General features: G+C 32.9%; 5 protein-coding genes across 8 annotated transcripts; 3 read left to right on the forward strand and 2 right to left on the reverse strand.

Annotated features, from left to right (window-relative positions):
* Positions 1–15338: 15338 nt before the first annotated feature.
* On the reverse strand, positions 15339–62189 carry LOC139501144 (putative leucine-rich repeat-containing protein DDB_G0290503). Of its 2 annotated transcripts, XM_071290128.1 has the most exons (27): positions 62008–62189; positions 60303–60379; positions 58543–58746; positions 52866–53086; positions 51902–52104; positions 51591–51741; positions 50300–50343; positions 49468–49508; positions 48853–48953; positions 48157–48241; positions 43941–44054; positions 43238–43439; positions 42814–42906; positions 42248–42337; positions 41537–41657; positions 40835–40982; positions 38693–38798; positions 36552–36615; positions 34983–35065; positions 34258–34339; positions 33145–33224; positions 29340–32226; positions 26288–26421; positions 25143–25476; positions 23833–24179; positions 22297–22368; positions 15339–15569 (listed from the first exon to the last, which is right to left on the reverse strand). In XM_071290128.1, exons 1-27 carry the CDS (start codon positions 62137–62139, stop codon positions 15459–15461), a joined length of 6327 nt encoding a protein of 2108 aa, XP_071146229.1. In that variant the 5' UTR covers positions 62140–62189; the 3' UTR covers positions 15339–15458. The 2 variants fall into 2 exon arrangements, with proteins under 2 accessions (XP_071146229.1, XP_071146231.1); XM_071290130.1 differs by lacking the exon at positions 60303–60379 and having other exon boundaries at positions 62008–62177.
* Positions 62190–66568: 4379 nt separating this feature from the next.
* On the forward strand, positions 66569–80823 carry LOC139501152 (thymidine kinase 2, mitochondrial-like). The gene is made up of 10 exons (XM_071290145.1): positions 66569–66688; positions 67359–67399; positions 67832–67906; positions 68639–68692; positions 69116–69214; positions 69905–69978; positions 70259–70347; positions 71129–71208; positions 71845–71925; positions 79374–80823. The coding sequence occupies exons 1-10, from the start codon at positions 66661–66663 to the stop codon at positions 79512–79514; spliced, it is 762 nt and encodes a 253-aa protein (XP_071146246.1). The 5' UTR covers positions 66569–66660; the 3' UTR covers positions 79515–80823.
* A 1170-nt stretch (positions 80824–81993) lies between these two features.
* LOC139501151 (trophinin-like) lies at positions 81994–83783 on the forward strand. The gene has a single exon (XM_071290144.1). It carries the CDS (start codon positions 82093–82095, stop codon positions 83644–83646), a length of 1554 nt encoding a protein of 517 aa, XP_071146245.1. The 5' UTR covers positions 81994–82092; the 3' UTR covers positions 83647–83783.
* A 21472-nt stretch (positions 83784–105255) lies between these two features.
* On the reverse strand, positions 105256–108845 carry LOC139501173 (uncharacterized). Its single transcript, XM_071290162.1, has 2 exons — positions 108676–108845; positions 105256–106832 (listed from the first exon to the last, which is right to left on the reverse strand). Exon 2 carries the CDS (start codon positions 106830–106832, stop codon positions 105762–105764), a length of 1071 nt encoding a protein of 356 aa, XP_071146263.1. The 5' UTR covers positions 108676–108845; the 3' UTR covers positions 105256–105761.
* Positions 108846–109608: 763 nt separating this feature from the next.
* LOC139501174 (uncharacterized) lies at positions 109609–118993 on the forward strand. 3 transcript variants are annotated; one of them, XM_071290166.1, is made up of 4 exons: positions 109609–109709; positions 112095–112610; positions 115722–115826; positions 117124–118993. In XM_071290166.1, exons 2-4 carry the CDS (start codon positions 112095–112097, stop codon positions 117745–117747), a joined length of 1245 nt encoding a protein of 414 aa, XP_071146267.1. In that variant the 5' UTR covers positions 109609–109709; the 3' UTR covers positions 117748–118993. The 3 variants fall into 3 exon arrangements, with proteins under 3 accessions (XP_071146267.1, XP_071146266.1, XP_071146264.1); XM_071290165.1 differs by lacking the exon at positions 109609–109709 and adding an exon at positions 110215–110374; XM_071290163.1 differs by lacking the exon at positions 109609–109709 and adding an exon at positions 110452–110548.
* Positions 118994–136451: the final 17458 nt, after the last annotated feature.

Here is a 136451-nt window from a genome sequence, read left to right on the forward strand (position 1 = left end):
GACTTGTCCCCATTTACCTACTATTCCACTTTTCTTTTTACCGTAATATATCCAGCTATATTGTCTCGGAATATAAGCCACATTTAAAGCTTAATCACAAAACTAAAACATATTGAAATAAAGTATACCTCGAATTTGACACACACGGTCATCTCAATGAGCATCTCAGTACCAAAATCTATGACAAACGAGCAATTTTAATTTTGAAATTATCAATTTCCCTCTTCCTTAGTAGCAATATACCAACTTCACCTGCATAAGGGATATACATTTCCGAACTTATTCGGTATTCAAGAGCATGCAGCAACTACTAAACTTTGTAAAACGCCACTAGTGTCTGAGCAGAAAGTTGATGTCGTCCTTTTTCTAAAAAAAATCATCGGAAGGTACTTGTTGATAAATATTCCGTATCAACTTCACAAATAATACATGATGGTCTTGTAGTATAGATTTTGGGCACTGACGTTGTTTATCATATTTACATGTCAGTGTCTGTACTTATGTATCCCGTCATGTTTTAAATATCTGTTTTTTAATATAGTGATTAAGATAATAACACAACGTTAATGATGTACCTCTATTTTTGACATTTATACCTATTATGTCTCTTTGTTTTACACATCGTTGTCACTATAGTGAAATTTTGTACGACTGCAATACAAGTGAGAGGTTTAGCTAGCTATGAAGCAAGGTTTAATCCAGCACTTCCTACAGTAGAAAATGCATGTACCAAGTCAGAAATATGGAAGTTGTTGTTCATTGTTTGGTTAGTTTGGGCGCTTTGATTTTGCAATTTGATTAGGGACTTTTCGTTTTGAATTTTCCTCAGAGTTCAGTAATTTTGTGATTTTTACTTTTTGATGTCACATCTATCTTTTCGAAAACAAAATCGTAATTACAGTTCAAGTAAAGAGTATGAATATCATTGAAAATCCAAAAGACAAATAAAAAATAGAAATGTATATTTTCATAAATTTTTGATCATTCAAAAGTTTTTTTACAGTAGATAAATCTGGTTTCTGAAATTCATCAGTAAAAAAGTCAAAACCAAATAGTTCAGTGAATTTAACTAAATATTTTGCCAAATAATTGCAACAAAAAGATTCTTATTTGATTTACTGGCACAACCTTTTGGTCATTAAAACGTTAAAGGAAATCAATAATTTTATTTCAATTAACTTCTGGGTCAAAATATGAATCTTTCCTCACAAATCGCTGAAAATATATAAATTCATAAATTTTTCATGATTGTGTCAAATCAGTCAGAATAGAAATGAAATATATAACAATTAACTTATATAAAAAAAAACATTCTGAAATATTTAAAGGCTTAATTTTTTATAATATTATTGTGAACACAAAGAAAAAAGGATGTCTTCTTTCATGTTAATGTCAGTTGTGTAGTTGAACACAATGTTGATTGCTGGAGAGAAAATTCGATTTGCAAAGATCCGGACCTTATTTTTAGAAAAATTAAATTTGGATGATAATTAGGTCAAGGTACCTGGTTATAATTTCTTTTGAAAAACGTTTTAAGCATGATTAAAGTGTGAACATGTAGAGATCATGCAATGATTAACGAATGGTTAAATAATAATTTAAATACTTCTCATGGCAGGGGATTAACATGAAATATGCTACAAATAAATATTGATTATTAAGATAACATTGACATTAGAAAGAATAAATATACACATTCTACAGAATAAAGTTAAAATAGATTATACGTATGTACCAATCCCGGCTAAAGACAGGACTACGACATATGCATCCATTAAGTCATCGGTGAAGTTAATACACGGCTGATAACACATATTATATTCATAATCAGGCTAAATATCAGAACAACAATGTTAAATCTGCTTCCGCATATTTTTGTGTTCTTCCCTCACCATGAGTCGAACACCATGATATTGGGATATCGTGACAAGACCGCTTGCACTGTGTCCAGCGTTATTGACCACTCGGCCACCTACGCTTAACTAAAATTAAGGCTTTCCGCAAGCAAGTGTAACCATTCCTCGTGAGTAGAATCTCGAGTGGTAACACAGTTCATGATAATTTAAGCAATGAAGATGGAATTGATTGCAGATAACCTAAATATCTATGAGGGGCTGGACAGGGGGTAGGTTTCTCCATGCTTCCGTCCCTCTTCTCCCTTCTCCAGCCATCCTTCTCCCTTCTCCCTTTCTTTTCTCTCTCCCTTACCTTTTCCGACATACATTTCATTAAAATCCATAAAACATTCAGGAAGATGTTTCGCTCAGAAGATTAGTAATGCCATACTATTAAAGTAACGAGTATCTCCCCTTTAACATTTAGAACTTTCTCATGTAAATATTTCTTCAATATCCATCCAGTTGTTCAGGAGTAGATGCGCTTAAAAGAGATACATTAATAGAAAGATAGGGTGCAATATACCTGCAACGTGATCAGACGCTTACAAATTCCCATCTAGGAGGGACATTCCAATGCAACCACCCATATTTTCAATATTTGACAAATTTTAATCAGAAATAGTCCTGTCAAGGACGGCAGTAAAAATCGTGAATGTGTGACCCCAGCTTAACTCTGACGCACGCCGTTTCCTTATTAATTTTAAAGTATAAATCAGAGGCGTAACACCCAAATTTATATTGGTACGGCAAGAAATAATATGGGTTGCAAAGCAACTCATCCCTCCTTGTTGAGGCGGATATTCGACAGGGGTTAGGGTAAAAGGCCCGAGAAATTTTGGGATAAATGGTACAAAATCCTGCATTCTGACCCTCTCCTGACACTTAAATTTTGCTAATGAAAACATCATTTTTTTAAATAACAATTTGAGTTATCTCACTTTTTTGAAAGTCAAATTCAAAATATAGAAAAAAGAAAAGAATTTGAAATGACTTCTGCGCACATCTTTCGTCAAAGACATATGGTTCAACTTCGCCAGAAGCATATTCCTCTGATTTCGTCGTGAAAATCGTCAATGATTCTGTCATAATCGATTTCAATGTTTTATGGACATACAAACGTGAAAGGGCATTGAAAAATACGCCTGTTTTTAATACATTTGATGCTAAATAATTTTGTTGTAAGTTTTCTTCTAATCGCAAATAATGGGTATCAGATTGTATAAGAAAATTGCGATTTAGAAATGTACATACCTTTTGAAGCGGTGACAATTACTCCACTAAACTAAAGCACAACCGGAAAATCCTCTCACGGTTTTCATTGCAGAACCAAATGTTCTACGTGTGTAGATTACCAGCTTTGTATATAGAGTTTACTGACTGGGTATCATTATTCAGAAATGTTATAAATGTGCTAGGTCGTGTAGGGTTAAACATGTTATTGTAGGTAATAAAAGTTATAGCTGTGGAACTTTTTTTTTATCATATATATGAGTATAATAGAGTATTGCCTTCTACTAAGTGGAATTGTGAAAGAGGAGTCAAAATGTCCTTGTCCATCCTTTGTCGCTTTGAAGAAATCATGCTTATCCTTCTAGGTCGTCATGCTCGTAGCAATGTATTACTGTAATTTGAACTTTCAAATGACAGAATCTATCATAAAGGATAGTAAGATACAGTAATGGAAATAATTATGGGGGGGGGGGGGGTCGTCAAAACTAGTGACAACTCTACAATAAATCCATCCACTGGATCACCAGTAAATTAAAATGTGATACACGACTGAAAACACACATCATGCTAAATTTTGTTCTCCCTTCGACGGGATTTGAACTCCTGCTATTTGGGTATTCAAGACAACACAACGCGACCACCCAGACTGAACTAATAATATTTAGCTTTCGGTACCCTACTTTTACCCTTCATCGTCAGTAGAATCTAGAGTTGTAACACAGTAAATGTACATAATATATAAATCATGAAGATGGAATTTATTGAAATTTAACTAAAGAAAGTTATTAATTAGAGTTATTATATATGTATAATTACTCTAAATATCAACACAACAATGTTAAATATGCTAATTTGCGAAAGAAATTTTTTTTCTTCCCTCGTCGGGATTCGAACGCCAATGCAAATAGAATATCGTGACATTCAAGAAGAAATTTGAATAACCATAGTACAATAACACAATGAAGAGATGTATAAATACAGAGGCATTTCACGTGTAACTAAGAAACATCAAAGCATACAGACAAAGCGAATTAGTAAAATTGAAAGACAAGATAACAATCAAAAAGCTGAAAGCTCTGAGGAAAAATGACGCCACTGCCTCTAATATTGGGATATTTTTTATGCAAGTCTTGATTTTCACATACCTTAATAAGTTTAACATTGCAACATGTCTCGTAAGCATATAATTGATATTCGTATATGTGTGTGTGAAGTGAAGATGACAACTGACTGTTTTTTTTAATACAAATGAACAGGTCAAGAATGATCTACAGTATCCAATGACTACTGGCTGTTTTTTTGGTACAACTAAATAGGTGATCAAGAATACTGGAATGATCTACAATATCCAATGATAACTAGCTGTTCTTTTGTACTAATAAAAAGGTCAAGACTATTTAAATGATCTACAATATCCAATGGCTACTGGCTGTTCTTTTGTACATACTAAATAAAGACTACCTGAATGATCTAAAGAACTATAAGTAATGTGTAATTTTTTTCTTGCAATTACATTTTTCCAAATCAAGAATACAGACTACTATAAAAAAAAAAAAAAAAAAAAAAGAAGATGTGGTATGATTGCTAATGAGATAACTATCCAAAAAAGACCAAAATGACACAGACATTAACAACTGTAGGTCACCGTACGGCCTTCAACAATGAGCAAAGCCCATACCGCATAGTCAGCTATAAAAGGCCCCGATAAGACAATGTAAAACAATTCAAACGAGAAAACTAATGGCCTTATTTATGTAAAAAAAAATGAACGAAAAACAAATATGTAACACATAAACAAACGACAACCACTGAATTACAGGCTCCTGACTTGGGACAGGCACATACATAAATAATGTGGCGGGGTTAAACATGTTAGCGGGATCCCAACCCTCCCCTAACCTGGGACAGTGGTATAACAGTACAACATAAGAACGAATTTTAAAAATCAGTTGAAAAAGGCTTAACTGATCAGACGGACAAAATACAAGTGGACTAGTATCCTTTCAAACCAAATGATTATGAAGAGCCTGTTGTAACAAGCTCTTATACCCCACTAGTCCTATAACATATGACTTCGCATTCTTATTCAATTTTTAACGTTTTTATACTGATATTTTCATTTTTTTTTTTTTATTTTGAATGCGAAGTGTGACACATTGATAGTAAAAAAAAATTATCAGATTAGTAAATAGAAAAAGTAAATAATGCTCCCGAGGTATATGTTATAGGACTAATTGCCCACATACTCATTAAATAAGTTACTAGTGACATAGTTATTTCTGTTACTTGAAGCAAATTCTATTTCTGTAGATTTATACAATAGCATAATATTGTTATACTTGTTTTATTGCACCTTGAAGATTAGACAAATAGGGATACTCCTTTGATTTTTTATTTCATGTCAGTCAGGTCCCTTTATATGAAACTTGAAACCACTTCTTTGTCATATTGATATTTTATAACAACTCTGCTCAATTTGATATTCATTCGAACCATATATCATAGTCATGATAGTAAGCTAATTTTAATTTACACTAATCCACAATCTTTCATGTCAAATTTCTGTCTCCATTTAAGTTTATGCTTTTGAACCATGGTATTAAACACAATTTCAAGTAATTATGCTGTTATAGTGGGTCACCATATATTCAACTTGGGTGGCATTCCAGTTATTGAAATTTGTGTCAGATTGGATAATGAACTAGACCTTTAGGAATTGATCTCATTATTTAATATGGAACCATAGTATGGGACCCCTATCCGATAACAAAATAAAACATGTCAAGCGGCAAAATTTATCACCAGAGATTACAAGTCAAGAGAGGATGGATAAGTCTCCAAAATGCTTGCCAACCTGGAACTTCAACAAGATTTCCAGACAAGGACGAACAAGGAGTTTAAGCCAAAGTTAGTATTTATGTAAAAAGTAGTTGAGGGGCTGATTTACGCTATTGAACCAGACGAATTCCTCAACAAAGCATGCGGTGTCCAAAGAGAACCATAACTGCAGAGAAATTCACAGAATACCACGCAACAATTATTGTGGAAAACAATGGAAAAGCAAGTAAAGAATAACTCTTACTGTGAGTTTATTGACATTAAAACACCGTACATAATGCAAACTCATCCTTTGTAAGACAGTGATCGCGACGAATCACCTATGACGACACTGTTGTGCACGCATCAAACGTAGAGAGCTTCAAATCTGTTCTCCCGCCCCGCCAATAAATCGGCGCCGCTCTCTCAAATCGTTGTATTAAAGCCAGCATCTATATCGACAAAAATGCAATTTATTCACATGTCATACAGATACAGTCTGTTACAGACTCTACAGGTGTAACTTTGTAAACAAAGATTGAGTCGGATTTCCGATGCCTCGACCTGTCTTATAACCAGTAGAAAGTGGACCAACACGGACATATTATATTTTCTTATAAAAAAGGCAGTTGTTTGTAAAACGAAAAGAGTATCAAGTATTCCCCAATTAATTATATATCTTTAATGTTTTAACAATGTTTTAATTTTACTTCACATGATCAATAAAGTTATAAAAATAGATTTATGAGTATCTTTACTACATTCACTTTGTATCATCGCCACCGGAAATTGGGTACTAACGAAGCGGAGAGAAATAGCAAAAAAAGTAAACAAGTTAAGAATTCATTCAATTTAAAACTTTTCAACTCATTTGATGAGGGTGCCGCTTCAGAATTGATTTTCTGATATATAATTCTTTAGATTATTAGGCCGATAAGTACAAAATTAATACAAGATTTTGTGTTATACTCCAAAACTTGCCACTTAGTACCGGAAAATTTTGAGGTCGATCGTCCTCTGTCGCCCCATTCTCACGATATTGAACTGTTTTTCATTATTTTTCCAGACACGTTTTTAGATTATTAGAGTGTGGCATCATATTTACTGAAATTTGTTGTCAAAAAGATGTTTTTTTAAAGAATACGGACAAAAAACATTGTTTGTTTATTGAACGGCGAATTGCAGGTCGTTGTACGGCGAATTGCAAAATAACAACTTTTGTCTGTACGGCGTCTTGCAATAAATTATAATTTTAAGAGGAAATTAATGACTGTTTAGATAATATCGAGTGACGATATTTTGTTGATATCAAAGCTTTACAGGCTTACAAATATACAAAATGACTTACTTATCAAACAGTATTAAATATATGCCGTTAATTCCGTTCATAAGTCGTCGTTGCGTCCCGCTATTTGACTTTGTACAAAAAGTTATTTTTCAACCATATTATCCTAAATAAATTCATATATCGTTATACTATAACGACTGTTGTCTTATTTGTTGTTAGAGTGAAATTTTGTAGGTTCAATAAAATAAACCGTCCATTCATCTTTTGTTGGTGCTAGTTTTTTTTGTTTTTTTTTTTTTAGATAAAACCAGGCAGTGGAGATGTGGTATGATAGCAAATAAGATAACTATCCATCAGGATCAAATAAAGTGTATGTAAGGAATTATATGCTATCGTACGACCTTCAACAACGAAAACTCGTACCTTATAGTCGGCTTTAAAAAGCACCGACCGAAAAATGTGGAAGGATTCAACAAGAAAACTAACGGCATAACAAAACAATTTATGAAAAACAACAAATTTGATAAAGATGAACCAACGACAACGTGCGCTGAACCACAGGATCGATAATTTGGACAGACACATAAAGTATGTGCTGGGTTAAATACACTGTTTGATTATTGAACTTCTGGAATGATTCATTTGTAAAAGTAAGGATCGAGAAATAAATCGTGAATTGCATTCGAATTAATTTTCTTGTCAGTTTCTTTTTGAAAATATATAATGTGTATACATCTTAAAGGCTGTCAAGCGAATGGTATTTCTATCTTATGCATTTTGTCTAATGCATAATTATATTGGGGGAGGGGGTGGGGGCGCAATAGGGGGTCCGTTAACATGTTAACAACACCTCAATTTTGGTAAAAACAGTTAGCAACAAATTTTAAATACTGATAACAGTTAACAGCAACTTTAATTTACCCTTTTTTCCAAACGAACCCAAAAAGCAATGAAAAGGGGAAGTGCACTGGCGGATCCAGAAATTTTCATAAGTGAGGGCCCACTGACTGCCTAAGAGGGGTCCCGCTCCAGTCACGCTTCAGTGATTCGCTATATAAGCAACCAGGGCCCCTGCCCCCCCCCCCCCCCCCCCCCTAAATCCGCCTCTGAAGTGCATATCTTCAATGTATTCAAAAGTTTGAATACCACTGTACAAAGTAGCAGAAATGCCAAGCGTTATATATGTTATATTTTTTATTCTCGTGGGATTTTGTCTATGTGTGTTACATTTTAGTGTTATGTCGTTGTTCTCCTCTTATATTTAATGCGTTTCCCTCGGTTTTAGTTTGTTGCCCCGTAGTGTTTTTTGTCCATGGATTTATGAGTTTTGAACAGCGGTATACTACTGTTGCCTTTATTTATAAGGAATCTTTTATAAAGCTGACTAAATTTCAGAATACACACGCAAGTACCATATTTTTTTATTGACACATGGACAGACAATTGAACGGATGGAAAAGCAGACGATTGACTCCAAGAAAAATTACTTTATCGTGAATAATCGAAAATGCTTCAAACAGCAAAAGGGAGGCTTCTTCTGGTTATGTGTATTGTTGAGTAAATGTTTTATGTCAATCAGTCGTAGCAAACTTGGGTTATCGTCATGACGTAGGAAAAAGTAAAATCACAAAAATACTGAACTTAGAGGAAGATCAATTGGGAAAGTCCATAATCACATGGCAAAATCAAATAACAAAACGCATCTTTTAAAGTTTTGGATACATTACAAATAGAAGCCAGAAATAACTACATCGGTTAGACGTATAGGGGGGCCTTGATATATCCCAAAACATGTTTAACACTGCCGCATTTGTTGCACCTGTCCCAACTTGAGTCCGTAACCTCTGCTATATAGTCTTGTTTTTATTTAATTTTTAAATTTTGGTTCATTTATAAGTTTCAGGAAACAAACATTTAACTTCTACCCCCTTTTTGTAGTTAAATGATTGCTCACTTAGGAGACAGCTTCATGTATACCAAACCACAGTTACAAGTTTAGTTTCGTATTATGGCCATGGTGAATTTTCTAAATATGAAAGTTTTTGTACAATTAAATTAATTTTTAGATAGTTGAAGTATAATATAGACTTCCTATAGTGGGTTTATATGAACATTTGGTTTGTTTGTAGCATGTTTTATAAGCCATTTTTCAGTTTGACTGACCATATTTTCCAATCCGTACAGCCATAGATTTAGAAATTTTGTATTGTTTTTCAACAAAGATTTGACGCTCGATCTTTTTAATTTAATTTTATGAAAAAACCAGCGGAAATGCATATGATTTTTTTTTTACCTCTTGATAGATATATATGTCTATGGTTTCAGGAAAGGTATCACTCTAATTGATTGAAATTTTCCTTTGGACTAAATTTTTGAGACCTTTGTGAAACATGTTCAACCCCCTATTTTGCAATATTTGGTATTAAATAAATGCTGATTGTTGCCATGGTTACACAAAAACAAAGAGATTATATTTCACCATTATAACTATTGGAAATCAAATCTATGGACGATTCTCTTTCCATAAATATACACATGCATAACTCAAATATTAAGCATTATTTGTTAGGAAGGAAGGGAAAGAGGGTGTTTAAAAATTATGAGTTTCAATTTTAAGTTTTTTTTCCTATGTGTATTGCCACCCCACCCTAGTGCACATTTTTCTCTCTGCGTTGGGTTGTTTTCTTCTATTTGGTCGTGCTTCTGATTCTTTAACATTTTCCTCATTTCCATTCTCAATTTTATCAAGGATTTACTATACTCAAAGACTTTTAAAGACAGTTACATATATGCTGTTTATGTCTTTCCTTTGCGGAAGCAACGTAAAGAAAGAGATGGACAGCAAATTTTAATGTGATTCTTGTAAATAACAGTTAAGATCAGTTTACAGAGAAAATGATGTCAAAAACAGTGAACACTTTAAGTATTAAGTAACAGATAACAGGAATTCCAATTTCAAATAAACAGTAAACAACATTGCAAATTTTAACAGAATAGATTACAGACAGTGGGTCGAAAACAGTTAACAGTTTAAATTTATCTCAGTTTTAAACAAAACCTTGAAAAGGACAAAAACAGTTTAACATAAAAAGGTACATCCCCTCACCTTAGATATTTGAACTTAATACTTTATTTTCTTTGAAAGGACGATAAATGGTTATTCTACAATTAGCAAGTTGCCATACAGTTGAAAACAAGTTGCCATACAGTACATTTGTCAACACGAGCAAGTTGCCGTACCCTAGACTTTATTTTTTATGGTCTATATTCTTTAAAATACATCTTTTTGACAACAAATTTCAGTAAATATGATGCCACACTATAATAATCTAAAAACGTGTCTAGAAAAATAATGAAAAAGGTTCAATATCTTGAGAATGGTGCGATAGAGGACGATCGAACTCCAAATTTTCCGGTACTAAGTGGCAAGTTTTGGAGTATTACACAAAATTTTGTATTAATTTTGTACTTATCGGCCTAATAATTTAAAGAATTATATATTCGAAAACCATTTCTTAAGCGGCACCCTCATCAAATGATTTGAAATGCTTTAAATATAATGAATTTTCAACTTGTTTACTTTTTTTTCTATTTCTCTCCGCTTCGTTAGTACCCAATTTCCATTGGCGATGATACACAGTGACATTGGTTGGTACACTTTGATCTGTTTGGTAATAAGAGGACCGGAGGTATGTAAACTGGTTCCCGGTTGATTACTACACATGATAAAACAAGCAAATTCCAGTTTGTATGTAAAATAGTAAATACGAAACCAAGCGCGGTAGGCGGTGAAATGTAATGGGGCAGAAAATATACGAAACCAAGCGCGGAAGGCAGAGAAATGTTATGGAAGTTCAGGTCAGCAATATTGGAACAAGACGCTGAAAGCGTCATTTTCCAAAAATGTACCATAGCACAATAACGGAATGAATAAGTAGAGTCACGTCACATGTCACAAAGAAACACAGAAGGGCATATAGACAAAACACCTTAGCAAAAATGAAAGACATGAATACAAAACAAAATGACATAGAACAATAACTCAATGACGGGATGTATAAGTACAGGGCCAAATGGATATCACCAAAAAAGATAGAGTAATATTTATTAAATATAGACAAATTAAAGAATATTATATCACTGTATTTAAATGATAAACAACGCCAGTACCCATAATTTATACATTAAGACCATCGTATATTATTTGTGAAGTTGATACGGAATATTTATCAATAAGTTCTCATAGTACCTTCAAATAAGCTATTTTTGAAAAAAGGACAATACGTTCTTTGACACACACTGGTTCATCAATTTTCTAATGAGACACTGACGTTTTACAAAATCTGAGTAGCAGCTGTGGGCTCTTGAATACCGAATGATTTGGAATATGTATATCCCATACGCAGGTGAAGTTGGTATATTGCAACTAGGACTTGTGAAATTAATAATTTCAAAATTAAAATCGTCTCGTTTGTCAGATTCTGGTACTGAGATGACCGTGTATGTCAAATAAAGGTACACGTATAAATCGATTTGAACACTTAAATTGATTAAATGTTTTATCAACAAGAATTTAGTACCTTCCAATAAGCTATATTTGAAAAAGGATGAGACGTTTTTTGACATACACTGGTTCCTTTTTTTTTTACTCGGACACTGGTGACGTTTAACAAAATCTGAATAGCAGCTGCAGGCTCTTGAATACCGAAATAATTTGGGAAATATATGTATCCCACAAGCAGGGGAAGTTGGTATGTTGTTACTATGACTGGATAAATTGATAGTTTCAAAAATATCGTCTCGTTTGTCAACCAGACACAAGTTGTTCCCTTTGTTTGTTATAGATTTTGGTAGGGAGATGACCGTGTACGTCATATTTGAGGTTAAAGTATAAATCGATTTGTAACCACTAAATTGATTAATTATTAAAATAGCTGTGACGTCGAAAGAAATAAGCTACAGATTCGATGCCCAAACCTGAAAATTAAATTTACTGCTAACAGAAAGCTTATTAAATAATGTGGCCGTCTTCGGACTAAAATATTTGCCACACTGAAAGTTAATGGCGTGTTTGCAGTTTATAAGGAAAACACTCTCTTCCAAAGGACAGTTTGCATTGAGTTGGTGGATTAATCCTGGTTTTATAGCTAGCTTAACCTCTCACTTGACAGGTACATCAAATTCCAGTATATTAACACCGATGTATATACGAAACAAACAGACAAAATAGGTAAAAATATCAAAAAAAGGGGTTTAGCAGTCAAGTGTTGTAATCTTACTCACTAAATTTCTAAACACACTTAACATCAGATTTTAGGATTCATATTCAAATATCAATGAGAGGTAATACATGCAACACCATATGACACGAAGTCCACGAAAATCCATCTTTGAGTTTGGTCAACGTCTTGAAAACGAGATATTTGAATCAAATATATATTCATAAAAATATTTAAAAGTGAGTAAAAAACCGAATTTGTTACAATTGATTTTTGGTAATTGAAAACACATATTTAAATAACTCTTTTAAATTTGATTCACGTTGGCAAATAATCTGAACGATGGAATTTTATTCAATTCGTGAAGCACAAATGTGTAACAAGTACTCAGATTAAAGAATGAAACACATAACATGTTCTGATAACTATACTGTTCTTTATTATGACCTTATAATCTGTTAATTTGTTTTAATCACACCTACTAATTGATACCATGATAGTTTAAATACGAGATTATATTTAGTCATTATCAAACAATAGAAAAAGAAATACATTAACGAAACATAATGACGAATTAAAGGGAAATACGGATGTACATCAGTGCATGTAATTTATAATCAAATTTCTTTCAATAAAGGAACATCTCCACCCAAAAATAATAAAATGTAATATACAATTATTAAGATACGACGGTCATCAATTGGTATACAAGTATTAAAATATAAAATTTCCACCACCACAGAGATTAATTTACTTCCAATAATTTAAAATGTTCTTTCATTACAAAATCAAATGATTCTGATACCATGTGTGGCCATCATGACGATGCAAGCTACCTTTATCATTCTTAATTATTAGCATTTAGAAGTAAGAATTTTCTAAGTTATCTACATTAGCTAGAAAACAATAGCGCTTGTCTACACAGGTGTATTAAATTATTACTGGTTTCCTCAAAAGCAGTTATGTTTACATCAACGTCCACATAACAGAACGGGTTGATAATTAGTTGAAGAAGATCAGCTGGAAGGGATGTTATATCCTAAGCTAGAATTAAACTTCCATTGTCTAAAGATTTTGACATTAGTGGTTTTCTGGATTCTTCTAATTTTTGCACATAATAGGATAAAGTGTTTAACTGATTCGTCCACTTTACTACATGGTTTACAAAAAAGTATTATAATCACAAAAATACAATTTGAACTGATGTTTCATTGAAACTGATACTTTGTAGGTTTGAAGGATATAGTTCCTAGTTGCAATTTTAAGATGTACAGAAATTTGATTGATGTCCCTGAGATCACTCCCAGTTTGGTTTTTTTTTTGGAGGGGGGGGGGGGGGGGGGGGTTCGTGTTCCTGTTGTAGCTCTATTTTTGACATTTTTACCTATTGTGTTTGTTTTAATTTCGTTGTCAATATAATGGAATTTGATGTGACTGTCATACAAGTGAGAGTTTAACTAGCTTTAAAAAACAGAAACACTGAAATGCAACACTGAAATGCAACAAAAAAAACAACACTCCAACATACATAGAAACGAAATGTTAAAATTGATTTGTAACTTTTTATGATAAAACTTTCTACCAATTATCAAATCAGTATATTCAAGCATGACAATACAGGGAAAACTGACAATTGGTGTGAATTTTCCAAGTCCAAGCACTATAACTCTGCACAAAATCATCAGACTAGAACAATATTCGAACTTGATTTGAAACTGAACATGATAAAACAATACAAAAAATATCAAATCAATATCTTCAAGGACAAAGAGATAAAACTGTTAAAAACTGCTTTGCCAGAATGATGGATGAATAGACATATAAAGTATATAAGATATCTTATTTAAAATATATTTATAAGATATCTTCTTTATATTATATAACATATTTCATAAAGTTTATAAGATATCTTATTTAAAATATATTTATAAGATATCTTCTTTATATTATATAACATATTTCATAAAGTATATAAGATATCTTATTTAAAATATATTTATAAGATATCTTCTTTATATTATAATACATATTTCATAAAGTATATAAGATATCTTATTTAAAATATATTTATAAGATATCTTCTTTATATTATATAACATATTTCATAAAGTTTATAAGATATTTTCTAAAGTATATGAGAAATCTTATGAATATTTTATAAAAAAAGATATCTAATATACTTTATAAGATATCTTATAAACTTTATAAGATATATCATATCGTTTATTAAATTATTAAACGTGTTGTTTTCATTTTTTTTTATTAGATATATCATATAGTTTATAAGATATTCTTATAAAGAAAATTTTATGAGATAAATTGGAGGTAGAATAAATAGTAAAACAGCTTGCCATCGATCTGGGTTGAAATATATAGGAGTTGATAACAAAATAACTTTTTTCACCCCTGAGCATCACTGAAGAGACACTTGATTGTGTAAAGTGTGCAATTTTCACATTTCTTGTATGGTATGAGAAATGTTTCTCCCCACTGGTGAAATACCTGTTCCCTGCAAATGATAGGTCAAATTTTCTTGTTTTCTACTGAAATTCCCCATTGAGATGTCATGAAAAAAGGCAAAGAACACAACTTTCTGCAAATTTTTGAATGAAAAGATAAAACTCATTAGAAAAACAGATTCCACCACTATCATTCAGATATTAGGATATATCTCCACTCTCAACAGATAAATTTTAATTATTTAAAAAGCTCGTCAAACTTCGCGCTTTAAATATTAAAATTTAACTTACTCATGTTACTTGAGAAGAGAAATATCATAACACACTTGTTGCAGTTATTGAATACATATTTCTTACCCGAGAACTGGGGAACTAAATGCTCAAGAAAATTTTTAATTAAAGGCAACACAAAAATAAAACTCAGACACAAATCCCAATGTGGTCTTTTCCACTGTATTTTAATAATTATATTCATTTCATACATAACAAAATTTTCAATACAGAAATACTAAAACATTTTGGCACATAAAAGTCATTGACCATACTATTACTTTCTTTTTTTCCCTTTCTTTGTCATTTTCTTAATTGTTCGATCTAATCCATCTTTCTCTTGTTCAATTTGAGCTGCTATTAATGTCAAGGTCGTCTTATGTCTCTCCTGAAATAAAATTAGATTACTTTAGATTCATTATTCGTAGGATATTAATGTTTATGGATATAGTGCCTACAGTGGAACCACGTTTCTAAATGTTAAAAAAAAATCTAATATTTTCCATAGGAGTGCATGACTTTATTAATGGCACAAAATGAAAGTTTTTTTCAATCAACAAAAATAAGTACTCATAAAAAATAAAGGAATCTGCAGTGTGCACAATGTAAACTTGTGAAGTTTTAACAGACTATATGAGTAGGTACAACTAAGAACTTTAACTCACACAATATGTAATTGGTGATGTTTAACACCACTTATGGCTTTAACATGACGGCTATTTTTTATTGGGGAGGAAGCAATAGTAACCTTCATGAACTATCACTTTAAGGAATTAGCACGTTAAGGAACTAGCATGCTAAGGAACTATAACGTTAAGGAACTATCACGTTAAGGAACTATCACCTTAAGGAACTATCACGTTAAGGAACTATCACGTTAAGGAACTATCACGTTAAGGAACTATCACGTTAAGGAACTATCACGTTAAGGAACTACCTAGTTAAGGAACTATCACGTTAAGGAACTATCACGTTAAGGAACTATCTAGTTAAGGAACTATCACGTTAAGGAACTATCACGTTAAGGAACTATCAGGTTTAGGAACTATCACGTTAAGGAACTATCACGTTAAGGAACTATCACGTTAAGGAACTATCACGTTAAGGAACTATCTAGTTAAGGAACTATCACGTTAAGGAACTATCACGTTAAGGAACTATCACGTTAAGGAACTATCACGTTAAGGAACTATCACGGTTAGGAACTATCACGTTAAGGAACTATCACGTTAAGGAACTATCACGTTAAGGAACTATCACGTTAAGGAACTATCACGTTAAGGAACTATCACGTTAAGGAACTATCACGTTAAGGAACTTTCACGTTAAGGAACTATCACGTTAAGGAACTATCAGGTTTAGGAACTATCAGGTTAAGGAACTATCAGGTTAAGGAACTATCACGTTAAGGAACTATCACGTTAAGGAACTATCACGTTAAGGAACTATCACGTTTAGGAACTATCACGTTAAGGAACTATCACGTTAAGGAACTATAACGTTAAGGAACTATCACGTTAAGGAACTATCTAGTTAAGGAACTATCTAGTTAAGGAACTATCAGGTTTAGGAACTATCACGTTAAGGAACTATCACGTTAAGGAACTATCACGTTAAGGAACTATCTAGTTAAGGAACTATCAGGTTTAGGAACTATCACGTTAAGGAACTATCACGTTAAGGAACTATCACGGTTAGGAACTATCACGTTAAGGAACTATCACGTTAAGGAACTATCACGTTAAGGAACTATCACGTTAAGGAACTATCACGTTAAGGAACTATCACGTTAAGGAACTATCACGTTTAGGAACTATCAGGTTAAGGAACTATCTAGTTAAGGAACTATCAGGTTTAGGAACTATCACGTTAAGGAACTATTACGGTTAGGAACTATCACGTTAAGGAACTATCACGTTAAGGAACTATCACGGTTAGGAACTATCACGTTAAGGAACTATCACGTTAAGGAACTATCACGTTAAGGAACTATCACGTTAAGGAACTATAACGTTAAGGAACTATCACGTTAAGGAACTATCACGTTAAGGAACTATCTAGTTAAGGAACTATCAGGTTTAGGAACTATCACGTTAAGGAACTATCACGTTAAGGAACTATCACGTTAAGGAACTATCTAGTTAAGGAACTTTCAGGTTTAGGAACTATCACGTTAAAGAACTATCACGTTAAGGAACTATCACGTTAAGGAACTATCAGGTTTAGGAACTATCACATTAAGGAACTATCACGTTAAGGAACTATCACGTTAAGGAACTATCACGTTAAGGAACTATCACGTTAAGGAACTATCATGTTAAGGAACTATCACGTTTAGGAACTATCACGTTAAGGAACTATAACGTGAACTATAACGTAACTATAACGTTAAGGAACTATCACGTTAAGGAACTATCACGTTAAGGAACTATCACGTTAAGGAACTATCAGGTTTAGGAACTATCACGTTAAGGAACTATCACGTTAAGGAACTATCACGTTAAGGAACTATCTATTTAAGGAACTATCTAGTTAAGGAACTATCATGTTAAGGAACTATCATGTTAAGGAACTATCACGTTAAGGAACTATCACGTTAAGGAACTATCACGTTTAGGAACTATCACGTTAAGGAACTATCACGTTAAGGAACTATCACGTTAAGGAACTATCACGTTAAGGAACTATCATGTTAAGGAACTATCACGTTAAGGAACTATCACGTTAAGGAACTATCATGTTAAGGAACTATAACGTGAACTATGATGTAACTATAACGTTAAGGAACTATAACCCTAAGGAACTATAATGTTAAGGAACTATAACGTTAAGGAACTATAACGTTAAGGAACTATAACGTTAAGGAACTATAACGTTAAGGAACTATAACGTGAACTATAACGTAACTATAACGTTAACTATATTACGTTCAGCAACATCAATCCTAGTCAATTATGATGGGGGTTAATCACACCTGCTTCCAGCAGGGTTTGAATTCATATCAAGGGTTGCTACGTAGATTTATGACTATTGAACGAGTAGCTAGAATAGCGGCTATCAATATCTATGAAGCAGATAGACTAGCTAGCTTCACGTTCAATAGTCATAAATCTTCGTAGCCCTATGTAGCCGCTACGATATTGAACGCAACCCTGGTTTGACAGGCTAGTAATTAGTGTAGGTGAACTACGTACTTAAACCCCTCTGCCACCTAGGCCCCCTTTCACACATTATATTTTATATTTTTAATGAAATGTGCAATGATATTTTAAAAGAACTTATCATTTTAATATATAAGAGTTGGTATATAAGAAGCTCTATTGTTTACAATAAGGCAGAAATTAAACTGTTTGGGTGAGCAATTTTAAATGCTTTAATTTTATTAATTCCTCTCTTCTTATTGCAGAAGTATTTTAAACAGAGCTCAATCAAACTCTTTCAAGTCCTGTAAACCATACAACTGACATACAGCAGGTAGAGAATCATAAGTATGCGTAAACCATACAACTGACATACAGCAGGTAGAGAATCATAAGTATGCGTAAACCATACAACTGACATACAGCAGGTAGAGAATCATAAGTATGCGTAAACCATACAACTGACATACAGCAGGTAGAGAATCATAAGTATGCGTAAACCATACAACTGACATACAGCAGGTAGAGAATCATAAGTATGCGTAAACCATACAACTGACATACAGCAGGTAGAGAATCATAAGTATGCGTAAACCATACAACTGACATACAGCAGGTAGAGAATCATAAGTATGCGTAAATCATTTCCTTAAAGTCTGTTCACTTCAGCATAACTTCCTCTTTGGGACAATATCTAACAAATTCTACCTCTTTGGGACAATATCTAACAAATTCTTCCTCTGTGTAATTATTTGCATTGATTTCTTTGGTAAAGGTAAACCATGTATCTAAATGTTTGATGAAATACACAAATTCTCAAAGCTTAAGTAATCAAAGTGCTGGATAGCACCTCAGGGAAGTTTGCAACTGAAGATGTGTATTATTTCAAATGGGTTATGGACGTGTATTATTTCAAATATCACAGCTTTGGTGTCTTTTAACTAAACCATTGTCTCTTCAGCAAGTTTAATTGTCATATAAAATTTAATATTTTCTATTGCTACCTTAAAAGAAGAACGAAAGATACCAGAGGGACAGTCAAACTCATAAATCGAAAATAAACTGACAACGCCTGGCTTATATATACACTAGATTCAAAAAGGAGCTTATAAACCTGTAACAGATTTTAATTGCTGCTGTAAAATTAAGCATTGAGACAATTACATTTGAGATTTTTGGTTTTCAATCATTCATGTGATATACTAGTAATCATTGCCTCTGTGTTAGGATGACACATTGTTAATTATAGGTCATTTTGCAACAGAAACAAAGTGTCAGGATAAAAAGTTCTGGATCCGCCACTGTATTGTTAAGCACTAAAAAATCGTTTTTGTTACATTGAAGTTGTCTGTATGTTTGTTTATCATGTTTATAGGTAAATCTTGTTTTAGACTGACTTTTATAAGTATTTCTTGCGATGATATTGCAATTTCATTGTTGATCACTTTGTGGAACATTTGGAGTTTGGTGTTAAGTCTGCACTGAGGAGGCTGTCATATGGATATGAATTGCCGTTGAGTCAATGTTTTTCTGCTTGATCCAATTGAGCATGCTGAACAAGTGAAGGTCTTGATATCCACATTGGAATGTGAAACAGCTAGTTTTTAAATAAGGGAATTATAAGATTTCCAATGTTGTTTTTTTTGCATCAAAAACTTCCAATCCGGCTATCGATCTTTTTACAAAAACAATGTACTTTTTATACCAAAGCCGGTATTTACCTTTACTCATCCTTGGCGTGAGACATAATTTAAGCCATATGATTATCCAGTATTAAATATTCAGTCACCTGTATATCAATCAAACCATTATCACTTGTCAAATACTGTGGATTCATTTATTTTCGTGGGTATCAATTTTCGTGGATAGAGAAAAAAAGACATTTCGTGGTATACGTAAATTCGTGGATCGCTGATTCCAACAACAAAAAAATTAGATACGTATTTCGTGGATTTCTTTTTGATTAGGAGATCATATAACATCCTTGGTTCGATCAATAAAAAAACAAAACAAAAAAGAAGGAATTCATTGAAAAAGTTTTGAATTGTCAAAATCCTTGCTTAATTGGTCATTCTAGGTTAAAGTGTTCATTGGTAACTTCGATTACAATAATGGGCAGAGACAACTAATTATTTGTTTGTATTTTAATTTATAAATTCTTGTCTGAATTTTATAAGGCATTCAAAACTTTATGATTGAAAGCTAATTTCCCTAATCACGATATATTAAACAGTGATATAAGTATAAGGTGTGAAAATAAATGTTCCTGTCATAAACAATATTACCTACGGGCAATATCCCTGTACTTAATCCTATTGATTTTTAATCACAGGTAAACCAAACTATGACACGGTAATTAACAACTTGCAGTTATTTTCTATGAACAGTTTTAATCAATTTCAAAAAAGTAAATTATCACTGATATTCGATATATTTATTATAGATTTAATCAAAATACTTGTATCTTCTTTCAATCAAAATCACGTGTTATGTTACAATGTTTATCGCTAGTCAACACTATACTAGAACTGCATAACATAACCGGAAATAAACATCCAACTCCATACAGATTTCTCGGGATTATTCTTCGTTGAATTCTTAAATTCGTGGTTCGCTGTGACCCACGAAACCCACGAAAATTGGTATACCACGAATAAAAATGAATCCACAGTATAATGATCTGACGGCTAATGGTCGAAACATAACCACGTTGTACTTGTATACCGGATTCTTTTGATATTCTCAGGCTTTTACTTGTTTTATAATAAATATTTGTAACAAGAATGTGTCCATAGTATATGGATGCCCCACTCTCACTATCCTTTTCCATGTTCATGGACCGTGAAATTGGGTAATAATCTAATTTGGTATTAAAATTAGAAAGATTATACTATAGGTAACATATGTACTAAGTTTCAAGTTGATTGGACTTCAATTTTATCAAAAACTACCTTGACCAAAAACTTTAACCTGAAACTCCCACTTTCATTTTCTATGTTTAGTGGACCGTGAAATTGGGGTCAAAAGTCTAATTTGGCTTCAAAATAAAAAGATTATATCATAAGCAACAAGTTTATTAAGTTTCAAGTTGATTGGACTTCAGCTTCATCAAAAACTACCTTGACCAAAAACTTTAACCTGAAACTCCCACTTTCATTTTCTATGTTCAGTGGACCGTGAAATTGGGGTCAAAAGTCTAATTTGGCTTTAAAATTAGAAAGATTATATCATAAGCAACAAGTCTACTAAGTTTCAAGTTGATTGGACTTCAGCTTCATCAAAAACTACCTTGACCAAAAACTTTAACCTGAACGGACGGACGCACAGACGGACGAACGGACGCACAGACGAACGGAGCCACAGACCAGAAAACATAATGTCCTTCTACTATCGTAGGTGGGGCATAAAAATCGTACGGAGTAAATAAAAGCGAGGTAAAATGTTCATTCATGAAATATTTATGAATGAAATGCTGTTTCATATAGATTTATTTTTATTTTCTCTTCAGCGCATGACAGATCTGAAAAGTAGATTTTGTGATACTCATTTTCAAAATGAAGTTAAATTCATCTGAATTATCGGTGAACATTAATTCATTCCTTTTTTATTCAAGCTGTAATCTTTTCAAAAGAGTAGTAACTCAAAATTTCAAAAGCATCTTACTAGAACTAGTATTCAAACACTAGTACTACATTATCTTGGAGAAAATGTAATTTGCGAAAGTCTGTCACATCAGAAGATGACGCCGACGCCCAAGGAAAGTATTGCTATAGCAAGCTATAGCAAACTTCCCAAAAAGCAAATACATGAAATCAATTATCTCTCAATATAAAAGTTTTTCTCAATCCATATTTCATACTTTCTCAACATAAATGGATGGACAGGCTATGTGAAAATTATAAAGTTGTACATTTTTAATGGGCTAAATACATGTTTCTGATATTGATAATTATAACAAATAACTCCAATATTTACCAGTTCATCCCTTGTCTGTTGTTCTCTATGCTGCTCATCTTCAATTCTCTTCTTTTTATCATCTTCTTGTTTCTGTTAAACAAAATTTAAATGTTACTGTTGTTAAATCTGAGCTAAACAGGAGGTCAACCAAAACACAATTCATGAAAATTGTAATATACAAATCTTCAACAAACAAACATGTCTATTTAAAATACATGTCAAATGTAAAATATTCTTAATATAAAAAAGAAGATTTGGTATGATTGCCAATGAGACAACTGTCAACAAGAGACCAAAATGACACAGAAAATTAACAACTATTGGTAAATATATATGGCCTTCAACAATGAGCAAAGCCCATACCGCATAGTCAGCTAAAAAGGCCCTGAAATGACAATGTAAAAAAATTCAAACGAGAAAACTAACGGCTTTATTCATGTACAAAAATGAATGAAAAACAAATATATAACACATAAACAAACAACAACCACTAAATTACAGGCTCCTGACTAAGGACAGGTAAATACATACAGAATAGCTGGGTTAAGTCCTGTTGTGATCTCCTTCAGACATGTCAGGCCCATTTCACATGCATTGCAATTAAAAACTGTCTTGTTCAATGCTTATAATAAATCAATTATCCACATTAAACAGATTTAGTGTAACGACATCATAGTCTTAGATGACTAAAGAATGTAAAATTGAGAATGGAATTAGGGAATATGTCAAAGTGACAACAACCCAATCAAAGAGCAAATAACATTAAATGGTTTAGTTTTGTAAGATAACAGATCTAAAATGGATCTACAATCAGTTGATTCCATGTCTGCTTGTAAACATATGTCATAAATTCAGCAATTGTTCTATATAAATAAAGGTAAATAACTTGGGAACAATGCAAGTGTCACCACCAAAAAAAGCATTGTGAATAAAAGAGGGACGAAAGATACCAAAGGGACAGTCAAACTCATAAATCTAAAACAAACTGACAACGCCATGGCTAAAAATAAAAAAGACAAACAGAAAAACAATAGTACACACGACACAACATAGAAAACTAAAGAATAAACAACAACTTAGTGAATAAGTTTCATGACATTTGGTTGAGGCAAACTTAAGTTAGAGTGCGGGTATAGAAAATATAGCAATTTTTCCATTTATATAGAAACCTGACATTAGAAAACTGAATGTGATGTCCCAAAATTTTGAACTTGATCTGTCTTTGGTAGTAATAATCATTGTGTATAAGTTTCATAACATTTGGTTGAGGTCAAGTAAAGTTAAATTGTGTAATTAAACAGCAATTTGTCTGTTTTTCAATTTAAGATTTAAGTCAAGATTGGTGATTATTATGCAACCCATATTTGAACTTGATATTTGTTTAATGATAATAGACATTGAGTATGAGTTTCATAACATTTGCTTGACAGAAAAACTAAAGTTAAAAGAACAGGAATTAACTTTGGGTATAATTGACAGACAAGGGTATAACTTAATGCCCCCTTCCTTTAGCTGATAATGATTCTAATCTGCCCAATCCTGTTACAGACATACCTGTCTACGTTGAGTCTCTTCATACGAGTGATAGTTCGGACATTGTGGCCACTTCCTGTTATGACCTTTTTGATGACAGTTTCCACACGTAACATTTGCCATGTTGCCACTAATCTGACTAGAAGATATTGATGAAGAAATACTCTGACTAGAATCAAAAGCTGAATGTTTAAATGGTGAGGATGTATTCTGGTTGATATATGATGTTCCTGACATAGGCTGACTGCTGGGTGGATTTCCTGCAGCAGAAGAGGCTGATGGGAAGGAAAATAGCTTCTTCTTCTCTACAGGACTGTGCAGTGGTGATATAGTAATGGCGTCATTGTCACTCAAGCTTGGCAGATAATCTATATCATTGAAATAAATAAATTGGGCATAAACATATGGTATAATCATGAGACATTCATTTGGAAAGGCAAGTTATTGGGTCAAAATGACATGTTTGAGCATTTCATTTTAGGTAGGAGGTAATGATCACATTTCCTTCAATTCTCCTGCCCATATAAATCAAAGCTATTTTCAAATCTGAGACATTTCCATATACATGGTTAAATTTTGGATTACAATGTGAGGTTCATTTTTCAATAAATAATCATAACCCATAATGCCCTTTGTGATTTAGGTTTTTCAAAGTAGAAAAATCCCTTTTACAAGACATTCAGTTTTTTTATAACACATAAAGAATATTTTCATAACTAATTCTTTTAAGTAATAAGACCGGTTTACAAAGATCGGAGATCAACTCATAATTATTGTAAATCTGTCATAGTTATTTTAATCCTGTTAATCATTGTAAATTATGAACTTTAATTCTAACATTACATTTAATCTTGGCTTAAGTTATTTAATTTTGTTTCATTTTAAGGACAGCTACACTCAAAGGTTATGCTTTAATAGACGATTAACAATGGCATTAATTACAGGCCACCATTGTAACATGTCAAGTATATTTCAGCTTTAATCACTTATGCAAATGATTAGGTAACACAAGAAAAACATCTGATTTGAAGTTTTATTTAAAAGTCTTTATTGTTTTTAATTTCTTACTTCCAACAAGGCCACTTCAGGGTCAATTTATATTGATTTTCTATCAACAGGACTTACTTCATGAATTGAAATCAACTGAATACCATTAATCAAAGATTAAAATGCAATTATCAAATAAAAACTTTTGCACAAAAAACTTAAATAGACATTGGTTTTACTTAAGGTGGCTCTGGTCTATTCAAAGTTTGTCAGAAGTGCCATATTGTTTTGTTATTTTAATCTTTACAGTGAGTGAATCGAATTGATCCCCCTTAAAAGATTACCTTTATCAACTGAGAAAACAGACTTCTGCCAAGATGTGTTACCAGTATTGAGAGCTTTCTTCATTGAATTGTCAAATGTCCCTGAGGCTGAAGTTATTCCCGAAGATGCTGTTGCTTCTAAGAAGGAAGAATCGCTTGATGATGTACTTGATCGTCCATAGAGTGTTTTTTGTGAAGGTGTATTATTTGAGTCACCAAATCTTTTTGCTGCATCTGCAGCTGCTCTGACAGGTGTTTTGGTATATGATGGGAGGGACTGTTTCCTTGGAAAGGTGAAGTTTGAACCTGAATGTCCTTTGTACTTGACATTCTGGCTTTGTCTAACTTCCTGCAACTACAAAACAGATAGGATTTACAATTTCATGCCAGATTTTGCAACTGCAACTTGAATAAAAAAGATTAAACATGATAAATTAACACATTAAATATCTTTAGAAAGATTTGATTATTGCCATATATGCAAGTTTCATAGTGCCAAAAACAACAACTACTGAATTAGTTCTTAAACTGTACGACTTGACAGAAACAGTCCTTACACCAAGAATTTCACCAGGTGCGTATTTTTTCATGTTTGAGTCAGTCCTATTGTCCAACAGAGAGAAAGGGTCATTGTTCCTTTGCATCTTAAGTTTGTCAAATGATTCCATACTAGTTTCCTTTTTTATTTGCATTATTGTGGCCAGAAATCATTACTTTAGGCCACATTTGAAAGAATGTCTGTTTCCCCTCCCACACATCTACCCTTTGCGAACAGACCAGGAAGGCAGGTTCTGTCTTTTTTTTTTCTTTTTTTTTTAACTGCATGTCATGAATGGTTTGACTTGCCTAGTCAAGGTCATTTATCAGTTGTTTGAGCTCAATTTGAGTGTATTTCTTTCGATTATCAATCCTTTTGCTTTCAAGCACTTTCCAAAAATGGAAACAAATTATTTTCGGGAAAAAAAATAATTTTGATATTTTTGTGGAATATAATTTTTTGACCCAGTGGCTTATTTTTGACATAGGTGGAGGGGGAAACAAACATATTTTTAATTATGGCCTTAGAATAAATTAAAGCTATTTCAATAACAGAGGTTTATTTTCATTCATCATTGCAGGCACAGGAAAATGATAAGAAAGAGCAGACTTAAAAACTTTAAAAAAACCTGTGTCTGAAGATCTGTCTTTGACCTTTGAATAGCCTTTAACCTTCTATCCCAAATTTGTTCAACAGCAGCCTGTGTATGTAGCATTGGATAATTGTCTTCCTCATGCTGAGAAAAAAGTGGTTGGCTGCTTACTGAAAAATAAAAAAAGCTTCAAATAATCCCAGTAGGAGGCACTGCAGTAGCTGTCCCACATTACTGTAGATGTCTTCCTCATGTTCCTTGTTCATGTTGTTTGTTTTAAAACACAATACCCTGTGCAAAACAAAATCCCCTCTCAATTATATTTATCAATTGTGCAATATTGAATGTGCTTAAGTAATTTAGCCGAAGAACAGCAATCAACTGTCTAGTATGAACAAAATCTTAGTTCCGAAGACGTTCAGTTTGACAGGTTTACAATTCATCCAGTCAGTCAGCATGGTCCAGGGGTACTGCTTGTACAAATTATTTCTATTTACCTGAAGAAGGAAATTATGATTTACTTATATAATTTTTGTTTAGCTATATTCATATTTTCGTACAAGGTTGGAACAATTTCCCCTTTATTTTCTCCAGAAATTTACTTAGATAAATATTTGTTTTGTTTAATCCCTTCAATTCTGAAGTTTCTCAATTGAATAGTTTCATATTTTTCATGTCCCAACCTTTTTTAGCCGACCTTTAGTCAAAATGATAGGGCTAAAAATAAAATATTGTTTGTTTCCCCTCCCACTACCGACCCGGTAAAATCGCCGCGACTCGAAAAATTTTATTGGCCATTCTTGTCCAAAATTTTTTTTTTGCTCTGTTGGTTTTTGGTGATATCTTTCCGATGCTGTAGTAAACATGCACATTCGTCTCAACTCGGCCAATTCCGTACCCTCATCTAACTGATAGAAGGAGAGTAGCGGCTTCTACCGAGGATTGCTGAATGTAAAGGTGCATTGGTTTTTTGTCATACCTTTACGATGCTGTAGTCAACAAGTGTTTTAAATCAAGGCATTTTTGCATTGAAGTGTCTATATGATTCGGAATCAAGGAAAACAAACATAATGCCTTGCCACATGATTTGTGTTGCGTGCAAATGTGATATTTGAAAATAAAAATCTGAAGCATCTTTCAACCACTGAGTGCACCTTGATTGGCTTTGTCTCTTACCTCTGTTCCTGTTTAAAGGATAAAACCTTAAAGTAAAAATGGTCTGAATCGTGCTTTGAAATCAATTTACTTTTGTCTTTGACTTCGAACAGGTTGGGCACAAGTCAGAAAATATTGGATACCTGAATTCCCTGCTTTCAGGGAACATCCCTGATTTCTGGTGTAAACAAATCAAGTTAAAGGAGTAGGTTCAGTAAGACCCCTTTTTGGCCCCAAAATATAGCAGTTTTAGAAAATTGTGAAAATGTAATCGTTTAGATATTTATTGAAAAGTAGAATGTTTCTGCTACATAAATATGGGCTGTTTTTGACAATACAATGCACATGTATCGGGTACTAGCATTATTAAGTCATGCTAAATTACTGAAATCTTCACAATTGTAGCATTTTACTTAAATTTTAGACGGTTTCCGTCTTAAATGAAAGTGGCCGCATTCGTGTTCATTCATAATATTGAAATGTAAGTTGTATTTGATGATAATACATAATATATATAAAGGTTGAGGATGAACACGAATGCGGCCACTTTCATTTTTGACAAAAACCATCTGAAAAGTGACGATTTTTGGCATATTTGATAGATTTTTCATATTTAAACTTGAATTGGAGCGTTTTTAATGACTTAAAGAGTTAAAATCTTTCACATAAACTAATTGAATCAATTGAAATAGACTCTTAAGTGTTTAGAAAGTGTCTAAAATCTTTCGTTAGATGGACTTGAAAATTGAGGCTGAAATCGGCTCTTACCGGACCTACTCCTTTATTTTTATTTTTCAATTTATGGCATGCATGTCATTTACAAAAGGGCACGTTTTACATTATAACTGCATCAGCCGAATTTGTTAATACTCAAAGTATGCTAGGTCTAGGAACAACAAAACATGAATAAGTGAAGCCTTGTTTTTTCTAGAACTCGAAAAACATACAAATCTTTTGTTTAGGAATTAATTGTCCAAGCTGCATGATCCAGGTGTAACTGAACATAACTGAATTATGTTCACTTCTACTGAAAATTTGTATTCATTGAATTTTTATTCCCAAGTCATTAACATGTATGTATCTTTTTGTCATCTCATAATTGATGATCAAGGTATGAATTGGTGAACACAGGAATTTTTTTGTTCTGAGTTTGCATCAAATTAGACTTGAAATAAGCTTGATTTTTAACTAATGAAACACTTGCTTTCATTAAACATTGTTATCACATGAAAAATGTGTGCTTTTGTAGATTTCATACCATCAAATGAATAGGAAAAAGGAGGTCCTTTTATACTGTTTTTAACACCAGAAGACTGGGGTTTACACTGAATACAGGGAATACCCCAATTTTCTTGACTTATCTTACCTGTTGAATTTTGTAAAAATTCAATATAGAATAAGAAAATTATATCAAGAAATAAAATAATTTGCCTACCTACCTACCCATACCCTGATAACCCCAGTAGGGGAGGGGAAACAAAAATATTTTTAATGTTGGCCTAGTATGGATTATATTTTCATTGTTGAAGGCTGTACAGTTGCCTATAATTGCTTACACAACTTCTTTGAACTTTGGTGGATAGTTGTCTTTTTGGCAATCATACCACATTGTCTTATATGTTTATGTTTGGTTTTCTTTGAAATATTTATCATCGTTCTATTATGTCTATTTTCTTGTTTTAACTCTTACCGCAAAACTAAAACTGATGTGGAAATTTCCTAGTTTATTTATACATTTCTATAAAATTATAATACAAATATTCTGATAAATAAACAAAAAAAAGTGATTAGCATGAAATGCATCACAATGTATAAACTGAGTTGGAAAAAAGATCTTACTATTTAAAATGTTTGCAGTTGTTGCGTAAAACACAAGAGCATGATGGACTTACATATACCATGTTGTGAAGAAAAAATTTGGTATCATACTGACCTGAGTTAGCAGTTGTTTCTTTCTTATCATCATCTGCTAGTTTACGAGCCATTTCTTCGTCAGCCTTTTTCTGCTGAATTCTCCACTCGTCATTATCATCACTGTTGACTGAAACTGAACTCAAATCATCCCTGCCATTATTGTGTATTTTCTGAGCAAGCTCAAGATCTCTCTTTTCTTGACTTTCTTGATCACTAAAAGTTACTATCCTATCCTGATCTTGGTCCAGCAAAGTTTGAGCAAGTTCAAGGTCTTCCTGCTCTCTCCTCAACTTTATCCTGATATTTTCTTCCACATCATGCTGACTTATGACTTCTTGGAGTGAGATTAATGTTTCTGATGGCTCATGTTTTTCATCATTAGAAGCACTAATCACGCTGTGTTTTCTTTTTCTTAAGTTTCTTTTCTCTGTTATTTCATCCTGATCTGGAGAGTAACCTCCCTTGTTTAGTCTTTCCTGGAGTTGTCTTGCCATTTCTTCATCCGTTTGTTCAAATGACTGAGTACTATCTGACTGTGTATCAACATTTAATATTTCATTCTCAATCTGGTTTGGCACAGAAACTGATTCTGGATTTTTATTGTCCCACTTATTAACCCTCTTTTCTATTCTCTGACCCAATGAAGTCTGACGTCTTCTTAATTCATGTTTCAAATCTTCTTCTTGCTCTAATTCTTTGTTTATTTGTTCTTGTATTTTCCTTGCAAACTCTTCATCATCAATGTGTGAAGCAATGGCTGTAGATTTATTTTCACTAATGTCAACACTCAGATGGTCATTAAATACTTTCTCAGACTTTATTCTCCAACTGAGAGATCTTTTTAGTTGTTTATTTTCGTCACCAGGTTCAAAATCTATATCATGATTGAAAGGTTCTTTTTCTATTTTCACTTTTGATTCACATATTTCGAAAGAATTATTATCTGGCTCTTTTTTAACACTGACAATTTCATCATCATTTTTCATCTCGCAGGCTTTCACATTTTCACTGAGATAATCCCTATCTTGAATTTCATTTTCTAATTTACAACCACTTTGAATTGTATATGGTGATTCACAACCCTCTCCCTCATTCATGTGATCTGTTTCAATGTCATCAACAAAGCCTAAAAGCAAGCTCACAGACTGACTCTGTTGTGTAAGTTCTTCAATTGTAGCAGTTTGAAGTTCACAAGCATGACTAGTCTCAAGGTCACTATCATGACAAATCTCTTTTTGCTTACTGTCTCCATAATTCATATTTTTGTTTATCATTTTCAAACTCTGTTTTGGTGTTATTCTTGCTGAAAGCCTTTTTGATGTCATGGGAGATTCTTTATCAGGAGAGGGCGGTATAACATCAATATCCTCTTCTTCGGTGCAGATGTCATTCAATCCTATAGATTCAGGTACATTTATGCTAGGAAACAAGTCCTCATTATCAGAGTCTTCCTGAGAATCTTCAACAAGAACTTTACCATGCTGTAAGTCATTAACCTGAACATTGTCAAGTCCTTTCAATTCACAAGCATACACATTATCATTTTTACATTCCTGTAAGATTGTCTCCCTTGATTCCTGTAAGATTGTCTCCCCTGTTTTTTCATTGCTGACATTGATTTTTGTTAGCTGCAAACTGTTTTCGATCTGAATTGTGTTTTGATGATTTACATTTTCATCTTCTTTATTAGAAATACTTTCAACTTCACAACCTTTCCTTGGATGTTCTTGTGATATATCTTCAAATTGTTTGTGACTTGGTGACTGATATATTGGCATACCATCATCACAGTACGATTCCAGCTGACTATCACCATCCAATATCTCCACACAACTATAACTATAGTCTGTACCTTGTGAATCTATTAAAATCACATCTTCTTTTATCTTGTTGTCAGATGAACAATCAGATCCTAAATAAGTCTGCTTTGTTTTAATACTCTCCCTACTATTCGTGTTAGACACAGATATTTCCATTTTGCTTTGTTCAATTGCTAATCTTAGTTGTTCTTCCTCTGACAAAGTCTCCACATTTATTCCTATCCTATTACATTGATTACTAGGATAACTCTGTGTCAAGGCTAATCTCATTTCCTCAGCACCATCTAACACATGTTGATAAGATTTTCCTACAAAAGTTTCATTCCTGACTGTTTTATCAACATTATAACTAGTATCAAACCCATATTGGTCTAAAGAATTATCAGCACATGACTCTTCAAAATTATTAGCACACGACTGATCAAGATTATCAACACACGACTGTTCAAGATTGTCAACAAATGACCTTTCAAGACTGCTTAACTTTATAACCTTCTGCAGTTCCTCGTCTTCACAATCATTTGTCACAGAAGTTCTTTTGATACCTTGATTACATATTGGCACAAGTTTCCCATGCCTGATAGGTGATTGGTCAAGTGTACTTAATTCTAACACCCTTTGAAGTTCATTATCTTGACTATCACTGGAGAAAACAGTCAGGTTTTTCTTTATTTCCTGTTTACTCATTTCAAGAATTTTTTGCAGTTCTTCATCTTGACTGTCAGACATACCTACATTTGTTGAAATGGCTGTGTCAGTGTGGGGTACTTTACCTGAAGTTATTGTAGGACATGGTTTTGTTTTTTCATCTGATCTAGAACATCTAGGCTGATTGAGTTCAAGATCATATGCACACTGCCTACTAAGCTCTAGAGCTCTTTTTAAATCTTCATCTTCACTTTCTTCCCTCTCTAACTCTCCTCTTATACTACTTCCTGTATTTACAAGCTTTGAATTCTTTGATGTCTTAGGTGATCTTTTTCTGGAAGGTGTTGCACTAGGAATACCTTTCTTAGGAGTTTTTCTTAAGGAACCACTTGTACAAGTAGGAAGGTCAGTCTCTTCTTGTCTGCTTTTAGCTAATGCCTGAAAAATATGTCTTTGCCAGTTAACAAGTTGAACTGTGAGCTATTGCTCATTAATGATACCCCTGCTATTAGTATTTGTTCAACTGGTAGTTGATTAGTGATGAATCTGAAAACACACCACACAGTTTGGCTTGCTCACATAAAACTTGATTAAATATCAGAAAGCCTTGTTAATTTTTGAAAAAATTTCGAGAAGAAATTTGAGAAAATTCTTGAGAAAAATGCAATGAAAATTTCATACATAATTGGCCATAATATTTTAAAGTATTCTGTACCAAGAATGTGTCCATAGTACACTGATGCCCCGTGGGCACTATCATTTTCTATTTTCAGTGGACCGTGAAAATGGGGTACAATCTCTAATTGGGCATTATAATTTAAAAGATCATTTCATAGGGAATATGTTTACTAAGTTTCAAGTTGATTGGACTTCAACTTCATTAAAAACTACCTCGACCAAAAACTTTCACCTGAAGCGGGACAGATAGATGGGCAAACGGACGGACGCTCAGACCAGAAAACATAATGCCCATAGATGGGGCATAGTAAAAACAAGTTGATAAGCACCATCACTGAAAATGTTCCTCAACCTATATCAGCTTTATACCAAGTTTTAGGAGGCTCTTATGTGTGGTTCCTTACAAAATGTTACCAAAATTCAATGGGATTCTTGCTCTTTCATGATTGATCTTGTATGTATGGGGGTGTTGGAAGACAGTTTTTGTCAGCACCTGCCACCCAGACAATTGTAATTGAAAATTATAGTGCATTATAGTGTGAAAAGTTGCTCTGATACCCATCACCCATGTATTATTAATATAATGTGGCTTCCAACCCCCCCCCCCCCCCCCTACATTTTTTTCTGGAATAGCCCTTATATAAAACAAGGCCTTAAATTAAGGTAACATGTAATAACCTGTTGCATCATGAATTCTTCTGTATCAACATCAGCAGGCTGATTGTCAGTGTCGTCTGCTCCTCTACTGGTATTCTCACCTGAAATGTTTTTATTAGAAATTTAGAAACGGTCTTAAGGCTTATGTTATACAGTAATAGACCTTTATTTACATGTATGGAGGGGACTACCAATCTATATAGTAGATTTTTGTTTTTATTAGAAATTTAGAAACGGTCTTAAGGCTTATGTTCTACAGTAATAGACCTTTATTTACATGTATGGAGGGGACTACCAATCTAAATAGTAGATTTTTGCAGGTGTAATACCACCAAATCATGGTACGTCACATCCGGTTGTATACGAAAGTAGGTCCAAAAAAATATTCCCTTGAATTTGACAGTTGTAGGTAATTAATCCTACATTTTATTGCAGTAAAACCATTTCTGTGTCATAAACATATGTCTTGGGTATTTCAAAACACCATTATTTTTTATTTGGGATTTCTATAGAAAATTTTGTAATCTTGAGGTTACATGGTGACTAAACCTTGTACACAGATACAATAAGGGGAGAAATTTGATTGGTTAACTTCCAATGATGGTTATTTTCTTATATGCAATGAAATGTTATGTGAATTTTTTTCTATAGAACTGGACAGGATAAAACTTTACTCATGGCAAGTATTTCTTTATTTGAAACAAGGATAAATTCTGCACATTTTTTTGAAAAGTGCAAATTTAACAAAGACTAATAGGGGAAAATCAATGGTGGTATTACACCTGCAGTATCTGTTTTTTCTGGTACACATTGTATATTTTATAATATTTAAGGTATTATGCATGTCATTTATGATGTTGCCTACATTTGAACATTCCAACTTATGCATAAAACTTTTTATAGGTTAACATATTTCCAATTCACACAATTTCTAAATAGGAAAGAATTCCAAATGTGTAATGAGGTTGCTACTTGTATGTACAAGTAATTTTTTCTATAATAGACGAAAGATGTCCTAAATACACGTGCAATATATGAATCTGGCAGTTAAGAACCCAAAGCTATAACAGTATAATTAATCATCGGGGTGATGCGTCCCTTTAAAGGACTACTAACAGATAAGGAGTGGCATACCATTATTATTGTTCATTTGGTCCCTGATTTTCTTTGTATCTTGGTTATTTTCTGTCCTAACTATGTAAACATGTGCAAACACCTATAATAATAGAAATCATGCAATTAAATAAATATTAGAATTTGAAAATCTTTAGATGAACGGTTCAAGAGTTAACGCACAGACACTGTTTGGCAGCCTCATGTCTAACCAGCTTTACATCCACAAATCCATAACCCAAATTTCCATTTGGAAATCCGATAAAAAACATCTAGCTTTTAGTGGTTGTTGTTTGTTGATGTGTTTCATAATTGTTTCTTGGTTTTTATATAGATTAGACTGCTGGTTTTCCTTGTTGAATGGCTTTACACTAGTCATTTTTGAGGCCCTTTATAGTTTGCTGTTGAAGGCCGTACTTTGACCTATAATGGTTTACATTTTTACAAATTGTGACTTGGATGGAGATTTAGAGTTGTCTCATTGGCACTCATACCACATATTCTTTTATCTATTTAAAAAAAACTTTATAGAAATAAAAAGAGAAAAGAATACATGCTCAGAGTTGAGGCTAAAAAGTGCATAATCTTTACAACTCAGTACTGTCAAGCTGCTCCACATTAGCAAGTCAAGTCTGTTCAGTAGTTACTGAGAAAAATGTGACAATAATTTTTGTTGGTTGACAAGGTAATTGCAATATAGCCTTGACTTTTGGAGAACTTAAGGGATATACTGATTGCCATCCTACCTGTATCTGTAGTTGTCTGTAACACATAATGTCATAATGAACCATATTGTATGCATTAGTTGTAAATCTGTCTTGGACCAAGTCTGTAAAATATAAATAACAGTACAATCTTTTAGCCATAGATATCAAAACCTACACTAACAAATAAAATTAGTTCTACCAAAACTGTAAAGAAGTAGGTTCAATAAGGTCCTAAAATGGCCCCTGTTTCTGGCTTAAATTCAAAGTTAGGATTAATTGATCAAACAAACAAAAAAAACAGGGTAACACTTAATGCTCCCTCAGCTAAGACAGGGGCATAAAAAAACATAGTAAAATCTACATTTTGGGCAAAGTAAAAGAAAATTCCATCTGAGGAAATATTAATGATGATCATGATCCATCATAAGGACTATAAATACATTTATCTACTGGACTAACTTATTATGTTAGTCTTAAATAATTGATTTTTTTCATTATTTCCTTTGAACTAGCTGCAGGCCTGTTTACCCATTCTAATGTCTATCAGTAGAATTGTCAGTAGTTTTGCAATGTTGTCAGTAGTACTCCGGATGAGGGCACGAACCTTCTAGAGGGGTTTGGGGGCATGCCCCCCCCCCCCCCCCAAGAAAATTTTGAAAAATTAGATGCAATTTCCTGCATTCTGACAGTATCTGCAGTCTTATTCAGACATGTTTGGAACAAAGATTTTGACCAAGATTATATCCTATAATTTGCATGATTTGACCAAAAGTTAAGCTCAATTTTGGAATAAGCCAATACATGCAAATCTGGTTTTCACAGTGTACTTATAAACAAACAAGATATCATATCTTGTTTCTTTACAAGTACACTGTGAAAACCAGATTTGCATGTATGAAGCAGTAAACAAATGTTGGGCCCTTCTTCGAAACCCCCAAAGAAGGGAAAGTTTCCCTGTACCAATCTCTGAATTTTTGGCATGATTTCTTTGCCGATGTTGGTCCGGTTGTAGTATTATTATTATTGTCATCAGTGGTCGTCCTCTTGGACATGCTTTAATTTACCTTGTCTTATATGCGCTTTAAAGCATTGATATTCTAATTAATTCAATCGTTTAACTGATCAAGATCAAAATTTAACGGATTTTGAAATGAAACGATTTTTTTTCAAACCCGTAGTTTTTGGTATGACAATCGTAGTCTGTATTTTTTCACTGAAATCCGTAGAAACTACGGCAAAATCGTAGATGTAAACACCTCTGTAGCTGTGAGTGACTGTGAGTCTTTTTTTTGTGGTAAGGAAGGTATAAATACTCTGCCACATCCGGTTTGTGTTTTTGTTAAGATATTTTCTGCTTTGTATTGATTTGATGAGTTAAGTCCTTTTCTTTTCAACTGATTGGGTCTAATATCCTGCTCTAACGCTACTGTCAACCATTGGGGCGTTATCATACCAGACCTTTTAAAGCCGGCTTTCTAGTATTTTGAAGGCCGAACGGTTTCCTATATTTATTTACATCCACTTCATTTTTACTCACTTTAGGTGATAGTTGTCTTGTTGGCAATCAGACAACATCTGTTTATTTTTATACTACTATTATTAGCTTACCTTCTGTATTATCAGTATTATCATGAGTATCTACCAAACACTTATTCTGTAAAGTCTGTCTTCTCTGTAAAGATATACAGTCAGGGATTTTACTGAACAAGTTACATTTAAAATTACCTATACAACTAATGTTGAAAGGCTAAAGTATCTTTATTCTATTATATGTGTGTACAACTATGCAGTTACTAGCATCAACAAATTTTCACGGTCATCTGGTTATTTTTCCCATTAGATGTCAAATCTAATCTTTCTGAAGCTAATTACCTTTCTGATGCACATATCTTTCATATCCACGATTTTGGGTCAAAGATTGGTCTCTTGAGACTATTAAAATCTAATATTTCTCAAAAATCTAGAAGGTCGACAGATATAAATAGTAAGAAACTTGTGAATTAATTAAAGTCATAAGAAACCTCAATTTAAAAAAAATATGCACATGTTTTTTATAACTAAATGGATAGTTTTCACTATACAACTTGTGTACATATACTTTTTTCTGAGGAAAATTCTTCAATTTGTCCACATTTAGAAGAAGTTTACTTATTTTTAATTGCTTGCTTCCAGGAAGCAATTCGCCAACATATTTTCCGTATGCATAGTGACCTGAGCGTAACCCTCCTCGTAAAAATCCGGTGATTGCAATACGCATGGATCTGTCATTTAAATAAACAATTATCTGATTGTACATGTTAAACACGTGCTCAATGCTCATGGTTTTTGTTATTTGTTTACTATAAGGTGACAATCGGTAAACTTCGGCTTTAAAACACGGCATTTAATGAGCAGCCATATTTGTTAAATCATAACAGACAGAAAGAAAATAAAATTGACGATTATATGATATATTAGCGTAAAAAATTAAAAAATTGTGCACAGAGGACTAAGTTTATGATATATACATGCATTGGTTCAAGAATTGGATAAACATTATATTTCACCACTCAATCGTTTCATATGACTTTAAGACTTGATGTTATTTATAATTTGTAACACAAAAAAATTACATATGTTCATTAAATACTATTACTTATTCTTTCAATGATGTATAAAATAACTTATTCAAGTTATATTTCTTTCATTATTTTTGAAAGTAACCCTTTATCTCTATACCCTTCTAAAATCTAATAAATTCTTCATTTTAGAAGAAAATCATGTAAAAGTTCATGAAAAATACATTTTGTCCATGCTGCTATTGAAATTTAAAATTACTCTCATCTAGTAATTTCATAATTTTATAATTTTTAAAAACAAAAATTACCTTCATCTCCAAAATAAATCTCATGAAAAACTATGAGGCAAAAAAATCACCCGAAGTATATACATGCATTGCTATACCAAGCATACTGATCTGAGACTTGTAATTCTAAGTGTCTGAAAAAATATTGACATAATGGCAAGCAGGAATATAAGAATCTGACAGAATTGAGGTGAGATCCCTCATCCACCTTGTTATAAGAATCTAATGGTTTCAATGTACAAAGATGTTTGCATGTTAATGTGTGTAAGTACTGTCGATTCATTTAATTTCGTGGGTACCAATTTTCATGGATTAGGTAAGGAAAACTTCCATGTTTGTGGATATTTTATTTCTTGGTTTTGCAGAAGTCCCCATACAAGCCTCTAGAAATTTTTTTTTTTTTTTGGACATTTAATTTTATCTGTGCCCACAAAATCAACAAAAATTGGTATCCAACGAATAATAAAGAATTCACAGTATTTTGGTGTGTACACTCACCTTGTTATATGCCTCTAAACCCTGCAGTATTAAGAGTTGTTTATTTGCTGGTGTGTGTATGTTGGTGTGTACACTCACCTTGTTATAAGCCTCTAACCCCTGCAGTATAAACAGTTGTTTATTTGTTGGTGTGTGTGTGTGTATGTTGGTGTGTACACTTACCTTGTTATAAGCCTCTAACCCCTGCAGTATTAACAGTTGTTTATCTGTTGGTGTGTGTGTGTATGTTGGTGTGTACACTTACCTTGTTATAAGCCTCTAACCCCTGCAGTATTAACAGTTGTTTATCTGTTGGTGTGTGTGTGTATGTTGGTGTGTACACTTACCTTGTTATAAGCCTCTTACCCCTGCAGTATTAAAAGTTGTTTATGTGCTGGTGTGTGTGTATGTTGGTGTGTCCACTTACCTTGTTATAAGCCTCTAACCCCTGCAGTATTAAGAGTTGTTTATTTGTTGGTGTGTGGAGTTCTTCTTTCACACTTTCTATTGTAGCCTGTAAACCTCTGCTTTCTCTTTAATAATCAATAAATAATAATAAGCTAAATATATAGGCACAAGAACAATTTAAGGGTTGATATTCTATGTTTAATTAAGTTTCAATGTCTATTGAAGTGCTTGAAAGCAAATATCCAAATTAATTTGGAAGGAAAATTGACCAAAGTCAAATTGAACACACTTTACAACTAGATGTGTCAAAGCGACACGAATGGCCCTGTCCAAAAAAGTTGAAAAATCTGCAATTTCAATATAAACACATGTGGACACAAACATGATGGTAGTCTCACATATCAAAAATCAGCTCAAAATCTGGAGGCGTATAGAAAAAAAATCTGTATAACTGTCATTTTCAATAATTTATCAAAGTCCAAAGCCCGTAATTTCAGCAAAAATTAGCGGAGCAGAACAAAACTTAATCTTGACCTGTAACTTATCATGGTTAACTCACATACCAAAAATCAGTCCAATATCTGAAGGCGTTTAGAAAAAAAGTCTGTATAACTGTGATTTTCAAAAAAAAATTTAAGTCCAAATCCTGTAATTTCGTCAAAAATTAGTGGAGCGGAATGAAACTTAAACTTGATCTGTAACTCATCATGGTTAACTCACATACCAAAAATCAGCCCAATATCTGAAGTCGTTAAGAAAAAAAGTCTGTATAACTGTGATTTTCAACTATTTCTCAAAGTCCAAAGCCCGTTATTTCGGCAAAAACTAGTGGAGCGGAACGAAACATAAACTTGATCTGTAACTCACCATGGTTAACTCACATACTAAAAGTCAGCCAAATATCTGAAGGCGTTTAGAAAAAAACTCTGTATAATGGTTTGTTGCGGAATGACAGAATGACGGAATTACGGAATTTCGGAATTACAGAATAACAGAATTTCAGAATTTCGGACAAGGGTAAAACTATGCGGCACCGACAACTTCGTTGTGAGGCCATAAAAATGGGCACTGAACATTAGAAATGATTTATCTGAAATAGTAATATTAATAGTATGGCAAATTCTTGAAATGTGAAAAATGACAAATTAAAAAACCTCACAGGAAAATAAATAATTTTTAAACTGCAAATAAGGCAAATTATATTTTTATTGGATGTTCATGTACCTGGTGTATGAATTATCAAACTTTCAGATATCTTTTACAATTAAATATACCTTATTTAGGGATACAATTTCAACCCAATTACATTTTTTTCTGAAATAGGCTTTAACTATGAGTTATCTGTCTGTAAATAAAGATTTCTATTGACACAATTTAAAGTAGAGTTATTTCCCTTTTGACCCAATGTTGGCAGTCTGAATACTCAAATTCCTTTAAATGTGAACCAACTTTGACTTGTTATACTGACTGCTAGACTTAAGAAAGGGGGTTTCTTTGAGTCTTGCTTAATTATTTTACCGGTATTATATATCTTTGTATCCAATGCTTTCAATTTGGTTAGTCAAATAAGAAAATCAACTGTGTATTCCTCTTTAATGGCAACCAAGGAAAAACATTTAACTCAATTTACATCATTTGAATATGTACATATTAAAATTGAGAAAGGAAATGGTGAATGTGTCAAAGCGACAACAACCCAACCACAGAGCAGACAACAGCCGAAGGACACCAATGGGTCTTCAATGTAGCCAGAATTCCCGCACCCGTAGGTGTCCTTCAGCTGGCCCCTAAAAAATATGTATACTAGTACAGTGATAATGGACGTCATACTAAACTCCGAATTATACACAAGAAACTAAAATTAACAAGAATGTGTCCCAAGTACACGGATGCCCCACTCGCACTATCATTTTCTATGTTCAGTGGACCATGAAATTAGGGTCAAAACTTTAATTTGGAATTAAAATTAGAAAGATCATATCATAGGGAACATGTGTACTAAGTTTCAAGTTGATTAGACTTCAACTTCTTCAAAAACTACCTTGACCAAAAACTTTAACCTGAAGCAAACAGACAGACGGACAAACGGAGGAACGGAGGCACAGACCAGAAAACATAATGCCCCTCTACTATCGTAGGTGGGGCATAAAAATTAGAATACCTGAATATGTTGTCAATAAATTGTTGATCAGGCCACACTGTATTTGTAGTCTGTCTGAAGTCGGTCTGTGGTATTACTGTTGATTTAGGTTGTACATTAGCTCTCCTCACAAACTCATTATACATCAGGCAATGATCTCGGAACAATCCTAATAAAAGATGGCAACTATGATATTTCATTTTCAAAGGCAACAAATAACTAGGTATGATGAGAAGTATGAATTTGTTTTATCCATTCCTTTGTTCTGTATACTAACTTCAACAGAGATCTAGAGCAATCTTTTGCAGGTCCTTCACAACAAATTTGGTGTCCTTTATTTTTTTTGAAATAATAACCTGATTTGTAATATGATGGGAAACAATGGACAAAGAAATGAAGACATAGGTTAAGGGTTAATAAAGGGTTTCCTCTTTAAATGTCTTTTGGGCTGTTAGTCAGAATTTCAATATATAGTTCTTGGGAAATATCATTTCAATACAAAAAAATATTAATATTTTCATCGATTACAGTTTTAAATAGGTTTCATAATAATGTTAACCATTAATAATTTGTCAATAAACAAAATGAATGTGGTTTTCTCCAGTGTCAAGTTATTTACCATCCATCCTTCCAAGCTTACAGATTTACAGAGTATTCAAAATCGTTCTTACAATATTTTCTTTGAATCTTTGACTTTGAACTTGAAAACTAAAGATCCCATACCTTTATTGACTGCAGCAGATAACAGTACTGTAAACCATTTAAGCCACGTCGCTGACTTAAACCAGGATGCTGTGTAGTTAATGTAAAATCCATTGCGCAGAAAAATATTCTCTAGCTCATCCTAAAACAGAGAAAATGTTAAAACACAATCAGTCTGCGAATATCTGTCTATAAACATATTTACACTTTTAGTATTTAGCTGAATTGTGTCTCCTAATGACCATAGATCTGCTCTAAATACACTTCTGACGTCAAGCAACAATCACTTTTTAATTGCAACGTCAATTTTTTTTAAATGTGATGTAAAAGCTTATGGGAAACTGTGATTTTATGTAGTGGTTGACAAATTTGCATATGTAAATACGTCTATAGGATACCATACTCTGCTTTCAAAATCTAATGTTTCAAAATCAGAGTTTGCTTGAGAATTCACATCATAACAGACCTGTGTAAGAAGTTATAAGATGTTGTGACCACAATTTTGTAAAAATACTTTGCTCCATAATTTTAACCTAATAGGGAATGAACAAAGAGATGAACAGGACTGACAGGCAGAAAGATGCACAGCCCAGATAATTATATGTCTCTATATTGTCATAAGTGGGATGTATATCCATGAATATCTAAAGAAGTCTTGAAAAGGCAAACAGGCTCATAATTGAAAATGCAATTATCACCATTAGAATTTAAAATAAGCTTATTAATACCTACCTTCAATTTTTGTTGTTGTTGGTCTGTTCTGTATCTCAACGATGATATACTTCCCTCCATCAGATAAAAACAGTATGGTAAACCACAACCCTGAAAAATTTGTACAGGTAGGTTACTATATTCATTTCAGTGGTATTGGAGAAATATATAATGATTTTTTTATATATATATATAGCATATTGAAAAATTCAAAGTATAGACAAACACAAAAGTAGCTTTTTTAAGTGCTCACACAACTGATTACTTTCTTGCTGCTGACCAATGAAGTGCTCACACAACTGATTACTTTCTTGCTGCTGACCAACGAAGTGTTCACACAACTGATTACTTTCTTGCTGCTGACCAATGAAGTGCTCACACAACCGATTACTTTCTTGTTGCTGACCAATGAAGTGCTCACACAACCGATTACTTTCTTGTTGCTGACCAATGAAATCCTTCTGTAAAGTTTCTGACAAAAACTTTTATGGACATAGAGATGGACAAACAAGGTGATTGTAATATATTGATAACTTTAAAGAGTGGGTATAATAATAAAACTTCATAAGATAAAAGTTAATTCATACCAACATTCTCAGAACTTGTTTATGAAATCTTTTAGTCCTAACACTATCATCTAAATCTTCCCATCCTTTCCTTTCAACAATAAATGGTAGCACCTGAATAAAAATAAAAATAGTCAATGTTTAAAAAAAACGTAGTGATATGAATAATTTTTTTCGTTTGGTATCGCTTACACTATTCAGAGGAAAAATTGTTATTCAGGGATTCTCTTTTTTTAGTAAGTTCAATCAAAGATCTTCCATTCTTTCAATTCTATAACAGCATGACATACACAGTATGAGTATGATCCATTTTACTTTAATTTATTTCCCAAAGGATTTGTGAAAAATTAATCAAATTCATTTCCAATATTGGTAGTACATCAATATTTGACCCTATAAAGTTAATCAAAAATAATTGTTCTTGAAATTTAAAAGTACCGAATACCTTTTCTAATGAAGGTTGTCTTTGATCATATTTGACATCTGGTCCTTGTAAAGGAGGGGTCAGTATCCATATGTAGTCCCCAGCAGGTAGGGACCTCACTTGAGCATCTATTCCCCATTGGTCAGCTAGCTGTAGAAACCTGCCTTTGTCTCTCTCCTGCTCATCAATTATCAAACACACTTTTCTTGTGCCACAAACTGTACTAAAAATTCAAGATAAAAACTACAGTTATTTCTAATCAATCTACACTTTTCTACTGACTTAGAAACATGCTGTTGTAAATTTCCCTAGATCTGATGAAAATAAATAGAGAATGTGACAAAGATGATGCACTCACTTGCATAAAACTTTTTAAAGGGAAATAACTCCAGATTGGTAAACTTAGTTAATGAAAAGAAACAAAAAATTCAGCAAACTGTTCCATTTGTAAAGGGGCATAACTCTAGAACTCTAACATGATGTCACACACATTCAAAAGTGATTTTCTATTGTGGTAATAAGCATTGAGTATAGATCAAAAACCAATTTTGAGACATACATATTTAAATATCAAATGAAATCATTATCATAACTAAATGTATACATGTTATCTGCTCTTTGGTCGGGTTGTTGTCTCTTTGACATATTCCCGATTTCCATTCTCAATTTTATGTAAATGCATATGAGTCATTAAAAGTTAGTGATACTGAGATCTGAATAATACCTGACATCATGTGGTACTGTAGGAAAGTCGTGTGACCTCAGAAATCTCTGTACAGACTGTTGATATCTAAACAACTTGGTAGCCAACTGGTGTCCTGATTCTGTTAAAGCATATCTTAAATAATACAAAAAAATTATTCAATATATATTTACAATGAAGGAAATTCTGTTATTAATTTTTTCAAGTTTCAAGCAAGACTTCGAGTACAAATACATTTATACGCAAGGCCTAAAATAAAATTTCATTTGTTTGGCATTGCCGCCCGACCCACTGAAAAACTTGCCGCCCAAATAATTTTATTTGCGTTTCAGAAATTTATTTTTTTTTATTAAAAAAAAAATCGAAATTGTGCCGGAATTTGATCGTATCCGCCGAGTTTGTTCCTGGCTTTACTTATTTCAAATCACGATCTTAAAAGCGCTTGTCTTACACTGTATTAGGAGCAAACATTTAAATGACATGGAATAGAAAAAGTCTGCCAAAATAATGTCAAAGAGGCCGGCAGGGGAAAGCATCTCCCTATGTTGCAATGCATTGGTTAAGGGAGATGGATTTTATCAAAAATCATATGTTCAACTATTCTTTGAAAGAAACGTTCTGAGAGACCTTGTAGAAGACTCAAATTTTATCTTTTGTAAAGCAGAAACAGTTGATGTCTGCTTGACTTTGTCGCTTCATGAGATAGAAGCTTTTCACCGGGACATCACAGAACAAATATGCGTGGCTCTTACATTTGTTGAATTTATTAAATATTTGAAATTTATCATTGACAAAGTTTCCCTTGAACCAGAGAACAAAGTAACTTCTATAGTCAGAACCACAATGATGCATTCAAGATAATTATGGCTGAAAACACCAAAGCTAAAAGACCAAAATGGTCCCAGATTTAAAGGTTTATAGTAGTTTTGTACCAGTAGATGCTAGCCTGGTACAAAACATACATATTTTAAAGACTAGCATCTTGTGTCAATTGAAGTACTTCCCCTTTTCTTGCCTTTCTTCTTAACATGAATAAGATAATTCTTAAAACATAAAAGATACTGACAGAAACATATTTATAAATGTATCTAGTGTACTAGTGATGAATAAAATCCCCTCCTTTTCCACAATTCTAAGGGCTCATTAATTTATCTGTATTCATGTAATGCATGTCCAGATTTCTGTTAATCAAACAAGCATTACAAACCATAATTTATTTATCTGCAAAAAATTGTCTGTCCTGCTGCATATTTCCATTTTGAATTTATCATACGTTTTAAACCTAGTCCTGAAAAACCTTGCACTTGGATAATATTAGTATAAACACCATGGCTAATTGTGCCAACCTTCCAAATTTTTAATACTGTGCTATCCTAATTTGGTACAGATCCTTTATCCTCAAAACTTATCAGGGGCAGTAGGCGTGTTTGTATGGTAGTTCGTCACACCTTACATGTATGATTACTAGCCTCTAGGTGTTGGTTTGAGCTCTAGTTGGGCAGTTGCAAAATTAAGGTTTGATTTTCATGTCATATGTAATAAGGTTAGTCAGTTTCCTCCCGCAGTTTGGCATTTTCCTTCAAGTACTTCGGTTTAGTACGCCAACAAAACTGACTGCCATGAAATTACCTATACGGTGTAGAAAGTGATGTTTATAAAACCAAAGCAAACAATCAAAGTTTTAAATCTTTGTCCATTTGTACAAGGAGCCATAGTGGTTGAGCCATTTAACTTATGGTAATTTTACCAAACTGTGACCACAACTTCAAGATGTGACATCAGGCCTCTGTTCAATGGTCAGTCCCACAATAAAAGTTCAATGTTTACGTCATACATTTTATATGGTTAATTTGTCAGTTTCCTGCCTCAGTTCTGTGTTTTTTTCTGGGTACTTTGGTTAACTCTGCCAATAAAACTGACTGTCTTACATGAAACTATCCATATGATGTAGAATGTGACATTGACGGTTGACCCCTTTCAAAGAAACCACCAGCATGTACACACAACAATGCTGCAATGCTTTAGACACCATTGATCTAGAGACTTCATGATTTACATGTATAAAGCTTTTAAATGTAAAAAAAAAAAAAAAAAATCCCTACCTACCTACCCACCTGCTGATAGTGTGGGTCGGCAATGCCAAACAAACATTTTTTTAAGGGTGGCCCAATTTCTGTCAAATTGCATGCACTGCTTTTAATCAGCAAATTTAATCTTGACACTTTAAACTTCCTTACCTCCCAACCCTAAAATTAACTATGATGCAAATAGTTATAAAATTGGTGCATTCTTAGAATCAAGGCATGTTGACAGATCATTTGTGAAAAAGTTTGCTTACTGCAAGACAAAAATGTTAAATGTACAAATCATTTTTCAGGGCAAATGTAAACTAAATCATGTGTTATGGTCAGTAATTTCATAATTTTTCATAATTTAAGAAATGGTTTTCTAAGTGACAAAAGTATTTCAAATCTTTTTTGTCACTTACATTTTGAAAGTGTTAAAATATTTTCGGAAGAAAAATCTACCTGTGTTCATGTTTTTGACAAGTTTATGACCCCAGGTAATTATGATTTACAATAGGTGTTACAAGTTGTGATTACAACTAATCTGCTTATCGCCATTAGATGGGTCACTTATCCGTTAATTATAAATAAACCTCATAATTGTTTTCCACAGGCATACATGTGATGGACTGTAAAATTCAGATCAGGAGATTTGGAAATTTTGGTCAGGAGATTGGACCTCAGATCAGGAGGTTTTTTATCGACATATTTTTCGTCGTAAAACTAACCGTATGATGTTTTTTTTCTTCAATCTTCCTTGTGAATGGCATTAGTTAAAGTCTGCATATATTAAGGAATAATTGAGAAGAATCTTTTTTTCTTTTATTTTACGATGAGAATATTTTTTTCTTTTGTTTTACATTGTTGATTGCTGATGAGAATCTTTTTTTCTTTGTTTTTCATTGGCATTGGCTTGAGATATAAGAGAGATTTATGCTATACATTTATTACATAATAAATAAATAATAAATTAACAAACATTGTTGATCTTTGTCAAATATTTCTGTTGTTTTGAAACTGGTGTCTTTGAAGACGGAGATAACTGTCGTTTTGGCATTTTGAACACATAATGGTGTACAAAATAATGAATTTGCTTATATAATTTTTCAGTCAGCTTGTGTAGCAAATAGCTCACATTGAGCTGAAACCATTCCTTTTTCCAGTATTTTCATCTCGAGATTTTCATATACAATAAGTGTTTTTCTTGGCATCAAAAAACTTCCGATAAATTTTTGGACAACAACATTCCATTTTCCATCAATGCCGGTATTTATCGGTATTTGCCTTTAATCATCCTTGGCGTGTGCCATAAACAGAAGCCACATCGAGTAATTGATATACAAACACCTTATGATTGTTCAATCAAACTATTATCACTTGTTAATTAGCCTTTAGCGAGAAATAAAATCTCCACATGTTGCGTAATCAGGTAATGTCAGTTACACCGGATACGTTCGATAAACCTCCTGTTTTTACGACTTAAAAAATCTCGGGTTTTTACGATCTCAATGATAAATTTTGTAAACAAAATAGTAAAAATGGCGACTGAAAATTATCATTCATGAAATTTTTTCTACACGGGATTTTTTTCTCTTCGACGGGAGGACGGGAGGGGACCCCTGAAAACGGGAGTTTTGTACTCCCGTCGGGAGGTTCACATGTATGCACAGGAAAATCAGTCAGTCAGCATTTCAACAACCAGGAGTATATTTTCAACTTAATAGAAACGATTTCCTAATATCAATTTAGACGTCTTATAAGGATAATGATTATGCAGTTAGATAAATTCATTGCAATCTCATTTCTACTGTGATTCCTTTTTTTAAAAAAATTGTAAGGGATCCGTGGAACCCAGTGTCTCGCCTACTTTTGATGTTAATCGCAGATTCAACAAAAATGAGGAAGAAAATTCACTAAAAATATTCCTCTCTTCCTTAGTTGGTTGGACAATGATTCCAAGCAATATCAGCCTAAGTGGACGATGAGTGTTCCTGCTATTGACTGCTTAAGTCATAGTTTTTCAACTTCAAGTTGGTCTAAAATTGTCTAGTTGATCCAATAGCAGATTTTGAAATTTTTTTAAAAGTCCTGTTCAAAGAGGGGCTTTTGAATTAGATACAAGGAAAAAATATCTTAGAAGTCCATTAACCTATTTTTTTCTAACAACTTACGTTGGATTAGCTGAATCTTCTCTCTGAACAAAATGTTTTGCTATCAGACTGTTCTCTATACATTCAAATCCTCCTACATATCTTCCTAGAAAATCAAAACAATAAGTCTAAAGTTGTAATACTCAAATTGCAACAGGCACACAATCTGCATAAGAAGCAACATATATCTTGTAGATTTTCAGAAGATACTACACCATTTGCAGTTTTATAAATTATCATTATGGATGTATTTCTCTATAGCTAAAGATTCTTAAAAGATATACAATACAGTAATATTATTAGATTATAGAAACTTTGGATGCGACTTCTACAAAAAATGAGAAATAAATATGTCACAAACATCTATTTTTAAATATATGGCCACGCACTGTAGTCAAATGGTTCTTTAAAAAAGTTGAAAAATAAAACAAAACATGACTCTCTTTTATCGATATGCAGTTAACCTGGTTGCAATAAAGATTCCCCTAATTAGAGAATCTTGAATAGAGAATCTTGAATTGTTTATAGGTCTTTTCAAACCTATTTTTTATCATGGTGTGCAATGTTCAAATTTTAAAACATCTTGGTGAACTTATGTCAAAACTGAATTTCAACAAATGAAGAGTAAAGGAAATTCAATACAATGATACACATGTGGTGCATTCAAAAAGAAACAATTTGAACTTAAAAAATAATAAGATAAAATGTTCTTCCTACCATTTTGTTTATCACTAAGATCTGTATCAGTTAATGGTTGGCCTCTGTTCTTAATCTCATCCTCCGTCATACTCAACACACGTGGAGTCTCAGTCATACCACTAAAATAGAGGAATAATTTAAAATCATTATCAAAATGTTTGTTTCCTGTTTTTCAGACATCAATAGTTTAAAGGATTTTTTGTTTGTCCTCAAATATAATTATCTGACTATTTACTTTTAAAAGTGATATCAGACAACCATTGTGTAAGTCAACAGAACACCCCTTACAAAATATCTCAATAGAAAAATATAAATATATTTAGGTGATGACTAGACCATATCCAATCAAAACTGTTGCTTAATGTCGATGACATATACCCTCTTTTGTGCTTGAAGCAAAAGCTAAATATGATCATGATATATTATATATAGTTTCATAACTCATATCATCAATTTGATCCAAGATGTATCAGATGAAACCATTTTGTCAAATTGCCCAAGTGTCTCCTAGTCTCAATTTAGATTTGTCAAATTGACTTGAAAACTCGCTCTATTCTATTTAATGTCATGTATCCATGCTTTATTCTATGTTATCCATGGTATCCACACTTTATTTTAATTTTATCCACTTACCTGTACAATGCTAACAGGATGGAAAATGGAGCTTTGAATGCCTGCAAATAAATCAGTCAAACAATAACAGGAATACTGGTGCATAATAATAGTTAATATATAGAGAGAAAATAAATTAACTGAGTACAGAAAAAATATAAATAGAGTACAGACAAACTATAATGCATTACAATGAATCTAAACATCTACTTTTCAAAATCTACTTTTATAGCAAATATACCACTCATCTAATGTTTACACTGACACTCCAATATACAATTCTTGTACTACAAAATTATGAGGTTTGATAAAGATGTTCTCTTTTAATAATTTAAGGAATAAGAAGTTAAACTAGATTTGTAATTGCTAGCAATATATAACGGATGGCACCTTTCCCCAATTGCCAGGATAACGGCAGCCATTTTGAAAATTCCAAATCAAAGAGCGCCTCTTTACATGCTTATTGTGATTTTTATAAAGTTTCATTCAATTTTGAGCATTTTGAAATTTTTCACATTTTTAAAGTTTCCATGGTAACGGCAACCATTTTGAAAATTCTAAATCAAAAAGCGCCTCTTTACATAATTATTGTGATTTTTGTCCATCTTGAAAGTTCCAACTCAAAAAAGCAAATCTTCACATGGTGGTTCACATTATGGTAGAGTTCCAACAACTTGGGTCCTTTCAATTCTGAGATCCAGAGTGGACAAAAAAGTGTGGAAGAGGGTGCCATAACTATATTTTTGTAAAACCGAACATGATTTTATTATACTGTGTATATAATATCTTATTTAGGTCTAATTTCAATAAAAATCAATAATATAAATTCATTTACTGCATACAAGATACTTACATGAGGTACATATGGTTTGGTCACCTTGGGTGCAACATCAATGTCTGAAAAAAATATATATGGCTTTATTACATAAGGTACATTTAAGGTGTAGCATTCTACTATATACATTGGATATTACGATCACATGTTTCAGACCTGTTTACCCACCATGATGACTCTCAGTAGAATTGTCAGTAGTTTTGCAATGTTGTCAGTAGTACTCTTGCTGAGTGCCGCAAAGCGGCACTAACCATCTAGGGGGGTTTGGGGGCATGCCCCCCCCACAATTTTTTTGAAAAATTAGATGCAATTTCCTGCATTCTGACAGTATCTGCAGTCTTATTCAGATATTTTTTGCACCAAAGATTATAACCTAAAATTTGCATGATTTGAAAAAAAGTTGAGCTTAAGTTTGGAATAAGTCAATATGCAAATCTGGTATTCACTGTGTACTTATAAAGAAACGTCGGAATCCTGAGGCTGATCCATGTCGACCATGAAATAAACTTGATCGCTATCATTTTGCGCTTTAAGAGAGCGGTGATTTCCAGTCAGAAAAGCACCTTTTAGATACCGATCACTGTAAATGGAAGCAATTATGATTTTTTTCCAGGTTGGTAGAAAATCCGTACTTTTTCCTGACAAATCCGTATTGAGTAATTTTATTAAAAATCCATGTAAAATACGGACAATCCGTACAAGTAAACACCTCTGATGTTTCAAAGGTAATTTTACGTATCCGTAGCCTTGTTTCTATTTTTACGTATATAAATATATATATATAAAAGCACCTTTTAGATACCGATCACTGTAAATGGAAGCAAATGACATGGGTTCGAATCCCGGCGAGGGAAGAACCAAAAATTTGCGAAAGCAAATTTACAGATCTAACATTGTTGGGTTGATGTTTAGACGAGTTGTATATATATATATATATATATTGACCCTATGATTCTATATTTATATGTATATTGGTGGTCTATATAAAAGAACCCTGCTAATTCAGATTTATGACGTCACACATAACAACCACAGAGGAAGCACTGTAGCAGGCAAAAAGAAAGTTTGCAAATTTTTCACTAGATATTTCAAGAATTTAATGTTAAATGCAGACGCTAAGAATACAAGCAAGCTAATGTGACAAGCTATGTTGATTATTAGAGACCATATGGTAACATTTAGTAACTTGTGGAGAGTTGTCTTATTGGCAATCATACCTCAATTTCTTTGTAAACTTAAAAACATACTTCTAAACAAATTTTTCTCACTGATATATTGAATTTGTTTATTGATTCTATTTAGTTTCTACCTTCTAACTGATGACCTCTCCTAGTAGCACCCCTGTGAATTGTATTAGAACAATTCTGACACAAGGACAGGCCCTGACCACCAGTAGCATTCTGACATTCTGGACAGTATACTTCAGCAACTCGGTCTTCACAGTCATCACAAAGTCTTTCCTAAATAAAGAATGCATAGAAATATTTACTGTATATACAAAGGTTAACTATTAATGTAAATGTCGTTAATATATTGTGTTAGTGTATATCAGAATTGTGTTCTTCAGTTTCTACCTATAATTTGACAGGGGTATTACATTTAGCAATATATACTTATTACCTTTTTTTTCCTAGCACCACGATTATTGTTTGCTGGTTTCTGACCAGGATTGTCAATATGATTATTAACAACTCTAACAAGTCTTGGATTATTTATATTTCTGTCAAGTCCTGGATTATTCATATTTCTATTCAAATTTCCAACCTGTTTAGGATTATTTCTTGCTGCGTTCTGCACTCTGTTATCTAAAGGAACTGCCAACCCTGTATATTTTAAAAAAAATATATTTTTGAATTAGCTACTTTTAAAATTACAAATGTGCTCCCTATCTACTAACATAATCATTTGTGAATCATATGCATGATACTTATATGTGTATAAATTCTTAGAATGTTCAGATCATGCATGGTCATAATAAAATCTCAATTTTTTTTTTAACTTTTTGTATGAAGGGGAGGTAACTCAAAGCACAATTTATAAAGGAATCTATATATCTATATATGCTATAGCAGGGTAATAAATATAGTGCCCCAATCTTTTCTTTTAAAAGCATTTTATGAGAGCTATTATCTCAAATTTTATTTCAAAAATACTATCATTTAATTGTCTTTCTATTTACTCCTCTGCATAATCCTACGAAGTTTGAACAAATCATAAACTACTAGGGATGTCAACGAGTACTTGAGTACTCGAGTATCGCTCTGTAGTACCAAGTATCAATTAAAATGACACACAACTAATAGGTTTCCTGTTAAAATGTTGTTGATTTCTTGAGTTAAAAAAAAAAAATATTGAGAGCGCCTGCAGGGAATTACATATTAATCAAATTGAATAAAAATTAAAATACATTTGAATGTTTGCCTTTAAGTGTCATTTAAAATTCCGCAAAACAGAGGTACTTGAGTATTGCTTAGTAAATCCAACGAGAAATGGATAAGTAAATCATCACCGAGTTGACATCCCTATAAAATACACATATTAACATAAATGTTTCACCCAAGAAATTATAAGAGCTATAGTATACCTTGCTGCTTAAGTCCCAACCTTACAGCATGTTGTTGGATAAAAGTCCCTAATGGATCATTTGATTGGTCAATAAAATTACTGACAAAGTCATCATGCATGTCTTGTAAGTCTCTCTGTGTGAATAAAGGGTTCATCCTGGCTCCTTTCTTGTTTAGCCTTTCCAAGAAGATAACAAAATCATCTAAGGTTGGAAAATGTGGTGGTTGACCTTGAAACTCACTGGAAATAAAAATTTGACCTTGAAGCAATATTTTACAGGCACAAGTAAACAGTTACTGGAGAAGGAGAAGATTAGATAAGGCCAAATAAAAATATATGTGTGGTTCCAGTAACCCTACCATCACTACTTTTTCGGCTTAAAAATAGCCTACCCTAAAGATTTTATTGTCATTTTTCATTAAGCACTGCTAAAGTCAGAATGTTGCTCCCATAGACTCAATGTAAAAAAAAACATAAAATAAAAATAAATCCCTACCTACCTACCCTAACTTTTTTTCAGATGTAACTGGAACCACAGATACTTTTTTATTTGGCCTAAGAACCACTTTTTGGCTTCTTATATTGCAGAATATAAAATTAATTTAACTACTTCCAAATTATATTAGTTCTATTGATAAGGCCAAATAAAATAATGTGTGTTTCCTTTTATATCTTTGGAAAAAAAAATAGGGTAGGTAGGCAAGGATATTTTTATTTTACAATTTTCTTTTTCATTAAGTCTATATGGGAGAGAAATTGTGACTTTAACAGTGCTTATTGAAAAAAGATTTAAATATAGATTAGGTAGGGAAATAGGAAACACATTTTTTTTTTTAATTTGCCCAATTGAAAAGATTTAAGGTATTTTGCCTCAACTTCAGAAGATGTAAGTTGTGATGTCAATATGGTGTCATAAACATGACTCCAAAAAGGCCCTTTACACATAGTGCATGGTAGCAATAGTTATGGGCAATCGTTTTCATATCATCATCTTTTTATAAGACATCTTGTAGCAAAATACTTTTTTATAAACCCTTCGTTAAAGGGATAATTCGTGATTTTTCACTTTTCATCTTATTATGTTCATAATACCATAAACTAGAGGCTCTAAAGAGCCTGTGTCGCTCACCTTGGTCTATGTGCATATTAAACAAAGGACACAAATGGATTCATGACAAAATTTTATTTTGGTGATGGCGATGTGTTTGAAGTTCTTACTTTACTGAACGATTTTGCTTCTTACAATTATATCTATCATGAACTTTGCCCATTAGTAACAGAGAACTATATTTGGTAAAAATTTACATAAATTTACCAAATTAATGAAAATTGTTAAAAATTGACTATAAAGGGCAATAACTCCTTAAGGGGTCAATTGACCATTTAGGTCATGTTGACTTATTTGTAGATCTTACTTTGCTGAACATTATTGCTGTTTACAGTTTATCTCTAACTATAATAATATTCAAGATAATAACCAAAAACAGCAAAATTTCTTCAAAATTACCAATTCAGGGGCAGCAACCCAACAACCGATTGACGGATTCATCTGAAAATTTCAGGGCAGATAGTTCTTGACCTGATAAACATTTTTATCCCCTGTCAGATTTCCTCAAAATGCTTTGGTTTTTGAGTTATAAGCCAAAAACTGCATTTTACCCCTATGTTCTATTTTTAGCGGTGGCGGCCATCTTGGTTGGTTGACCAGGTCACGCCACACATTTTTTAAACTAGATACCCCAAAGATGATTGTGGCCAAGTTTGGATTAATTTGGCCAAGTAGTTTCAGAGGAGAAGATTTTTGTAAAAGATTACTTTAATTTACGAAAAATGGTTAAAAATTGACTATAAAGGGCAATAACTCCTAAACGGGTCAACTGACCATTTTGGTCATGTTGACTTATTTGTAGATCTTACTTTGCTGAACATTATTGCTGTTTACAGTTTATCTCTATCTATAATAATATTCAAGATAATAACCAAAAACAGCAAAATTTCCTCAAAATTACCAATCCAGGGGCAGCAACCCAACAACCGATTGACCGATTCATCTGAAAATTTTAGGGCAGATAGATCTTGACCTGATAAACATTTTTATTTTGTCAGATTTCCTCAAAATGCTTTGGTTTTTGAGTTATAAGCCAAAAACTGCATTTTACCCCTTTGTTCTATTTGTAGCCGTGGCGGCCATCTTGGTTGGTTGACCAGGTCACGCCACACATTTTTTAAACTAGATACCCCAAAGATGATTGTGGCCAAGTTTGGATTAATTTGGCCAAGTAGTTTCAGAGGAGAAGATTTTTGTAAAAGATTACTTTAATTAACGAAAAATGGTTAAAAATTGACTATAAAGGGCAATAACTCCTAAATGGGTCAACTGACCATTTTGGTCATGTTGACTTATTTGTAGATCTTACTTTGCTGAACATTATTGCTGTTTACAGTTTATCTCTAACTATAATAATATTCAAGATAATAACCAAAAACAGCAAAATTTCTTCAAAATTACCAATTCAGGGGCAGCAACCCAACAACCGATTGACCAATTCATCTGAAAATTTCAGGGCAGATAGATCTTGACCTGATAAACATTTTTACCCCATGTCAGATTTGCTCTAAATGCTTTGGTTTTTGAGTTATAAGCCAAAAACTGCATTTTACCCCTATGTTCTATTTTTAGCCGTGGCGGCCATCTTGGTTGGTTGACCGGGTCACGCCACACATTTTTTAAACTAGATACCCCAATGATGATTTTGGCCAAGTTTGGTTTGATTTGGCCCAGTAGTTTCAGAGGAGAAGATTTTTGTAAAAGTTAACGACGACGACGACGACGGAAGACGACGGACGCCAAGTGATGAGAAAAGCTCACTTGGCCCTTCGGCCCAGGTGAGCTAAAAACATATTCACCAAGTTTTATTTTGATATGAAAAGTAATAAAGAAGAAAATTGGGAATTATTAATTTTATTTCTTCAAACTTCCTGACTTATGTGACGTAGTTTAAGTCTTTAAGCATGCCGGGAGTGAAATTAATCTCATTTAAGTCTTGTTCGTTAACCATATAATAACGCTATTTAAAGCGCATCGACGACTTTTGGTGTAGCTATTAACCAACGAAAAATAAGTGATAGCCACGCAACTTTTCAAAGTAGATTGTAGGATTTATGTGTTTATTTTTTTATACGAACTTTAGTTATTAAAGTAAATAATACAACAGAACATTTTTATGATTTTTTTTCTACAAATACTTTAAGCAAACATAGAAAACTGACATGATTGATAGTGTATTAAATAAATTTTAAAAAATACATGTTTGTATTCTGACCTTTTTGCTGTTCATTCCATTGCTTGTGGAAATAAAATGTGCATTGTTTTGTGACAATTAGTGAATGTTGAATGCGTAGTTAAACTCAAGGTAATAAAAAGATTAGCCTTATGTAATTCTAATCTTTGATCTTCATGCAGTGAAATCTAGGCGTCACGGGTTCATCATTTTAGGTGTGAACAACATTTCGTATTACACAGGTATGGATGACAGAGTTTGATATACGGGAGTCAGTTATAGTTTTAGACATAGAAATGTGAGAAAAAGAAATAAAATTAATTTACGGGAGTACTAAGGTCGCACAATAACTGGAAAGCTGTTGTATATTTTTACATATTTATCATATTAAAGCTGTCTTTTAAATGAATTTTAACTTCTGATTACTTTTGTAACGATAAAATACTGAATTATTTTGATTGGATAAATTCATATATAAAAATAGCCTTCTAAACATGAGTGTATGAACTAAAAATTGTACTATTTTAAATTAGAATCGGCAACCTTTAATATTTCAAACAGATCGTTAACAATTGCATTTATATAATTTAGTCCATCCAAAGCGATCTTTATTTATCTATTTAGGAATTAATGTTCTCATCAAAATATTTTAAATCTCACAACGCATGAATACTTCAGCTATTTGAAGAAAAAAAAAGATGTTTAAAAAATTGACAGGAAATTTAAGGATCCTCTTGGAATGGTATCGAAATAATACAAACAGATATTATTTTCAATTTTTAAAAAGTATCAACCAAATGTATTCATAATTGGGAAAGTCCTTATTAAAACAGTCTTCGTCTCACACTTGAGCCAACGATGTTTAAAAAAAAAAACACAGAACAAATTTGTGTCATCCTTCCATATTTTTGAATGTAATTATATAAGTCTGTTTAAACTGGCAAGAAAACCCCTAAAGCGGACAAGCAGTTTATTCTTAAATTGCTGTCATTGAATATCTAGAAAGAAAATACATAACTTGGATGAACCAAAGCAAGTTATATATCGACCTGTATTTAAATCAAATTGGTTCTCTTCTTTTTTAGGTATACAATAGTCTATTGACATTCGATGATTACATACTGTTAGCATACGTGGACTAGTCTATTTATAAAACTTTTACCTCAATTTACACAAAATGTATGTTTCTTTCTTATGTTCAATGTATATATTTTAAATTTCGCTATAGTTTCGTAATGTTCTATCCAGGCGTATGAACGAATCGTCAACAAGTGCGCACATTTTTTTAAATCAATATTTCTGGTATGTTCCAATCTGTCCTTCACTTACAAGTATATTACATTTTCCCAAATTTACCCTTGGAAAAAATATGTAAAAAGAAGTTTATTTCATCAATTTTGTTTTTTGGGGTATTATCTTTATTTTTATAAATAATATTCTTTACACCAGAAATGTTATTTATAAACAAGCGTATGAGTTTAGTAATGACTAGTATATTATATCACTTTCGGACACGCAAGACAGAGATGTATATTATACACCTGATAGTTCAAAATGGAAAGTTTTAAGTTATCGGCTGTGTACACTGATCAATACCTTCACAAGTGAAACGATGCATGAACTTGCAAGCCCAACAGGAAATCGCTTGAATACCTGGACGTGTCACCCCTCACACCCCTAACAATACCTTTTGGAGTAATACCTTTAACCATGCTGGTGATCAGGTGAATATCCGAATTTATCTTAATAAAGTTTATTACTTTAAAGAATTATGAACAAATTAGATTTTCGAAAACAATTTTCACGGAACACTTATTTATTTATGATTTGAACTTTGACTTTTTAACTAATTCCAATATTAACAGTTTAAAAATAACAGACCGTGGTTATTTAAAAAAAAATAAGAACATTTTCCGTATCAAGTTAGTTATTTGGATAAAACAACAGTATGATTGACAAGATATCGACAAGCAATTAGGACTACATCGGTTACTGTAGTTTTGGTCCTTTGTGGTTTATAGACATATAGTGGTTTTTAAACGGACAAGGTGTCAAAATGGCGGCACGCAGAGGATTGATACTCGAAATTTAAAATCGATGGCGATCTCTTATCTAGCAAAATAAAACTTTAATATCTACGAAGTTGAGTTTTTATATACAGAATGGACATAATATCAATTTTTGATTTTTTTGCGAAGTTTCCCTTTAAGGACTAGATCCAAAAAGTAGGCTATTTTGTCAGGATTTTAGGTTCTGCAAGAGGTTTTACCATGTAGATTTACAATACATTGTGATTTCTGATATTAAGTGACAAAACAAGTGGCCTTAACCAGTTTTAATTTATAACAAAAAGTTACAAATTAAACATATGGTTCTTTTGTATTATCAATGACTTCATAAATATTGCAAACCTACTTTTTAGAGTTGAGCAACACAGACAGTAGGGTTTTCTTCCTGTTAAAAGACTTTGTGGTCCAGGCCTGAATGGCTTTATCATACGGGTTGTTAAGTTTGGTCTGTTCCACATCATACTGCTTTATAAACAGACAGGTGACCCAGAATGGGTTAGACGCTGACTCTAATATAGTACCATCTTCTAAGTTATAATGGGCTACAGACCTGAAAAAAATCATAAATATATATGGTGCCATCTTCTAAGTTATAATGGGCTACAGACCTGAAAAAAATCATAAATATGGTCCCATCTTCTAAGTTATAATGGGCTACAGACCTGAAAAAAATCATAAATATGGTGCCATCTTCTAAGTTATAATGGGCTACAGACCTGAAAAAAATCATAAATATGGTCCCATCTTCTAAGTTATAATGGGCTACAGACCTGAAAAAAATCATAAATATGGTCCCATCTTCTAAGTTATAATGGGCTACAGACCTGAAAATAATCATAAATATGGTCCCATCTTCTAAGTTATAATGGGCTACAGACCTGAAAAAAATCATAAATATGGTCCCATCTTCTAAGTTATAATGGGCTACAGACCTGAAAATAATCATAAATATGGTCCCATCTTCTAAGTTATAATGGGCTACAGACCTGAAAAAAATCATAAATATGGTCCCATCTTCTAAGTTATAATGGGCTACAGACCTGAAAAAAATCATAAATATGGTGCCATCTTCTAAGTTATAATGGGCTACAGACCTGAAAAAAATCATAAATATGGTCCCATCTTCTAAGTTATAATGGGCTACAGACCTGAAAATAATCATAAATATGGTCCCATCTTCTAAGTTATAATGGGCTACAGACCTGAAAATAATCATAAATATGGTCCCATCTTCTAAGTTATAATGGGCTACAGACCTGAAAATAATCATAAATATGGTCCCATCTTCTAAGTTATAATGGGCTATAGACCTGAAAAAAATCATAAATATGGTGCCATCTTCTAAGTTATAATGGGCTATAGACCTGAAAAAAATCATCTAGTGTGATTAAAAAAAACATTAAAAGTCCTTAACCAATACAATTTAAAATCCAAATATCTGATGATATATTGGGTTAACTGACCTTTTTTTATGGCCTATACATGTGGAAGGGTGAAATTTTAATGGTTTGTACATGTATGAAAATAATTTTAAAATTACAATCCTGATATATATATAGTAAAAATATACATACAAACCATTGAAATTTCACCAGTCCACATTAATGCTCAGTACCTTATTATTCTATTCATCAGTATCAGGTCAAAGCAAGTTGATCTGTAAATTTAACAGTCCTAAAAACTTTAAATTCTCTAGATAAGTTGAATTTTAAATTCAGATAGCCTTATGTTATACAAATTTATACATGGCTAGTTTGCAAAAATAACCTATATATATTGGCCATATGAATTACTGTTGATTTATTTATTTTCATGGATACCAGTTTTCATGGATAACAGTTTTCATGGATCCCAGTTTTCATGGATTGAGGAAAACTTGCAATTTCGTAGATATTTGATTTTGTGGTTTTCAAAAAGTCTATATATATAATCATACAGCAAATTCACAATTCATTGAACATTTAACTTCATGGTTTCACTGTCCAAACAAAATCCTGGAAAATTCAAAGTAAATAAGACAAATCTCATATTTCAACATTTAAGACCATTGCTTGAATCTATCTTCACCAAATGCTGATAAAAGTCACAAGCCTTTAATTCAAATACCTTTCATCAGATAACTTTTCATTATTAAGAAACAGGTCATCTAATTTCAAACTGTTTCTGCACTGTTTTTTGACGTTCTGAAAAAAGAGAGGTACAAAATTATATACATGTACATGTACAGAGAGTCTACAGCTAGTCTTGTTTGGACAGTTCTAAAATTTCGAGACAAGAGAATTCAAAGAGCTTACCGTAAAACAAACCAAGGGTAGCAGCTCCAATTTTAACAAGGTAAAATTAGTAGGGCTACTGTGGATTAAATATTATTTGAGAAACCTATTTTTGTGGATTAAAATCCAAGGTCTATGCGCATATTAAACAAAGGACACAGATGAATTCATGACAAAATTGTGTTTTGGTGATGGTGATGTGTTTGTAGATCTTATTTTACTGAACATTCTCTCTGCTTACAATTATCTCTATCTATAATGAACTTGGCCCAGTAGTTACAGTGGAAAATGTTTTGTAAACATTTACAATAATTTACAAAATTTATGAATATTGTTAAAATTTTACTATAAAGGTCAATAACTCCTTAAGGGGTCAATTGATCACTTTGGTCAAGTTGACTTATTTGTATGTCTTACTTTGCTGTACATTATAGCTGTTTACAGTTTATCTCTATCTATAATAATATTCAAGATAATAACCAAAAGCTGCAAAAGTTTCTTAGAATTACTAAGTCGGGGCCGGGGCAGCAACCAATCAACAGGTTGCCTGATTGGTCTGAAAATTTCAGGGCAGATAAATCTTGACCTAGTTGGCAATTTTATTCTGACCGATTTGCTCTAAATGCTTTGGTTTCCGAGATACGAGCAAAAATTATTATATATGCCTTACTGTTGATAAGACTGGTTGAAGGTCGTTGAATACTGTTAAACCCTTAGTTAATTATTTGAAAGTGTGAAACATTACACATGTCTCTAGTCATGCTAGTTGGATTCTGGAAATTCAACCCAAAAGAAGAAATCTAATAAAATGAAATCTGCTGTAATACCACAAAAAGTTCACTTGTAAATTATTTTTTAAACAACAGTTTCACTTGAACATTCTTGGAATCTTGCTGTAGGAGCATACCTGCCAACTGTCACTATTTGCAGGGAATTTCCCCATGGAGGCTCATAAAACTGAAATTTTTAAAGAGCAATATGTCCACAATTTTAACAAAACAATTATTTTACAATGAATTGAGGCTTATAAAAGTATGAAGAAGCCAAAAAACAACATTACACTGTATTTGAAGGCCCCCTTGAAGGTTTTTTAGGAGTATGGCAGCCATCTTGCACGCAAAACCGCTATGGGCATTTTGAAAACTTGGCAGGTATGTAGGAGTGTAAAAGATATTTCATCTGCTTCACTGGCAACTCATGCTTCATGTAATAAATCATTGTACTTTGAAGTCAGAATGCAAAAATATTGCAGCTGACTGTATATAATGACAAGAAAACTCAAATTGGCCATATGTCAATGTTGAATAATAATCTAAAAAAGTTGAATGAAAGTAGACACATTTAATTATTTGATAAGTGTAAAACATTCATTTGTGGTATTCCACGGTATAATTAGTATGGTTCTGAATAAAAAAAACATTCTTTAAAGATCGATATTTGGATTCTTTTTTACATCAATAAGCTTAGCCAGATTTCAAACCCACACTAACACATGGGTTTGTTTACAAACATTGTCATTTCCGGTTTAAAATATTAACCTCCTTGATGTTTCCTATTGTCGTCCCTGCATAATTAGCCACATCAACGTGAAGAAATCCGTATTCCTTAGATGCTGGATTGTACCTTGCTTTATTTCTTACAAATATTCGTATCTTTTTGTTCTGAAACATCTCCTCAGCATCTCAAACTTTTTCTCTGGACGAAAAGCGCGCGTACTAATTTGATTGGTTTGAAGAATGAAAAAGAAAAAACTATATTAAAATATTGAGATCTATGAATTGATTCACAGTTTTATTGTTACAATATCCAAGCAATGTGCTATGTATATGCATTTTTCTCCCTATTTTTCTTTATCTTTATTTTGCATGTGTGGTTTCGTCCCAATTACGTTTCGGTCCATCTTCCTTAGAACTACCGCATAACTCGGCCTAAAAAAAACTCGGCCTATCACATGGTCGGACTATCACAAACTCGGACTGAATAACAAATTCGGCCTTTTATTATCTACGAAGAGCACTCGAACTAGTATTTATAGATTGTATTGTTATTTTTTTTTAATTCACTTAATCTAGCTCTATACGAATTTTGTAAATGTGTTTGAGAATTTCTTATATGATATATAAAAAATTATCAACGGCAGGTAAAATTATATAAGAAAAAAATCTAGAGTTGGCGGAGATATCCGGGTGTCTTCATTTTGAAATCGAACACTGGGCAAAGTTAATTAGTATATACGACACTTTTAATAATAAATTTCAAACGAATAAAATTGAGAATTGAAATGGGGAATGTGTCAAAGAGACAACAACCCGACCGTAGAAAAAAAACAACAGCAGAAGGTCACCAACAGGTCTTTAATGTAGCGAGAAATTTTCCGCACCCGGAGGCGTCCTTCAGCTGGCCCCTAAACAAATATATACTAGTTCGGTGATAATGAACGCCATACTAATTTCCAAATTGTACACAAAAAACTAAAATTAAAATAATACAAGACTAACAAAGGCCAGAGGCTCCTGACTTGGGACAGGCGCAAAAATGCGGCGGGGCTAATCATGTTTGTGAGATCTCAACCCTCCCCCTATACCTCTAGCCAATGTAGAAGAAGTTTGCACCGTACGGTGACCTATAGTTGTTAATGTCTGTGGCATTTTGGTCTTTTGTGGATAGTTATCTCATTGGCAATCATACCACATCTTCTTTTTTATATTTGTGTGTATAACAAAACATATTCATCCGAAATTCAGAGTCATTAGATAAAAATAATGAGCATCGACAATAAGAAAAAAACAAAAATAAACGGCCCAACGTTTGTCTCAGATTTGACAATGTCCGTATTGACACTTGGGACACATTAAGCATGTAAACATGCATTTTAAAATCTTAAACCAAGGATTTATACAGTACTATACAAATCATTGGCTAAGATGAGTTGGTTTTTTTGTACAAATCAAATATAACCTTGTGGCGCAAATGAAATATTGGATTTTATAAAAATTGGCACAAACAAAATGCCCCATTTTAAGATCATTCTTAAGGTGTGTTTAATTGCTATGTCTGTGTCTGTAGTCACCTTCTAGATTTCAATGAACATAATATTTGTACAACTTGTAACTAATGAAGTGAAGAGTTTCGTAACTACAAATTTAATTAAATCTTGAATTAAATTATTTCATAGATACAAAGATTTGATTAGGAATTTGGCTATATATGTATGGATTGATTGATTGTGCTATTTCGTGGCGGTAAGTTTTTTGTTGGTGAATGAAACTGGAGTGGCAGGGGAATATCACAGACCTTCCGTAAGAAAACTTAAAATCCTAGTCAATTATAATGCCGGATTGCATGAAGTCGAGTCAATCACACATACATTAAAATATATAGTGCTTCAATGTTTGGCACCTTCACAAAAAAAAACATAAGTGCACTAGAACACGTACATTGTATTGCAACAAGATACATGATATGTAACAGACATCCCAACACCAGCAGTACATCTAGCATATGTTGAGCTCTAATTTAACCAGATATACAGCTTTTGATTTTATTTCTTCTGTCAAAACGTTTAAAGACTTGCATAAACAAACTACACCCAGACATCTCCAAATATACATCTTCATACAAAACCTCTCAATTGTGTTCATGTTTGATACCTACCCATACTTGTTGAAATAAATAGACTAGATCTACATGTAGAAACAAATAAAAGCATAATCTCACATCAAAAAGAAAAATTGTGAAATATCTATGTAAATTAAGGTTTTGTATAACAAGATCCTTTTGAACTATGATATAATTATGCCCCGATATAAATAGAACTGATTTTTTTATTTTTTTTTATTTCATAATTTGTGTCAGTCATGGAATTGCCAGTTTAAGTTCACAAAATTATTATTATTGTATTCATTAAGTATTTTTAAATTATCACACAGACTCTTCAATTTTAAATTGTTTTCCTCATGTTTAAAGTGACCCATACATTTATTTGTATTTTTTATATTTTTTATACTTAAATATAAATGAGTGCTGCCGGATTATTGAATTATTTTGTTTATAAATAACAAATTTTTATCACGATTTTTTTGTAGAACTCTATATCACCTTTTGTAGCTCACCTGGCCCGAAGGGCCAAGTGAGCTTTTCTCATCACTTTGCGTCCGGCGTCCGGCGTCGTCCGTCGTCGTCGTCGTCCGTCGTTAGCTTTTACAAAAATCTTCTCCTCTGAAACTACCAGGCCAAATTAAACCAAACTTAGCCACAATCATCATTGGGGTATCTAGTTTAAAAAACGTGTGGCGTGACCCGGCCAACCAACCAAGATGGCCGCCATGGCTAAAAATAGAACATAGGGGTAAAATGTAGATTTTGGCTTATAACTCTGAAACCAAAGCATTTAGAGAAAACTGACAGGGATAAAATTGTTTATTAGGTAAAGATCTATCTGCCCTGAAATTTTCAGGTGAATCGGACAACCGGTTGTTGGGTTGCTGCCCCTGAATTGGCAATTTTAAGGAAATTAAACCGTTTTTTGGCTATTATCTTGAATATTATTATAGATAGAGATAAACTGTAAACAGCAATAATGTTCAGCAAAGTAAGATCTACAAATAAGTTTGTGTGACTTAAATGGTCAGTTGATCCCTTAAGGAGTTATTGCCCTGTATAGTCATTTTTACCATTTTTCGTAATTTTTTCTAATCTTTTACAAAAATCTTCTCCTCTAAAACTACTGGTCCAAATTTAACCATACTTGGCCATAATCATCATTGAGGTATCAAATTTAAAAAATATGTGCGGTGACCCTGCCGACCAACCAAGATGGCCGCCATGGCTAAAAATAGAACATAGGGGTAAAATGTAGATTTTGGCTTATAACTCTGAAACCAAAGCATTTAGAGAAAACTGACAGGGATAAAATTGTTTATTAGGTAAAGATCTATCTGCCCTGAAATTTTCAGGTGAATCGGACAACCGGTTGTTGGGTTGCTGCCCCTGAATTGGCAATTTTAAGGAAATTAAACCGTTTTTTGGCTATTATCTTGAATATTATTATAGATAGAGATAAACTGTAAACAGCAATAATGTTCAGCAAAGTAAGATCTACAAATAAGTTTGTGTGACTTAAATGGTCAGTTGATCCCTTAAGGAGTTATTGCCCTGTATAGTCATTTTTACCATTTTTCGTAATTTTTTCTAATCTTTTACAAAAATCTTCTCCTCTAAAACTACTGGTCCAAATTTAACCATACTTGGCCATAATCATCATTGAGGTATCAAATTTAAAAAATATGTGCGGTGACCCTGCCGACCAACCAAGATGGCCGCCATGGCTAAACTGAATAGAACATAGGGGTTAAATGTAGATTTTGGCTTATAACTCTGAAACCAAACCATTAAATGGGGGTTAAATTGTTTTGCAAGTCAAGATCTATCTTCCCTGAAATTTTCAGATGAATCCAACAACTGGTTGTTGGGTTGCTGCCCCTGAATTGGAAATTATTAAGGAAATTTTGCTGTTTTTGGTTATTATCTTGAATATTATTATAGATAGAGAAAAACTGTAAACAGCAATAATGTTCAGCAAAGTAATATCCACAAATAAGTCAACATGACCAAAAAGATCAGTTGACCCCTTAAGGAGTTATTGCCCTTTATATAGTCAATTTTTAATAATTTTGTAAATTTTGTAAATTTTTGTAAATTTTAACAAAATATTTTCCTCTGCAACTAATGGGCCAAGTTCATTATAAATTGAGATAATTGTAAGAAGCAAGAATGTTCAGTAAAGTAAGATCTACAAACACATCACCATCACCAAAACACACATTTTGTCATGAATCCATCTGTGTCCTTTGTTTAATATGCACATAGACTAAGGTGAGCGACACAGGCTCTTAAGAGCCTCTAGGTTTTTTTTTTATCTTAATCTTATGTTATCTTAGAAACTAAAAACAAATTAATACCTACCGCTTTTGCGTAGTAAACATCAGCATTATAGTCTTAATAATGATATACGGATAGGGTCGATTCGATAAGAGTTTAAGGGTCGAAATAAGCAGGTTCTTGTAAATGCGGTGAATACTATTTATTCATTTGATTGGCTAATTTGGAGTTCAGCGGGACATGTGAAATATTGCGCCAAATTTTATGTAAACAAAGAACTATCAACTTCATGTACAGGATCAGCAAAGACGATGATTGGGCTACAACATTTAAATCTAGGTTCTTTTACGATTTCTTTATATTCTATTTATACGGTATTTACCAAATACATTTGCGTGAATAAAGAAATCAACAGACCAACAAAGAATCATTTAAATTGTTAAAAAAATACTGATAAAAAAGGGGTAGGATAGTCGTTTTGTGGAGATTTTCCTGGCTGCTTGCCAATTAAAACATTTCTTATTCTACGAAGTAACAATATGATTATCATATTATATGACAAACAATTATAATAAAACACAAGGGGGGAGTAAAAAATTTATGCCCTTTACTGGCTTTAGACTTTATAGTCTTTACTACAAGGGATAGATTTTCATTTTTGTATACCGTTAGCATCTAATTGAAAAAAGTTTTACCCCGATTCATCATAAATTATAACCTTATCATGATTCATCAGAGGTCTCAAATATATTGTTAGCATCATATTTAGAAAAATTCATCAGGATGCGTCAAAATCAGTCAAATTTTTTATCGTCCAATTCAAGAGGCTAGTAATGGCCATGCACCAAAAATTGTTGTTTGATGTCATTTGGTGAGAATGTTTACCTTTAAAAGTCATGAAAGTATCCCCATTCCTACATACAAAAAAACCCAGGGCTATGACTTTACCTATGAAAGGATGTGGTGTTATAAAAATGTTGTATAAAGTTTTACTTTCTTTTATTTCCAGAAAATGTCAAGAAACCTTCTAGTAAAGATAAAGGCTTCACAGTAAGTACAAGTTACAAATATATTGTTTGTGTTTCTGAAGGCAGAAGCAGGTAAGTTAGTAAAACTTTATTTTGATTCAGCATAGTTACAAATGAGCTTAACACCGAATAGAAGCTATAAAACCTGACTCTGTTAGCTAATGAGAGAAAACTTCACAAGAAACCAAATGATGCAGAATTTTACAAGTCTCACCACCTTCAACAATGATTAAAAGCTATGTAAGGCCCTGGAATGAAAATTAAAAAAAAAACTAATAGCCTGATTTATGTTCAAAATAATGACTGAAAAACAAATATGATGTACAGGAACAAACATGACAAATGACAGCTAATTACAACAAATACAACAAGCAATATTATATTTTTTTGAATGTCTATTCATCTATAACAACAAACATTACATCATTACATCACAAGTTACTAATTTTTGCAGGTTGCAGTGGAAGGAAATATTGGAAGTGGAAAGAGCACATTTTTACAGTATTTTAAAAACTTTCCAGAAGTTGATGTAAGAATTACATGTCTTTTTAATACAAGAAATATTAAACATTATTTTGATTTGAATGAGTAAAATTGTTTAATAATTAAAAATCCGAAATTGGTTATCTTGCAGTATTTAAAAACAGTAAAACAAGTCAGCTTCTACTCTTAGTTATTTAGTATTGAAATGTTTCTTACATTTATCTAAAACTGTGTAAATAAAAAAGACAAATACATTTTTTTATACTATATTTTCCTGCAATTAGTCTTGGCAGGAATCCATGGAACTTAAGGACCCTATTTATATTTGAGTGGGGTCTGGAGATATAACTAAATACAATTTTGTGCCAATGTCTGTTAGAGAATAGAAGAGTTAGATTAAATGCCATATAACTTGTATTTGTTATGGTTTAAAAATTACATGAATAACTAAGTAATTGTGTCCATTTTAAAACATATTTATTTCTATTACTGTAAACCAATTAATATTTATGTTAAAGGTTTTTTGTAGCTCTTTTGAGTAGAAAAATAATGTAAATAAATTGTTACAAACTTGTTTAACTTATTTTTAACTAAAAAATGTATAGCTACATCAAGTAAATGTTAAAATGCTTTTTTTTTTAAATAATCTGATATGCAAGGTAAATTAAGAAAATGTAAAAGTGGTGAAATGCTAAATATTTAGCATCTGAAAAAAAATTTGCTTAAATTACCAGATATATATGGTAACTATGTAATGTTGATTTGTTTGTATTTATAGTTGATACCAGAACCTGTCAGTAAATGGAAGGATGTCAATGGCTTTAATACTTTGGTATGTGTTATCTTATTACCTCCCTTAGGTGATTTAAAAAAAAAAGTTTCACAATAACAAGTTTGCTGGCCAGTGGCTAATGCAAAATATTACCACAATCGAGTAGAATTTGAATAATTACAATTTTATTATAGAAAACTCAACAAAAAATTTTGGTTTCACTGCTTATCTTTGTTCTTAGATTTTATAAAATAATGTAAATTCAGAAATTATTGCAAATGATCCAACTGGGTGAACATCACAATAATAAGACCTAACATTCTGATATTAGCATGCACATTTTTTTGAGACTGATATTCTTCAAAAATCCCAATAATAAATGCACAGATTGTCACAAATGTTTTTGAGTTTACAGTTATCAGAGGATGACACTTCTTTATGCTTGAAGAGTTTGATGACAACTATTCTGTATTATTTTTGCAGGAAATGATGTATAAAGATGCCAGTAGATGGAGTCTGGCTTTCCAGTCCTATGTACAGCTTACAATGGCAGAGGGACACAGAAAAGATCTCAAAGATAAGGTAAAAACTGTTACAATTGTATTCCTGAGTTATGTCCCTTTATAAGGTAAAAACAGTTACAATTGTATTCCTCAGTTATGTCCCTTTATAAGGTAAAAACAGTTATAATTGTATTCCTCAGTTATGTCCCTTTATAAGGTAAAAACAGTTATAATTGTATTCCTGAGTTATGTCCCTTTATAAGGTAAAAACAGTTATAATTGTATTCCTGAGTTATGTCCCTTTATAAGGTAAAAACAGTTATAATTGTATTCCTCAGTTATGTCCCTTTATAAGGTAAAAACAGTTATAATTGTATTCCTGAGTTATGTCCCTTTATAAGGTAAAAACAGTTACAATTGTATTCCTGAGTTATGTCCCTTTATAAGGTAAAAGCAGTTACAATTGTATTCCTCAGTTATGTCCCTTTATTAATGGAACATCACAGAATTTAACATTTATTTTCAAGCTCAGGCATCTGTCTCATTTATCAGAGTTCTCAAAATCTTTTAGAAGAAAATATGCAGGTCCTCACTATCATTTCTATTGCAAATTCTCACAAATGTGGTGGTCTAATCCTTAGGACCACCACTTATCCAGAACTCTGCATTTATAAACTAGAGTAATTAATTAACCATATTTACCATATATATATCACCTGTTTGTATTCATAAATTTTTACCATACCTTACAATGAGTGTTTTTTTACAGCACAAGTCTTTAAAGATGATGGAAAGAAGTATATTCAGTGCCAGATATTGTTTTGTAGAAAATCTCAGAAGACAGTAAGTTTTAATTATAAATGTTACACATCTTTACAGTAAGGCAATAAGTTTAACATCGAGAACATTGAACACAAAAAAGTAAGAATCATGTATATATTATCAGATTACAAACAATTATTATGTCTGCGCCATCTAGATCAAGTTTAATTTTTGGTGGCGTCATTTTTACCATTCTGGAGTTATGTCCCTTGTGTTACATATTTCATTCTCCCTGTATTTGCTTTAAATTTGGAAAAATAAATAGTTATGTATTAACATATATTTGAATTCTTTTATTTAGGGATCTAATGGCAGAAGTAGATTACTGTATTTTATCAGAATTTTACAAATGGATTTTAAATCATGAAGATACCAACATTGATCTTATTGGTAAGTTTTAAATATTAATGGTAGAAAAAAGAAATTTTCTAAAAGCAGTATTTTTCTTCAAGTTTCTTTTTAATATTTTTGTTATAACTTAAAGACAGAAGTTCCTTTGAGAAAGTGAAGTGTTGTTTTACCAAAAAAGCTGTAAATTATCAATAGACTACTTTCGATGTCTCTTACCAGAAAAAAAATTCAATCGTGCATGCTTTTATGACTTCATTAAAACATAGAAGAGGAATGCCTGTAGCCCTGCACTATTAACCTGTCATTGTGCAGGATAGACTAACAATAATATTTATCCCATAGGTACTTATTCACAATTCCCAATGATAGCAGTGCTGATTGTCAATTATAAGAACTTAATTTGCTAAATAATTCATGCAATATAGCATCATATTTTTCCAACCACTCGCTCAACATCAGACTTGCATGATGATGTCCCAAAGCACATGAATGATGTTTACTAGATCCTAAGTTTTTGACGGAAATGCATGGAACTCTAAAGTTGTCCCTTGTGGGCAGAGGAAAGCTTGTTTATTATGAATTTGAAAAGTCAATTAAAAAAACAGAACACATATCTTTATCTGTCCATCAAACAGAATTGATCATACCCGATGTCTTCATTTTCATAATTCATTAATAATCATATTTGTGTAATAAGATAATGACTAGATTGCCAAGTGATAATTTATATCTATGATCAATGATCTATTAAAGATGATTCCATGAGAACATTGTTGTAAAACTCAGTTATTTGACACTTGAATTTTGTCTTGTTTAACAGTTTATCTTAGAGCAGATCCACATACATGTCAAGAGAGAATCAGGAAGAGAAACAGACATGAAGAAAAAGATGTGCCAATTGTAAGAACCATTTTGTAGAGAAATTAGTATTTGATTGATTTGAATTGATAAAAAAAAAATGTTGATCAATAATTCCAGATATTGTTTAATACAATTAAGAGATTAACGTTTTACCTTTGAAATTTATATCAAAAAAAGAAGAGCTTGGGGATTTTCTCATGTATTGAACATGTTGAAGACCAATTGGTTGGCTTCGACTGTTTTCTGCTTTTTGGTCGGGTTGTTATCTTTTTGACACATTCTCAATTTTATTGAGCAATTAATTAAGTTTTAAGTTACAGCTGTCCTTTCTTCTAAAGCATTAAATTGAAAAACAGATAAATTTAAATTGATTAATAAAAAAAGTAAAAAATAACACCAATATTTGATATTGTGAAGTCCACACTTTCACCACTCATTTTCCATTAACAGTCTACTGATGAAGACTATATGTTTCCATCTTTTTGTTATATGTTTATCTGGGTTGCTGTCTAACAGTCTACTGATGAAGACTATATGTTTCCATCTTTTTGTTATATGTTTATCTGGGTTGCTGTCTCACAGTCTGTTTAGTATGTTGCTGTCTCATTGTCTTAAATGCTTTTATTTGTACTATAGTAACAACCAATGAATGTAACACAACTTATATACTTTCAGGAATATTTACAATCTTTACATGACCTCCATGAAGATTGGTTAATGCACCAGAAACAGTTTGAATTGCCTGCTCCAGTAATTGTAAGTATTAAGGTGTTAACCACATAGAATCATTCTTATTATTAGATCAAACACAATATTACACACATATTAACCAACAATGAACATTTATGATCCATTGTTATATTGTCTCCTTGAAATTGTATATTTGTCATTTTAAGAAGGTGACCTATACCAGCAGCACATTTCTGTTCACCTTTTTTGTCAAGTTTGACTTTAGTTGGAAAAGTGAGACATAGCGATCCTACATGTCGTTGGCGGCTTCCACAAATATTCACTCTGGTTGAAGTTTTTGAAATTTTAATAACTTTCTTAAACTATTCTGGATTTCTACTAAACTTGTACAGAAGCTTGTTTATGATCATAAGATAGTATCCAGAAGTAAATTTTGTAAAAATAAAATTCAATTTTTTCCTTATTTTACTTATAAATGGACTTAGTATTTTTGCCGGGAAATATTACATTCACTCTGTGGTAAAAGGTTTAAAAATTTTAATAACTTTCTTAAACTATCCTAAGTTTGTACCAAACTTTGACAGAAGCTTGTTTATGATCATAAGATAGTATCTAGAAGTAAATTTTGTAAAAAAATAAATCTATTTTCCTTATTTTACTTTTAAATGGACTTAGATTTTCTGCCAGGAAACAACACATTCACTCTGTGGTTAAACTTTTTTAAATTTTAATAACTTTCTTATACTATTTTGGATTTGTACCAAACTTAGACAGAAGCTTGTTTATGAACAAAAGCTAGTATCTAAAAAGAAATTTTGTAATAAAATAAATCCATTTTTTTCTTATTTTACTTTTAAACGGACTTAGATGTTCTGCCAGGAAGCAACACATTCATTCTGTGGTTAAACTTTTTTAAATTTTAGTTACTTTTTTATACTATTTTTGATTTGTACCAAACTTGGACAGTAGCTTTGTTTATGATCAAATGCTTGTATCTAGAAAGAAATTTGGTTTTCTTCCAGTTAACATTACATTCAGTCTGCAGTTAAAGTTTTTAAACATTTTTTAGATTCATAAACTATCCTGGACTTTTACCAAACTTGGACAGAAGCTTCTTACAATTAAAAGATAGTATCAAGAGGAATATTTTTATTGATTTATTTCCTCATTTTTTTAAAGGCAGTGCTTTAAGGCCTGACTTTCAAGTCATGAGGTTAATCTTTTCATACGCAATCTATGCAGGGGGTCTTTTGGCCAGAAAAAGATCCGGAAATGTTCAAATTTCTCCTCTTCTTTTTATGGTATGATATGGTTTTTGTTTCTTTCATTTACATTGGGGACTAAAGAAACGATCAGTGTGTATTGTTCGTTTTATAGAACTTGTTATTAATGTGTATTTTGCATTATAAGCAGTCAACCTGACTACAAACTATCATTATTTGTATTCCGTGTGGAAAGAGGTCGGGTCAATTTCGAGTGTTATCTGAGATCTAAAGATTTTTTAATTAGTTCAGACGTTGATATAACAATGAAAAGTCGACTGAACATGATTAATATTGCATCTTCTATAATTCAAAGCGGAATTCAGTTTATAAACGAGAAACCGTAAAGCGTTTTCAATTTCGGTATTAGTTATGTATGTTGTCTACGTATTATCCTGGTTCCCGGTACTACGTTCCGGGTATTAGCTATTTGATATATCTGATGTGTAACATTACGATCAGGTACCAGCCAATCTACGTGTGTATGTGTACATGATTTCCCGCCAAAATGACCGACTTACAGCTATGGAAAAATAGTCCATAAACGTTCCGTATAATGATATGCAAATTCATAATTAATCGTAACTTTTTTTATCTTTATATAATAAATATAACAAAATGGATTCCACAAAATTGAAAATAGCATTATTTTACGAGGATTTCTAATATTTTTTTCACTTCCGGGCGCAGTAATACGTATGTTTTGAAGAAGCTCGAAGAAATTGACAAAGTGAATTGAGAAGGAAACGGATAGATATACGTCCTTGCTATCAGGTAAAACAATTTAAATGTACAGAAAAAACACATTTACTTCACACAAATAGTACAGGCTTAAGCATTTTATTGTCTTATACACGACTGTAGTCTAGTGTTTAAACGACGGCGGTGACCTACAAGGTAAGGGTCATACTGGGTCAAGTCTAAATATGTAAACATATCCACGTGCTATTAGGTAGAAAGCATCGTAATGCAATATCTGCATTTTTTCCTCCTTTATACATCGTTTAACCAGATATATTTCTCTTTCAAATACACTTAAACACGGGTTGTATGTACGTATCTTTTCTAGTGTTTTCTTTCCTTTAATATTAAAGTTCATTTGTTGATGTTTAAATATTTTTGAACGACTGAACACAGGAGTGAATGAATGCAACAATGATATATACTGAAGACTTGGGCTGTACAATGATAGTGTACGTATATCATACTGATAATTATTCTAGCAGTAATTATGTTAATTTAGGATGTAATGACAGAAATTCATGAGCTATGCCTCAGGCTTTCTGAAAAAATATCAATGACAATGTAAACAGGAACAAAACATTGACACGAATGATGCTCTCTTCTATGTTACAGTTATTTAGGTATGTGTGTTGCACAAGTTTCAAAAAAACTTAAGTTATAAAACTTTTTTTCAGGGCACAAAGAGACTTGTCTACTGCCATACCAATCCTATTTTCATGCACCATTTGCAAGCAAGAGACTGAATGGTTTGCAAAATTAAAAATCAGGACGGTGTCGAATTAAACCAAAAGAACTAAACTGGATGAATATTGTAGGAGAAATCTAGAGGAAAGTTTTGATTTGTGAAATTGGTTTTCTTGAAAAGTCATTCATCCTAGCCTGCAGGAAGGAACTATAACTGTCCACCACCAACTGACGAGCTAATGTTGAGCTTCACATGGAATTACTCAAATACCATCAATGTCTATGTTTTCAGCACAGATTTCACAAGTTATGACACAGCTGTGCTTTTTTTTTTATACCTGTTAAAGAGTTGTATACTAAATTTTTTTTTTTTTATCAATAAATATATCTTGAGTCATTTAAGAACTTGTATTTTGCCAAAAGATGCATACTAGTGAATGAAAGTGGTGCAGTTCATTTTGCTTTGGTATATAGAATTGAATTACAATTGTTCATGTTATTGGAATGCATATAAAAATAAGGAGATGTGGTACAATGTATATACATGATATTTAGTGAGTTTATCAAGCAAAAGTGAATAAGAAATAGGTATAAGCAGTTACAGGTACTACTGTACAATCTCAAACAATGAGAAAAACTCATACCGTAAAGAGAATTTCATATTTACAAGTAAGTTTTGTTTTTGCGTTGAATAATTTTCTTCTATTGTTTTAATTGCAAATATGGGAAGTGGTTAAAATGCTAATGAGACAGCTGTTATGGCCACAGAGCCTTAATTGAAAACTTCTTTTTCATTCATACCGGTAGATTTTGCCTGGAGTTAGAAACATATCTGCCAACTTTTCAAAATGCGCAAAACCTTCAAGGGGGCCTTCAAATGGAAGCAGGACAAGTCGCCCCACTGGCTAATCGCCATCTTTTAAAAAAACCGCCACAAACTGATTTATCAAATCGCCCCACATGTGAAATTGGTTAAATCATGTTAAATAATGTTAAATATTACTCCTGCAAACCCGCCCTACTTATAAAAAAACGGTAATATTTAGATTAATATATATATATATAATTAAAAATAAAAACTCGCACCACTTTAATGAAAACTAATCTACACAGAATACAAACAAACCGAAAATTTATTTAATTACTATTATTGATATACTGAAATTATAATTCTAAAAAAAAAATGTATTGTTGAAGAATAACTGAGTTTTGAAGCTTAGTTATTTGCATAACAATTGAAAAGAAACCTGTTAATTGTATCATAATGCAATATAAGGAATTTAACTTATATTCAACGGGATAACATCTTTTTCCATAAGTGGGGAGAGTGGCAAGACCTTTTCAGCTTTTGGTCTTCGGTGCTGTGCGGCTTTGTGCCTTTTTCACTTTCGATCTTTTATATCTGGGCGTTATGTATTCGGGTTTAGTTTTCTGTAATTAGTTAATACTTCAGTTTCTTTATGTATATCTCTTTCATATTCATTTGATAAAATTTACTGTTTGCAATAGCATGAATTGTTCTATATAATAAGAATGTTCTTATCCCGGGCATAAAAACAATGTCGTATTTGGCGAAACCTTTTCAACTTTTTATCTCCAGTGCTGTACAACTTTGTACTTTTTTCTCTTTCGATCTTTTATATCTGGGCGTCACTTGTAAGTCCTGTGTGGACAAGGCGCGTTTTTGGCGTATTGAATTTTAAACCTGATGCATTTTGTTATCTATTAATCATGTTTTTCTTTGTCTAATATGTTCTCCTATTTATTTGTATTGTAGTCCTGTAATATGTTGTCATTTCAATGTTATATTTAACTTTGCCATTAAAGTGCGAGGTTTGGCATGCCACAAAACCAGGTTCAACCCACCACTTTTATTCCCTTTAAAAGTGTCCTGTACCAAGTCAGGAAGATGGCCATTGTTATATTATTGTTCGTTTCTGTGTGTGTTGCATTTTAACGTTGAGTCGTTTGTGTTTTCTCTTATTTTTGAGATATTGAGATCAGACGTGGCACGGTACTTGTCTATCCCTAATTCATGTATTTGGTTTTCATGTTATATTTGTTATTCTCGTGGTGTTTTGTCTGATGCTTGGTCCGTTTCTGTGTGTGTTACGTTTCGGTGTTATGTCGTTGTTCTCCTCTTATATTTATGCGTTTCCCTCAGTTTTAGTTTGTTACCCCAATTTTTTTTTTGTCCCTGGATTTATGAGTTTTGAACAGCGGTATACTACTGTTGCCTTTATTTGGCATTACTAAATTCATCCTGGTTAATAATATATTTATCTAGATTTCACTGATTTCCATTAGGTGGGACCAGTTGGCAGGAGTAATATTAACGGAATTTAACTTAGGCCAAAATAAATAAATAGTGTGTTTCCTATTTCACCCCGAAAAAAATTAGGTAGGGTAGGTAGGTAAAACATTTTATTTTATGAAAACTTTTTATTTTTTTCTATCGATGACAGCAGAAAAAGTTTCCAAATGAAATCATTTGATGAGCCTGCATGCTTCTTTGATAATACATGTAGTACTAAAATCTACAGCTTTTTCTGTTTTCTGTCACACAGGGTATGCATGTGGGAACAGATTCCTACCCCTTTTTTTTAGTAGTAAAAACACTGAAAATTGATGCTAAGCAACAACTTATTATGATTGTTCGAGGGGTAGTACTCTTGCACCCTCTTTATTTAATGAACAGATGTGTTTTGATGTTCGACTTGTTGACAGAATTTAATCTTGATGAGTGGGGTTCTGACAATATTGTTAAAATTTCAGGTTTTGAGAATAGTGAGAATTTTTCTTATTAAATTTATGGGAAAAAAATGTAGATATTTTAATAGGACATGATTTTTTCCTTCTCTTTCTTCTTCTTTTCCTTATAAACTGTTGTGGGACCAGCCTGGAAAAATTTAAAAGAATAAAAAGTAGACATGGTGCAGGGGCAGATTCATTTATTAATGAACATGAATCATACACCATGTCTGCCTACTGGAGAAAGCTTTCTGTTTCTTTTTACACATTGTCAATTTTTAGTATTTCCTGTCTTTTTGTATCACTTTACTAATGTATTTGACGTTGACATGACTATTTCTTTGTTTTCTAGCTGTGTGCAGTTTATTTTGAAAAATCCTAGGATTTTTACCGAGTCACTGTGGATTTTAACAGTAAATTAACTCATTTTACTCTTAAATATTTTGCAACCATGTGATTATATTTTGCATATTTGACAGCCAATATGCTGCACGGTTGTTCAAAGCCATGCATGTTTATTTAAAATCTAGGTTCTTGAAACGCTTGACTTATCCGTATTGGTCATTGCTATCAAACGTTTTGAAGATAGTTTTCTAAACGAAGAGTCGGATCCGGAAAGAACGAAAAATCCGGATTTTTGATATTTTTTTTATTTTTGTCAATAAAATGTTTAGGGTCGGCGGCAGAAACAGAGGTAGGGTCGGGAAACCGGAAACACACTATTTATTTATTTTGGCCTTATATACAACGGGATAACATCTTTTTACATGAGTGGGGCGAGTTGGCATTAGTAAATTCTTCCTGGTTAATAATATATTTATTCATGCATAAACAAGCTCATTGCCATTGTTGAATTAATTGTTTTCTTTAAAATAGTCGACAAAATTGCTCCATTTGGGAGCCTCGAGCTCGATGGGGGAAATACTCTGCAAATACTGACAGTTGGCAGGTATGGTCATCAAAAAAGTTGATGTGTTACTATGTACATTTACCATTATGTTACTTGATGTTCTTGCTATACACACAGTACAGAGACTAGTCAATCTTTGTGAACTTCTTTTTATGGGAGTCATAGAATATGCGTATACAATCAATAATTAAAAATAGTCTATTTATATTGAAAAGGAAAAGTTCTTATATGTCTAAAGAAGAGGGACGAAAGACACATAAGGGACAGTCAAACTCATAAATTTAAAGCAAACTGACAAGGCCATGGCTAAAAATGCATTTCATGGCGAGGCACAGAAAATATACTGGAAACAGTAGACTATAGATATAGGTGAACTAGGTACAAAAGAACTCTAAATCTTAAATTCTACAAACCACCTCTGTTCTATGGAAGATAATGATATAACTGGACTAGAAATACACACAACCTGTAATTAACTGCCTTTACAGCGCTTTCACGCTTTGATTTAAGTCAGTGATTAACAGAAAAAGTAGGCGAGGCACTGTGTTATAAATTTTTATTGGAAAAGAATCTCCCCTGGTGAAAGTATAGGAAAACTGCATATGTGTTCAATCAATCTTAAAGTGAGGACAATTATCTCAACAACATTACAAAAAATACTTTAAAAATCTGGAAAATTCCAATTGTTTTCACCACTAACTTTTATTATTACTCTTGATGTGTTACTTCAAAAGAAGAAATTTAAAAAAATTATTGTGATGTTTTTATAAATGCAAATAATGCGACTAGGTTGGAATCTGAACAATAAGAACTTGCATTCTTACCTCTGGTTCATATATCTGTATACCGAGTTATTTGACATCACAAAAATTAATCTAGCAATTTTGTTCATTTCTAAAAATGCAATAATAAATGCGTGTAATAATGACATAAATAGACAAAATTTGACAGAAGACATAACAAATGTACCGTAAATTTTAAAATAATTTCTGAAAGTACAAAAGTTACAAATCTTTTGACCAAAATGATATATCAGCTTAAACATTGTAGATCATCATGCAGAACTTTAAATCTTTTGACATACATTGAAATTAATTGTTGATTAGTATTGTATTGTAAAAAAAACAACACCTCCAATCTGTATTTCAAATGTGTGTTTGCAGGTGATAGAAGCTAATGAAGATATAACTAAGTTGTACCCAAAGTTTAACCAGTGTAAAGAAGAAATATTCTCAAAAATTCAGTCCTTACCATCGATGGAAGAATTGGAGAAAGACATTTTCAAAGAAGTGAACCTGTCGTAGCATAACAGATTGTTAGGAAAGTTAATGGATGTACAAATAAATGTCTATATGTAGTGCTAATGTATAGTAGCATGTTATCTATATTTATAGAAGCATACATGTCAGTGTCTATATACCATGATTACAGTTATAAGGAATGAATTGTTTTAGTCCCCATATGATTTATTGTAAAAAAAACTTTTTTTTTCAAGTAGTTAAAAACCGCTTAAATTTGTTTTATATTTTAAATCCAACAAATTTTTCAAGGATTATTATGAAAATTGTGGACAGACATGTTTTGCAAAAAAATGAAACTCACTTTAAAAAGTTAGCATTTTCTGAAATAACAATAATTATTAAAGTATTATTTTTGTCCATTGTTCATCAATGATTATAATGAATTTCAAAATTTACGGTACATTTGTTATGTCTTCTGTCAAATTTTGTCTATCTATGTCATCAAATTTTTTTACAAGTAACATCAAGACGAATATTTTTTAACATCTTAAATTTTAAAAAGTACAGCGAGAAGTTTTTAGAACCCTATTTTAGAAGTTCATTTTCTGAAAACCAACATGTTATCTTTTCATTTGATTAGTTTTGCAACATCTTATACATATCCTTCTAAAATTCCTCATATCTTTTCTACATTAATTTTAATGGAATAACCCTTGATCAATATTTTAATTGTATTAATTGTTTAAGTAGATTAGCATTGAAAGGGTCAGGGCTTTTCTAAACATAATAAATGGGGAGTCCTTTTATTTTCATCAACCGTATATAAAAATATCAGCTGAGCAACACAGGCTCCTTGAAGCCTATAGTTTACTTATATTTCTTACAAAATTCTAAACAAAATGCAATTCACCTGTATTTAATGTATTTTTTTGCCTTAAACCCCATAACGCAATAAATTTTTGAACGGCCCTGAAGCAGTCTAAACTGTTTCATATTGCATTTTTGAGAAATTGTTTTGTTTTCTGAAAGTTTTATAAAGTAATGTGAAAAAATGTAAGGGTTGTTCCAGAAAATACTATGTACCCCCAAGGATAGCATTTGTTTTTAACACCAGCCACCCATAGAAATAAAAAAAAAAAAAAACAACACTCTTTTTGCATTTTGGTATTTCAAATACAACCACCAACATAAAATTTTAAAAATTGCCTTCCCTGTTCCCTGGGGTGGTGGAGACGTAGTATTTTCTTGAACAGAAAACTGTTACTTTGTGTTCATTTGAGTTACACTTTTACATATATCTAGGTATGGTACGTTTTTTCACAATCATATAAGAACATGCTTTAATTAACCTTTTATCTCCGTTGAAATGAAATTTTATGGTTATATAAGTTTTATTAGTATTTAATTGTTATCATCAGTTTGTTAAAGATAAAATACATGTATTGTTAGTGGCTGTATTTTACTGATTGTTACACCTTTACCAGGATATATTTTAATGTTAACTATTATTATTCTATACTAGGTTTTATAGAAGTGTTTGAAATAAGACTTCAGCACATGTGTTAATCACATGTTATTGTCACTCAATGTTATCATTCTAATTTTAATGCTTCGGTTAACAAACTAATTGCTCAGGTTTTATTGTATTTGAAATTTAAAACAAACTTCTGTTTAGCTTTTATATAATAGATATGTTAATTTGACCACTTAATCTCTCTATTGACAAGCTTACCGGTACCATGCTGTTCACAATTGGAAACCACACATTATACCATTCAGCCATACATCAAAACATAGATATCCATTGAACATTATATCATTTGTATTGATATATTAGGCCCTACACATCCACACATTCATTGCAATGCATCACATCATTTATCATTTGCATCATATCTTTCACATCTGTACATCACAAGGTGTGTAGCAAAACATCACATCATTCATACATCACACCCTTTATAGCCATACATCCATACATCTTTCCTTCCATATCCACACATACCATTCATAGATATATGTAAAAGCATTCACTACCATGCACACTCACAAATCTCACCATGCAAATCCATTTATTTGTACATAACACATCTACAGCCATTTATTTGTACATAAAACCATCCACCATCATTCATTTGTACATCACACCACCCACCATCATTCATTTGTACATCACACCACCCACCATCATTCATTTGTACGTCACATCATCTATAGTCATTCATTTATACATCACACCATCCACAGCCATTCATTTGTACATCACACCATCTACAGCTATTCATTTGTACATCACACTACCCACCACCATTCATTTTTTACATCACACCATCCACAGTCATTCATTTGTACATCACACTATCCACAGTCATTCATTTCTACACCACACCATCTACAACCATTCATGTACATCACACATCTACAGCCATTCGTTTGTACATAACACCATCCACCATCATTCATTTGTACATAACACCATCCACCTTCATTCATTTGTACATCACACCATCCACCATCATTCATTTGTACATCACACCATCTACAACCATTCATTTGTACATCACACCATCCACATTCATTCACTTGAACATCACACCATCCACAGTCCTTCATTTCTACATCACACCATCTACAACCATTCATGTACATCACACATCTACAGCCATTCATTTCTACATCACACCATCTACAACCATTCATGTACATCACACATCTACAGCCATTCATTTGTACATCACACCATCCACAGTCATTCATTTGCACATCACACCATCTACAGTCATTCATTTATACATCACACCATCCACAGCCATTCATTTGTACATCACACCATCTACAGCTATTCATTTGTACATCACACTACCCACCACCATTCATTTTTTACATCACACCATCCACAGTCATTCATTTGTACATCACACTATCCACAGTCATTCATTTCTACATCACACCATCTACAACCATTCATGTACATCACACATCTACAGCCATTCGTTTGTACATAACACCATCCACCATCATTCATTTGTACATAACACCATCCACCATCATTCATTTGTACATCACACCATCCACCATCATTCATTTGTACATCACACCATCTACAACCATTCATTTGTACATCACACCATCCACATTCATTCACTTGAACATCACACCATCCACAGTCATTCATTTCTACATCACACCATCTACAACCATTCATGTACATCACACATCTACAGCCATTCATTTCTACATCACACCATCTACAACCATTCATGTACATCACACATCTACAGCCATTCATTTGTACATCACACCATCCACAGTCATTCATTTGCACATCACACCATCTACAGTCATTCATTTATACATCACACCATCCACAGCCATTCATTTGTACATCACACCATCTACAGCTATTCATTTGTACATCACACCACCCACCACAATTCATTTGTACATCACACCATCCACAGCCATTCATTTGTACATCACACCATCTACAGTCATTCATTTGTACATCACACCATCCACAGCCATTCATTTGTACATCACACCATCTACAGCTATTCATTTGTACATCACACCACCCACCAAAATTCATTTGTACAACACACCATCTACAGCTATTCATTTGTACATCACACCATCTACAGCTATTCATCTGTACATCACACCACCCACAGCCATTCATTTGTACATCACACCATCTACAACCATTCATTTCTACATCACATCATCTACAGCCATTCATTTCTACATCACACCATCTACAACCATTCATTTCTACATCACACCATCTACAACCATTCATTTCCACATCACACCATCTACAGCCATTCATTTCTACATCACACCATCTACAACCATTCATTTCTACATCACACCATCCACAGCCATTCATTTCTACATCACACCATCCACCATCATTCATTTCTACATCACACCATCTACAACCATTCATTTCTACATCACACCATCCACAGCCATTCATTTCTACATCACACCATCTACAGCTATTCATTTCTACATCACACCATCCACCATCATTCATTTCTACATCACAACATCCACCATCATTCATTTCTACATCACACCATCCAAAGCCATTCATTTCTACATCACAACATCCACAGCCATTCATTTCTACATCACACCATCTACAGCCATTCATGTACACCATACCATCTTCAGCCATTCATGTACATAACACTACCCACCATCATTCATTTGTACATCTCTCCATCTTCAGTCATCCATATGTACACAACATCCTCCACAGCCATTCATTTTTACAACACATCATCCAGCCATATGTCACTACATATAAAAATTTATAGTCATACATCCCACTTTTCACATTCACATTCAGCCATCACATCCACATATTCATAGTCATAAGTCACATCAATCACCTTCACACATTCATAGCCATCATACATCACACCATTCACACCCACAAATTCATAGCCATACACCACATTCAAATTCAAACCAGTGATGTCATAAATCACACTATTCACATTTACACATTCATAGCCATACATCATACCATTTACATTCAAACATTCATAGCCATACATAACACCATTCACACTCACACATAGCCATACACTATTCTAATTCACTCAAGTCTAGCCAAACCTCGCAACAATTACATGCAGACATGTGTCACACCCCACAAGTTCATGTCCATTCATAATTTCCATGCACAAGTTTAACCATACATCACATCATTTCCATGCTCAAATTCATAGCTGTACATCACACCATTGCCTTGCCCAAATCCAAAGCCATACATCAGACCATTTCCATGCTAAAATTCATAATCATACATCAAACCTTTCCTTTCCAAGATTCATAGCCATACATCACACCATTTCCATGCCCAGATTCATTGCTGTACATCACACCATTTCCTTGCCCAGATTCAAAGCCATACATCACACCATTTCCTTCCCCAGATTCATAACCATACATCACATCATATCCGTGCCAAAACTCATAGCCATACATCACACCATTTCCATTCCAAAACTCATAGCCATACATCACACCATTTCCATGCCAAAATTCATAGCCATATATCACACCATTTCCTTGCCCAGATTTATAGCTGTACATCACACCATTTACATGCCCAAACTCATAGCCATACATCACACCATTTCCATGCCCAAACTCATAGCCATATATCACAGCATTTCCTTTCCCAAAAGCATAAAGTCCTCGATCACACCATTTCCATACCCAGATTCATAGCCATATGTCACACCATTTCCATGCCCTGATTCATAGCCATACATCATACCATTTCCATGCCCAAAACCATAGCCATACATCACACCATTTCAATACCCAAATTCATAGCCATACATCACACCATTTTAATGCCCAGATTCATATCCATACATTACACCATTTCCATACCCAGATTTAAAGTCGTAGATCACACCATTTACATACCAAAATTCAGAGCCCAACACCACATCATTTCCATGACCAGATTCATATCCATACATCATACCATTTCCATACCCCAATTCTTAGCCATACATCACACCATTTCCATGCCCCAATTTATAGCCATACATCACACTATTTCTATGAATAGATTCATATCCATACATCACACCATGTCCATACCCAAATTTAAAGTTGCACATCACACCATTTCCTACAAAAATTCATATCCATACATCACACCATGTCCATACCCAAATTCATATCCATACATCACATCATTTCCATACCCAAATTTAAAGTTGTACATCACACCATTTCCATACCCAAATTCATATCCCTACATCACACCATGTCCATACCCAAATTTAAAGTTGTACATCACACCATGTCCATGCCCAAATTCATATTCATACATCACATCATTTAAATACCTGAATTCATATCCATACATCACACCATGTCCATACTAAACTTTAGAGTTGTACATCACACCATGCTCATACACAAATTCTTATCCATACATCACATCATTTCCATACCCAAATTCATATCCATACAATACTCCATGTCCATACCAAAATTCATAGCCATACATCACACCATTTCCATACCCAAACTCATAGCTTTACATCACACTATTTTCTTGCCCAGGTTCATAGCTTTACATCACACCATTCACACTTGTAGTCATACCTCACACTATCTACACTCTTATAGCGGTACATTGTACCTTTCACATTCCCACATTCATAGCCATACATCTTCCCATCCAGATTCTTAAATCACACTATTCACATCCACATATTCATGGTCATACATGTACATCACACCATATTCATCTACACATGGTTCTATTCAAAACCATACACAGCATTATAACAAAGACCAAATAACCTAGAAATTAACAAGTTTAGGTCACTGTAAGGTTTCTAACAATATGTAAAACCCATACCTCATAGTAAGCAATGTAAAAGGCTTATAAATAATCATTCATTTCTTACAAATCACACAATTTATTTATTTCCACACATTGAACCATCATTTCCACACATCCCACTATTATCACAGTAATTCACCCAAATCATGATGATTCATCATTAGTACTTGTGTACACTTTTACACCAATCTTAGTATTCATTTGCATTCACATTAAACCTAGGCATTCAGTTAACTTTGCACCATTCATCAGTCATTTACACTTCACACCAAGCATCATTCATTTACATTACACACCAAACATCAGTCATTTACACTTCACACCAAACATCAGTCATTTACACTTCACACCAAACATCAGTCATTTACACTTCACACGAATCATCAGTCATTTACATTACACACCAAACATCAGTCATTTACACTTCAAACCAAACATCAGTCATTTACACTTCACACCATTCATCAGTCATTTACACTTCACACCATTCATCAGGCATTTACACTTCAAATCAACATCATTCTTTTACACTTCATACCATTCATCAGTCATTTTAACACTTCACACCTATCATTAAAATGTATTAACACTTAAAATCATCCTAAGCATTCATTATATTCAATTCAGACTTGACATAATTCATGTACACTTCAGACATATCATTATGACCTGTTTCTTCTTGACACAAAGTAATGTCATTCATTTACACATCAGACCTTTTATTCATTTCCACTGATCAATATCATCCATTCCAACTTATAACCAATCAATATTGTTCATTTCACCTCACACTTATTATTCATTTTCACTTCACATTTATCAATATCATTCATTTTGACTTCACGATTATCAATATCATTCATTTTCACCTCACACTTGTCATTGTCATTGTCATTTATTCCCACTTGAAATTTATTCTGATCAATCATGACAGTTGAAGACATTAATTTTTAAAACTTTAACTTCACAACTAATCATCATTCATTTCACCACACACCAATCATAAGCATTCATTTCACCACACACCAATCATAAGCATTCATTTCACCACACACAAATCATAAGCATTCATTTACACTTCACACCAATCATTAGTGTTCATTTACACTTCACACCAAGCATAAGCTTAAATTTACACTTCACACATCATAAGCGTTCATTTTCACCACACACCAATTGTAAGCCTTCATTTACACTTCACACCAAGCATAAGCTTAAATTTACACTTCACACGAATCATAAGCTTTCATTTTCACCACACACCAATCGTAAGCGTTCATTTCACCACACACAAATCATAAGCATTCATTAACACTTCACACCAATCATAAGCGTTAATTTTCACTTCACACCAAGCATAAGCGTAAATTTACACTTCACACTAATCATAAGCATTCATTTTCACCACACACCAATCGTAAGCGTTCATTTACACTTCACACCAAGCATAAGCTTAAATTTACACTTCACACATCATAAGCGTTCATTTTCACCACACACCAATTGTAAGCCTTCATTTACACTTCACACCAATCATATGCATTCATTTACACTTCATACTAATCATTAGCATTTATTTACACTTCACACTAATCATAAGCGTTCAATTCACTTCACACCAATCAGAAGCGTTCATCTTCACTTCACATCAATCAGAAGCATTCATTTTCACTTCACACCAATCATGAGTGTTCATTTACACTTTACACCAATCATAAGCTTTCATTTTCACTTCACATCAAACATAAGCGTTTATTTTCACCACACACAACTCATAAGCATTCATTTACACTTCACACCAATCATAAGCGTTCATTTTCACCACACACCAAACATAAGCGTTCATTTTCACTTCACACCAATCATAAGTGCTCATTTACATGGCACACCAATCATAAGCGTTCATTTACATGTCACACCAATCATAAGCGTTCATTTTCACTTCACACTAATCATAAGCGTTCATTTTTACTAAACTAATCATAAGCATTCATTTACACTTCACACTAATCATAAGCGTTCATTTTCACCTCACACCAATCATAAGCTTTCAATTACATTTCCCCCAAATAATTAGCGTTCATTTTCACTTCACACCAATCATAAGTGCTCATTTACATGGCACACCAATCATAAGCATTCATTAACATGTCACACCAATCATAAGCGTTCATTTACATGTCACACCAATCATAAGCGTTCATTTTCACTTCACACTAATCATAAGCGTTCAATTCACTTCACACCAATCAGAAGCATTCATCTTCACTTCACATCAATCAGAAGCGTTCATTTTCACTTCACACCAATCATAAGCTTTCATTTTCACTTCACATCAATCATAAGCTTTCATTTTCACTACACACCAATCGTAAGCGTTCATTTCACCACACACAAATCATAAGCATTCATTTACACTTCACACCAATCATAAGGGTTCATTTTCACCACACACCAAACATAAGCGTTCATTTTCACTTCACAACAATCATAAGTGCTCATTTACATGGCACACCAATCATAAGCGTTCATTTACATGTCACACCAATCATAAGCGTTTATTTACATGTCACACCAATCATAAGCGTTCATTTACATGTCACACCAATCATAAGCATTCATTTTCACTTCACACTAATCATAAGCGTTCATTTTTAGCTCACCTGACCTGAAAGGTCAAGTGAGCTTTTCTCATCACTTGTCTTCCGTCGTCCGTAAACTTTTACAAAAATCTTCTCCTCTGAAACTACTGGGCCAAATTCTACCAAACTTAGCCACAATCATCCTTGGGATATCTAGTTTAAAAAATGTGTGGCGTGACCTGTCAAACCAACCAAGATGGCCGCCATGGCTAAAAATAGAACATAGGGGTAAAATGCAGTTTTTGGCTTATAACTCAAAAACCAAAGCATTTAGAGCAAATCTGACATGGGGTAAAATTGTTTATCAGGTGAAGATCTATCTGCCCTGAAATTTTCAGACAATCGGACAACCTGTTGTTGGGTTGCTGCCCCTGAAATGGTTATTTTAAGGAAATTTTGCAGTTTTTGGTTATTATCTTGAATACTATTATAGATAGAGATAAACTGTAAACAGCAATAATGTTCAGCAGAGTAAGACCTACAAATAAGTCAGCATGACCAAAATTGCCAGTCGACCCCTTAAGAAGTTATTGCCCTTTATAGTCAATTTTTAACAACTTTTCATCATTTTTTGTAACTTTTCTAAAAATCTTCTCCTCTAAAACTACTTTGCCAAATTTAATCAAACTTAACGACAATTATCATTGTGGTTTATAGTTTAAAAAATGTGTCCGATGACCCAGCCTACCAAACAAAATGGCCGATATGGCTAAAATTAGAACATAGTGGTAAAATGCAGTTTTTGCTTTATATCTTTGAAACCAAGACATTTAGGGCAAATCTTTCAAGATTTTAATGTCCATCAGAATAAGATATATCCCCTCACAAATTTTCAGTTGAATCGGACAACCTGTTGTTGGGTTATTTTAAGAAAATTTTGCAGTTTTTGGTTATTATCTTGAATACTATTATAGATAGAGATAAACTGTAAACAGCAATAATGTTCAGCAAAGTAAGATCTACAAATAAGTCAGCATGATCAAAATTGTTAGAGGACCCCCTAAGGAGTCATTGCCCTTTAGAGTCAATATTAAACAACTTTTCCTCATTGTTGTAACTTGTATAAAAATCTTTTCTAAAACTACTTGGCCAAATTTAACCAAACTTGGCCACAATCATAATACTAGGGTATCTATTTTTAAAAAGAGTGTCTAATGACCCCGCCTACCAACAAAGATGGCCGACATCAGTAAACACATTAACAGGTGAGCGACACAGGCTCTTGAGAGCCTCTAGTTACTAAACTAATCATAAGCATTCATTTACACTTCACACTAATCATAAGCGTTCATTTTCATTTCACACCAATCATAAGCTTTCAATTACATTTCCCCCAAATAATTAGCGTTCATTTTCACTTCACATCAATCATAAGTGTTCATTTACACTTCAATACCAACCATAAGCGTTCATTTTCACTTCACACCAATCATTAACATTCATTTTCGCTTCACACCAATCATCATTCATTTATACATCACCAATCATAAGCGTTCATTTACATGTCACACCAATTATAAGTGTTCATTTGCACTTTACACTAATCATTAGCATTTAATTTCACTTCAAATCAATCCTAAGCATTCATTCTTACTTTTAACATCATTATTCTACTGTCATAGCCTTTAAAATACACTTTAAGACATTAAGTGGTCCCCAGAAGTCAAAACTTAAAAATCATGTTTTTAAAATAAAAACATTGATATTTTATATGATCTCTTCATATGATATTTTGTATGATATCTTGAAAGGATATTTTACTTTATTAAACTTCAGCAAAAAATCATGGCTAAGACTGCAATTAATAGAATCTGTGTTTCTCCATACCCCTACCCAGATGTTTGCTTGTGGTAGGCAGGTTTTTAATTTTTTGAAAATTTGTTGGTAGGTAAGTATATGGTGGTTTTTTTTGTGGTAACACTTGGACATGTATAATGGGTTAATATTTGGGTACTTCATTCAGGCTTCTAATGTTTTGTGCTGATGTTGTTCATTAATCTCAGTGTCCTTGTTAAAGTTACTTTTAAGTGTACCCTGTTATTGATAAGCAGCTTAGTACATTTTGATAAAAAGTAAAACATAACATGGTCTAAACAAAGAAGTAAGAGACTGAGAAGGTTTTAGTTGGAGGAATTTTATAATTTAAATTGCATTGGTTACAAAAATAACAATTCTTTCAAGATTAAATGCATGCTTGTATTTCTGAGGGGCAAATTATCTCATATTCCTCTAAATTTGTTTTGACAAAGCATTATTTTGTGAGAATGTTTTATTTTGTTGTTTGACATCATAACATGCCATATAAATGTTAAGAAACAATATTCCAAATAATGTTTTTATCAAAATAAAATGCTTTTATACCTGATTTTGTGTTTTAATTTTTTATTACCATATATATGTACTCTTGTGCAATAAACCTCTTAATTTTTCAGACATTTTGTTTTGATCTTAAGTATGCCTTGATGGAAATGTTTGTTATTGAATCTTTGTAAGAGGAAATAGCTAATGTAAGAATACGAAGATATGATATGATTGCCAAAGAGACAACTGTTTTCCTCCTTCCATTAGTAAATATGCTGCTTATTTCTACAAATTATGTTTTTTCTTTATGTTAATTTCCACATGGAGATAATTGTTGATGATTGTTGGTCAAATTCAAGATGATGAATCTATACTTTACAGAACTTACAAATCTGTCCACAATCATATCAAGAGGGCTGCTTAAAGTTCATAATTTATCCTTTGTAAGATTTTTCTTAACCACTTAAGATGTGTACTGGACAAGGCTTACAATTGTAGCTTAGAGGTCAAGAAAAATAACAATAGACCTTAGGTTCATGTTAATTGATTGTTTCCACTACTAATTTTTAAATCTGTATGGAGATCAGTTGTTTATCTGTTTTATAAACAACGTTTGGTTTGTTTTATTGTGCTTCTGGATTGACCAAATTTAATTACTAGTATATCAATTTTTGCTCTCTCCAAGTTTCTTATTGTGATGTCACACCAATACTTGTGTTTTAAATAAGAAATTAACTGTTTAGTTTGAATGAAAATCAAATATATATTGATATATAACCAGGTGCTCGGCAGGGTGCAGCTTTATATGACTGCAGAAGTCAAACCCTGAACAGTTTGGGCAAGTATGGACACAACATTGAAGCTTGATGCTGCTATGAATTTGGCTTGCAATAAAAAATTTGACATAATATGAGTTTGTGACACAAAACAAATGTCAAGATCTTAAAACTCTATTGCGCAATATTATGCAAATAAAGATTTCTTCTTTTTACTTTTCAAAAATTTGGGGGAAAAGATTGAAAACAACTACCACCCCCCTTTTTTTGGCAATAAGTCCAAAACCTGACATTTCTTTATACATAATATACAAGAGTGTAATGGAGGTAAATCAGAACATATCCAACATTGTATGTTAAATGTTTCAGAATTACTTCCCTTACACTGCTGTTAAATTGTCTTTAATTGTCCATTGACCAGAAATACCTTGTTTTTCCCCTTTTTTACCCCTAATTCTGACACATTTTGAGACATAACCCTCCCCCCACCCCAAAGTCAATACTAACCATCCTTCATAGTATGGAAATTGTGGTTTAATTTGAGAGAGATTCATACACTTAACCATAAGAAATTGTTTGAAAACTACAAAAATGATTATTTTGGGCCCCATTTTTGGCCCCTAATTATACCCCACGCAAGGAGGTTGCGGAGGGTGTAATGTTTTTGACCCATTCATCCATCCGTCCGTCAGTCCTTTTTCTTGTCATCGCAACTCCTCTCAAACCACACAACAAAATTTCACGAAACCTTTTTAGATGAAAATAACATATTATGCATATCAACAGGAAATTACGATTCAATTTTTTTTCTAGGAGTTATGCCCCTTTGAACTTATTTGCTTCAATGTACTACTGCAACAGTTTGTCATCGCAACTCATCTGAAACCTCACAACAGAAGTTCTTGAAATTTTGTAGATATTAAGGACATACTATCCAGATGTGCATATCGACAGGAAATTACGATTCAAATGTTTTCTAGGAGTTACTTTAATGTACTACTGCAACAGTTTGTCATCGCATTGTGGTACAATTTCAGAACAATTGAAATACTAATACACAACTTTTTGAAACTAGATAATTGCTATTTTTGCCCCCTTTGTGCCCCTAATTCCCAAATCTTAGGGACCATAACTTCAAAAATAAATCCCAAGCTTCCTTTTGTGGTTATAAACAGTGTGTTAAAATTTTATTGATTTCTTTTTACTTATTCAAAAGTTATTATCAGAAAACAATCCATCTTCTGACGACGACGCAGGCGACAACGTGATACCAATATATGACCCGAAAATATAAAAATAGGTCTTCTATATTTGGTATAAGGAATGGTTGTAAGGCGCACATGTCCAACTGGTATGTGTCATCTGACCTTGACCTCATTTTCGTGGTTCAGTTAAGTTTTTGAGTTTTTATCTTTTTTTCTAATACTATATGAAATAGGTCAACTATAATTGGTGTATGGAAGTATTTTATGATAAACATGTCAGTCTCTCAGGTTTATTTGACCTTGACTTCATTTTCAATGTTCATTTCTCAGTGCTTAGTGTTTTGTGTTTTGGTCCTTTTTACTTTAAACTATAAGCAATAGATCATCTATTTTTGTTGTATGGTGTATATATCTGTCTGGCAGCCACCATGTGACCTTGACCTCATTTTCATGGTTTATTTGTCTATGTAAAGTTTTCATGGTTAAGTTTAAAATTGAGAATGGAAATGGGGAATGTGCCAAAGAGACAACAACCCGACCATAGAGCAGACAACGGCAGAAGGTCACCAACAGGTCTTCAATGCAACGAGAAATTCTCGCACCCGGAGGCGTCCTTCAGCTGGCCCCTAAACAAATATATACTGGTTCAGTGATAATGAACACCATACTAAACTCCAAATTGTACACAAGAAACTAAAAGTTAAAATGATACAAAACTAACAAAGGCCAGAGGCTCCTGACTTGGGACAGGCTAAAAAATGCGGCGGGGTTAAACATGTTTGTGAGATCTCAACCCTCCCCCTATACCTCTAGCCAATGCAGAAAAGTAAACGCATAACAATACGCACATTAAAATTCAGTTCAAGAGAAGTCCGAGTCTGATGTCAGAAGATGTAACCAAAGAAAATAAACAAAATGACAATAATACATAAATAACAACAGACTACTAGCAGTTATCTGACATGCCAGCTCCGGACCTCAATTAAACTGATTGAAAAATTATGTCTTAATCATATGAATATCAGGCACAATTCTCCCCGTGAGGGGTTTAGTATCATACCATCATAGAATAAATGTGTTTAGTTCCGATGCAAAGACCCTATAAGTGAATCAATATTAACGCCAAAATATGCAATCTTTAATGACCTGACAACAGTATCGTAACTATATCCCTTCTTAATAAGTCTATTTAAAGGTTTTGTTAGCTTCTGAGGTGAATACTGACATTTTTGTGCTTTATAAAGAATATTTCCATGAAATATTGGATGTGAAATACCTGAACGTATAAGAAGTCTGCATGTTGAGCTATATTTACGAATGATGTCATTATACCGATGATAAAATTTAGTAAATGTTTTGACTAGTTTGTGATATCGAAAACCCTGGTGTAATAATTTTTCAGTAATACATAAATTTCTCTCGTTAAAATCTAAAACATTGTTACATAAACGAGAGAATCGTACAAGTTGAGATATATAAACACCGTAAGATGATGACAAGGGAACGTCACCATCTAAAAACGGATAATTAACGATAGGAAATGAGAAATCATCTCTTTTATCATAAATTGTAGTATTAAGCTTTCCGTTAATGATATATACATATCAAGATCGAGGAAAGGGCAGTGGTCATTGTTAGTATTAGCTTTATTTAAAGTAAGTTCAACAGGATACATTTCTTTAGTATACATACTGAAGTCGTCATTATTGAGAGCTAAAATATCATCCAATATCTAAAAGTATTATTAAATTTGTGTATCAGATGTTGTTTCGATGGGTCTTTGCTGATTTTTGTCATAAATTTTACTCATAGCAATACAAAAACAGGTCCGCAATAAGTGGTGCACAGTTAGTCCCCATTGGAATTCCGATAACCTGACGATATAAGGAATCTCCAAAGCGAACAAAAATGATATTTAGTAAAAATTCAAGAGCCGATATAGTATCAAAGCATGTCCAATTGACATAGTTATTTTGTTTATTGCTACTAAAAAATGACCTAAAAGAGTTTGAACATATATATTCACATTCTGACTTTTTAAATGCCCATTTAATTAGGTGTGTGATTTTTTTTCTTAATGAGAATGTGAGGCAATGTGGTATATAGTGTAGAAAAATCAAAACTTTGAACAGATTCAAAATCACAAATATAAGCATGCAATTTATCAAGCTCTTCCAACGAGTTTTTGACACTCCAAAAGTAATTAATTCCTCTATTTTCGAAGGCTTTATTTGAACAATTCATTATCAGGTTTTTGATTGTACCAAGTGTACTGGTAAGAAGAATAGATAATTTAGTAGTGGAACAATGGCTTGAAGACGAAATAAATCTATATTTGTAAGGTGTTTTGTGTAGTTTCGGAAGCCAATACATAGTTGAGACTTTCATTGTTTTTGGTTCTGCTTGTAAAGCGGTAGCTAAAAGTTTATGTTTGTTACAGATGTCATTTTCTGAAAATGGAGTCAGTTGGAATGTTGGTGAATTGGTGATTTCTTTTTGTAGAACCTCAATGTAAAATTTGCGTCAAACAATAATAATATTATTGGCAGCTTTATTGGCCGGGACAAAAACAAATTCCTTGGCTAGTTCTTTTAGTTTATGTTTGATACGAGAAATATGTTTATTGTGGTTATTTTGAAGAGTAAAATGTTCTTTAAAATGTTGAATACAGATATCAACAATGTTTATTACTGAATTAAAAAAAGAGTCCAAAGATTTTTTTGTCAGCTTTTTCCCGTTTTATCCATTTCAAACAGTAAGTACGGAGTGAGTCGTGGATGATATTACGACACTCATTCCAATTAATAGTTGAAGGGGGACGATATTTAGGTCCTTTACTGAGGAATAATTTCAACTCTCGGTCTTGAACGATGTTAAGATCTCCTGTTATAACATGGGAAATGGGTCCATAAATGTATTTGGAATTACTGCAATTACATGAAGTAGGTGTATTTTCACTGATATTAACATCTTTACACAATTGGCTATAATTAAACACAAATTTCCGGGTAGATTTCTTGTAAATATAACAAATAAGAGGGAGCTCAGTATTATCAAAATATCCAGGAATTTGTTCTTTAACAGAATGGTCGTTAAAAATACCAGCAATATTAACAAAATAAAAACCTTTATTGTATCTTAGATACTATGGGCAATAGGTCAACTATATGTAATGTTGATTGATGTTAAGTTGTCTCTGGCATGGTTCATCTGACCATGACCTCATTTTCATGGTTAATTGGTCTATGTTAAATTTTTTTGGTTAAGACTTTCTTAGAAACTATTATCAATAGGTCAACTATGTTTGGTTTATTGAATGATTGTAAGGTGTACATGTATTTTTCGTTTGTTTTATCTGACCTTGACCTCATTTTCTTTGATCATGTTAAGTTTATGTGATACTTGTATTAAAGCTTTATATTTCGGACTAGTGTCATAAAATCAATGTTTAGCAAAGAAGGTGGGACATTTCAGGGTGTACATTCTTCTGAAACCTGAAAATATCCTGTTTTTAAGTGTTCCTGATGAAATAAAAACAGAAACTAGCATTAGGTATATACTACTGTTTTGTGGACTGTATGTCCGAGAGAGTATCATCAGTTTAGTAATCATCACCTTGTGACGTGATTTATAACATACTTTTGTCCGAGAGGGTATCGTCAGTCCAGTAGTCCTTGTGAAGAGATTTATTACACACTTTTCCCCCAATCCTCTATGAGGGGGAGGACAGGGGTAAGGGAGACAGAGAGAAAGGGGGTAGGAGAAAGGAGAGGAAGGCTGGGAGAAAGGAGAAAAAATAAAATATCTCTCCTTTTAAAAAAAATTCTAATATTTCAAGAAAAAATATCTCAAAAGGAGATGATTTATTCTAATGGGAGAAAGGAGAACGGGGGTAGGAGAAAGGAAAAGAGGGATGGGAGAAGGGAGAAGGGTACCCCCCTGTCCTCCCCTCCTCTATTAATAGATCCAGAAATTATTCAGAAACTTCATTTCCAATTTTTTCAGGCACAGTTATTGTAAGATTATTCTTACATTGTCCCTTTTGGTTATTTAGCTTCTTACATATCTACCTATTAATTCATGTCAAACATAGGCTAAAAAGAGACAAGGGATTATTTAGCTTCTTACATATCTACCTATTAATTCATGTCAAATATAGGTTAAAAAGAGACAAGGGGTTATTTAGCTTCTTACATATCTACCTATTAATTCATGTGAAATATAGGCTAAAAAGAGGCAAGGGGTTATTTAGCTTCTTACATATCTACCTATTAATTCATGTCAAACATAGGCTAAAAAGAGACAAGGGATTATTTAGCTTCTTACATATCTACCTATTAATTCATGTGAAATATAGGCTAAAAAGAGGCAAGGGGTTATTTAGCTTCTTACATATCTACATTAATTCATGTCAAATATAATAGGCTAAAGAGAGGCAAGGGGTTGTTGAAGAAAAAAAGCTTTAAAGATGTGTATGTAATCCCTCAGCTTCCTGGCAAATTTTTTTGTTTGGTTTAATGGTGCACAACTGCAGAAAAGAAATGCAATATACGAGGTGGACTTAGACACAGCAGCAGAACAATCTTTACAGTATTCAGAACATAATATAACCAGATGCTCCGCAGTGCGCAGCTTTATACGACCGCAGAGGTTGAACCCTGAACAGTTGGGGCAAGTATGGACACAACATTCAAGCTGGATTCAGATCTGCATTTGGATTGTGATAAAATAGTTGACACAGCATAGGTTTCTAACACAGAATTAATGTGGTCTAATGAACTTAAATTTTTTTTTGCCTTTGAGCAATTCACTATGCTGTTGAATATTAATCCTCTCAAAAAAATGTTTGTAGAAATTTTTTTTTATTTATGAAATCTGAAATGAGAAAAAGTGAACACCCCCCAAATTTTTTTTTCCACATGCCCGATTCCCTTATTCGTATAAAACAGTGCTTGTTATCACTGAATGGTAAAGATTGTTTTAATTTATCAGTTAGTAGTAAAAGTGAATATACATTGCATATTGTATAAAACAATGATTTAAGTTGATTCAACTACTATTCTGGACAAAGAAAGATAACTCCAATTGAAAATTTCTTGCTATTGCGCAATACTGTGCAATTGAAAATACTTGCTATTGCACAATACTGTGCAATTGAAGATTTCTTGCTATTGCGCAATACTGTGCAATTGAAGATTTCTTGCTATTGCTGAATACTGTGCAATTGAAAATTTCTTGCTATTGCATAATACTGTGCAATTGAAGATTTCTTGCTATTGCGCAATACTGTGCAATTGAAGATTTCTTGCTATTGCTGAATACTGTGCAATTGAAAATTTCTTGCTATTGCACAATACTTAATATAATAATTTTGGATCCTGATTTGGACTAAGTTGAAAACTGGGCCCATAATCAAAAATCTAAGTACATGTTTAGATTCGGCAAGTCAAAGAACCCGAATTATTCAATTTTTGATGAAATCAAACAAAGTTTAATTTTGGACACTTTGGGCCCCTTATTCCTAAACTGTTGGGACCAAAACTCCCAAAATCAATCTCAACCTTCCTTTTATGGTCAAAAACTTTGTGTTAAAATGCATAGTTTTCTATTTACTTATACTAAAGTTATGGTGCGAAAACCAAGAAAAATGCTTATTTGGGTCCCTTTTTGGTCCCCAATTCCTAAACTGTTGGGACCTCAATTCCTAAAATCAATCCCAACCTTCCTTTTGTGGTCATATACCTTGTGTTTAAATTTCATTGATTTCTATATACTTATACTAAAGTTATATATATATTGTGCGAAAACCAAGAATAATGCTTATTTGGGCCCTTTTTTGGCCCCTAATTCCTTAACTGTTGGAACCAAAACTCCCAAAATCAATCCCAAACTTCCTTTTGTGGTCATAAACCCTATGTCAAAATTTCATAGATTTCTTTTTACTTAAACTAAAGTTATAGTGCGAAAACCAAGAAAATGCTTATTTGGGCCATTTTTGGTCCCTAATTCCTAAACTGTTAGGACCAAAACTCCCAAAATCAATACCAACCTTCCTTTTGTGGTCATAAACCTTGTGTTTAAATTTCATAGATTTTATTAACTTCAACTAAAGTTACAGTGAGAAAACCAAAAGTATTCGGACGACGACGACGACGACGCCAACGTGATTCTAATATATGACCAAAAAAAAAATCTATTTTTGCGGTCGTATAAAGGTGTCAGACCACCAACTACTCCCTCCAATTTAGAACGTATGTAAAAGTAGCCCTACTCTGACACAAAATAGTGCTTTTGATGTCCTTGTTTACTTAAACTAACCAACAAATTTGCAGAAATGAAACTTTTGGTGAAAGAGAAATATATCTAGATCATTTTGAGCCAAAATTTACTTGTCTATGAGTTTGCATTAAAAATTGAGGATTAATGCGCTCCATAGTATACTAATTTTAGATTTCCAGAAAACCAGGTTTTGTTTTTGGAGTACCTCTGTTTGAAGGTCAGTTATTTTGTTAGAAGGCTTTAAAGGTATGGTGAAAAATGGCATGTAGAAAGCTAATACATGTACAATTAAGGATATACAGTTTTTATGAAGTTAAACTTAAGGTAAAATATTTATAAAGCTGTGAAAATTGCAAAATTTGGTTGAACAGATAGGGATTTTTAATTGGTGGTCTGACACCTATAAAAATCCAAAGACTGTAGCACAAGAATTTCTAAGAGTTATTCATTGTCGTCTCATTTGCGATTAATATGAATAGACTTATTTATAGACGTCTATCAATAATTTATCTAACGCAATTTTGAAATTCTTCCTTGGGAAGTCAGATAGCATTCAGACTGAACTTTTAAAAAGATTATCACGTGACAATAACGTCCTCTTCCTTATAAGATTTTTTTTTCCCCCCGTAAATTGTGTTTTCAAAATTTAAAATACTTACATTATTACTTTTTCTTATTACTTAGCTAAAAGTTTAAAAACGGATGGACGAATACAAAGTAAATTCATTTTCGAAAACATTACATAAAAGCTTCATTCTGGTTGGTTCAGTAGTATTGTCATAAACAAACATCGATGACTAAATGAAGTTATCGTCTATTTATTTATAGATTGACCGAAGTCTGGATTACTTTTATTTCTAAAAATATAATATAAAATTATAATAGTGTTGTACCGACTTTCTGTGCTATGTCTGATGACTTTTAGCACCTGGTGTAAAACAAGAGAAAGTTCTAGTAAATATTGATGTTTATTATTTGAAATCAGTAATCAAAGTGATCGTTGAAAACATCGATTGTTTCCATGCGGGCGTGGTCACATGATCACTGATTTCTTAACTTTCTCCTGTTTTCACCAATCAAAAATTACCTTGTAATTTAGCTCCCTTGACCACAACCTATTTTCACTGGTTGGTCAATAATCCAGTCATGGGTGACAGGTGTTATAAACAATTTCACACATGAGTAATAGGAAAAGGTTGTTTAACAAAAGCCTTAATTTACATGTAAGGTACATAATCCAAAGTAAATAATTTAGCACTTACATGTCTCTTTGTTATCCGTCTTAATTACGTAATCTAAATATTAAGTTGTATGTCATTCTTCTTTATCAAAAATTAACATTCCAAAAATAATGTAACTTATGTAAGGAGAAATTTCCAGGAATATGATTGGTTAAAAGCGTCCGCGTGCAAACCGTGTATATTTGATATTAGGTTAGTAGGGAGGCGGGGCTTATCTCATACACGGTTAGTAGTGGAGTTACGTCCCTTTATATTCCTTATTAGGTAAGAAGGGGGCGGGGCTTATTTCATACAAGGTTAGTAATGGTGTTATGTCCCTTTATAAAAAACAAAACGGTACTGAGAAAAAATCTTAAAAGTTCTAACAGACGAAGAAATTGATGATTAAGATTGAAATAAATTCATAAAACACATTTAAACCTTACAAGTCGTTATTGTTGGCATCTGTTTTTGTAGATCAATGGAAGTATTTTCTTAGTGCTAACAGTATTGAAGACTTGCTCATTTTGAGAATCACTAGTCTCAATTTCACACGTTAAGATAGTCGGTAAGATAAATTCGTTACATAGTGTGCTAGTGACGTAATATGGTATATATGGGGTCAGTAAATTCCATATGGGGATTCGAGCTTCGCTCTCACCCCATATGGAATTTACTGACCCCATATATACCATATTAGGTCACTAGCACACTATGTAACTAATAATATCTACCTATTAATTCATGTCAAACATAGGCTAAAAAGAGACAAGGGATTATTTAGCTTCTTACATATCTACCTATTAATTCATGTCAAATATAGGCTAAAAAGAGGCAAGGGGTTATTTAGCTTCTTACATATCTACCTATTAATTCATGTCAAACATAGGCTAAAAAGAGACAAGGGATTATTTAGCTTCTTACATATCTACCTATTAATTCATGTCAAACATAGGCTAAAAAGAGACAAGGGATTATTTAGCTTCTTACATATCTACCTATTAATTCATGTCAAACATAGGCTAAAAAGAGACAAGGGGTTATTTAGCTTCTTACATATCTACCTATTAATTCATGTGAAATATAGGCTAAAAAGAGACAAGGGGTTATTTAGCTTCTTACATATCTACCTATTAATTCATGTCAAACATAGGCTAAAAAGAGACAAGGGATTATTTAGCTTCTTACATATCTACCTATTAATTCATGTGAAATATAGGCTAAAAAGAGGCAAGGGGTTATTTAGCTTCTTACATATCTACATTAATTCATGTCAAATATAATAGGCTAAAGAGAGGCAAGGGGTTGTTGAAGAAACAAAGCTTTAAAGATGTGTATGTAATCCCTCAGCTTCCTGGCAAATTTTTTTGTTTGGTTTAATGGTGCACAACTGCAGAAAAGAAATGCAATATACGAGGTGGACTTAGACACAGCAGCAGAACAATCTTTACAGTATTCAGAACATAATATAACCAGATGCTCCGCAGTGCGCAGCTTTATACGACCGCAGAGGTTGAACCCTGAACAGTTGGGGCAAGTATGGACACAACATTCAAGCTGGATTCAGATCTGCATTTGGATTGTGATAAAATAGTTGACACAGCATAGGTTTCTAACACAGAATTAATGTGGTCTAATGAACTTAAATTTTTTTTGCCTTTGAGCAATTCACTATGCTGTTGAATATTAATCCGCTCAAAAAAATGTTTGTAGAAATTTTTTTTTATTTATGAAATCTGAAATGAGAAAAAGTGAACACCCCCCAAATTTTTTTTTCCACATGCCCCTTTCCCTTATTCGTATAAAACAGTGCTTGTTATCACTGAATGGTAAAGATTGTTTTAATTTATCAGTTAGTAGTAAAAGTGAATATATATTGCATATTGTATAAAACAATGATTTAAGTTGATTCAACTACTATTCTGGACAAAGAAAGATAACTCCAATTGAAAATTTCTTGCTATTGCGCAATACTGTGCAATTGAAAATACTTGCTATTGCACAATACTGTGCAATTGAAGATTTCTTGCTATTGCGCAATACTGTGCAATTGAAGATTTCTTGCTATTGCTGAATACTGTGCAATTGAAAATTTCTTGCTATTGCACAATACTGTGCAATTGAAGATTTCTTGCTATTGCGCAATACTGTGCAATTGAAGATTTCTTGCTATTGCTGAATACTGTGCAATTGAAAATTTCTTGCTATTGCACAATACTTAATATAATAATTTTGGATCCTGATTTGGACTAACTTGAAAACTGGGCCCATAATCAAAAATCTAAGTACATGTTTAGATCTGGCAAGTCAAAGAACCCGAATTATTCAATTTTTGATGAAATCAAACAAAGTTTAATTTTGGACACTTTGGGCCCCTTATTCCTAAACTGTTGGGACCAAAACTCCCAAAATCAATCTCAACCTTCCTTTTATGGTCAAAAACTTTGTGTTAAAATGCATAGTTTTCTATTTACTTATACTAAAGTTATGGTGCGAAAACCAAGAAAAATGCTTATTTGGGTCCCTTTTTGGTCCCCAATTCCTGAACTGTTGGGACCTCAATTCCTAAAATCAATCCCAACCTTCCTTTTGTGGTCATATACCTTGTGTTTAAATTTCATTGATTTCTATATACTTATACTAAAGTTATATATATATTGTGCGAAAACCAAGAATAATGCTTATTTGGGCCCTTTTTTGGCCCCTAATTCCTTAACTGTTGGAACCAAAACTCCCAAAATCAATCCCAAACTTCCTTTTGTGGTCATAAACCCTATGTCAAAATTTCATAGATTTCTTTTTACTTAAACTAAAGTTATAGTGCGAAAACCAAGAAAATGCTTATTTGGGCCCTTTTTGGTCCCTAATTCCTAAACTGTTAGGACCAAAACTCCCAAAATCAATACCAACCTTCCTTTTGTGGTCATAAACCTTGTGTTTAAATTTCATAGATTTTATTAACTTCAACTAAAGTTACAGTGAGAAAACCAAAAGTATTCGGACGACGACGACGACGACGCCAACGTGATTCTAATATATGACCCAAAAAAAATCAATTTTTGCGGTCGTATAAAGGTGTCAGACCACCAACTACTCCCTCCAATTTAGAACGTATGTAAAAGTAGCCCTACTCTGACACAAAATAGTGCTTTTGATGTCCTTGTTTACTTAAACTAACCAACAAATTTGCAGAAATGAAACTTTTGGTGAAAGAGAAATATATCTAGATCATTTTGAGCCAAAATTTACTTGTCTATGAGTTTGCATTAAAAATTGAGGATTAATGCGCTCCATAGTATACTAATTTTAGATTTCCAGAAAACCAGGTTTTGTTTTTGGAGTACCTCTGTTTGAAGGTCAGTTATTTTGTTAGAAGGCTTTAAAGGTATGGTTATAATTGGCATGTAGATAGCTGATACATGTACAATTAAGGATATACCTGGTTTTATGAAGTTAAACTTAAGGTAAAATATTTATAAAGCTGTGAAAATTGCAAAATTTGGTTGAACAGATAGGGATTTTTAATTGGTGGTCTGACACCTATAAAAATCCAAAGACTGTAGCACAAGAATTTCTAAGAGTTATTCATTGTCGTCTCATTTGCGATTAATATGAATAGACTTATTTATAGACGTCTATCAATAATTTATCTAACGCAATTTTGAAATTCTTCCTTGGGAAGTCAGATAGCATTCAGACTGAACTTTTAAAAAGATTATCACGTGACAATAACGTCCTCTTCCTTATAAGATTTTTTTTTTCCCCCGTAAATTGTGTTTTCAAAATTTAAAATACTTACATTATTACTTTTTCTTATTACTTAGCTAAAAGTTTAAAAACGGATGGACGAATACAAAGTAAATTCATTTTCGAAAACATTACATAAAAGCTTCATTCTGGTTGGTTCAGTAGTATTGTCATAAACAAACATCGAATTATGTCACAACTTCACATATCACATACTTTTTAGAATGACGAATGTCTGGATGACTAAATGAAGTTATCGTCTATTTATTTATAGATTGACCGAAGTCTGGATTACTTTTATTTCTAAAAATATAATATAAAATTATAATAGTTTAATGATAGATCGTGTACTTATATAGAGGATGACGAATGTATGGATGGCGATTATTTGTCATATCAATAGCTTGATATTCGGATCATCTTTATCAAGGCTGGTGTTTATCTATACTTCCAATGATAATTTTTAACGTATTTAACACAAAAAGATATGTTTTTTGAAATATTTTTTTTTTAAAAAGTGTTGATATTTTGTCCCTTGCTGAGGTATGTCCTATCCTGTGGTGGATTATACAAATCATGTATACAAGTAAGTCAGACATCTCCATCAATTCTAATATAGACTGAAAATAGATCCGGCCACTGAACTGTCGCATCCTTTCATGAGTACTTCGAACAACGGAGGAATTGCTTTACATAAGAACTAAACAGAAAAGAGGGGCGAAATACCAGAGGAACAGTCACACTCATAAATTGAAAATAAACTGACAACACTATGGCTTAAAATGAAAAAGACAAACAGACAAACAATAGTCCACAAGAAACAACATAGAAACGTTAAAGACTGTGCAACACGAACCCCACCAAAAACTGGGGGTGATCTCAATTGCTTCGGAATGGTAAGCAGATGCTTCTCCACATGTGGACCCAATCACCATTTGGAACTCTTGGTTTAATAGATTTCTTGTGAGCAGCAACCCTCTATCAAGTAAATCATGATAGGAAATACAAGCGCGGGAATATCGTATCTATTGGGAGATAAATACTCCGTATGCAGGCTCTGCTGAAATGTTACTACATAGAAATCGAAAGTTCACAATTGGGAAGATGAAATCATCTCTTTTGTCGTAAAGTTTTGTTTTCAACCGACCCTCATTGTCAGTTTCTAGATAGATGTAAGTCAAGATATGATATATCTACATATAATTGTTGCTTACAATCCAACATTTAACAAACATTATACAGAACAATAAGTACAATAGTTTTATTTGTTAATTTTAGCGCCCACAGGAATGACGCCCACAGGAAGGAGCAGAGCAACTGCAAGTCTAATTACAATTTACATATTATATTATTATATTTCAACAATCAAGTTATAACTAATACAAATCTACAGAGAGAAGATAGAAGCTGCCTTCTCTGTCACTCATACTACATTGGTGACGAGTACAATTACATTATGCATGTACTAATTGTACCGTATAGTTATAGAAGCTGCCGTCTCTGTGCCTCATACGACATTGGTGACGAGTACCATTACATTATGCATGTAGTAATTGTACCGTATATTTATATTTATGTTTGTTCTCTATAACTATGTAATTGTAGTTTTATGAGAAATGAAGTATTCGTATTCGTTTAAAAGGGTTAAGATCTTGAAGACCACTCAGATCTTATAAATTAACTTGGCTATGCTGGTCTTAACCAAAGTCAAGGTATTTAAGAATTGTAATCCCGTATCATCACCAACCATCATTAAAGTAAAGTGCAGTAAGATGCCCAGTCTTGGGTAGACTCGCTTATTGGTTCTGATCTTTGGTCTAAAAAATATTCCGAAGGAGGATTGTGTAAAACTTGTTTCCATTTTGGATAACTTATTTCTGGATTTGATTTGACGTTGCTGAAATCATACTCCTTATATCCACACAACTCTTGAACTCCATCTGTGGCTGCAAAACCAGACATTTTTTCCGGGAATACTATGTTTTTGGTTTGTTCACTCGGAGCACTTGATCCTTGAATATCAACACGGACGTCTTGTGATGGCCAATGGGAAATCATGGCAGCACTTTTGTACACAGCTTGTCTTTTCTCTAAATCGCTTTTATTAGCCCAACAAGCCGGTGTCATACAGACTAAAACCGTAAATCGCCAACGACCGGGATTTTTTCTACCCTTTACAGGCCTTGCATTGGCATGGATCAATCTAGAATCCCACACAACCATGCCACCTTTAGGAACGGCAACTCTTAGTAGTTCACATCCCTTAGATTTAAACCACTCTAAATGATTCGCACTAATATTAAAAAAATTATGGCGGGCACTCTCTTCGGCAACTTTCTTATCACTGGCGTAGAATTCATCGAGAAATTTGTGTGATTTCTTTAGAACATAGAATGTCCAATCATCTTCTTCCGCCGCCTCCAGGTAAACGCCTCCCTGATAAGCATGGAGTCCAAACTTCTCCGCACCTTGATCACAATGGAGCCAATGTTTTCCCTCAACTGCGAATTCCTCCTCTCCTTCCTCTGGAGGTCGTCCTATTGCCACCGTTTCAATACTTGATAACAATCTTGGGGTTTTCCATATCTGCCTATACACTGGTTTAACAGCTAACCGAACCTTCCATGTTGGTTCTAAGTTTCCTGCATTATAACCCCTAATTAGGGAATTTAAAGATTTGGGCCACTCGCCTGGACCTCGGAATTGCTGTAGCCATGTTTTGTATTCTCCGATTCTTTCATCACACTCTTCCTCTGTCAGAACGTTCTCAATAACGACGAAACCGTTTTGAGCTAGCTCTGTTCTGTGTTGATCAGTAATCATCTAGAGAGATAGAAAGATAAAAGAAAAAAGAAGCGGGTTAATGTCAAAATTGTTACAAATTGTATTAATTCACCACTTAAAATTGTCGATTTTGTTTTATTTGGGTTAATAGGTAATTTATAACGGTTTACAATCCTAACAATGTGTATTTAGATATAGGAAGATGTGGTGTGAGTGCCAATGAGACAACTCTCCACCCAAATAGCAATTTATGAAAGCAAATTTCATCGTATTTGCACGAGTCCTTAATATGGATATGGTAACACTTAATATTTTCTATCGTGCATAAAAAAAGATAATAAATATACGCTAATGATGGGGAATAGCAACACAATCGTTGTTCCTTTGCTTTTTTGTGTTTTTTTGGATCAGTATATACTGATTGTTTGTCATTGATGGAAACCCTATTTCCTTTTTTTCCCAATCAAATGATACAGAACCCCATCGACAAACACTACCAAAAACCAATAAAAGCTATTTTGAGGTCAGCTATGAATCTTCAAGTGTCTCTATGATCTGCTAAACTCGGATCTTTTATAGAAACTATAAATAATATGCCATTAATACATAAACGAGTAAAGCATATCCCACTTGACTGACTTGGGACAGTCACAAGAAGTATAGAAGGGCTAGGATGAAATTTGAAAAAAAGGCAGGACAGAAGTTTTCAGTTAAAAAAATGCCGGATGAGCAACTTGGTAAAAAAAAAGGCAGGATGACAATTTGTGTAAACAAAATCAAGATAAGCTAGTTTAAAAAGACAGGACCAAATAGAGTAAAAACTCAAAAGACAAGACAGAGATTACAATTGAAGGAAAAGCAGGACAACATTTTACATCCTAGTTCTGTGGGATATCTCGTTTAGCCACAACATTAAAGGTTTTGTTGTGGTTTAAAAATAAAAACTTGAACGAAAAACAAAGTCTCCGTTTCTGACTTATACAACAGTTTAAAGACAGTGATAACAAGAAGTGGAGTGGTAGTGAACTGAAAAGTGAGAAGACAAACTTCTGAAACTGCCAAGACATCTTTTCTTTTTTTATCAAGCAGTATTAAAGTAAGTCAGTGTCCTCCGCTCTCCCAACCATTGGCCGGATGGTTCTTCACTTGCCAATAAGAAACTATAGGTTATAAAAAGTAAAGCTAACAAAAGAGTGATTGTAAAAAGTTATATGTCGAATAGAACTGAAGAAACTAAGAAGCTAGAGTTTACCGTCTTTCTGTGTTGTAGTATTCTGTGTTTGTCATTTGATATGAATAGTCTTATAAATATATATTATATATATACGTCTATCATTTTTATCAAACAAAGTTTAGAAATTCCTCCGTGGGAAATTTAAATAGATATTCTGATTGAACTATAGACGGATAATTACGTGACTTGTACGTACTAATACGTCCTCTTCCTTGTTTAGCCTCACTCACAGTACAGTTTTTTTCAAAATTGAAAACATTTATGTTATTTATATTTTTTTATCATTTGACTGTCCTTTAATAAAAGTCTTTTATTCAAAAGCAATACAGCTTATAGTAATTTTTTGGGGCCCTTATAGCTTTCTGTTCGGTGTGATCCAAGGCTCCGTGTTGAAGACTATATATTGGCCTATAATGGTTTACTTTTATAAATTGTCACTTGAAGGGAGTTGTCTCATTGGCACTCATACCACATCTTCCTATTTCTATATAGAATTGACATAAATTATACAAAAATAATAGTGAATAATTACATAGTTTACACATTTTACAATTATAAACAATTACAATAATTATCATTCATTGAATTACCGGCGGAGAATGACAACAAATAATATAAATAAATAATGAAATATATACAACATCTTACCTTAAATAAATGATTATTTTCTTCTTCAACAAATTAATGGATAAATTGAATAACCACAACCTGCATCTATAGAATCGACCCGTGTATCAATTTATAAATAAACATTACCCAGACATTCGTCATTCTATAAATAAATACATGGTTCAATATATATATATAGATTTCATTTTCAAATTCAATTAAAAGTCATTTATAGGCATGCGTCATTCTTCATGATTCTTTATCAATAAGTGTGTGAAAAGAGATTGTGTGAAGGAATACCAAGGTCCATTTAAAAAAAAACCACTTAATGACGATATAATTGAACCAATCAGAACATGCAGAATAAAAATCTTTGCAGGGTTTTAGGAAATTATTTTGCTTTATATCCGTGTATTATTTTCAATAAGCTTTGAAAAGAGCAAATTTTTATATAAAGTCAATGATTATGTAGACTTTTAACCCCAAACTTTCAAGTGCTTGTGAACGATATTTTGGTTAAATTTATCATCTAACGCCAAACAAGTAAAGTCCGACGGACGCACACATACTCATTATATATTAGTTTAATGTAAAAACGCTCTATTGTTACTAGTTTATTATTTTCTTTTTGCATATTACTGTTAAAGGGAAATTCCGCGATTTTTTACTTATCATCTAATTATGTTCATCTTAACATAAAAAACACATTTGCAAAGTTTTAAATTTATATTCCTTCTAATAACGGAGAAAATCAAGTATTTGTAACTTTTTTGGTTGAAATTATTTCATTTCAGTTCTATTCTATATTGGCACCAGTCATTCATATGTATTAGTGCACGGCTAAATTTCTAAAAAATAAACATGCGCTAATATATGAATGTCCGTTCGATAAGCAAACACAAAAATGCTACTATACAAATCCTTGGTTGACATTTTCTTTACATTTCCGATATAATTATCAATTATATCCTGTACAATAAAATGTTTTCAAGGACTACAGTGATTTTATATGGTGATTATATTTCTAAGCTAAAAAAAGTTTGCAATGAAAATAAAAAGATATGAAATGAGCGGTATGTATTGTAAATAGAAATAGAAATAGAAATATGTAGGTATTGTGGCTTCATATATTTTCACAATGAAAAGCAGATACCTGATTTTTTTAGTATCCTTTCCGTGAACAGATTATGTTTTTTACTCCATTAAACAAGCCTTAATTCTTAAAATTTTGAAATAACTTGTATTCACGACCACGTCAAGTTAAACGATTGTGTACTTTGCCAATAACCCCCCTCCCCCAAATTAAAAAAAAAACAAAACAAACAAAAACAAACAAACAAATTTACGTACAAATCAGTCATATAATGCTGATAGTTCCAATTTAAACTCAAACAAGTGCAAATAGATTAAATGAAGTCAAAATTTGGCCGATCTGAATACGTTTGGACATCAAAATGCAATGTGATTGATATACGGTCGATTTCGTCTATCTACAAAAAAATATTGACAGACACTTTTAAATGATCTTTTTGGTATAATTACTTCCCCTTAAAATAGTCGATACCTGTCCACTAGATGGCCGATTGTTTACCTTGTTGCTACCTGACAGGTAAATAGGAAGTTTAATTGAGAAGCACGTGTGACAACTTGTACCGGCTTGGGTTGACATGATCTCACGGTTAATTAAATAATTAGGTAGACGATTGAATCATTTGACAAGAGAACAGAACCGTTCACGGTAGGTTTACTGATTTTCTGATAAATATATATAATCCATGCCTTTTTGTTACTTTAACTTAAAATAATGTGAAACTGTCTCAGAGGAAACTGTACCGAAAATAGATGTGTAAAGATCTTTGTTTGAAGGGATAATGTCTAATGAATACTAATGCAAATATTAATTGCGAAAAATGTATGTAAATATAGCATATTTGTCTTTTATATGGCTTAAGTAAATCGGACAGAGAAGGTTCCCACTCATCAATGTTTCATTTGCCGGTGTCATGGAGTTGAAGAGTATAACCATTAAGTTTCTCTGGCTTAAATCCTGCTTCAGTTTTGTGGCATCACATCTTATATATTCATGTATGTCCAAGTGATTCAACATTATTAGTATTTGCGAATATTAGACTTTACATGACCCCCAATATAAATAAACACACATTTCAATGTCATTAAAATGTAAACAAAGATGTGTTTTTCTTCCATTATATCATATGTATGACTAAAGTACTATTCTCTGAACAATGTCGTTCTAAATTTATTGATTCAGATGTTTAGTAGTAGCCGAATCAGAAAGTTGGGGAAATTGGAATATTTATATATATTTGACATTTATTTCGTGAAAAATCTGGTACCTATTTTCGTTAACGTGAAAAAGGATTGCGAAAGATCCGGTGTTACTTCTGTTGCATGCAAAATCAATGGTTAGTGGACAAATCATTCTGTAAATGTTTGATATGCAGCAAAAGACAGGACATCCGTGTCCTTTTTTATATATAAAAAAAGAAGATGTGGTATGGTTGCCAATGAGACAACTCTCCACAACAGACCAAAATGACATAAAAATTAACAACTATAGGTCACCTTACGGCCTTCAACAATAAGCAAAGCCCATGCCGCATAGTCAGCCATAAAAGGCCCCGAAATGACAAATGTAAAACAAATCAAACGAGAAAACTAACGGCATAAAATATAGTTCATTAATATTGGATTAGAACGGTTCAGTGTCATTTGGTCTTTGTTGTTAGATCGTTCACTGATCTTCAAACATCCTCGATCAATTTTAATCTTTTATAGATTTATAAAACTCATTGATGTAGGGCATCGAGTGTCAGTGACAAATTGTAGTTACCAGAATCTTCAGATACTCACCTTATAGAAACAGTAAGGAAATGACCTACTTTTGTGAGCGCTTTTATTCAGAAAGGTTGGCCACTGACCATAGAAAGTGTATTTTCGAGAATGGCGCGCTTCTTGCACCTAAAATGTCCTATATTTAGATATCTTCCGAATTAAATTCCCACTGGGGACTTCTTTATTGGTCAAATATATAGTTATCTGTACACTATTTAACCAACAATCGAATAGTTCGCCTATCGTGTTCTACATGTATTTCTCTCAAGACTGCATGTAATTGTTTTCTTCTCATAATCTTATTCAAGATTCAGGAGGTATTTGCCACTTTATTTTGATAAAAACAAAATAACCAATTCATCGATAAATTATTCAGTCAATCACTAAACACTGCTTAACTGAACAAAGAAATAACACGACTGATGCCATATACGGTGCAGGAAATGCTTACCTTTCCGGAGAACTTGATTTCACTCCCGGTTTTTAGTAGAGTTCGTGTTGATTCATATTTATTATTTATAACTGTTGATGTAAATGTCCTTTGGTTTGTGAGTCTGTTTACTCCTTGGTTTTGATTGTTATTCTCTTCTTTACTATTTCAGATGAATCGACAAGGTCAACCAGCAGGTCCTGGAGGAGATAAGAGACAGCAGCAGCTGGATCAGATATCGAAGGGGTTCAGACAGTTCCCACTGAGTCCATACATGTTATTAGCTTCTATGGCTTTCTGGACCTTTCTTACGTATGCTAGTTTCAAGGGCATTCAATATTTCGGCGTCCATCGTCGATTGGATGATACTGACCTTGTTCCAAATTGTCCGGTCAAGTTTGGAGCTACCGTGGAAGACAACATTATAGTTGTAGAAAATTATACAGGTGGAGAATCAATGCCGTATGTAAAACGAATTGGATCTCAAAAGTTTTCTGATTCATTTATTGGCGAAGAAGCACCTGTAGAATTGAAAGAAATCCCGCCAATTGTAACAGCTGTGACGTCAGCCGACTTTTACAATCTTCAGAGAATCATAGAACAAACGGCTTCCATAGCGCCTAAGAAAAACATAAAGCTGAACTTGATAGTCTATGACCTTGGACTGTATTCAAAAGAAGCAGCACTGGTAAGCTGATAGTTAATATATACTAGAACACACCCGTGATATCGCGGGTCCGTGACTGAATTAGAGTATAGAACTATGCGTATTATCTGATAAAGTCATGCCGATTATAAGATGCACAGTTTTCTCTGCTTTAAAAAGCTTTCTGTTTGAACCCGTCGACCTTGAACTTACCAATTATTGGTAATATTAATTATTTGGAAAACAAAAGTGCCTGGAATGGAGTATTTTTTAATCAACAGCATTGTCCTATAGTAGTTATTTGATCTTTGATTCGCTGTTTTACGTCATGCCGGCTAACAAATTGAAAACTGTACCTATACGCCTTAATTTAAGTCCAAATTTTTAGTATTCGTATTGTCATCTTAGAAAGTCATATTGATTAAAATACTACAATAGGGAACAATGTTACAATGGTTGAATTTAGTAGTGTCAACCCTGTGGTTATGACCCGTGTATATAGCAAAACACTAAATACACCGTATGGTGGTGCGCCTGTTAGATGCGGAATGTACAGATAAGGTAATAGGTAACAGGTGAATATACTATTGGTATCGGTATCGGATTCGACCCGGAACTTGTTAATTATTGGCAATATTAATTATGTGGACTGCAAAAGGGTCTTGAGTGTTGTAATTTTTAATCAATACCAATGTCCTATATTAGCTATATATAACGTTGAATTCTTTGATTTGCCGTTTTCACCTGATGACGGCTGACAAATTGGACCTCGTCATTTTAGTATTATAGATAAACGCATGCACATATACAAATGAATGAACAGTTGTTCGGTAACAGTGAATGCAACATATATTTTTATTGACATAAATACGTGACACATGAATAAAATAATCATTTATCATTTCATTTTCATAAATAAGAACAAATGGTATAAGTTTATCCCAAAATCCTCATTTGATGCAAACGAGGCATAAAAAATTTAAGATAAAACACATGAAATAAAAAGAAAAACTGTAGTAGGAAATTCAGGTTTATTTTAGGAAAATTAATAACGTAATGAGTAGTTCAAACACAGAAGCACTCGTGGTAGTGTGAAAGTTCGGGATCCAAAGCTGAGTAAAACAAGATAAATTCAAATTGGTCAATACTCCGCTTAGCACGTGGCACTTAGGAGAAAGAGTGAACGTTTGACTGTTTGTTACTTATCGTTTGCACGATCAAATTCCGACTCTGTATGACCAATGTATGTATGCCAAATATCATTTTAAGGATGCAATATCGATAATCATGTAAAACTTGCCGCTAGACATTTTAAAAGCAGCATCAAGCAATCGGTTTATTAAATCTGCTTTACGAGATTAGCGTGCATATTATATAATGTAGTTTTTGTCGAGCCTGCAACTTTTGTTGCAGAAAGCTCGACATAGGGATAGTGATCCGGCGGCGGCGGCGGCGGTGTTAGCTAACTTCTTAAAAGCTTTATATTTCAGAAGGTGAAAGACCTGGATGCTTCATACTTGGTATAAAGATGCCTCATGTTACGAAGTTTCCGTCAGTCACATGTCCTATGTCCTTGACCTCATTTTCATGGTTCAGTGACCACTTGAAAAAAAAAGATTTTTTGTAATGTTGAATTCTCTCTTATTATAAGTAATAGGATAACTATATTTGATATGTGCGTACCTTGAAAGGTCCTCATGTCTGTCAGACAGTTTTCACTTGACCTCGACCTCATTTCATGGATCAGTGAACAAGGTTAAGTTTTTGTGGTCAAGTCTATATCTCAGATACTACAAGCAATAGGGCTAGTATATTTGGTGTATGGAAGGACTGTAAGGTGTACATGTCCAACTGGCAGGTTTCATCTGACCTTGACCTCATTTTCATGATTCAGTGGTTATAGTTAACAGTGTTTTCCTTTTTTCACTAAGGTAAGGTGGGTGTTTTAAAAAAAATCCTTGCAACCGGGTGGTTTTTTTTTTAAATGTCCAACCTTTTTTAATTTACTGTGGGTGCACGTGGGGGTCGCAGAAATAAAGATTAGTATAATATTCACATTTTATGGAGTTGAACAAACATAAATAGAAGTAGTCATATTAATTGTCAAATATTCTTTGATTTTATTTTAAAAATTTATCTCTTTTATCTCTTCTTTCATTTACAATTTTATGCATCAGCATAGATTTAAGGCCTTTCAATCCAGGTTTCTGTTCTGTTTCTTGCTTTTGTGCCGTATTTTTGGCACACAGAAGAGTAGTATCCTTCCTCTGTGACTATTAGTCATTTTGAAGTCTTGCTCATATTTGTCTTCACTTGCGTGTCTTTTCCGTTGTTTGGTTGATTTTTGTTTAATTTCCTTAACTTCAACATTACTATCAATTTTATTTAACTTATTTGGTCTAGTATTTTCTTTATTATCATCGTCATCTTCCTTCCTTTTCCCCGATTGATTAATGAAAACATTGAAATTTGACGATTGGACGCCATCTTTGTCAATGAAAACAAGGCGGGATTAGTATTCAAATTTTAACGGTACGGAACCGAAAAAAAATCCGGATTTTGAAAAAAAAGCCGACCACCTCCTAAAATCGAAAGGTGGTCGGCTTTCAAAAGAAGGTGGTCGGCACACCCGGCTTAAATGCCGAATGGAAAACACTGGTTAAATTTTTGTGTTTTGGTCTGTTTTTCTCATACTATATGCAATAAGTCTACTATATATTTGTTGTATGGAATGCCGGGATTGTAAGGTGTACCTATCTAGCGGGCAGATGTCATGTGACCTTGACCTCATTTTCATGGTTCAGTGGTCAAAGTTAAGTTTTTGAGTTTTGATCTATTTTTCTTAAACTATAAGTAATAGGTCAACTATATATGTTGTATAGAAGCATTGTTAGCTGTACATGTCTGCCTGGCATGGTTCATTTGACCTTGACCTCATTTTCAAGGTTCATTGGTCTTTGTTTAGTTATCTTGGTTAATGGTAAGTTTATGTGACAGTTGTATTAAAGCTTAGCTTTATACTTAGGACTATCAACATAATATCAATGATTAGTATAGAAGGCGAGACATTTCAGCATGTGCACTCTTGTCTTTCTATAATCTAATAAAGTCAAACTTATATTTTCAAATCTTATATTTTTCCTTTCATTTCAGATAAAGAAACACTGTAATTGTGATTTCCGTACATTTGAATGGTCTGTTTACCCATATCACGTGTCTGACATGAATATAAGAGCATGGATGCCTATTATCATACAGGTACGTACCCCTACCACGTGTCTGACATGAATATAAGAGCATGGATGCCTATTATCATAGAGGTATGTACCCCTACCACGTGTCTGACATGAATATCATACAGGTATGTACTCCTACTACGTGTCTGACATGAATATAAGAGCATGGATGCCTATTATCATACAGGTACGTACCCCTACCACGTGTCTGACATAAATATAAGAGCATGGATGCTTATTATGATATTATCATACAGGTATGTACCCCTACCACGTGTCTGACATGAATATAAGAGCATGGATGCCTATTATCATACAGGTAGGATTATTTTAAGAGAAGCAAATGAGTCAATAGGATAAAGTTATACATGTATATAGGTCTCATTTTCAAACTATGTCTCAACTTATCCTCTTTGTAGTTATGAAGGTTCTTTGTCATGGTGCACCCTTTTAAAGCATTTTACATTTTCCCCGCGTCTTCCTACTGATGAGAATTAATAAAGCAACAAAAAGAAAGGCATTTTTCTATTTGGGAGATACAGATAACACTTTGTTATTTGGTAGAGAAAGAGCACAAACACTTAATGGTATGCATTTGTGTTTTTGAGAAAGACCTGAAGTTTAAGATGATTAACCACAATAGAACACTATCTCTTTTATTCCAATCCTTTTCTCTTGTAAAAGCTGTATTGTCGAACCTGTCCATGTAATTGCTGTGCCATAAATACAGTTTTGTGAGTTAATAATACAGTTATACATCAAATTATCAGCAATAATTATCGTAAATGTAGGAATATAAAAAAAACCGGAACAACTCAATCAATAACTTTCGTCTTCAATTGATAAGCAACAATGAATATGGCCATTTTTTTGTGTCGAAAACCGATAAAAGCCAAATATAAAAAAAAGTAAACTGCATTGTCTGTGGGTTTTTTTTTTTGGCAAGTTCGGTTAGTTACTGTTTTCTATGAGGCGTTGGTATAATCATAATTAGATAGGTTTTCAGGATGTCGAGAAATCGTTATATGGAAGTCCGGAAAATTTTTAGGAGCTACTTAAAAACATGTACAATAATTTTGGTTAAATCTGCGCCTCACACATTTTCAAGGGTAAGGGATTTTCAAAGTATGACGCTGACGACGATTGAAGTTATCTGCATGTGTCACTAGTTGTGACACTGACGACGACTGATATGTGTTCTGCATGTGTCACTTGCATATGCTGAATGCTGTTAGGCGACACAATAGTAAAGATTCTGTAATTTTTCTCTCAGATGTATCGATTATATAATAATTGCAACTTTTTTTTTCTACTTTTAGATGATACTTGAAGAATTCGGTTCTGCAATGTGGATTGACCCATCAGCGTCTATAAATAATGTTCAAGAATTGAACCAGTTTAAATACAGAGCTGATCGAAGTTTTTTCCTTTACGAATATCCAATTTTCACTGCAATAAACGCATACACAAACCCGAAAATGTTTAAACATCTGAACGAAAAGCGTTGTACGTTCGTTGACCTTGGAATGATGGACACTCGGGTCATGGTGTTATACCGGACAAAGCAAACATGGTATGGAATAATGAAACCATGGTTAAAGTGTGCTCTTACTAAAGATTGCATTGCACCGGATGGCGCGAGGAGAACCGAATGTTTCCATTACAAACGTCCGAAATCCACCGGGTGTCATTGGTATGAACAGTCCATCTTTAGTATTATTATAAACAGAGTATATCAGTTTACTATTAATTCTGACAAATTCAAGGCACCCCATGCTGTGCATTTTGATGACACTGAACTTGTGTATTATTTTCCCGAACAGCCATGGACATACACACAAATATTCTTGATCTTCACGTTACCTCCTATGGTTATTGTTACGTTGTGGTACTTGAAAAAACGGAGAGATGCCAGCAAAAGAAATAAATTTTACAACCGATAGTGTTCAGAAAACAAACTTGTGTTCATAGACATTCCAAGAAGGAATCTGCCATTAACTGAGACTTTTGGCCCGGAAAAGCAATTTACTAAATAGCATTACGAACATAGCAATATACAGGGTACAATTATATCTGACGAAATCCATGAGCAATTGTCAAACCTGGACTCGAAGACTATCAGGTTTTTATACGATTTGGCTAACATGAAGCGCTATATGACACAAAGTTAAGCTTAGACAGAGTCGAGCTTTAAGAATACCCCTTCTTGCATTTTTTGTATCTTTCAATGCAACTTAAACATTTTGGAATATATGCAATTTTTTGTAGAGAGTTTCAGATAAAAATTCATCTAGAAAAACGCTTCCAACGAGTCAAATCCAACATATTGGCTTGATTTATTTAATAGTTGAAATGTTCCAACAATATATCAAATCGATTTTTTTGCACTATTCATGTACTAGTTCCAAAAATATATATTCAAGAAACATAAAGTAATTTACACATTGTCATAATTCCTACTCTATTATTAGTACGTATATCATTGGAACCTTAAATTTTGATATTGTAAGTTTTTTTATATGCAATTTAAAAGAAACAGAACCTGAAGATTTTGTTAGAGAGTTGTTTTGTATAAACCATTTCTGTCTTCTTCTTAAGACGCAACACCGGATCACAATATGTAACACCGTGTACTATGTAACACCGTGTGCTTAACTATACCCCAAACCTGCATATGGGCAGCATAGCTGTGAAAGCACTAACTGTTATAGATTTAATTTTACCCTGATTACATTGTACTTTCTTTTTTAAAGAAACACGTTGATTGTTCAATTGATAGTGCATGTGTTATTCACTTTTCGTAACATTATTTCTGTGTTCTTACTTCAATGTTATTCTAGATCACTGCATCTTTGTCCAATAGTTGTCCCGCAGCAGCGAATGTCAAGGAAGTGGAGATGGCGTTGAAAATTGTTGTTAAAAGTTTACGGTCATATTTCAAAGTGCATTTTCCCCTCTTTTTGTAGGTGAAAAATCTTCACATTTGTTGCACTTATATAAAACACATTCAGCCTTCATCTGAAGTTCGTTTCACATTCATTTGTGCAATCTACCATTACTTTCGTTTTGTCGCATAATGTAAACTGATGTGCGTGATATTACTATTTATATTGTTTGTATTTTTATACATTTATATGTTTGCTTGTTTACACTGTAAGTTATTTTTGAAATAAATTGATACGAAACATATATATTATTCATTCTTTCGACAACAGTTCACAAACTAAAAAAATGCGCGCGCTGAAATGCCTCGTCTGTTTTTCTTACAATTGATTTAATGTTGAAAGTCTTGCAAATAGAGGTTTTACTACAAGAATATCACATAAACTTACCAATTTTACGACCAATGAGGTCAAGGTCAACTTATCCTGTCAGACACAAAAGTACATCTTACAATTATTGCATACACAAAATATAGTTTACCTATTGTTTGTGGTAATTGAAAAACAGACCAAAACACAAAAGTAAACATTGACAAAAGAAGCAGTAAAATGAGTTCAAAGTAAGATGAGACTTGTCAGATATTTATATACACTTTACAATTAATCCATACACAAGATATAGCAACCAAAAATACTAATAGCCCTTTTGCTATTAGTATTTGCAAAATCGCACCGTAACACAAAAGCTAGACACTGAATACTGATCCGTGATATTGAGACCAAGGTCAGATGATACAGTCTGCCAGACAGGCATGGCGTGCACCTTACACGTGGTGACTATGTCGAATACATCTATCCCATTGAACTAGAGATGAAGGATACAACAGATACAGTTGAATCGGCCTCATATCTTGACTTACATCTTGAAATTGACAATGAGGGTCGATTGAAAACTAAACTTTACGACCAAAGAGATGATTTCAGATTTCAAATTGTGAACTTTCCATTTCTAAGAAGCAACATTCCAGCAGCACCTGCATACGGTGTATATATCTCCCAATTCGTACGATATTCCCGTGCTTGCATTTCCTATCATGATTTTCTTGATAGAGGGTTGTTGCTCACAAGGAAGCTATTAAATCAAGAGTTCCAAATGGTGAAGTTGAAATCATCTCTTCGTAAATTTTACGGACGCCATCACGAGTTGGTTGACTGTTACGGAATAACCGTTTCACAAATGTTATCGGATATGTTCCTTACGTCGTAACTACAGTCCCCTTCCCTTTCATAAATGTGACCTACCGAATTAGACTGTTTGCAGGATTTGTTATCTCATAAGCAACACGACGGGTGCCACATGTGGAGCAGGATCTGCTTACCATTCCGGAGCACCGGATATCACCCCTAGTTTTTGGTGGGGTTCGTGTTGTTTATTCTTGAGTTTTCTATGTTGTGTTATGTGTACTATTGTTTGTCTGTTTGTCCTTTTCATTTTTAGCCATGGCGTTGTCAGTTTATTGTCGATTTATGAGTTTGACTGTCCCTCTGCCATCTTTCGGCCCTCTTTTACAATCATCCCATACACCCAAATAGATGACCCATTCGTAAATAGTTTACTTGAAGAAGTCAATGTGAACACACAAATTCTTAATATTGGCCATTCCAATGACCCATGAAATAAGGTCAAAGTCAGACGAAACCTACCAGACATAGACCATTTACAATCATTCCATGTGATACAGGATCATACAGCACACATGGTATACTAGTATCTACGAAACGAACATACTCACGTGACTTTTAGAATTATCCGTGGTCCAGGAAAAAAGGTCCAGGTTAGGTGAGCCGTGTCTCACAGACAGTAGACGTTGCAGGAAAATCCATTTATTGAATAAAGTTATACATTTTTACTCATAAAAAGTAAGAAATTTGCATGACAAAAAAAATCATAAAAAATAGAAAATTTATTTTCAAGCAGTCGCTGAACCATTATTATGAGGTCAAGGATGGCTAGCGAAGATGTTTGTTAATATCCATGTGATTAGTTTCTCATTCATGAAAGTCTTGAACATTAAAAATAATTAAAATATCAAATAAACGACAGTTCCAAATGATAGTGTTTGGTACAGGTTAACTGTTCCTCTGCAACAATGTTTAACATAGAACCCTAAGGGGGAAACAGATAACTCTTTTTGTTAGAAAATACTGTCAAACATCAAAACATAGTTTACTATCCACACTGATCTGTGTCCACACTTGTACATATTTGTAAAAAATAAATACCGTTTATAAAAGATATACACATATTTATCAAACAGGATAATGTAAAACAGTATGACGTACCAAAAGTATTTATAGAAAAAATAAAGTAAATTCACAAAAATACTGAACTCAGAGGAAAATTCAAAACAGAAAGTCAATCAAATGGCATCTTGTATGACAATTAAAAGTCACACATAATTAATTTAATTTTAATATTAAAAAAAATCAACGAAGCGGTTACTATTTTGTTAATAGACAGTCATTGAATCCACCTCAAATATAAACATAAGCTGTATAGCCAGTCAAAGTCGTTAAAAAGTTCCATCATCATGATTGCCAATGAAACAACTGTCAATATGTCCGAGGGAGTCGCTGGTTTGAAACTGTATTTTAAGCTATTAATAAATTATATGAATACTTTTAACCATTGTCCATGAACATAACAATATTTTAGAAAACAACAAAAAACATAAAAAGCATTTTTTTTCTTTATTTTTTTTAACGGAGAACTACCTCATCAATATTTTTATATAGTTATATCGGTTCTCGTTTGACCTAATTAAAGAGGAAGTATATACAGAAGGAACCGTATACATGAAAGGCAAACCATTAAAGCAACAGATTCTTCAAAGCTATGCCACCGTAAGTTATATGATAGTTAGAAAATGCAGTAGGATTGCCAATGAGACAACACTACCCCAGTGAACAAATCACGCAGAAGGTTTGCAACTATAGGTCACCATGCGGTCTACAATAATGAGTAAAATCGATAACACATAGTCAGTTACAAAAGGCTATGAAAGTACAAACGTGAAACAGTTTAAAGACAAACAGTCTGTTTGATGAAAAAACGAATATGATATACAGCAACAAACGACAACCACTTAATCACAGGCTCCTGACAGTCAGTAATCTGTAACCATGTCTTACTATGTTTCCAGGAACGTTAGGCGTTTGAAACAGGATATTCTAACGTAACGTAAGTACAAAGAAAGAAGGATCTTTAAAATAGAAAACTATTTGAAACTTTTAATTCTAAACTTGTCGAAGCAGTGCATTTAATTCATCAATAAATTCATTTTCAAAAATAAACTAAGCTGATTATGTAATGTATGGATAAGGAAAAAAATGGATGCTTTGAATTGCTCTTATATGAATTTTTGGTTTTCAGGACACTTATCTCTCGTCAAAATCAAATTTAGTAAAATAACAATATGATTCGGTTCCAGAAAATAAAAGATAATGAATGATTGATTGATGTATCAATTTACTTCAGTAACCCAAGAAAAAAAGGCTGCCTCTGAAAATTACAACTCTTCAGAAAGAAGTAAAAAAAAATCACCTAAACAGTAACACATGGAAACTGAAATATATTTCTAGCATTGAAAAAATCTCTATAAACACTTTCAATCGGCAATCTTCGGGTGAATCTGCTATTATGATGAAGGTACGGAATCGACCGAGTTGTGACGAATGTAGACACTTTCTAGTATTGTATTAAGTGTAAAAACATTCAGGCTGTCATTATTTTTAAAGAATGAAGCAATGTAAATATTTTGTTATGTCCTGAATACGCATTAGATATTTTCAACCTCAGGATGCAAATGATAAATATTTACAGGGAAAAACGTATTATGTTGTCAATGGAAGGTGTACAGTTGTTTCTCTGAAGAAAAGGTTGTTAAGATGTGTTCCATGTAAGTGTCCAATACTTTCAGTATCGGAATATTTATCATTTTAACAAAAATTAAAAAAAATAAATGGTACTTAAACTTTCAATGGGTGATAAAAAATGTGTGTTCTTCCAAATACAATGAAGTAAGAGAAAAACCGTTTAATGGTGTTTTCCTTCAAAAATATTCTAATACCAAATTTGATAAAAAAAAATATAGTACAGATAAATAAAAATAATATTCTGAATCCAGATTATCCCCATATCTTGTAATGTTAAGTTTTGAAGAGGAAAACAGATTTGATTTATTATCGAAAACTAAAAAACAACTTCACAAAAAACAATTTCTGATTCCGACAAAAATCCGTACTTCCACCCTTGAATTTAGATTGTTGCTCTCTAACCAAAGTATGCAAATGTAGGAGAAGAAGTACACACGACAATGTTATGTCGTTGTTCAAGCATTTATAGCTAAAAGGGAAGTGAATTTTGCTTCAAGACAGGTTTCTAAGCTCATGTATGCACATGTATACATCAATTTAAACGATAAATGTTTCCGACGTCTTAGTTCTTACACATGCTGTCTATTTCTTGACGGTTGTAGTAAATTAAACTCCCTAATTTCAAGGTATGTGTTCTAAATTGAAAAATAATAATAATTCCTACTTGTACTAACAAAGCAGATTTGATTTGGATCAACTGAAAACTAAAAACAGTAGTTCACACGTTGATCATGTGTTACTACGGATGACATGACCTCGGTACCGCCAATTATGTGTCCTTGACCTTGTCCTTTGTCTTCACACTTTGTGCGTTATAAGTATGAAAATATAAACTTAATCAACGACATGTTTAGTTGGATCATATCATGTCCGTTGTCCTCTAAGTACATGTGAACTACGTATGTCGGCGGAGACCGCGGAAGTTGTAACACTGACTTAACTACGACTGTAAAACGTTTTAAGATAACAGTTCATGACCAAAAGGAGAAACGAGAAAAAAAGACAAATAACAAGATAAAATAGAAAAAAATGAAATATAAAAACTGGTGTAAAAAACATAAACAAGACGATTGATTTTGCTTATGAAGATTTTTGAAACGTCGAAGGCATTTCGATTGCCATCTAAGCATACCCTTTAAAACCTTTGATATTATATTTTTTTTTTTCAATTTCTTTTTTTAATTGAAATATCATAATGAACCAGTTTTAAAGTATTAAATTGCTTATATTCTTTTATAATATTGTAGCTAGCGCCAAAACGATGTTGTCAACATACTTAGGTAAAGAGAACGATGCATAACTTCAAAGAAGATGGAATACAGACAACTCTTACTGTGATGAGAAAGGGGTGTGTCCCTATAGCGGAACACTTCGAGTTATGTGATGCGGTGGTTGATAATAACTATTATGGTCTTAGTCTTGGTATTGGAAATGCCACACAATTTGCCATTCCTAAAGCATGTAAGAAGGCAACGGAAATGTCAAGAATACCTGGAGTAAGATAACAGATACAAAAAGATGTGTTACGATCGCCAATGAGACAACTCTCAATCCAAGTCACAATCTATAGATATAAGAAGATGTGTTAAGATCGCCAATGAGACAACTCTCAATCCAAGTCACAATCTATAGATATAAAAAGATGTGGTAAGATCGCCAATGAGACAACTTTCAATCCAAGTCACAATCTATAGATATAAGAAGATGTGGTAAGATCGCCAATGAGACAACTCTCCATCCAAGTCACAATCTATAGATATAAGAAGATGTGGTAAGATCGCCAATGAGACAACTCTCCATCCAAGTCACAATCTATAGATATAAGAAGATGTGGTAAAATCGCCAATGAGACAACTCTCAATCCAAGTCACAATCTATAGATATAAGAAGATGTGGTAAGATCGCCAATGAGACAACTCTCAATCCAAGTCACAATCTATAGATATAAGAAGATGTGTTAAGATCGCCAATGAGACAACTCTCCATCCAAGTCACAATCTATAGATATAAGAAGATGTGGTAAGATCGCCAATGAGACAACTCTCCATCCAAGTCACAATCTATAGATATAAGAAGATGTGGTAAGATCGCCAATGAGACAACTCTCCATCCAAGTCACAATCTATAGATATAAGAAGATGTGTTAAGATCGCCATTGAGACAACTCTCCATCCAAGTCACAATCTAAAGATATAAAAAGATGTGGTAAGATCGCCAATGAGACAACTCTCCATCTAAGTCACAATCGATAGATATAAGAAGATGTGGTAAGATCGCCAATGAGACAACTCTCCATCCAAGTCACAATCTAAAGATATAAAAAGATGTGGTAAGATCGCCAATGAGACAACTCTCAATCCAAGTCACAATCTATAGATATAAGAAGATGTGTTAAGATCGCCAATGAGACAACTCTCCATCCAAGTCACAATCTATAGATATAAGAAGATGTGGTAAGATCGCCAATGAGACAACTCTCCATCCAAGTCACAATCTATAGATATAAGAAGATGTGGTAAGATCGCCAATGAGACAACTCTCCATCCAAGTCACAATCTATAGATATAAGAAGATGTGTTAAGATCGCCATTGAGACAACTCTCCATCCAAGTCACAATCTAAAGATATAAAAAGATGTGGTAAGATCGCCAATGAGACAACTCTCCATCTAAGTCACAATCGATAGATATAAGAAGATGTGGTAAGATCGCCAATGAGACAACTCTCCATCCAAGTCACAATCTAAAGATATAAAAAGATGTGGTAAGATCGCCAATGAGACAACTCTCCATCCAAGTCACAATCTAAAGATATAAAAAAGATGTGTTAAGATCGCCAATGAGACAACTCTCCATCCAAGTCACAATCTAAAGATATAAAAAGATGTGGTAAGATCGCCAATGAGACAACTCTCCATCTAAGTCACAATCGATAGATATAAGAAGAAGTGGTAAGATCGCCAATGAGACAACTCTCCATCTAAGTCACAATCGATGGATATAAGAAGATGTGTTAAGATCGCTAATGAGACAACTCTCCATCCAAGTCACAATCTAAATATATAAAAAGATGTAAGATCGACAATGAGACAACTCTCCATCCAAGTCACAATCTATAGATATAAGAAGATGTGGTAAGATCGCCAATGAGACAACTCTCCATCTAAGTCACAATCGATAGATATAAGAAGATGTGGTAAGATCGCCAATGAGACAACTCTCCATCCAAGTCACAATCTAAAGATATAAAAAGATGTGGTAAGATCGCCAATGAGACAACTCTCCATCCAAGTCACAATCTATAGATATAAGAAGATGTGGTAAGATCGCCAATGAGATAACTCTCCATCTAAGTCACATTCGATAGATATAAGAAGATGTGTTAAGATCGCCAAAGAGACAACTCTCCATCCAAGTCACAATCTATAGATATAAGAAGATGTGTTAAGATTGCCAATGAGACAACTCTCCATCCAAGTCACAATCTATAGATATAAGAAAAAGTGGTAAGATCGCCAATGAGACAACTCTCCATCCAAGTCACAATCTATAGATATAAGAAGATCGCCAATGAGACAACTCTCCATCCAAGTCACAATCTATAGATATAAGAAGATCGCCAATGAGATAAATCTCCATCCAAGTCACAATATATTGATATAAGAAGATCGCCAATAAGACAACTCTCCATCCAAGTAACAATCTAAATATAAGAAGATCGCCAATGAGACAACTCTTCATCCAAGTCACAATATATAGATATAAGAAGATCGCCAATGAGACAACTCTCCATCCAAGTCACAATCTATAGATATAAGAAGATCTGATAAGATTACCAATGATATAACTCTCCATCCAAGTCACAATCTATAGATATAAGAAGATGTGGCAAGATCGCCAATGAGATAACTCTCCATCCAAGTCACAATCTATAGATATAAGAAGATGTGGCAAGATCGCCAATGAGATAACTCTCCATCCAAGTCACAATCTATAGATATAAGAAGATGTGGCAAGATCGCCAATGAGATAACTCTCCAACCAAGTCAAAATCTATAGATATAAGAAGATGTGGTAAGATCGCCAATGAGACAACTCTCCATCCAAGTCACACTATATTGATATAAGAAGATCGCCAATAAGACAACTCTCCATCCAAGTAAAAATTTAAATATAAGAAGATCGCCAATGAGACAACTCTTCATCCAAGTCACAATATATAGATATAAGAAGATCGCCAATGAGATAACTCTCCATCCAAGTCACAATCTAAAGATATAAAAAGATGTGTTAAGATCGCCAATGAGACAACTCTCCATCCAAGTCACAATCTAAAGATATAAAAAGATGTGTTAAGATCGCCAATGAGACAACTCTCCATCCAAGTCACAATCTAAAGATATAAAAACATGTGGTAAGATCGCCAATGAGACAACTCTCCATCTAAGTCACAATCGATAGATATAAGAAGAAGTGGTAAGATCGCCAATGAGACAACTCTCCATCTAAGTCACAATTAATGGATATAAGAAGATGTGTTAAGATCGCCAATGAGACAACTCTCCATCCAAGTCACAATCTAAAGATATAAAAGATGTGGTAAGATCGCCAATGAGACAACTCTCCATCCAAGTCACAATCTATAGATATAAGAAGATGTGGTAAGATCGCCAATGAGACAACTCTCCATCTAAGTCACAATCGATGGATATAAGAAGATGTGGTAAGATCGCCAATGAGACAACTCTCCATCTAAGTCACAATCGATAGATATAAGAAGATGTGTTAAGATCGCCAATGAGACAACTCTCCATCCAAGTCACAATCTATAGATATAAGAAGATGTGTTAAGATCGCCAATGAGACAACTCTCCATCCAAGTCACAATCTATAGATATAAGAAAAAGTGGTAAGATCGCCAATGAGACAACTCTCCATCCAAGTCACAATCTATAGATATAAGAAGATCGCCAATGAGACAACTCTCCATCCAAGTCACAATCTATAGATATAAGAAGATCGCCAATGAGACAACTCTCCATCCAAGTCACAATCTATAGATATAAAAAGATCGCCAATGAGACAATTCTCCATCCAAGTCACAATCTATAGATATAAGAAGATCGCCAATGAGATAAATCTCCATCCAAGTCACAATCTATAGATATAAGAAGATGTGGCAAGATCGCCAATGAGACAACTCTCCATCCAAATCACAATCTATAGATACAAGAAGATGTGGTAAGATCGCCAATGAGACAACTCTCCATCCAAATCACAATCTATAGATATAAGAAGATGTGGCAAGATCGCCAATGAGATAACTCTCCATCCAAGTCACAATCTATAGATATAAGAAGATGTGGCAAGATCGCCAATGAGATAACTCTCCATCCAAGTCACAATCTATAGATATAAGAAGATGTGGCAAGATCGCCAATGAGATAACTCTCCAACCAAGTCAAAATCTATAGATATAAGAAGATGTGGTAAGATCGCAAATGAGACAACTCTCCATCCAAGTCACAATATATTGATATAAGAAGATCGCCAATAAGACAACTCTCCATCCAAGTAACAATCTAAATATAAGAAGATCGCCAATGAGACAACTCTTCATCCAAGTCACAATATATAGATATAAGAAGATCGCCAATGAGATAACTCTCCATCCAAGTCACAATCTATAGATATAAGAAGATGTGTTAAGATCGCCAATGAGACAACTCTCCATCCAAATCACAATCTATAGATACAAGAAGATGTGGTAAGATCGCCAATGAGACAACTCTCCATCCAAATCACAATCTATAGATACAAGAAGATGTGTTAAGATCGCCAATGAGACAACTCTCCATCTAAGTCACAATCCATAGAAATAATTAGAAGATGTGGTAAGATCGCCAGTGAGACAATTTTCCATCTAAATCACAAGTTGTAAAAGTTAACTATTATAGGTCAAACTATGGTCTTCCACACGGAGACTTGAACCACACCGAACAGCAAGCTATAAAGTGCCCCCAAAATGACTAGTGTAAAACCATTCCAACGTGGAAACTAACGTTCTAATCTATATAAAAAGGTAAAAAACGAAAAACACTTATGAATCACATCAACAAACTAAAACTACTGAACATCATGGGTTACTACAGTTTAGATGATTAATAGTCTTTCTAATGTATAAATTAGACTAAAAGTAGACGAGGGGTATATATCAATTAGGCAGAAACCAACGACAAACAAAAAAGAATAGAGGTTAGCATAGAGTCTTCATTAATGAATACCGTCTTCGGAATGAAATTATTAGATATGAAAAGATGTTCTCCGCACAATGAACACCCAACCCACTATGCATGTGACCTTATCTAGTTAAAAAATATGCAAATAACAAAGTAGTTTAATGTGTCCGGAGCACGTTTCTGGTTTTTACCTTCATGTTTTGTTTTCTTTTGTAGGAAATGGACCATCTGAAGTATTTGAGGTTTTCATCTATCTTCTAGTAGAAACAACAAATAATGACTAATCTCTGTAATGAATCTATTAACCTTAAATAATTAAATTTTGGATGTAACACGTCTTATGATTGGCTCATAGTGTTTTGTCTATCAGCTCATAGACTTAATTCTGTTATGTGACCGCGACGTCACCAACGTTTTATCATGATTTACTCCTTTTTAGAATTAAATTATAAGTAACGACTTTAATGTTTTTTTCTGTCTATTCGAAATAACATTAAAAAATGTGGTGCATACTTTTAAACTAACCCGCTATGCTGGTTATTCAGTGCGCACCCCATTTTTTATGTAATTTTTCACAGACAGGAAATTTTTACAGTTATTCCTTCCACAACAACTCAAAATTATCAATTGATTATACAGATCTATGCTTATTTTCAAAGCTCTTGCTATGAAAGGATAAATGGTTATGTACAGCTGTATATGAAATAAATTGTTGCATTTTTTATAGCATTTTTAATTCTTACGTTTGAAAGGTTGTTAACTTCATATGATTGTGTGTTGATTTGATTAAAAATATTATTTTTGAATAATTTAATTTTGGATGTAACGGGTCTTCTGATTGGCTGACGTTATTTTGTTATGAGCCCATAGACATAATTTAGTCATGTGACCGTGACGTCATCAACGTTTTTTCATGGTTTTCTACGGTTTAAAATGGAATTAGAATTAAATTATAAGAAATGACTGTAATATTTTTTCTGTCTATTTGAAATAACATAAAAATGTGGGGCACACTGTTAAATATACCGCTACGCGCGTTATTCAGTGTGCACCAAATTTTTTATGTTATTTCTTCATAGACAGAAAAAATATTACAGTAATTCCTTAAGGTGGCTCCTGGGTACAAAAATTTCATTTTTCCTTTAAGTATATGATAAAGTTCATTTATAAAAAAATATAGCGAAATCCTATATTAGAAAAAAAATTTGATTTATACCCAGGAGCCCCCTTAAATGTTATAATTTATTCAATTTGGTTAACTGGAAGTTTGATAAATCCAATAATAATTCATTATGGTAATTTTGTAGAAAATATAATTTGCTTCAATAGATATGAATATAAACACAAAAATTGCAATTTGGCATGAGGCAATTTTACAAGGCAAGTTCACATAAGTAAGAAATAATCATAGCACCATCATATGACAAGCTCAAACTTACTAGGTGGGGGATTAGCATTGCTAATAAGGTATTGCAGGAATGAATATATTAAACGTTCAATGGACAATTTATGTAACCTAGATTTGATTACGTATACTCAATCTAGGTTTTCTATGTTGTGTTTTGTGTACTGTTATTTTTTTGTCATTTTCTTTTCTTATGCCATGGCGTTGTCGGTTTATTTTTTATACATGAGTTTCACTGTACCTATGGTGTCTTGCGTCCCTATTTTACAAACTAATTTTCAAAGAATTCATTTTCCGGTTTGAAAGAGTCATAAATGTTTTGCAAGCATGAGTATTCACTAGTATCGTTTTTGAATATGTTACTTGATGTAGATAATTTTACATTTCTAGGCAATGTAGTGTATCAAAATTTGTCTTTGATTCCAATTACAGATAAAAATAATTATTTTGCGTTTCTTTCTTTATTCATTATATCGAAGATTAAACCAATCGTGAAATAGCCATTCCAAACAAACTTGAACAGTATAATTATTCATATACCAAACAAAGCTAAAACATGACAATAAAAATTTATCAATTGTATTCGCTTTTCTGGGAGTACCTTCATTTATTAAGTTTTCTTGTCATATTTTAGCCGTTTTTGATATACGGTATGCTGATACTGTTCTAGTATATATATTCAATATTTTTTTTTTATTAAAGTCTCACCACTTGTATAACATTATACATTTCAATAAACATATAAAACATTGCGTATAACATGAAACATTGGATAACATTTATAAAACATATTGTATATTAAAACTAACAGTAAAATATCATTAGCTTAAATACTAAAACATATACAAGTGCCATTCTATTAAGAATTATGAGAGACTGATATTAAAGGATTAATTATATACAAAAATGTATGTTTGGCTATTAGGTAAGAAGTATTTCATAATTGATTACTGATAATTGCGAACTCAATAGAAGTACACTAACTGATGAAGTTAAAACTGAACCAGTTGCAAAACAATATAATTACATTAGTCTAGCACCAGTGGCGTATAAACTATACTGTGGCGTCCTAAATGCACGTCTGACCGGAAAACTTACCGAACTTGAAGTGATCAATGACGAACAGAATGGTTTCAGAAAGAGTCGCAGTACCATAGACCATCTATCAACTTTAACAACTATCATTGAAACAAGAAAACTTTGTAAACTTTCAACATTTTGTGCATTTGTAGATTTTAAAAAAGCATATGACTGGGTTAATCGTAATTTGTTGTTTAGTAAATTAGAATCCTTAGGTTTAAGTACCAAAATGTTAAATGCTTTACATTCTTTATATTTTAATGTTCAATCTTGTGTCAAGATAAATGGCAATTTGACTGATTGGTTTGGAGTAAATTCTGGCCTAAAACAAGGCTGCATATTATCGCCGTTATTATTTAATATTTTCATAAATAACTTAGTTGATGACATCAAGAGCTTAGATATTGGTATAAATGTAAATGGTGAAAAGATTTGTATATTGTTATATGCAGACGATGTAGTTTTATTAGCCGAAAATGAAAATGACCTTCAAAGAATATTAGATGTTTTAAGTTTATGGTGTAATGTAAATGACTTAATTGTAAATATGGACAAGTCAAAAATTGTTCATTTTAGAACACAATCTGTGACACAAACAAATTTTGAATTTATGTTGAACGGAAAACAGTTAGATATTGTATCCAAATATTTGTATCTTGGTTTATTATTAAATGAGTTTTTGGATTATAACGAGATGGCGAAAATTGTAGCAAAATCAGCCAGCAGATCGTTAGGTTTACTAATTGCTAAATGCAAAGCAAATGGTGGGTTTGAATATTCTACTTTTACTAAGCTTTTTGACACTCTTGTTATGTCTGTAATTGAATATGGTGCTGCGATATGGGGAAGTAAAGAATACTCTTGTATAAATGCTGTAAAAAATAGGGCAATGCGTTTTTTCATGGGTGTTGGAAAGTACACACCTAATTTAGCCCTATATGGTGATATGGGCTGGATGCCATGTATTGTAAAACAATGGACATGTATTTTTAGAACTTATAGTAGATTTACAAAAATGTGTGATAATAGAATAAACAAAAAAGTTTTTATATGGGCAAATAATATATGCAATAATAGACTGAAAAATTGGAATTTCAGAGTACACACAAAGTTTAAAGAACTTGATATGGAACATTTTTGTAATACTAATTTGATTATGGATAAACATGTTATAAAAAATATTGAGAATATCTGTTTCAATAGATTTAAAGAGCAATGGTATATTGATTTAATGTCAAACGAGCGTAGTAAACTACGTACTTACAGACTGTTCAAAAATGAATTTGGTGAAGAAAATTATTTATTAAATATTATACCTGGTAAATATAGGAGTGCCTATGCCAAATTTAGAAGTGGTACGGCTCCTTTGAAAATTGAGACCGGAAGGTATGAAGGTCTTTTAGTTGAAAATAGAATTTGTTATAACAGTATTTGTAATGAAAATCTTTTAATTGAAGACGAAAAACATGTTTTAATGAATTGTCCTGTGTATGAAGATTTGCGTTGTTATTTATTTTATCAAGCATCTCTATTTAATGTTAATTTTATGCAATTGTCTGATGACGATAAATTTATATTTTTATTCACAAATGAAAATATGTACTTTTATACTGCCAAAATCTGCAATGACATTTTATTGAAAAGAAAATGTATTTTATATAGCTAATTTTAGTGTAAATATTGTATATACATTTTAGATAGTCTCTCATAACTCTTTTTAGAGTGGCTCTTGTATGTTTTATGATGTTGTTTTATCAACTGTTTGTATGTTTTATATAATGAAGAGCACCCCGTATAACCCCGATACAAATGAATCCGGACGTTGACGCGTTCGAAGCGATAATCAGGACAACATTTGGGATGACAATAACTTTGAATGCCTCTCTAGAACTTATTTGAGTATATATAAATATGTCAATGAGCATGTAAGTATCTTTATTCAATTATACAGTTGTTGTAAGTTTTAGATATTGTATAAAACGTTTGATTAAACTGCTAGATGCAAAACGCACAGACATGGTGCAATTTCATACGGTTTACGATGTAAACAATGCTGAATATCTTTTCGTGCATACACCTTTGAGTATTAATACCTTAAGCAATACTAAATAACTATACATTGAATTACTACGTGTCTTCAAATGTGCCCTAGAACTTGGAATAAACGCAATATCATACAAAATAAAATTTCTCTGACTGTATTGTTCGTTCCACCAAATGTGTCGCGTTCGTTGTGCGTTTTGAAATAATCACTGTACAGTTCGTTGACAAAAACCGTGACAAACACTTTCTTGTCAAGGTTTTCGAGATGGTGTCGGCGACCCTTTTTCTGTATTTTATTGTAAATGTTTATCTGTTAACTTAGTCAAAGTAGTTGAACTTAAAATATCTGTCATACAAAGCCAAAATTGAAATATGTAACTCGCGTACATCTGCTTGGAATGTTTGTATTGAAAATTGAGACTTTCAATGTTTTTCCAGATGAAATGAACAGTTAATAAATATATTCCAGAGGAAAGAAAGTTTCAAAAAGTATAGTACAGTCATTAAAACTTTAATGACTTCCTTTTCACAATTTTAGGCTTTTACAAATGCCGATGTTGATCCAAATTCGCCTAGACGAAAGCAGAAATACATGAAGGAGTTCGTTGAACTTAATTTGCCGAATGCCATAGATGGCATTCCAACTGCTTTAATTTTTTTATTACTTTTTTTTACATGCGGAGCTTTGTAGATGTGGTGTGATGGCCAGTGAGACAACTGTCCATCAAAGTTTAAATGAAGTTGGCGTATAAACTATTATAGTCCAATGTACAACATTTAACAATGAGGAAAACCTATACCATACAGTCGCCTAAAAAAGGCCCCGATATGAAAAAAAAATATGAAAAAAAACTAACGGTTAATAATTTATAACTTATGAAATGACAGATCTATATAACCAATGTACTGCAGGATTCTGACGTTGGACCGACAAAACAAAGTGCGGCAGGTTTAAACATGTGAGCCCCCAACCCTCTCCTTAACATAGAACACTGGTGTAACAGCACAACATGATAAAAAAGTTCAGTTGCAATTGGCTAAACTCAAAATGTCGGTACAAGGCACAAAACCATATACATAAAATATCGACAAAGGAGTAATTGTAGTAACTGATAGTTATTTCAAAGCGATTTACAACTAAGAAGTAAATCGTGTATCCAAAGTGTTTTAATCATCATATCCTACGCTTTTAGGTATAGACGTAATAAAACGCAAGAACTTGTGCAATGCCAAATATGAACAGTATCGAGAGGATGTACGGTATTATGAGTTCTCTGCATAAATTGTAATAATGTTAAGTGATGTTTTGAGTTAACAGATAAAGCAAAACTTTCTATATTGTGGCCAATTGTTTTTTTTATTTATGAAAGAATTTGGTTAAGGGTGACTTGGAGATATACTATAAGTTATGATTACTTTGGTCTTTTTCCGATCCGAAGTAAAAACTGACTGAAGTTGGCCACCCATTTAGTTGTGTGGGATGTAACAGTACACAGTCACGTCCTGTCCGAATGGGAATATAAAATCCAATGTCTCGTGTAAAGATAGTACCACGCTAACTACACAGTACGAACCCCTGCAAAAACTTCAAGAGAGGTCTATAAATAGCCTGTTGAAAGGCACCATTTGTGTCCTTATAAAATATACATCATTTTATCCAGGGGCAATCCAAACGTCCCTGACGGGTCTCCTCACAGGACTTACATGTATGTGTTGCTACTTTGTGCTTATCCTGAACATGCATGGCATATTTGCAAGTGATCGTTAAGCAACCAACAATCAGCCATTACGTACGAGTGTCATAAACAAATAAAAGGGTCCATATATTGTTAAGTACCAACAGTAAAGAAGAAACACAGCCCACACCGCTATTAAGCACACCGAAATAACAAATGTAGTCAGTGCATACGAGAAAACTAACGGCTCAATTTTTGCACAAAAGTGTGAACAAAAAAATATATACAACCACTGAATTACAGGCTCCTGGCTTTGGACAGGCACATACAGAATATGGCGGGATCAAACCCAACCCACCACCTAACCGTACATTGACTGTTGTATGGTAAACACTTTCAAATATGCTATGAAATTAGAAATCGGAAATCTGTATGCTTTGTCATAGTTGCATCTGTTGAGTTATTGTATTTTCCTACCAATTCACACTTTTGTATACATGAGGATTTTTTCAAATGTAAAAATTTCCTCCAAGTGTTTTTCGACAATACAAGTGACATTATGGGTTGCTGTCTGCATGTTATGATAGTAAATTATTATTTTCAAACATGCATATTGGTTATAATCATATCAAAGCATAATCTAATACATGCAAAATTCATTGACAAACGCAATATTTTGTCAACGAAGCGTACAGTATAAAAAGGTGAAATGACAACGAAGCGTACACAACATGAAAATAGAGACATTTTAAAACGTGTATTTTTTTGTTTCTAGATACAACATAAACAAACGATCTTTATAAGTTTGTTAATTTATACTATGAAGTTTTCAAAAATGTATGTTTTAAAAACAATGAGGTACGAGAAACATTAAGTTTTGAATGTCTAAAAATACCAAGCACGTTTTATCATTGATATCGTCGTGCGTTTTTTGATGTTTGTATAAAAAAATGTCACATTTTTGAAAAACCTTTTAGCAACTAATGAGTATTATGGCAAAGAATATATTGGCGCAAAATATACGAAGAATAGATATTGGATTGTCTTTAAAAGTATGAATTCCTTACTGTCTGAACTCAGTGCTATACGGTGTGCTCGACTCGAACGCGTCAACGTCCGGTTTCATCTGTATCGGGGTTATACAGGGTGAAGAGGTGAGACTTAAATAAAATATTGTCTTGTCTATTGTCTTGTCTTGTCTAGATGTATGTTTCATTATAATACGTTAATCTGATTGGCTAACTAGCAATCTCGTGATATTCCTTATAAATAATAAATTGCATTACACAATGCAACTTTTCATGATCCTATAGGTATAATAATGTAATTATAAGTATTGAATGCTTTTTTTTTAAAACTTTATAGGGTTGTTTACAAAAGCGTTGAC

The sequence above is a fragment of the Mytilus edulis genome, chromosome 13 (genome assembly GCF_963676685.1).
Source record: "Mytilus edulis chromosome 13, xbMytEdul2.2, whole genome shotgun sequence".
NCBI lineage: Eukaryota > Metazoa > Mollusca > Bivalvia > Mytilida > Mytilidae > Mytilus > Mytilus edulis.

Coding starts and splice junctions, on each gene's coding strand:
- LOC139501144 (XM_071290128.1), bottom strand. CDS start 62,139: ATGTTTCAGAACAAAAAGATACGAATATTTGTAAGAAATAAAGCAAGG. Junction 51,742..51,901: donor GTGGTGCTAGGAAAAAAAAG/GTAATAAGTATA, acceptor TTCTTTATTTAG/GAAAGACTTTGTGATGACTG. Junction 24,180..25,142: donor TGTTTTCTCAGTTGATAAAG/GTAATCTTTTAA, acceptor TCAATGATATAG/ATTATCTGCCAAGCTTGAGT.
- LOC139501152 (XM_071290145.1), top strand. CDS start 66,661: ATGATTGGGCTACAACATTTAAATCTAG. Junction 69,979..70,258: donor GTAGAAAATCTCAGAAGACA/GTAAGTTTTAAT, acceptor TCTTTTATTTAG/GGATCTAATGGCAGAAGTAG. Junction 71,209..71,844: donor AAGAAAAAGATGTGCCAATT/GTAAGAACCATT, acceptor ATATACTTTCAG/GAATATTTACAATCTTTACA.
- LOC139501173 (XM_071290162.1), bottom strand. CDS start 106,832: ATGATTACTGATCAACACAGAACAGAGCTAGCTCAAAACGGTTTCGTC.
- LOC139501151 (XM_071290144.1), top strand. CDS start 82,093: ATGTACATCACACATCTACAGCCATTCATTTCTACATCACACCATCTA.
- LOC139501174 (XM_071290163.1), top strand. CDS start 110,525: ATGCAAATATTAATTGCGAAAAAT. Junction 110,549..112,094: donor AAATATTAATTGCGAAAAAT/GTATGTAAATAT, acceptor TTACTATTTCAG/ATGAATCGACAAGGTCAACC. Junction 115,827..117,123: donor GGATGCCTATTATCATACAG/GTACGTACCCCT, acceptor TTCTACTTTTAG/ATGATACTTGAAGAATTCGG.